Source organism: Plectropomus leopardus, chromosome 12 (assembly GCF_008729295.1).
Source record: "Plectropomus leopardus isolate mb chromosome 12, YSFRI_Pleo_2.0, whole genome shotgun sequence".
In the NCBI taxonomy this organism is placed as follows: Eukaryota; Metazoa; Chordata; class Actinopteri; order Perciformes; family Serranidae; genus Plectropomus; species Plectropomus leopardus.
In genome coordinates this window covers 17216990-17338885 of record NC_056474.1, presented here as the reverse complement: position 1 = coordinate 17338885, position 121896 = coordinate 17216990, and the positions used below count along the sequence as shown (strand labels likewise).

General features: G+C 41.0%; 6 protein-coding genes across 7 annotated transcripts in view; 2 read left to right on the top strand and 4 right to left on the bottom strand.

Annotated features, from left to right (window-relative positions):
- Positions 1-213: 213 nt before the first annotated feature.
- Positions 214-11345, bottom strand: LOC121951935 (cyclic AMP-responsive element-binding protein 3-like protein 3-B). The gene is made up of 10 exons (XM_042498432.1): positions 11251-11345; positions 10773-10871; positions 9099-9363; positions 8413-8543; positions 7144-7254; positions 6792-6898; positions 2842-2910; positions 1285-1363; positions 868-961; positions 214-778 (listed from the first exon to the last, which is right to left on the bottom strand). The coding sequence occupies exons 1-10, from the start codon at positions 11272-11274 to the stop codon at positions 666-668; spliced, it is 1092 nt and encodes a 363-aa protein (XP_042354366.1). The 5' UTR covers positions 11275-11345; the 3' UTR covers positions 214-665.
- Positions 11346-21971: 10626 nt separating this feature from the next.
- On the top strand, positions 21972-36300 carry LOC121951933 (elongation factor 2). The gene is made up of 14 exons (XM_042498430.1): positions 21972-22233; positions 25574-25788; positions 28455-28636; positions 28731-28942; positions 29052-29227; positions 30561-30666; positions 31083-31335; positions 31450-31645; positions 32376-32499; positions 32654-32896; positions 34218-34571; positions 34681-34863; positions 35199-35331; positions 35633-36300. Exons 1-14 carry the CDS (start codon positions 22231-22233, stop codon positions 35824-35826), a joined length of 2574 nt encoding a protein of 857 aa, XP_042354364.1. The 5' UTR covers positions 21972-22230; the 3' UTR covers positions 35827-36300.
- A 1118-nt stretch (positions 36301-37418) lies between these two features.
- Positions 37419-43041, bottom strand: LOC121951934 (BTB/POZ domain-containing protein 2-like). The gene is made up of 9 exons (XM_042498431.1): positions 42120-43041; positions 41910-42029; positions 41274-41430; positions 40803-40908; positions 40515-40712; positions 40189-40381; positions 39167-39254; positions 38914-39060; positions 37419-38488 (listed from the first exon to the last, which is right to left on the bottom strand). The coding sequence occupies exons 1-9, from the start codon at positions 42638-42640 to the stop codon at positions 38327-38329; spliced, it is 1692 nt and encodes a 563-aa protein (XP_042354365.1). The 5' UTR covers positions 42641-43041; the 3' UTR covers positions 37419-38326.
- A 1916-nt stretch (positions 43042-44957) lies between these two features.
- LOC121950959 (protein unc-13 homolog A-like) lies at positions 44958-102187 on the top strand. The gene is given in 44 exon segments (XM_042497103.1): positions 44958-45813; positions 46628-47022; positions 55236-55265; positions 55475-55574; positions 57913-58030; positions 58198-58321; positions 60352-60422; positions 60627-60681; positions 61121-61150; positions 63770-63983; positions 66961-67136; positions 67139-68060; positions 68212-68314; positions 71211-71254; positions 71859-71937; positions 73253-73258; positions 73356-73430; positions 73544-73763; positions 74487-74714; positions 75687-75828; positions 76080-76249; positions 76425-76540; positions 82400-82563; positions 83246-83399; positions 84373-84441; positions 84683-84772; positions 85124-85258; positions 85367-85494; positions 86881-86966; positions 87121-87247; positions 87333-87429; positions 90509-90652; positions 90996-91073; positions 91669-91746; positions 91829-91917; positions 92024-92167; positions 92481-92604; positions 93319-93375; positions 93489-93569; positions 95393-95540; positions 96051-96107; positions 96902-96988; positions 97071-97227; positions 98468-102187. Coding segments are annotated over 43 exon segments (5628 nt in total). The 5' UTR covers positions 44958-45813; positions 46628-47000; the 3' UTR covers positions 98757-102187.
- Positions 102188-110311: 8124 nt separating this feature from the next.
- Positions 110312-116360, bottom strand: LOC121951532 (RNA-binding protein MEX3B-like). Of its 2 annotated transcripts, none has more exons than XM_042497893.1 (4): positions 116180-116360; positions 114923-115491; positions 111707-111951; positions 110312-111532 (listed from the first exon to the last, which is right to left on the bottom strand). In XM_042497893.1, exons 2-4 carry the CDS (start codon positions 115431-115433, stop codon positions 110312-110314), a joined length of 1977 nt encoding a protein of 658 aa, XP_042353827.1. In that variant the 5' UTR covers positions 115434-115491; positions 116180-116360. The 2 variants fall into 2 exon arrangements, with proteins under 2 accessions (XP_042353827.1, XP_042353826.1); XM_042497892.1 differs by having other exon boundaries at positions 115997-116358.
- Positions 116361-119241: 2881 nt separating this feature from the next.
- The window catches only part of mbd3a (methyl-CpG binding domain protein 3a), a 10783-nt gene continuing 8128 nt past the window's right edge, over positions 119242-121896 (bottom strand). The window contains exon 7 of the mRNA XM_042498408.1: positions 119242-120161. The gene's annotated coding sequence lies outside the window, so the exon portion shown is untranslated. The remainder of the gene's footprint in view (positions 120162-121896) is intronic.

Here is a 121896-nt window from a genome sequence, read left to right as displayed (position 1 = left end):
TTGCTTTTGCTGATAAAGTAATCATTTTTGGCCTTTTTTTCACATATTCCCTCATTATTTTTTTTGATGCAAATCTCTTCCTTACAAATTGGACACATGTCATTAGTGAAAGAAACAAATCCCTTCAGGCCTTTCCAAAATTCACTGAAGTAAACATTTTAATTCTCTTGTGCTTTGTCAGTATTGCTCTGAACTGCTACAAAACGTAAACGTATTTTTCAACATAAAAACATTAAAAGTAAATAATAATTTACAGACATGAATATACATTTGTGTTGTTTTACAGATCATACATGCCTACATCTTGCAGCAGTGTTTACTGTTTATTATACATACTCCACCAGGCCCCAGAGGCTCTGTTTTCCAAAGCAAAATGAAAAATTACATCTATTTGGATGACGTCCTCACAGACCTCAAATCTTTGAAATAGCTGTTTGTGTGTTGGAGGTAAATACACCATAACACCTTGCTCAGTCTCTGTGGTGAAAAACAGATGGTGAAAAGCAATCAAATTTCTCATTGTGATGCTGCGCTTGCAAGCAAGCCTGCTTTCCTCTGCTACATCTGTCCTCCTGGGGGTCCCGAGGAGATCAGTGTTGGTCCCAGTGCCTTTGATCCCGGTGCTGAGAAGATGAGAAATCTGCCTTGGGGAGATCTGTCCGGGGTCAGAGCTTCTCCATCAGCCTGTACAGTGCGTCAAAACCCCTGGTGATGGAGAAGAGAGGAAGAGGAGGGGCTTCTCGCATTTCATCCATCGTTTGCAGGGAGCGGGACGGCACTGAAGGGCAGAGACGTGGTGGAGAAAAGGAGTGAGAGTGTGTTTCTGCGCGTTACAGGGAGAGAGAGAGTGTGTTTATGTGTGCGCACCTTTAGTCTGTGTGTACTCTCCTCGGCTTGGTTGGCTGTAGGGGTCTGGCTGAAGATTTGAGGAAATGAGCAGGGAGAAGGAGAGGAGCAAAACCTGGACATAAATAAAGACAGCAGGACAGAAACAAAACAGGCACAGAAGACAGAGGCCAGAGGGAAATTACAGAAAGCACAGGGGAGAAGAAATTGAGTCCGTTATACACACTTTGTATAAAAGATGAAAGCTGGTTTCATTCTTGATTAAAATCTTAAAGGAAATCAGAGCACTGGAGCGCAGGCGATGGTTTAATGATGTGCTCAGGCACTGCAGTGTCTATTATAAATCTATACCTGTATCTTTTATTTAGCTGTTGCAGATTATGCTGTCTGAGTAAATTCTCGGTGGTGTAAATCAATGAAATGTGTTATGCATCTCACCAGGATGCACGTCCCTTTGTGTGTTGTTTTGCTGTTTGGAAGGAGAGACTGTAGCCGGTTTAGCTGCTCCAGCAAATCACTGCAACACAAGATGAATAAGACTGTAAAATTTTCAGACGAGGGGCCGCAGGTTCCTTGAAATTAAGGCACCATCCTTTCAGCATCTGTGATCAGTGGCAACGAAAGGAGGAGTGGCACGCAGCAGGGAAGTGCAGGCACACGGTCTCCTCCCGCGTTTGTTTCCATTCAGTGGACCGCTCTGCCAGCACGAGGAAGAACACAGCATAAGGAGACAGCAGGATGAAGAGGAAATAAAGACAGAGAGCACCATGTGAGGTTTCAAAACTGGAAGGACTTTGTACTCTGCCAGTTTCACACTGAGCTTCCTCAAGCTGGAAGGTAACCAGGTTGTCAGCAACAGGAGAGGGACGGGACAAAATCATTAAAGATCAATAAAACACAGACAGCTGTACTCCAACACACAACACAGGCAGCAAAGAGAGAATGACTCTTATGGACAATTGGCCACATGAAAACAAATCCACAAGTGAGATGAAATGACAAATGGAAAGAAAAACTTTAAAATATTCGTGGCTCCGCTTAATTCTTGTGTTTGAAATTATGTCCACAATAGAGTCCATAACAGGAATTGTAAAGATTGAAAAAGGATGCTGAGCTGCATTTGTTGAACTCTCTTTACAGCAGCAGTTGGCTCAAGAGCCTAAAGGGACAGTTCACCCCAAAATCAACTTGATATGGCGCCACTCAAGTTGCACTTATATTTTACATCCATGAAAACAGTGATGCTTCACACACAGAAGATCTATACAGTCAGCACAGTTATGAGGTGTTTTATGAGGTCACCTTTACCTTTGACCTTCAGCCCACAGATTCTAATCAGTTCATTGTTGAGTCCAAGTGGATGTTTGTGCCAAATTTGAGGAAACTCCCTCGAGCCATCCACAGAAGTGCTATTTATCATGTAGATTGTTTAGGTGAGATTTGTTGAGTGGAGTTGGACATTCAGCATTAGAGGGACATAATAGAACTAGATGGCACTCAGCTTGTAGTGCTATAAGCGCCCCTCCAACAACAATCAATTTGAAAACTAAGCGGCAGTGTCTCTTTGCAGAAGTCATACCCGGTTACTCAAGATAATCCACAGACCTTGTTGTGAGCAGTTTCATGTGGGAACTATTTTCTTACTGAACTAAGCCTGCCAAAGGTCTCACCGTAGGAAAAGTAATACTCCTCATTTATCCTCAGGTCAAAGGACCCAGGGACAGTAGTCACAGGTATTAATCGGCTGCAGCTCCAAGAGATGGAAATACAACACCCTGATGAACGTGCTAATTTTAGCCACTTTACAGGCGAGATGCAATGACACAAAATACTGTCTATCTACCCAAGCAACGCTCAAACATTGTTCCAAATCAATAACCTAACCATGACCGTTTTACAATGTGTTGTCAGCTGTGTGTCATGAAGATATACTAAAGCAAAATAATAATAAAAAAAAAAGATAGTTGCAGTTTGTTGGTTGATTTAAAGACTCACTTGTTGATCTCCTCTAGCTGCTGGATCCTCCTCTGCAGCTTGAGGTTGTGAGCACTAGATGCAGACATCCTACAGAGAGCGACAGAGAGTAAGAGAAGGGAAATACAGATAACATTAGGAAAGAAGGGTATCATATCATGCTGTGTTATGATGCAGTATTGTTTCCCCTTCATTTTTTTTTGCCAATATCCGTCTGCTGAGTGTTATCTCGCACCCCATTCTGTCATCCAGTGAATCTCCCCCCTCCTCTTCCTTCTTCTGCTGTCGCTGCTGTCTGTTAGTCACTGTGAGTCATGCTCCATTATGGCCCTCTGACTGGGCTGAACCACGACTGATAATGATACCACGTTGATACTCTTCGCTTGCTGCAGGCTTAATTATCAACGAATGCTGACGCTGCTCACAGGGAGTGACAATCTCATCATGAAACTTTTGTCATCCAGAGGCAATGAAGCTCTTGCTTGAATAAGATGTTGATAATACATCTTTTTTTTAAATTAAAAAAAAAAAAAAAAGTATGGTTAAATGCACAAAAGTTTGTTCTGCAACTTTTGACAGAAGGTAGTAACACAAACTGATCTCAGACTTAAAATATATTTAAAATTCATATTTATTGATTTAGGTGGAAAACACCATGGTTTGTGGGTTTATAGATCACCACATGCTGGTCACAGCTTGTCCATCTTTGGACTCTGCTCTCACTTTATTCTACTCACTCTGATATGCTGAAAAGCCCTCCGAGGCAAACCATGTTTTGTGATAATGGCCTTAATAAATAGAAAAAGAAAGAAAAATATTTCACATTCAACTCCGTGTCCTGGCACCTTTACAAAGTCTAGGACAGGAGTGGCCAAACTTTTTTTGAATGGGGGCCAAATTAGGTAATGTGAAAATACCAGGGAGGCAGCTGCTTCTCGGATCATTATTGGGAACTAAAATAAAAAAAATAAAAAAAAACAAATGGCAACATATAACCTGGATCTACCTCAGTTTTGTTCTGCTGTGTTCAAACACAGAAAATTGAAAATTAGTTCGATTTCTTTTGAAAATGTGAAAAAGGCAGTAAGCAACTCACCAAGAAATAATCCAACAAAGAAAAAAAAACTGTAAAAGGTGGAAAGAAAATGACTTGAAAAACATATGTATTTTATTTTATGTTTCTTTTATGTCACTTTTTATGAATTTCACGCTAATTTCCAGGCCATTTCTTGTTAAGTTTCTTATTACCTTCTCCCCATGTTTTTAAAGTAGAGCAAGCCAATGTGCTCAGGTTTCAAAGGAGTAAGTCAAAAAGTATTCCACTTTCCACTGCTTCTGAAAGCGGTGGCCTTCGTTGTCGACTTCCTGCCCCTTCGCTGAAGCGGTGTCTGCTATCCAGTATGAAAATGTCTGCTGCTAGGTCCATTAGTTTGCTTGTTTATTGTCCGTTTATGACAACACATTAGTTTCAAGTCCGTAGTTCCTACTTGGTGCATGTCTACAAATTGTATGACAGTCTTGGCCTTGTGAGATGGAAAAAAAAGCCAGACTTTGGACATGCCTGGTCTGAGATGACTCCACTATTATTAATTGAATCTCTAGTAGCAAGTTTTAGAGTCCAGTGTTGCAATCCTCTGAAGCTCGGCATCAATAAGATCGATCAGTCAGTATCCCGCACATAAGGCACATAAATAAAGCTGGAGGGGTCTGACACACAGTCGTAGGGATATTGCTGCATTGCCCTTCTTTGAAGAGTCTTTCAACATATGATCCAACTAAGCTTAACCACACTGCATTGTTTGCGGAGGTGTGATGGGCAGGAAGAGCCAACGTGTGGGAGGCAGGCAGGATTAACAAATCTAGCGACAAAGGCTGGCTGTGTGATAGGACTCATTCTGCAGACTCTGGAGGTACAAGAAGAGGAGGAGGATGGCTAAACTGAGCCTCATCTTGGTTAAAAACCTCCTGCTCCTCTTTTGTGAGATGTTGCATCTATGCAGCATCTTCAACTTCTATTTAATCCCCACTCCAGCCGCTCTTTTGTGCTGCTGACGATCACATTATTGAGTGTTTTCTGTTCGACTGAACAGATCAGACAAAGAAAGCTCACAGTTGCACTGATGTAAAATATCCTGATTGTGCTGGAAAACATTCACATTCTGGGACCGTTCATTCATTATGTCAGTCCTTCGCTACCTGATTTTTATGCCTCTGCGCCGGTGTTAGCTGACGCCAGAGGCATTATGTTTTCGCGTCATCTGTCTGACTCAAGGATGAACTGATTATATTTTTGTGGTCAGAGGTGAATGTCACTGTGACCGTTTCAGTTTCAATCTTGTGAATTTGGCACAGACGTCTGAGTTGACTCATGGATAAGCTGATAGGATTTTGTTGGTTAAAAGTCAAAGGTAAAAGTGACTTTGCATTCCTCTCATTCTCGTAAAAATGACATCTCAAAAACAGTTTGACTGAATTTCTTCAAATTCGATATAGACATTCACTTGGACTGAGCTGATCTGACAGTCAGAGGTTAATGTCAGGGCGATGGCATAAATCATGTTTTTTGGCAATAACTCAAGAATCTTGGGGACTCTGTGTTGATTGTATAGATCTAGTGTGTGTGAAGCAGTTGTGTTTTCACAGACATCGATGTCAAGTGTAAGTGCAACTTGAGTGGTGGGCGGAGGAATACAATCACATGGCGGTAATTCTAGTCTGAGCTTTTCTGTGAGTGAATGGCCTTCTGTGGCTACAATAACGGGATCTTGAGACACGTATTTTTCTTCTCATACCCTCATAATACTTTAATTTATCATCTTAATAACCGAATATAATACTTTGCAATAGTTTATGGTGGAAAAAAATCTGCACTTTTGTTGTAGAAAGTTGCTCTTTACGGCTAGTAATTCTGTGGACCACATTTTTATGTCTGTTGAAAACGCTGTTAAAAATATCAGTGGATAACTGAAGTCAAAATCTACGGGGTCGTTGTGTTTTGCTTTTGGAAACAACATCAATAATATCTCTTTGTTATTTCTGTGGTGTTTTGGTGCTGAATTCTCCAGATATTAATTAACTTTGTGTTCAGCTCTGTGAAGCCTTTTTCAGTTGAAAAAGTTTGAGTCTGTTAGTGTCTGATCTTTGTTGGTTTGCTCAGCCATGACAGCTGCTCCGCTCTTTGTTCTTTTTATTCCAAACAAACCACTTCTGTTGCTGTGAGCCTTAGGAGCTTTTTCAGGGAAAGACTTGATAAGCATCCGGTATTAGCAAAAGAAAAAGTTTTTGTGAACTCTGGCTCATCAATAATTTGATGAAATAGTAAAACAGACATGTTCTCTTCACATCCATTCAGCAGTTCGTGAACCCTTTGAAACTTGAGCAAAATTGGCTTGATTTCTTTCAAAAACACTTGGAGAAGGCCACATGCAACTTAACAAGAAATGAAAAACAAGCAAAAAATGACCCTAAGAAACTGCTAAAGAGAAAGAGAGAAAGAATCATTTTAAAAAAATAATTCTGAGACATAATTTTAGTTTAATTACAAGATTAATATCATCTTGACATTTTTCTATATTTTCTTGTGGATAATATCTAATAATCACCCCTAGCTAATTTTTAGGTAGATTTTTTTTCACCATTTAATTTCAATTAATTATTAATGATTTTTTTTTTTTTTTTAATTTGCAGGACATTTCATACCAGATTGCTTGTTGTCTTTTTCCCATGTTTTCTAAAGAAATCAAACCGGTTTTCTCAAGTTTCAGAGTATTTAATGCTTGTGAAATGCATCTGAATGCAGCACAAAAAAACTGATGTCACTCCAGGTGTTAAAGTGAATTAAGTGTGTAACAAAACAGGCTCATTATAGAGTGCTTCAGAGCACAACAAATGCAGATAAAAGGTTAGTTTTCTAGGCCAGTGTAGAGATAATATCATGTTGCATGAGGTTGCTGAGTGCGGCCGGCTCCTACCTTCCCTCCAGACTATCAACATATTCCCTCTTCTTCTTCCGGCTTTCTTGAGCCGAGTGTTTGTTGCGGATTTTCCGCCGGATCTTCTTTAAAACCCTCTCTTCAAACTTGTCAGGGTGATGAAACATAAGGGAGGACAGGGACAAGAGAGGATGAAGAAGAGAAGGGTTAGTGAGGGGAAACTAGGTTGGAGGGGGGGCAACTGGCTGCGGTTGTGTAACTGGGGATACAGATTTAGATTTTGATGCATGTGTGTGCCCGAGAGAGAGGGGGCTGTGACTGTGTATTGTGTGCATGTGTGTGTGAAGGCAACTGCCCTACATATGTGCAAGTAGTTGTCCTGCTCATGTACCTTGGACAGAGGCAGTTTGCTGGGTAGGTTCACCCCTTCTTTAGCCAGCAGCTTCTTCTCATCCTCATTAAGGACGAGATCCTGCAGGGAATGCTGCGGGATGCGCTGCGCCTGTGAACCAGATGGACAGAATATTCCAGTTAAAGTGACTCTCTGAGCAGTTTACCAAAAGAAGGCACTGGAGTGTAGCAGTTCATAAATTTCTGATTATTTGGTGCAAAGGGCTCTTGCTGTCAGAGCGGGACAGGCCACAACAAAAATGTCTCTTGTTATATTATACAGAGAGTCAGTGGACCGAACAGTTAGTAGCCTGCTATTTTATTTTTTCAGAACACTGACACTGAATTTTTTTTTTAGAGGAATATGTCATCCCCCTAAAAGATCTTTGTATATCAATTTCTCACCCTGTGTTACAATGAATTCATGAAGAAATTCTTGATGAATTTAAGTCATAGGTGACAATATTAAACACCAACAAAACTATATCAAAACACACGTATGCAAACTCTCACAAAACTTGTGCAGAATAATCAAAGTCTCATTTTCAGCTCAGTTCCTTGTCGGAAAGGGACGTCTGTTTAGGAAGTGCTGTGCATACGACTTTATATATGAGACTTGGATTAAACTGCGAAAGTTATGTGAGAGTTTGCAGATGTTTTGATATAATTTTGTTGTAGTTAAATGCAGCCATATATGATTTGAATTCTGGAAAAACATTCTTGCAGGTGATTTTTCTCTGTTGCCATCGGAGCATTGTTATATTTACCAGCTTTTATGACTAACCACCATTCAAAATCTTTTATTCCCTCCGCAATTCGTTCTTTAAATTCTCTGTGAATGTTTTAAATTGATTTTATTGTTTTTATTTCTTTTATTGATAATCAAAATTAATTTTCCTTTTTTTTTTAATTTGTAGATTTCTTTATTCCACTGAACTCCTTGGCATATTTTTTCTTATATTTATTACTTATCTTTTCATGTGTCTTCATGTTATTGTATGTTATATTATATGTGCACCGCAAGCTGTTCAAAAAAAATGTCCCTGGTGGGATCATGTTGTCTGAATCTGAATCAAGAATTTTCTCTGGCTTTGGATTCTCCGTTCACGCTGGAGGCATGCGAGAAAAAATAGTTTTCTTCACAAATTGGGGGATTCATTGATATTCAATGGTCATTTAGGGGTAAACATTCCTTTGACGCCCCTGTGGATTACAGTTTTGTAAAATTAATTCTTCCCAGAAATATCATGTCAAACTCTTCTGTGCTTACATTTTGCCCTGGGCTGGAAAGCAGCAGGTCCTTCACTGTGAGCGTCTGACTGCAGGACAGAGGGGAGGTTTGACTGGTAGTGAGGTAGTTTGCGATGCCAAAATGCTCTTGGAGGTCATCAGACTCCCAGCCTGCAGATTAAACCAGTAAAACAGCAGGTAACGAAAAATTGCCCTTTCAAACAAAACACAAAATATTTAGGTTGCTGCTTTTGTCTTGGCCTTTATCACCTCTGTGACTGCTGCACCCTGCTGTTCTTTACAGAACACCACAAATACATGTCACACGTTTCTCTGTGTTTGGTTTCTTTGTGTTGTTGCAAATTTGGTTTGCTCAGTTAGTATATTGAGCACTGATGGGGTCAACCATCAGCAATGTGAAAGGGCCCATTATTCAAAGGCTGCCCTTAAAAAAATAAATGGAAAAAAAAAACTTCCCTCACGTGATTAATTGCACCTTTTATCCTTTACAAATACTCAGAAATAGGAAAAACAAATTTTCCTCTGAAAGGACTAACTGTCAAGAGGAACAGTTAGTCAGTCTGTCTTATTAAGGTGTTCAATTTATACCTGGTGCAGTTATAATGCATGGCATTTGTTGTCTGAATCTGAATCAAGAATTTTCTCAATATCACATGTCAGTATTTCACATTGTAATTTTATTTTTTACTTTACATCTTGTCTTACCTAGATCAATGGAAACGTCAGACATTTTTTCATGTGGTGGTGGCCGGTTCTGCAGAGGTGGAGGCTGAGGGAAAGATTGTGTGTCAAAGGCTGGGAAAGCGGTGCAGAAGGGAGGGTGAAAGCTGTCTGACGGGGCGTCCTCAGCGATGCCGCTGTCAGTGGTGCATGGAGACCACAGGGGGGACGCCGGAACAGAGGAGGAGTCGCTCTCGGCCAGCAGGGCGTCCAAGAAGTCGTCACCAGAGCTTCCCTCAGGGCTCTGGGTCTGAGGACAAAGAGGATGGTATGTAAGCAACATCCCATGACACCATCATAGTATTGGATAGACCAGATAAATCATATTCTCAAACAAAAGTACAGACAAGAACATAAACACACCAGCCAGCCATTGCCTTGAGCCAGCACTGTAACACAAACAATCGACACTGGACACAGTTTATGGAGTCATAAGTTATGAGTAACTGTTGGGGCTTTTTAACCCCTTGAAACCTGAGCAAATTGGCTTGATTTATTTAAAAAACATGGGAAGAGGGCATGAGCAGTGAAAGAGGAAATGATAAAAAAATTGCAAGAAATCACAATAAAATAACCTGAAAATTTGTTTTAAAAATCAGAAAGAAAGAAAGAAAGAAAGAAAAAGAATAAACAAGGACATGATCTGGAAAAGTTTTAATAAATTTATGATAATTCTGCAAAATAATTTCAAATATGTAATTGTGATCATTCTAAGTATATTTTTTTCTTCTGTTTTTCCTTTGTTTTTTGAATGCAGCACAAGAAAAGTTATGTCACTCTAGGTTTCAAAGGGTTAAGACAGCCTCCAATTAAATGTTATTCCTACAAAAAAAAAAAAAAAAAAAAAACCCACTAAGATCTGACTTTTTAATGTATTGAGAAAGGTTACATTTGACCCTGCAGTACTCCTGGTTATCTATCGGGTCTGCTCCAGCTCCAATCTACAGTAATTTAAATATAACATCCAGGTGGTGTCTTATAAACCCATGAGGGTTGGGCACATTGTGTGCATGACACGAAAATAAAGAAATCAGTCAAATTCAGGTGAATGCTCCGATTTCAGTTCATTTACCGGTGAATTGCCTTGACATATCACCACGAAGTAGCGTTCGTCTCTGCCCAAACAGCACTCAACCATCATGCCAAAGTAGCCTGAAGGGCCAAGACATATAAAAAAAGAAAGTAACTACTGAAACACTTTCACTGGCCACCATGCTTTTGGCTTGCTTGTGAGGTTGAATGTGACATGCACCAGTTAAAAAAAAACAAACTCTACTGTCCACTCTAGTCTAGCGGCAACGGGAAAGGAGTCTAGTTTATTTTTAACCTGCACACACACACTAATTTTGCTGGAAAAAGAGTATTGTGTTTGCCTGTGGGGCCATCAATTGTGGCCGTGGCCCCCCTGGTCCCTCAGTTGGGGTGCCACTGTTATCAATGACTTTTTGCCTCATTGCTGTCAGTCACGGTTGCAGCCGTAGAAAAAAAACACACAAAAAACTGAGTGAGCTCCTAGATACCAAGATTCAGCTCACATTACCCTTACTAAAGACACCGCTCACACTCAAGTTTTCAAAATGAGATTTGTGTATGTGATCATGCTGTCCCCCAAGTGACTCCGCTCATGAGCAAAGTGTGCAGAACGCCTGCAGTACTCACTTCATGAATTGTGATAGTCCATGGTTGGTTGCTGTGGCAACTGGTGGTTTCATCTGTCTTCCTGAGAAGAAGGTCAATGAGGTCCATCCCGCCATGCACCTGAAACGAAGAACTGCTCTGAGTGACGGGTTTAAAGTGGAGGTGTGCCTCGGTTTTCAGAAGAGAGGCTGTCATGGGAGCCTGTGTGCTTGTTTTTTTAAAATAATTTGTCTAATATCTTCAGGGTTTTTTTTTCCCCACGTCTTTATTTAATCAAGGACCATGCATAAAAAACATTCATCTCGAAAAGAGAATAGATGATTCATGCCAGATTTAGCCATTAGTTGGGCTGTTGCAAACACCAGTAGCTCAATCCCACACTTGCCTTTGACAAAGTCTCCTTAAATCAATAGCTCATGTTCAACCGTTCAGTCTGAATCAGTCTTTTACACACAAACCAGTAGTTCCACTCAGTGATCCGACTGCAAATGTGTCTTACCTTGTCTGTGTTCAGTGTCATCATTCCAACATCAAAGCAGCAGCTGATGAAATTATAGTAAAACTATGCAGCAGCAATAAAAACACACAACCAGGTTAATACGTTTCTCACTCTTTGACTTTGTCTGAGTCTGTTGCAAGAGACAAAGTTGAAAGGCCATATCACACAACTGTATTCCCCAAACTCAGCTGATTACTGTCCAATCACATGTTTAGCAGACAGCCGAGAGAGCCAATCAGCACAAGAGGGAAACTCGCTGACACGATCGATTCCCTGTACAGTTTCACATTCATTTTTTTGTAGGGTAGGGTTGATTTAGAGCTATTTTTGCTTTCAATGGCAAAAGGTGGAGGGAGTCACGCTTTTAACGTCATCTGTTAATGTCAGTAGAAAGGTCATTTTTGTTTGATCTGTCTTTTAGGGTGACACAAACAGAAACCCACTGCTCCATTCTTCCTTCAGCACTTGATATATTTCATTATTACTATGAATTTCAATAAATAAACACGTTTTTTTTTTTTTTCATTTTCTTCACTCAGTTCTCTATCATAGTGGTTCCCACTCATTAAGGTTGTGGGGTTTCCAGTCCTGGACTTGGAGAGGAGAGGAATGAGAGAAAGCATGTTTCCTGCACAAAATTATGTTAAGAGTTTTTCAGTCATCATCCACTGAAATCTTCTGAGTTTTCCTCCGAGGAAACTTGTTGTTTGGGACTTGAGACAGAAATAGTTTTTTAACTTAAGCTTTGTACTCAGACAATCTCTGTCACATCATGTTGCTCATCACTACCACACATCAACCTATAGGCTATTACAATTTTAAAAATGTGGCGCTCCATGCGTCGTTTTGGCTAGCTCTGTTAAAAAATCGATGGAGCAGTTACCAGGTTACCCATTGTTAACGATGGAGACACCAGTGAAAGACTGGCAGAAACGGACAGTCCTAAAGGAGTTAAAGGCAGATAGACATTTTAAGTGACTCATAAATTCTTGTGGAGCTGTCAGTCAGTTGCAGTACATGCACATAATATACCGGTTTTTGCCCTTATTCTAAAAAAGACCATATTTCCACAAATATTTCTTTGTTACATGCAGCTGTGCATACTCAGAGTATTGTGCACTGTCATTTATTACATCAAAATATAGAAAAGCCGAGCTGCTTGTGTCATTTTGCTTCTTTGCGTCAAACTAGGATTTTTTTTAAGGTTTTCCAACACCGGTGGACTTTATCATTATATATTGATTGTTTAGTATTCTAATGTATCAACAGGTGACTTATCTACTCAACATATTTTTTAAAAAAAGTCATCATTAGATAAGCTATATAACAAGTAAAATACATCAAATGATATGATGATAATAAAAGTATTAAAAAGGACAAAAAAATACTGCTGTTTGACATGTATCAAATCAAAATATTGTCATATTCAGGATAATTATGGAATATTAGTGTGCATGTAAACGCAGTCAGTATGTTAGTCTCCAACACACTTGTTCATGTACGGAGGAAACTGTAGAAGAATTAATCAAAGCAGCAGATTTGAGGTGATCTCTGGTTATTATACAACAGTCTGATGCTGATGGCGCTAAGTGTAACCAGCAGATCCTTCATACCAAAAACAGCCCAAATTTGACTAGAGAATGCGGACTCTCCCACAACATGATGCCACACATGGTCACCTACTTTTTTCATACTGACTCATACGACTTTGGTGATCCACCGACCTTTACTCTGCCACCATGATGTTGGCAGTGATGGTTTTGTGTCAAAAGTCGCAACTACTGTTGGATAGACTGTCATGAAATTTGGTCGCAGGGACACAAGCAACAAAACTGGGAACTGCTGCCCTCTCACACTTCTTTGTGAGTCTGCAAAACGTTAACAGACCTCACTTTAAATTATATTTCGATTTTCTCAAAATTGGATAAAGTGGACTTTTTTGACAACTTTTCCTCAGTTTCTTTGTATCCATTAAAGAGACCCTCGCTGTTGTGCAGCTTCCATCTTTTTCCAATGTTGAACAAGTACGATTTAGTTTTGCTTTTCTATAGCAGAACAACTTCACCATGCCTCACCTTTTCTTATCTTTATTGCCACAATTAAGAGCATCTGTTTCGTGCTATTTCGAAGCATACACACCATAAAGCAAATAAATTACATAATATGTTCTCTGAACAGTAACACCAGAGGAACATGCACACTTGTAACAACGTATCTAACTATTATCACAGTGGGGAAGAGATTCAGTCTGTGGCAGAGCTATTATACTTCTCTTCAGTGCAGAAAAAGTAAAATCAATCGTCTTTCCTCTAGTTTTTAGTTTTTCCAAGTTTTCATGAACACAATTCTTCACTCTCTGGACTTCAAAGTATTGTCACACTTCTGGGGAGCTCAAATTTTGAAAGCCATTTTATTTTCAGATGATTACTTTTGACAGTTTTACCTTCATCCGACAGTTCAAAGTAGATTAAGACATAATGTATTTTCTTTTGATTTTTTTTTTCTTTTCTTTGGGACGTCTGCTTCCAAAGCGTTCAGAAGTTTCATGGTGGAGAGTGACAGTAAGACGGAAAAAGAGGCTTTCATGCCATAAAGGTCCCATGCTGTAAACTCACAAGCCAATCTTACTTTTATAAATCTAGGAAACATATTGTCTTGATAAGTAAATATAACTATTAGTTTTTAATATGGTCATTTTTGTCTTATTAAGTTTACTTATATTTTAGTTTTATTCACTTAATTTTGCGTAGTTATTGCAACTTAAAAATAATAAGTGAATTCACTTGTTCTTTGTTAGTTATAGAAACTTAAGTTTTTATGCAAACCAAGTTAGTCTGAGATGACTGAACAGTTAAATGTATTTTGCAAGTTGGCTGAATCTGAAGTGAGTATTAATATCTGTGATAAAACAGCATGGCATGGAGTCCTGTTAAAAGATTTAGTCTGAGTATTTCTGGGTTTTTTTAAGGATTTTTATACACAACAACATCAAACATTTGTTTGATTGTATAATTTAGTTTCCATAATTGCTGGTCTTGTTTTAAGATGCTCCGAATGGCATTTTGTTAAAATCAAAATAATCCTGCTAACTAATCATTCTTTGTTGTGCTTAATTTATTTATCAAAACGTATACGTTTCCTAAATACTAGTGAGCAACATAATTGCTCAGCTGAGTCAGACTAACTTAGTTTTGTTATGTTGCTATCACTCAGAAGAAAAAACAAGTTAATTTCAATTGCCATTTTTAAGTGGACTTCACAAAATGAAGTAAATACAACACAATTTTAAATAAACCTAACAAATAGCTATAAAGACAACATAACATAAGAGTAGTTATTCGTAACTACCTTTATCAAGGCACTTGGTTTCCTAGATTTTTTAAAGTAAGATCAACTTCTCAGATTTTACAGTACAGGTCAGATTTAGGCCTCAAGTTTTATATGGCATAAATGTAAGAAAGTCGTTTTCAGAATAAAACATAAAGACAGGAAGGTTGATTCTCTTTTTTTTTAAATGATAGGTCAGGTGTAACATATCGTGAATAAAAAAGACTCTCTGAAGCAGCTCTGAAGGGTTCAGTTTCAACCTTTTGTGGAGACAGACATTCATTTTACAGCTCTCGTGGGCTTTTTAGAGAGAAATTGCAGAATAAAAATACAATTCAAGAATCTCTTATGTTCAAAATCCTTCATATAAAAGGTTCAAGGTTAGTGAAATGACTTCTTGTGGAGCCAGTGTGAGTCATAGTTTCACTGATTCATGAAGGACCAGGCCTGATGGATTCATTGCTATTTTATACAACTAAAATAATTTATAAACTGTGGCCCCTGCACGAACCCCTTGTGATCACTGTCAGTCTTTAAAGCACTTGCCTTTAAGTGTGTTTTTTGCATTAAGATCCACTTATCTATGACAGAGAGCCCAGCATTATCAGCACTGTAATAAGCGTAATAAGCATGGCAGCAGAGCTCTGCTATCTTTATTGTTGCTCTTTCTTAGATTAGAGAGTTTCAAAGTGCAGGCAAATATTATCTAACCAGGACAATTTAAGCACATCTCTATATCAATAATAGGGTTTTAGCTCAGTGAAGATAATTACAGTGTTATTGCAGATTGCTGATGATATCATACTCTAAGTCCTTATTATCTATTTGGATGCATGTGACTGAGGGTCAGGAAGAGTCACCTCCACTCATAGATATTTAGGATTGAAGGAATGGATATGTATTCAACATTTCTGGAAGTTATTCACCAAATAACAAGAAATGTACCGTGAAATCACAGTCAAGCTTCTGAATTTAACTCCAGTGACTTTATTAAACCAGCACATATTCGTAATAGTGCAACTCGAGTCCACCGGACAATGTTCGCACAGTTCACACAGTCTAATTTCCTCCACAAGGAGGTATGAAATCTTAAAAGGCACGTGTTGAAAATACTTGGTTCAACCGAGTGAAAGCAAGTTGGTTGGAATTCTTCCAAAATTACCCCCCGTGTTTTTGAAGTTATTCCAACCTCTTCAGTTTTTAAGAGTAAAATTGCTTGTGAAAGGTCTCTGAACGTAGCCCAGCACAAGAAAACTGATTCAGGTCCAGGATTCAAAGGGTTAACTGCTTGGTAAAGAAAAGTTACTAAAATAAATCCACTCAGACATGTTTATCACATCCATAGGACAGGTGAGAAGCAGAGAGTGTGCTCTAAGAATACAGTGTTATCACTATTCTTATCTATAGCTCAGTGATAACTCTGATGATTCAGTACCTGCAGCACAGGAGAAATCCCCAGTGTGTCACAAAGAAGAGAAAAGAAAGCTATTCTGCTCTGCAGTGGAGTGAAATTGCTTGCTCAAGTTTGGAGTACTTCTTAACCAGTAAAACCCTAAATTCAGTTTCAGGAAATACAAACACAATATGGCAGCAGCTCCGAATGTTGTCAATTCCAATCGTTCTTTAACAATATAAAGATGAGAAGACAATCTCACTGTCCAGAACAGGACCCCAGGAAGTGCGCCAGACTTTGTGCCAAATATCGTAGCAGAATTACATCTTCCAGGTCGTCACTTGTTGCTGCTGGACCCACAAAAACATTTTTTCGACAATAAGGCGATAGAGACCTTCTGTAAATCAGCCACTCACACAAAAACAATCTAGACTGATAAACAGCACTACAGGCAAGAGGAAAAATATGTATTTTTGGTTTTTGTGCTTAACTGTCTCTTTATGTTCATAGCTTAAAGTGTCACGTTAGAGGTTTCTTGACTGCAGGACGTGTAGAGAATAAATGTACAACTGGGAATTTTTTCAGTCACTTAGGTTTTTTGTCAGTCCTCACTTTTCCATCAAGAGCTTGACCTGTAGTGACCCCATCACTCATTTTATAAAAACATTCAGGTCCGTTTCTGCCGTGTCCCTCAGAACAAAAGTGAAAATATATCATTGGTATTGTATCCATATACGGTATGCGTGTATATTCATCAGTATGGCAATATTTAACTTGTGCCCAGTGTATGGCAATGAAACATGAATATAATTAGAATTTCATATTCTAGGAACCAATTCTATGCATTTCTAAAACCTTTTGTGATGAGTTAGGGGGCAGATTTTATATTCAGATTTCTCCCCTTGGTGTTTACAAAAGCTTCTTTTTACTTGAAGCAGCAGCGCGACACTCAGCATCCTGCAGGGGGAGACTTCAAGACAACACCTGCTGTACAAAAAAATATATAGGAGAAAAAATATTTGCCAATATTATGTCATAAACCAGGCACTATTTTTGATGTGAAGTAATCTGCGCTCATCGGCTTGATTGACTGCAGAAGCCTGGAAAAAGACTGCATTTTTGCACCAAGCATCACTGCTTTAGTAGGTCAACTCTGCTGGTGGTAACACGACACAGTGCACACAGTGTTACTACGATGAAATGACCACAGAAATGATTAGTTTTTGGCTCTCGCTAGAAACTTTAATATCTTGCCTCCCTTGTGTTCATAAAATGAATAAAACATTTTACAGCCTTTTATATTTTCACTTTAAAAATCAATTTAGTTTGTGTGCTCCAGCTGAGATTTAAAGACGAAAAAGGCAACGCTGCTTTACAGAAAAAAGAAGCTTGGAACAAATGAGTTTGATATGGTTAAAAATTAGTCAAGGCTTTATTGTCAGTTATAGGTGAGTACTAATAGCAGATTTGGGGCCACAAAGTTATGAAAAACACATTTTGCATCCTCTATCAGCTGGTACATCTGCCCCTGCCACTACCTCAGTGATTCTCTCCCTCTCTGTTGTGTGTGTGTATGTGTGTGTGTGTGCGTGTGTGTGTGTGTGTGTGCGCGCGCGTGCGCGCGCGTGTGCGTGTGTGTGCGTGCATGCATGCACGCTTGTGTCAGAGAGAGATATTGCCTGCAGGTGTGCTGGAGTCAGAGCAGAGCCAGAGCAGCATTTCATCTCTGTAATCAAGCCTGTGCAAACACTCAGCCCTGCCACCTCCACTCTGCCAGATAATAGTCTCTGCTACCAGTTAGTGTTGCTGTGCCTCAAGCCCATCTATCACCAGTTCTGCTATTATGCATTTAGTTCTTGTCGCCTGCCTCCAGTACTCGCCCCCATCTCCAGTTCCCTCAGTTCTGATTTTTCTGTAGGGCTTAGTAATGGTATTTGATTGTTTTAAGGCAGTCAGGTCCTCAGACCAATTTTAAATGACCCTCACTTCTTTTAAAATATATATATGATAAATGCAGTATTGGTTAATCAATCAAGATCACTTTTCATTTATTTTCACCTCACGATGGCCGGACAATCATATATTTTGTAGACATGCACTTAGCTAGAACTGCGTAGGCAATACTAATGTGTTTTCATAAGCAGACGGTAAATAAGTAAACTACAGGTTACCTAAACGAGATACATAGATATTTCCTGCCAGAAAGCAGGAAAAATGCATAAAGTCAACAGCAAGGGTTGGAGCTTTCAGGGGCGGTGAAAAGTTGAATACTTTTCTATTGAAAGACAAAACAGTTGTGTTTTTGTCATTAATATGTGATTTAAAAAAACATAACAAATATGATGGGAGGGGGGGCTGAGACACATCCAGTCACCCAATCGTGCCGCCTCTCAATCCACAGCTCCTTCCTTCCTTCCACTAAAATCTAGTTCTAAAATCAGTCACTAAAATCAGTTCATCATTGAATCCAAGATAATGTTTATACCAAATCTGAAAAAAATAATCCTTCCAGCTGTTCATGAGATATCCTATTCACAAGAATGAGACAGATGAGGTCACAGTGAGCTTGGCCTTTGACCTATGACCACCAAAATCTAAGCAGTTCATCATTGAGTTCAAGTAGACGTTTGTGCCAAATTTGAAAAAATCCCTTACGTCATTCTTGTAATATCATGTAAACAAGAATGGGACATGCCTACATCATGCATGCTGTTTAAATATGATTGGTTATTACTAATCGTACTAACGGACACCAAAATGCTTACTATAACAAAATCTTGTCCCTGACCTAAAGATTCTGTATACACCTGAAGATATCTATAAGTAGAGATTAATATTTGTGACACACCTTTTGTAGATTTATCCCCTAGTTTTAATAAAGTTGTGTCTATTGTTTTAATAAAAAGGGTTCTCCCACAACAGTCCACTGTGTCAGGTGCACTTCATCTACTCTCATAAGGGTTTATTATATGACTGTTATATTACATCCTTGAAGAATGGATTTTCAGTGTAGCAGTGCACGCAGAGTCCACTGGGATAACAGGAAACATCCCATTGTCCTCTTCAAAACACATGTGTGCACATTCACAGGGCACAGATATAACCTGTTTTATTCTGCTTTTCCTCATTTCAATGTCCCATCTCAGATGATCTGAATGAGGCTGAGATGTTTTGTGCTGCTCTGCCCTCAGCTGGTGGTTGGCTGTTACAGCATCCTGATTAAACAGTTTCTGTGTTATTGACAGAGGGCTCATGTTTTCAGAAAGAAGAAAGAAGCTGCTTACCCTCTTTATTAAAGGCAATGACAGACCCAACAGTAATGGTGGTACTCTAAATGTCACACCTTTTCTTTCTACTCTCACTTGCTTAAATATCATTGACTTAGAAACAATGATGTTTTAAGGATGTCCATTTGCTTTTCTTTTCTTTTTTTTTAAAACCAAGATCAAAATCTCCATGTGACCTGCAGAATATAAAGTATGGAAAAGAGGCAAAAACAACAAAATAACATTTAAACTCTAAGCATTTCCTCAAGAGACATTTTAAAGTAGAAACCTTTTTCTACAAGTGTATATAATTCATGACTATAAGTGAAGATCTCCTACATTAAAGATTTACCAACTTTGAGTCATGCTCTGTAGTGTTATGATTTACAACATATTTTAGATTATGATATTGTATTTTTGAATTACCCAAGCCTACACAATTGATCTTGACAGAATAATGGAAATTGACCTGAAAAGATTAATCTGACACCCACTAAAATAACAGCTATACAGAGGCAAACCCGTTTTAATTTAGCTGCATTTATCTTAAAGATACAAAAATGAGCCAATTGTCTCTTTATTTTCTCTGTGATTACAGTTTTTCACACATTTTCCACTGGTAACTAATATTCTCAAGAAAAAATAAAAACGCGCAAACCCCCAAACCACTGGGCATTTGTTCACAAACAATTTGAATTTCTCATTCCTTCCAACATTTTCTAAATGTCTTAGCACATCTTTGCAAATGAGTAAGTACAATTGTCAGCAGTTTGCACAATTAACACTTGACTATATCTTAATGATCAAAACTGATTGTGTTGCTTCTCAGTCGAATAGTTGTACCCTCCAAAATACTTAGACATTATTTCACTGTGTAAGTCATCACATGAAGAACAGTCCATTCAATTGTCAAAATCTGTCAGGCATATATACCATGAACAACTTCACAGTAACATGGATCCCTTGGAGCATCTGCCAAATTGGTAAAATGCCTGTCAGGTGAAACTTGAACTTGGCTAATGAAGGGGGAGTCTCTCACATCTCAGATCACCAATCACACATCATGTCCCGTTAGCTGACAGGTGCTACCCATGAGTATGAATGTTACCAAACATGCAAGTATAGAGCTTGACCACAGCAGAATTGGTAATTTCTGAATATGGAGGACCCTGGTCAGGTATTTTTATTTTGTACATTGTTTTCTTTCTTGTTTTTGTATTGATGTATTTTTGTATTTCAGTATAATGAGCTGTATGGCAGTTACTTTATATGAATGAATATACAATAACAACTTCCATGGCAGTGAGTGTGCAATGTGTGATGTGAAACTTTGTACTTTTGAAATCATCATTTCAGTTTGATACACAATGATATTCAGTCAGCTTGACAAAAACTGTGTTGGCGCAGTAACCATTCAGTGTCAAAGGAGAAATGGGTCAAAAAGACTGAAATGTGGATGTGAGGGATATTTCCAGGGTCCGCTGCCATACTGACAAAACATCTAAATATTTTGACCAGCATTATTTGCTCAGTGCCAAAGGAACTTTTTATTTAGAGGGGGTTGACCTTCCCTATGAGAAAATGATTTAGTTTTGAAAGTTTAAAGTTTTGTTAAGTGTTTGGGGTGAGAAATGATCTTTTGCATAAGGTATTTTGCTTAACCCTATAGGCTATTTTAGCAAATGCTTCTGGAGTTTTGAGAATGTTTTTTCTGTTTCAAAAAATGAGCCAAAGTAAAACTATAATCAAACAAATGCAATGAAGATGTTACTTGAAAGGAATTGATCCATCTAAATGGCTCTGGGATGTTTGCTTGAACACAACTGAGACACAGGCAAGTGTATCCATCTGCCAGGCAGACTGTGTTTTGAACACTTACCAGCTTCTTGATCAAGACAGAACAAATGATCATTCTGGGGGCAAAGTATTCCTTTAATATGATGTAAAAAATATTCAGGACGAAATAAGCAAATATATATATATATATATATATATATATATATATATATATATATATATATATATACTTTGTTGTTATTATTAGAGTTTAACCCTCAAAACCTAAACTAATCCTCTTCATCAGGATTGTGTGGTTGCAGTTTGATGATGATAATAATAATAATAATAATAATAATAAGGTAATAAAATGCCGGCAACTATCATTGAATTTTTTTATTTCAAATGTCATTGCTGATGGGTGCACAGAAATGGCATGATGAGACATGAAGTTATTCCACATAAAGTTTTTCCATATCAGCCCCACCCAATTAAAACAAATCCATCAAGCTCAGACAAAACTGCAGACAGAAGTCTCTTGATTAAAAGACCCAAAACAAGTCTAACTTTTGGAGAAGGCAGTGTGCCTGTGTTGCACCACATTGTTGATACTAAGACTATTAAGAAAAAAAAGGGATTTCAGGGCCTTTAAATTAAAGCATATCATGTTGTTTTGTTCCTGAGAAGAAGCATTTTCCCAGCAGTGCACGGGGTCTGTAACACAGCTTCATTATTAACATGAAATACTTTGATGCATACAAACTGCGTTAGCAGACGTTTACTACCAAATTAGCTTTTGAGTCTAGTAAAATTCAACATCAGCTTTTCAATTTGCTTTTGTGGGGCTCCGTGATTAAAAAAAAAAACCAAACACATTTGGTCAAAATTTAATTAAATACATCAAATCTATTATAAAGTTATTTTTCTTTCTCACACAGGCACCAACATTAACCTACCACTCAGCAGCAGAGCCTCAGCACATAAAAGATCCATGCAGCACAGCAGCTGTCAAACAGCCATATGAGACCCGGCTGTTAAGCAGCGGCAGCGCCCCCTGCTGCTGCTGCCTCCTTCCTGCACGGACACACGGCAGCCGCCGCCGCCGCCGCCGCAGCAGCGGCAGTGTCTCTCCTGTCACCACCGGGACTGCTTGCCCTCCTAGGCAGTGTGTTACAGCAATAACCCACTACGCTCAACGACCAGCGACCTGCAGACAAAATGGTGAGTCGATACCAGTTTACATGCCCCGACGATTAAGCATTTCATGTATTTGTAGCAGGTGAAAAACGAGCTGTCAGCCGCCCCGCCGTGTAACTTTCTTGCAAGTTATAATGGTGCAACAAGCTGCCACGGAGTCTGACAGGTGTGTGTGAAGTGGATACCGATGCTCCGGTGGTGCTATATGATCAGATAAGGGCTGTGTGTGAGGTCCGTTGTAACATACGCAGCAGAGAGACAGCTGATAAGGCACAGTGCTTTGGCCTGTCCCCTCTCTGCCTCACTTTGATGTTCATAGCAAGTCCTTTAATAGCTGCTGCTGCTGGAGCATGTATGCACAAATATCATGTGTTAATATGCTGGGAGGAAAAACAACATAAGCTGACAGGCTCTACATGTTAATCATGTTTTTATTAAATTTTAGATACGTGTAGATTACGAGAGATTCCGTCATAACCATGCTTCATTTAATGTAACAGGCAACAAAATATATTATTACATAAAATACGTCAGCTGCAGTGGATATTATTTTAAGTGGTGGATGGCGATCTATAATGGTACATAATGACATACTGTTATGACATTAGAGCTTTTTATTGTGGTGGTGAAATTTGTGTGGACATCCCAAAGTTCATGTTTTTGTTGTTATTATGTGGGCAGACATGCCGGACATGGCGTTAAATAATGCTTTCTTGTCATATTAATTACATTCACGATGCTAAGGCTTACACTGAAAAATGCCAATATTTTCCTCCCACATCAAGGAACAAATATTTCTTATCCTTTTGCAAAAATTGAAGGAATTCAATAAGCAAAAGTTACAAGAAAATTACCTGAAAATAAGCAAAAAAAAAAAAGTAAAAAGTCAGACAAGAAATGACCTTTAGAAGTTGCAAAAAAAAATTTTTTTATTATTATTATTATTTATTTTAATTATTTCTTTTCTCTGTAAGGGTCATTCCATGCCAACTCAACCTAAATCCAAAACCTTTCCCAGTTCATGTCATGGATTTTCTACAAAAAAATCATATTGAAACTTCTGTTGAGTTCCTACTACAATGCATGCAATCGTAATAACTGCATACTACATATGTCATCTTATTCAATATATAAATCTTAGTTTTATCAAACTTTACACACAATATTTTCATTTTCAATATTTTCAATATTTCAATTTCAATTTTTAACTATCTGAACATGAATTACTAGCATTAGAAAACAATGATGCAAGTCTTAGCTAATCTCAACTACATCAAATACTGCTGGGGTTATTGCAGTCCATTCTGTGATAATCTGCCCAAACAAGTTTTAGTTGCGATGATGTAGTAATCAACAAGCCAAGTCATCACAAGCTGTAACTTGCAACATTCCTGAACTCAATAAAAAAAAAAAGTGATGTTAAGGACAAATTTCAACCCAACCCAGTAAAAAAATGAGCTATTGGTGAGGTTTCGAAAACACAGAGAATCACAAAAATGCAAAAGTTTAACTAAGAATGCCAAACTTGATAAAATGTATAACATAAAATGTATTTGGAGTACAGCTGTAGGATTTTGCAAGGTCCCATGAATTTAAGGAACCCTGTGACATGAACAATACAAATAATCATTTTGGGAGGTGAAGTATTCCATTAATATGATACATAAGCAACAATGTTTAAATTATGGGAAGACACACTTTATTACTTAAATAGAGTTTAACCCTCAAAATCTAAGATAATCTGCGGCATCAGGGCCATTGAATTTATTTCAAGTGTTTCCAGCGATGACTGTTGCACAGAAAGGACATGACATGGCATGATGTTTTCCTAAATCAGCCCTGCCCAATTAAAACAAGTCCATCAAGTTTAGACAAAACACTGCTGACGAAAATCGCTTAATGACAAGAACCAAAACTGGTGTGCTTATGTGGCACCACATGGTCGATAATAAGATGCTGTTTGAAAAAGGGTTTTCAGGGCCTTTAAATGAAAATATACCATGTTCCTACGCAGTACAGGAAGTCTGTAACACAACATGATTATTTACATGAAATACTTAAATGCATCCAAAGTAAAGTGCCTGGTGTGACAACATTATATTTTAACCTTTTAATGGCCGTCATATACATTCTAAAAGGCTGCTGGATGTGCCGTTTGCTGTTTGCTAATTTGGGCGGTGCCAGAGTTCATACAAGGTGGAGTCCTTATTACAGCATTTGTTTTCTTTTCAGGTTGTTAATAGAATTATAAAAACTGTCTCAACAAGTTTGTAAAGGTAGAACATGTTTTCCCCTGGAAACCATTATTTTAGCAATGCTAAAAATCTTCTTTTTTGTAGCATCTTAAGGATTTTTTAGTTCCTTAATTTAAATATTATGCTGTTACATGAACTGGGAAAAGTTCTGGATTTTGGGTGATTTGGCATGGAATGACCCGTGTGTGTGTGTGTGCGGGCACGCACGCATGTGTATGCGTGCACACGCACGTGTGTATAACATTTATGAATATAGTTTTCTGGGCCTTTTTTCTGCTTTTGGACATCTAATAATCTCCTTACAGCTAATTCTCAACTCATTTTCTTGTCCCTTTTTTTCCGCAATTTTTTTGAAATGTCTTGACAAGTTGCTCATTGCTTTTCACCCCAAAAAAATCAAACCAGTTTTCCCTGTGTCTGATTGCAGCCCAACAGAACTGATGTCAATCCAGGATCTAAAGGGTTAAAAATGCTGTCATCATCTTAAAAAAAAAAGACCTTGGGGCGCCTGGTGGCTCAGTAGATAGAGCAGGCACCCCATGTATAGAGGCTGTGTCCTCGCCGCAGCGGCCGCGGGCTCAACTCCAGCCTCAGCCCTTTGCTGCATGTCATTCCTTCTCTCTCTCCCCATTTGTACTGTCCTGTCAATTAAAGGCAAAAACACCCAATATATATATTAAAAAAAGACCTTAGTCTTAATCTATTCGCACCTTTATCTTATTTGTGTGCATGAGCATTTATTGCCATTTGATTAGTCTGTTAAAGATCAAATTCATCGTGTATGTTTCACCTTGATGTCAAGAATTTGAGAAGAATTTAAAGTATGAAATTGCGACATTCTGTCCACTTGTCATTGTGAAATCGTTCAGCTCGGTCCGTTCAGCTGCAGCATGTGAGTGGTGGTGCCCACACTCTATCCTACGAGTCAAGCTGGTGGATTCAATTTCAAACATTTCTTTCTTTTTGTAACTCTTCTTGAAACGGCTGCAGAGATCTTGTAGTGGACAAATATAATATGATGAATAAGATGAAGCTCTGCTGGTTGTCAATGGATGAATGTAACCTTCCCTAACCTCCCCCATCCCCTTCCCGCACTCGACCCCCACCAGGTGAACTTCACGGTGGATCAGATCCGTGGCATCATGGACAAGAAGTCCAACATCAGGAACATGTCTGTGATTGCCCACGTGGATCATGGAAAGTCCACTCTGACTGACTCACTGGTGTCCAAGGCAGGGATCATTGCTTCAGCGCGTGCCGGAGAGACCCGCTTCACAGACACACGCAAAGACGAGCAGGAGCGCTGCATCACCATCAAATCAACGTATGTAGTTCAGAGAAATGGATTTAGGAACTGTTATTTGTGCAACCTTTTAAAGGAATACTTCAATATGAATTACCCTCACCTTGTGTCATGTTGAATTCAGGAAAAAACATAATTTTTCTCACCTGCCCCCAAAGTGAACAGAAAAATACAGAAACAGAAAATTCTTGATGATTTAGAAGTCATAGGGTGTGGTGTTTGACATGAGCAAAACTATATAAAAACTTCTGTTTACAAACTTGCACACAACTCGTGCATTGTAATCAAAGTCTTATTTATCAGTCATATGCAAAGTTCAAGTGTTTAAAACACTCACACATAAACAGTCTCACCCACAGACAAGTAGTGCAACTGAGCTGTTAAACATTTGTAACATTTTAGCGAAAATGTTTTGTTTTGTTTGGGAAGTACTGAGCATACGACTAAAAATATGAGCGTTGTAACGTTTTTTTTTTTTTAAAATAGTTTTGCTCTTGTTAAACGTGGCCCCCCATTTACTTCAATTCAGCAAGAATTTTGTCAGTTTTTAGATTCTTCGTTCACACTGGATCTATACAAGAAAGACAAGGATCTCTCCCAGCATTCAGCATAACATGGGGTTGAGTAATCGCAATACAAATGATCATTTTGAGAGGTGAAGTATTCCCTTAATATGTTACATAAGCGACAATGAAGTTTAAATTATGGGAAGACACATACTTTATTACTTAAATAGAGTTTAACCCTCAAAATCTAAGATAATCAGCGGCATCAGGGCCATGTGGGTGCGGCTTGATCAGACTAAGGTCCAGCGCTGATTGGTACACAGAAATGACATGACATGGCATGATGTTTTCCTGAGTCAGCCCCGCCCGCCTGACTAAAACAAGTCCATCAAGTTTAGACAAAACACTGCTGGCAGAATTTTAATTTGGTGGGTGCCAGAGTTCATACAAGGTGGAGTCCTTATTACAGCGTTTGTTTTCTTTTCAGGTTGTTAATAGAATTATAAAAACTATCTCAACAAGTTTGTAAAGGTAGAACATGTTTTCCCCTGGAAACCATTATTTTAGCAACACTAAAAATCCTTTTTTTTTGTAGCATCTTCAGGATTTTTTAGTTCCTTAATTTAAATATTATGCTCAAATGTGTAAAGTGGAGCTTCTGCATTTTTAGAAATCCTCTCGGGATGCATTAGTTTGATTCCAGTAAATGCACCAGCACTATCATTGAGTCCTACTTCTACTTTCCCAAGTCTTTCCTGGTAAACCAGTCTGAGGCATTTGAACTATAAAGTCTCCACCCAGTATGTCTGCCTCATTTAAGTTAGAGAAGTGTCTGGTTCATTCCACTATTGTGATGACTCAGTTTAGGAATTCATTCAGTTAAATGTAATGTTAAAGAATTACAAGGATGTTAAATTTTGTTTTGATTATGGCGGTCCCTGTGGGCAAAGGTGGTAGTGTTTACATGAGCTCCACTGCGTTGTTTTGTTTAAGGCCTCGATCTGGCTAGCGCGTAAATTTGTTTTGAAAGGGAGTGAAAAAAGACTCACATCATTTGTAATACTTTTATACTTTTTTAAAAACAGCTGTTTGTGGAATGCATATTGATGAGATAATGTAACTATTTATGGCTGTGTAAGACAAATGACTGTGTATGACGACTGTGAAACACTTCTCGCAATGTATTTCACTAACAAAACCGACATATAACATACTGGTCTTGGAGGACGAGGGCCCCCGCAGTTGTCTCCATCTCGTCATGTTTTTGCCGTGCCCAATATCAGCCATGAAAACAAAGTCTTAAATCAAGAATAAAATTTTTGAAATGTATCCTGCCTTCTTTTAACTGGCTAAAATAGAGTGGTGAAGTAATGAGTCCTAAAATGTGGAAGTCTGTTGGCATTTTTGCACTTCCAGTAGCATAAAATACATCGTATAAACCCAATTTTTGAACTTCTAATGTTTTATGCGGTTGCTCACAAGTGGCTAAATCAGACTATAGTGTTTGTCGCGCAATTTAGACGTCATCAAATTGAGCGTGCTAAATCAAATCAGAAGTTGAAAGATTCGGAGTGTTGACATTTAAGTCGCGCAGCCGCAGTGTAGTTTGTTTATAGCCTAATAATAGCTTTTTGCATCTGGCGACTTCATTTACGCTTCAGAACACACAAAAGTGGTGTTCATTTGTGAAGATAATCATAAAGGAAACGTGGAAGTATGATCAACTTGTGTTCGTCACAGAGCTTACTTTTGGTGATAATTGAAAATCACATTCAAAAATCCCATAAGGTTTTTGACAAAGGAACCAGTGTGATGCTGACCTCCGGGTTGGCTTACAAAAATATGTCATCCCTTCACCACACGATACCACTCACTGTGAAACTCTGCCTGAGAAATCCATGGATGTATAAAGAGAATTGAATACAACGTCCAAAGTGGGGCTCTGTTCATTTCCATGAAGGTTCATCAGTGGTGCATGAAGCCAAAAAGTTCAAATTCCATCTGTAAAAACCTGGATCGGGGTGCCCGGGGATGAAATTTTTGAAGGGTTAAAAGCTCCTTCTAGCTGCTTTAAATTAACCTTATTTTATCCATCTATTACTTTCCATTTATTTAATGATGGTAGTGATATGTGAACAGTGAAGATGTCCCCAGCCTTCTCTTGTTCTCTCTGTTGTTCAGGGCAATCTCTCTGTACTATGAGCTTGAAGACAACGACCTGGCGTTTATCAAGCAGTGTAAAGATGGAAACGGCTTTCTCATCAACCTGATTGATTCCCCTGGTCACGTCGACTTCTCTTCCGAGGTCACTGCTGCCCTCAGGGTAACTGACGGAGCCCTGGTCGTGGTAGATTGTGTCTCAGGTAATTACTTAATAATTGGCACCCTCCTTACTATCTCCACATCTCGCACATACACAAACTTCCTTTTCACCCACCTGTTTGTTTCCTCCGACAGGTGTGTGTGTGCAGACCGAGACTGTACTGCGGCAAGCCATCGCCGAGCGCATCAAGCCAGTCCTGATGATGAATAAGATGGACCGAGCTCTGCTTGAGCTGCAGCTGAACCCAGAGGATCTCTTCACGACTTTTCAGCGCATCATAGAGTCTGTTAACGTCATTATCTCCACCTATGGAGAGGATGAGGGGGGACCCATGGGGAACATCATGGTGAGGCAGAAAAAGCACACAGACACAAAGACATCCTAAAATAGCTCTGAATTGTTGCTTCATGTTCTATAGCTGGGATAACAAAGAATACTGGATCTTTTCTCCTCAGATTGACCCTGTAGTTGGTACAGTCGGGTTTGGCTCTGGCCTCCACGGCTGGGCGTTCACCTTGAAGCAGTTTGCTGAGATGTATGTTGCAAAGTTCACAAAAGAAGAAAATAAACTGGAACCAGCAGAGAGGTGTAAGAAAGTGGAGGACATGATGAAGAAACTGTGGGGTGACAGGTAAACATGATGATAAACATATCCAGACAGAAATATGCTTCACGTAGTAACTTATAATGAAGCTGAAAAGCAGTGTTTCACTGCGCTCTCTGGTTGAGACTTTCAAGGGTGTTGTGTTTCTGAAGTGTGCTGTGTTGCACTGGTGACCTGACCCAACAGTTATTGGGTTCCCATCCAGATTTTCTGAAAATCAGCAAAAGAAAATGCATCCATTTTCCATCCACAATTGTTATGCGAGTATTGGAAGTTGGTTCATCAAGATGAGCAGTAGGTAGCGTCAATTCTCCAGTCAGATGCCACTTCAGTAGAGGTCAGAAGGAGATGACCTAATTTTGAAAAAGATTTGAGCATCAGTCAAACCTACAAAACAATGTATGTATAACAACGGAAAGTACACAAGAATGAAAATAGTGAGTGTCGAACAACTGACACTACATTTATGCGCCCTTGGAACAGTGCTGGTAACAGCTCTATGTGCAGACATATGTGTTTTAAGGCCTAGACACACCAACTAGACATCAAAAACTAGTGGCGATGAAGGCCAAGTGTTGCAACGCCTCACATTGCCTGTATCTTGACCAAAAAGTTGAGCTTGAACACATCGCAAGGATTACAGCCAACGACTAACTACTAGGTTTGTTCTGCGCCCATGTGAGAGAAAATAACTCTCCAAACCTGCAGGCGGCAGTACTCCATATACGTCCTTCAAAAAGGGGAACCAGAAGAGCAAGGTGAATGGTGTGAGACGAATTGCAAAAACTAGGGCGACAGATGCTCACCAACGACCTGACATTGACAGATGGAGGACTGTTGGGTTAGTGTGTTGGGACCGTAAAAGCCATCCAGAAAAGACAGAGAAAACTTGCGATGGCCTGTGCAATGAGTGCTCATCATCATCATCATCATTTATTTGCCAAATCTATTTCCATTGCACTTAGTTGTATTTTCCTTTTATCAATGCACCAACTTTTCCACATCTCCTAAGTGTAAAAAAACTTGTTTGCAATGTTATTTATGATCTTTTTTCCCCCCAAATTTGACATTTCATCTCAAGCTGTTTTATGTGCAAATTGAAAATGTGGATTAAAAGTGGTAAATAACGATGCACCTAGTGATGTCATCATATACAAACCACATCCTGGAGTACACTTCTACGTCACAAGAAGTAGTAAAACCAGGCGAGGTCAGCAATACCTGAATGTTCAGCCATTGTAAAGTCTTTAAAATTTTCTTGCACACGCACAAAGACATTTTCTTAATAACTGATACATTACACATAAAAACATCAAATCATCTGAGTGTCATGATGGTATGCAATCATTTATTTGCGCAGATATTTCGACCCAAGTGCCGGCAAGTTTAGTAAGTCTTCCACTGGTCCTGATGGCGAAAAACTTCCCCGCACCTTCAGCCAGCTCGTTCTGGACCCCATCTATAAGGTAAACGTAAAGAAAAAGTGACATAAACTAACAATCAATATGTTTACGAAGTCAAGCATTAAATATTCTAAAGACCTTCACATGTCTCTGTATAGTTAAATTAATCTAAAGTGCCTACATGTAGGATTTGAACATTTATGTCCTTTTGCACCTTGTAATGGTAGCACCAAAAAGATGCTATTGCAAAGTCTGGAATATGTATGGGATGAAAGCAACACAGACTGCACCAGTTTTGCCAGGATTGTCTATTTATCTACAGATGAAAACTTGCCATCAGAATTATTTGAAAGATTTGATAAAAGTGTAAGCATTGGGGCTTAAAAAAAAGTTGAGGCTGACTAACGCAGTGACTTTCAGGCAATGCCTTTGGGCTTGAGTTTGATGCCTTCTCTTTGCTCACTGTCACCGTACTCCAGGTTTTTGATGCCATCATGAATTTTAAGAAGGAAGAGACAGCCAAACTAATTGAGAAGCTGGGTGTTAAACTGGACTCAGATGACAAGGAGAAAGAAGGGAAGCCCCTGCTGAAGGCTGTGATGCGTCACTGGCTGCCTGCTGGAGATGCCCTGCTCCAGATGATCACCATCCACCTGCCCTCCCCCGTCACTGCACAGAAATACCGCTGTGAGCTGCTCTACGAAGGGCCAGGAGATGACGAGGCTGCCATGGGTCAGTGGAACGTTTTCACAGAACTGCACAGAATAATTTGGTTTCATGAAATAATAAACTAATTTGTAACACACCATTTTCAGGGCTGACTTGATATCTCCGCTGTCTTCTCAGGTATTAAAAACTGTGATCCTAAAGGTCCTCTGATGATGTATATTTCTAAGATGGTCCCAACCAACGACAAGGGTCGTTTCTATGCCTTTGGCCGCGTGTTCTCTGGCACTGTGTCCACTGGCCTCAAAGTGCGCATCATGGGGTCAAACTTCAAGCCTGGCACAAAGGAGGACCTTTACTTAAAACCCATCCAGAGGTGAGCATGTTGTCGAACAGCCAGCTACATAGAGGCCTGAGATTTTGTGAAAAAAATAGTTCTGGATTCAAGAAGAGAGAACACATTTCACCAATTCTCAGAGCTTTGCACTGACTTCCAATTAAATACACAAATAACTTAAGTCACTCAATGGTCTGGGCCCAAAATATATTTCAGATAGGTTTGCTAAGTACAAGCCTGATAGAGCCCTCAGATCTGTAGGGGTTGCTCAGTTAGTGGCGCCCCGGCTTAAAACCAGATGTGGTGCAACAACTTTTTGTCACTATGCAACCCGCTGCTGGAATCAGCTCCCTTTTGACTTAAGATATGCTCCCAATGTGGCCATTTTTACATTTTTCAAACTGAGGTTGAGACTGTTGTCTTTTCTGCAGCTTTTTAGTAATCATTTTTTATGGTACTTTTATCTATTTTTTCGTTTTTTAAACTTGTCTGAACTTATTACTCACCTCCCCTATTATTTTTCTTATTTAATTCTTCAATTTGGTCTTGTAATAATAGTAATTATTATTATTATTATTATTGTTATTATTATTATTATCATCGTTTTTGACTGTAAAGCACCTATTTGTGTATGATATGTATGTGTATGTGTATGTATGTGTATGACGCTATACAAATGAACTTGTTTTGACTTTCTTCTGGCAGCCTTTTGTTTTCATGTAGTTGTCGGCAGCTTCTTTCAACCATGTCCTTATTTCTTTCCGTCCAGGACCATTCTGATGATGGGCCGGTATACGGAGCCTATTGAAGATGTCCCATGTGGCAACATCGTGGGTCTTGTTGGAGTAGACCAGTACCTGGTTAAGACAGGGACTATTACCACCTACGAACAAGTAGCGTATTGTTTGTTTTCCCTGTATACAATGTACTTCAAATATTTGTGTACCACACAGTTGATCATCAGTCATTTTTAACAAGTTATTGCTTGTTTTTGACATAATTCTTCCTGTTACAACAGTACTTTTATCTTGGTGACTCTGTCCGCAGGCCCACAACATGAGGGTGATGAAGTTCAGCGTCAGCCCTGTAGTCAGAGTCGCTGTGGAGGCCAAGAACCCTTCTGACCTGCCCAAGCTGGTGGAGGGACTGAAGCGTCTGGCCAAGTCTGACCCCATGGTGCAGTGTATCATCGAGGAGTCTGGGGAGCACATCGTCGCCGGAGCGGGAGAGTTACACCTGGAGATCTGCCTCAAGGACCTTGAGGAAGACCATGCCTGCATTCCACTGAAGGTGAGACAAGGAGGACGGAGATTTCTATGTCAAACTTAAAGGGACAGTTTAAATCTTTTGAAGTATAGTTGTATAGGTACTTATCCATAACTCTCGACTATAGCTTAATGTATCCACACACATCATACTGTAACATGGTTTGGGCCAGTACGTATCCTTCTTCCCTGCAAAACATTATGTTAGTCGAAAAGAAATTTGTCCGAATGGTAACTGCGGGAGGGAATCGTTAGCTCCTCTTTTGAAGAAATTAAATCTGCTGTCCATTTTTAATATCAGTATTTATCAAACAAATGTCTTTATGTATAAATGTATGTTTCAAAAGCACAGCTTACCAGATGTATTTCATAACCTCTTTTCAATGAACTCTGATATTAACTGGTATCCAAAAAGACAAGCAGAGGACACTTATTTTCCCTATTACTGCACAACTCTTGGATAATATGCTTTAAAATACAGAGGGACATAACTGTGGAATACCAGTCCTCACTTTATTAAAACTTGTCCGTCATTATTCTAATTTAAGTCTAACATGAAAAAACATCTGTGCTGTGGTTAATGTATTAGCTGTGTTGGTTTGTTAAGTGTGTGTGTCTGTTCAATTTATGATTATCATAACTACTTTTTTGTTTGTTATGTTATCATGCTAAGGAAAGAATTGCCGCTAGTATTTGAATAGATTGTCAATTCGCGAGTGGACAGTGATTTCCCACGGACATATGAAGCCTTTATATAGCTCTCTTTAAAGCCAGACTCCATTTAGAAAATCAGTAATTTCACATTGCTAAACACAGGAGGTGCTGGTCTACCACTAGCTTGTTCACTTCTTTAGTTTGTGTTATTGTGTAACTTTGGTGTTTAAAGGGTTAGTTTGGATTCACCAATAACAAAAACTAACCAACTGATTGAGACAGCATAAGACCAGCAGCTGCTGGAAGCTTAAATAACCATTTTTGTCAATGGAGTCTGGTAGCATGATGGTGGCTTACCTGTCAGAACAGGTTGTCTGATATCAAGGTAAAGTGGTACAAATACTCTCAATATAGTGTAAGCTTCCACTGGGTGGATTTTTTTAAATGGCTAAAACACCTTTTTCTGCTGGACCCCATCCGCAGTTTAACATAGCTGTGTGCATGTGAATAGTAAGGTACATTTGAATACACATATTCATGATAACAGCAAAGCTACGAAAATAAGGCCCAAGTTAAAATAAGAATCATCCTTTCAACACTTAAAGTCCAAATTATTTTAAAGATAAAAACACAACAAAATGCACTCCTCACACTGTTGCAACATTCACACATACTCTCAATTTTTGTTCTAGAAATCAGACCCAGTCGTGACTTACAGAGAGACAGTGTCGGAAGAATCATGCCAGATGTGTCTGTCTAAGTCCCCCAACAAGCACAATCGTCTCTTCGTGAAGGCCCGCCCTTTCCCCGAGGGCCTGGCTGAAGACATCGATAAGGGGGAGGTCAGTCATCGCCAGGACCTCAAGGTTCGTGCCCGTTACCTCGCGGAAAAGTATGAGTGGGATGTGACAGAAGTCAGAAAGATCTGGTGCTTCGGTCCAGACGGAAGTGGGCCCAACCTGCTGGTCGACGTGACAAAGGGTGTCCAGTACCTCAGCGAGATTAAGGACAGCGTCATCGCAGGTTTCCAGTGGGCGTCTAAAGAGGTGGGCAATCGGATGCCACATTGTACTGACACATTTGTGCTGTTATTCTTTTAAAGGCATGCCCTTGTATACTCCTGAGAATAAGGTTGTCTCTGTCATCATCATACAGGGTGCTCTATGTGAGGAGAATATGCGCGGAGTTCGCTTTGACATTCATGACGTGACACTGCACGCAGACGCCATCCACCGTGGTGGAGGACAGATTATTCCCACAACTCGTAGAGTCCTGTACGCCTCCCAGCTCACTGCTCAGCCACGACTCATGGAGCCTGTATACCTGGTGGAGATACAGGTCTGTATGGAAATGTATTACCTCCAAAGACATCATAGCAAAATAGTCAAATTGCAGATGACCCCAAATCAGTTTTGTAAATCTATAAATATTATTGTAACAAGAAAGTTTCTTTTTATAAAACACTGTTGATATCCGAACAGTTATTGCCAGAATTTTCAGTTTAAAACACTCAAAAAATTATCAACAGATTATCAACAGGATTATGTACAATTTGTTTATGTATGGGGAAAAAATTCATCCTTTGCCACTTTTTCTCAGAATTATGCTTAATGCTAAGTTGATGGTGTTAGTTCACACTTAATGTCTGACTGCTGTGCTTCTTGTCGGTGCAGTGCCCGGAACATGTGGTTGGTTGTACCTATGGTGTGTTGAACAGAAAACGAGGTCATGTGTTTGAGGAAAGTCAAGTGCCAGGCACTCCAATGTTTGCGCAGAAAGCTTACCTGCCTGTCAACGAGTCCTTTGGTGAGTTTGGTGTTTTAGGCTGTGCCGTTTGATGTCTTTCATTGTGGGATGTGACTCGTACTTGTGTAGTTTCATGATAAATATTGTATGAATCTTCCTAGATTTTCAATACTTTAACCCAAATGTAATTCTACATGTGAGTTTTGACTGAGGAAAAAAGACATCTGGTATTTTTGGAAGGAAGCAAAGTTTTTTAATTTTAACAATAATTGATTAAGTAAGGTGATTACGATTTGCAACCCTATTTCTTATTCTCCCAATCATTGAAACATTGGCGTTTATCTGTATTTCTTGCCTCCAGGGTTCACAGCTGAGCTGCGTAGCAACACTGGAGGCCAGGCCTTCCCTCAGTGCGTGTTCGACCACTGGCAGATTCTCGAGGATGACCCGTACAAACCCAGCACCAAATCCTCCCAGATTGTTGCTGAAATTAGAAAACGTAAAGGTCTGAAAGAGGGCATTCCTGCCCTTGACAACTACTTGGACAAACTGTAAACACTGAGCCCAGATTATAAAATACCAAATCAATCTCTAAACCTTACCCCGTGGGCACTTTAAAATCTTTGCACAGGCTTAAAGATACATTGCACAAATTGTTTTGACTTTGAGTCCGCAGCAGAAACAAAACTTTAAGCTTTCGTTGTAGGCTAGTGGAAGCAGTGATGCTTTTTTCATTTCCCAGCTACAGTACACCAAGTGCCTAGGGCGAGGGTTTTGGGGAACAATTGGATCAAAGCAGTTGCATTTCTTGTTTTTTCTATTCCTCCACGTCTTCCCCCTTTTCTCCTCTCATTTACCGGGATGGGCCTGTAAAGTGCACTGTGATACTGCTGCAATAATGCATATTAAAATGGGTCAGGGCCTGATAAACCATGGAAACCACAATAAAGTGTTTCAGAAGTCAAACTCCCTGGATGGGAAGTTTGTTCAGTGGATGTCAGAAATAAAAACATTCAGCTCTTTAAAAAATGTGACTCCTGAAATAACATTATTTCTCTAGTGAGCTTGTAATCATATTCTAATATTATTAAGACAATAGTTCATAATATCGTAAAATGTGCTAATTAGCTTTGAGGAAGTGATTTAGGTGTGAAAGTCGATACCACTCTTGTGTTTGCTAAGGCTTAGCACAAAGACTAAAACAGCAACAACAAAAAAAAGGAAACCACCCTTCTTGCCAATTAAAAAGTTTTTCCCCAACAAAGAATAAACAGTACTTAACCACTTAATGTTGCACTTATAAGAATACTATAAGGCTGAAGAGTGTGTAACTTTTAATACCTTTATCTTTTATACTTTTTAGTTTTATTAATACATGATTTATTAAGATTCTTGCTGTTTTTTCCCATTTCGCTATTCCTTCTTTACTGTGAACTCCCCCAATGCATTTCGTTCTCAGGATTGTAATTAACTGCATTCAGTAAACAACGGTAAATAATTAGTCCCAAACATAACCCCATCAGTCAGTGAGCGTTGGAGGTCCTGCTGGATGGACAGAGCCAGGCTGTTTCTCTGTTTACAGTTGATGCATTAAGCCAAACTAACCGGCTGAGATGGGTTTAGCTTAGCCTTAGATTTAGTAGACAAACATAACGTCAGGGCTCCTACATCTTCTTAAACATTAAATTCAATGACTTTCGAGGCCCTATTCAATCAAAATCAAGAACCACAGCATCGTTTGCGAACACTGAGAATTTTTATGTGGACAGCTAGCAAACTTTACATAACCACACAGATGAGAGAGAGAAAAAAATAGTGTGAATGTGTAAATCAGTTTTGCTGTGTGTTACAATGATGGCTGACTATGTGGTCTCTTGTCTTCTCTAACAGCACAGCAAAACAATATATTATGTAAGTTGATTAATATAGACAATTTCTATTCTTGCACAAAATATATAGATTCAAGCACTTTCATTCGGCAATGTCTTTACTCAAGAACTTTTTTTCACAAAGTCACAAAGTTTGATATCAAGGAAAAGAGGGAACCCTATAAAATGTTTCCCAAAATGTTTGGGTTTTTTTCTATAAGTTAAGTGTTTCTCCTGGCTGTGGTGGGTCCTTTTCCAAAAACACAAGCACCACAATACTCTTTTTCTTCACTCTTTAATCAATAGTTAATTCAAGTTACATATATAATGTTAATAAATGCCACTTTAATATACAACCCTTTAACTTCCGCACCAAGAGGGAAAGCTCTTCCGCCCTCACTTTTTAAAACAAAGCTAAAAAGAAACATATCTGAAGAGTTAGTGTGCATCCATAGAACAACCAAATGAACATATGCAAGGCCGAGAAGTGCAAGGTATCTTGGGTATAGGCAACTACCAAGCAAGGACGCAAGATATCACAGATTGTACTGTATGTAGAAACCTGAAAATTGCTTAGCATTACCATGTTGTTAAGATTAATAAGGAGTTTGATTCAAAGTGTTCGTAAAGCCTATGAAGTCTATGGAAGTTACAGCTGATGTGGGATTGAGTGAAATGCTGGTCTGTACTGAACTGTGATGATGATCTTGTCTTGGCAAATCTCATGAACTGTACATTCATACAGTTGTGACTCCCCTGCACTAATGCTGCGGAGTACAGGAAGGGGAATTGTACATCTTAAGTAGAATTCAGTGTCAAGCTTTATGCCATCAATCCACAGCAGCGACATCAATACTGTGAATAATCTGAGGGGCTCCTCCCTCCCTCCCTCCCTCCCTTGTGGAGTTGTAACAGTCATGTCTGTTTCAGAGGCTGGCATCACTACAACACAAAGGGATAGAGGAAGCTGCCGAGAGAGACAGGCAGCATCTCATTTGACAAGCTACGCCCCATGTAGTGACCTACATCGCTATTTGTCTTCCCAAAGTGGCCGACAGTAGTGCACTATATGGAGGGAACAGTATGATGTCTGAGAGATTAGTCCCCAGAACGGCTGCTGAGGTGTGGCCCCGCGCTGGTGTCAGGTTGTCACATTTGATGGAAGATCATAGCTTTGTCAGAGGTGACTATGTGTAGAAGATGACCTCAGGAATCTGTCCGTCCTCTACAGAAGTGCCGTTGTTGTTGCCCGCCGCGTAGCAGAAGGTGAAACACGTCTTTGTGCCAGTGGATGATGACTCGTGTGTTACCTTGCGCATTCCCTTAGTCCCATAATGAGAGTCTGGGCCCTGCAAGACGGACAGAGGGTGAATACACTGGCAGAGCCATTGCTGCATAGAGGCACTGAGGTTGTCTGCAGCAGCAAGCAGCAAGGTGTAGTGATTCAAGGCTCTAGCTAACGTTAGCTACATAACCGTGAATTTGAACCTGCAGCTGTGAGCCTCTAGCTCCTGTAAGCAGAGGGATAGACTAGTAGCAACATTATTTCTCCATCTCTCATTATTTCTCCATGTCTCATTTTGAATGCTGTGAAAAAGAATAAGAAATTCTCACTACTTTTTACATTTTATAGACCAAATGATGAAAGAAAAATAATAGTTAGTTGCAGCTCTGAAAAAAAAGCGTATCTTTTATTAGATTGGAAATTAAAAGCATGCTCTCCTAAACAGTGTAGTGCTGCATTTGTATTTGTTATTACGAACTCATCACAGACCTTCAGTGTAGCACAGGCAGTGTAGTTGACATTGGGTAATATCTCCACTGGTTCTTTAAACATGACTCTGAAGGTGTTGGCCGACCCATCACAGCTGAAGCCTGTATCATTCTGGCCCAGCACTGTGTTACTGTCTGTGTGGATGATCTGCATTAAGAGAGTTCAGACGCAAACATACACATCTTGTTATACTGCATGCCTACAACGTACAGTGAAACTGGTGACAAAGTTTCTGAAGGGTTCAGGTCCACACCTGTATGTTAACTTGGTAGTCTGTGGGTCCGTGTATTGAGCCGTAGAGACCGAACCCAACCACAAATATTCTTCTGTTTACTGAGAACCTGAGAAGAAAAAAAAGAACAGGAATATAAAAGAAAGGAAGAGGGTGTGATAGTTAACTGTGTGGAGCGCAGTAAAACGGTATTCATAATGTGTTATTTAAAGGAATACTTCACCCCTAAATAACCGTTTGGGAAAACAGTTTGTTTAACTCACAGGGCTCTGACGTGTATCAGCAATGAAAAAATGAGGAAAATTCAAAAGGTCATAAGCAACCCTATTTGACAACAGAAAACTATATCGAAACATCCTTTTTCAATCTCAAACCATCTTGTGTTTCATTTATCCAGTTACTTCCCTAACAGACAGCCCTTTCTGATGGGGAACTGAACTAATTTTACCTCACTGAACACAGAGGCCGCTGGTCTAACACTGAACCTGAACTAACCCTGTAAAACACCAAAGTCGCACAATAACACAAACAAACTGATCGAGACCAGCAGCTCCTGTATTCAGTAAGGTAGATCTATTGTTTTTGTCAATGCACTTTGGCTTTGAAGAGAGCAGTTTTCATTTTAAATTCAATTCCTCATTAGAAAGGGCTGTGTGTTTGGGAAAAACTGAGCATACGACTGAATAAATGAGACGTGGATTATACTGCATGACTTGTGTGAGAGTTTGTGAATGGAGGATTTGATATAGTTTTACTGTAGTTAAAAGGCTGTCATGTATGGCTTCCATTCATGAAGAATTTTATTAATCTTTGAATTCGTCACTCACTGTGAAGGCATTTTCTTCACAAATTCAATTAAACACGGGATGATTAATTGATATGCAAAGTATTCCTTTAATTTTGTTTCCTAGTTACAAAAAGACCTCTTTTTTGACAGCTGACACTTTCACTTGTGACTGCAGAAAAAGCATTAACTATGGTTCTGGCACAGCATGCACATTGAGGAGCAGAGGATTTAAAAAATTTAAGTGCATAGCACTCACCGAATGCGATCGCTTGTCCCGCTGTAACCCCAGCGGCTCTCTACCTGTCCAAAACGTGTGATGCTGCACTCCTTCCCGCGGAGGCAGCAGCGAGGCCTGTCGATAAACTCAACACGAGGCTTTGGGTTTACTGTGAAGTGGAGGAAGAGACTCACCACCTCTCTGTCAGTCAGAATACTGGACTGGGCTGGACCTGAAGGAACAAGGACAAGACCCAAGGACAATCAGAGTCTGAAACGTGTCGTGTGATTGTCTTGGCAGAAAGAAGAATCGACAAAAAGCGAGAGCAAGACAAACACAAGTAAAGCTACAGTGTTTCTGTTCACCTGCAGCAAACTCCTCAATGGTCATGAGAGGGAAGCGGATGAGCGTGAGAGCTTTGCCAAGCACTTTGCGCTTGTTCTCAGGCGTGGGCTGCAGCTGCTGCCTGTGAGCCTCTGCCTCTGCCCAACGCACCGCAGCACCAAACAAACGCACCTCCCTCACCCCGAGAGTGTCCCTCTCCAACACTGCCACCAATGTATCTAAAGGAGGGAAATAAGAAAAACCAGTGGTCAATATGTTGTTATTGTGAAAAAGAACATGTGACAATAATGACAACATTCACAAGTTACCCAAATCTATGTCCGTGAAGCCTTCAGCTGCGAGAGCATCTCCAGTGTTTTTATCAATGTTTTCTAGGCAGAGGCTGGCAAGCTGAGGCTCATCAAACAAGCGTGCCTGAAACAAAAAATGCACATTTTTATTACACAGCCATTTTAAAAATTCAGAATTGAGATCTGCACTTACAAGAATGACAGTTCAATGTTTGGTTCTGTATTGCAGAAATGAACTATTGCACTAAGAACTATGAGTAGGACTATATAGTATCATCGACATAAACCGATATCTAACTGTGGGTCTAAAATTTCAGCTCTGCTGTGCATCATACTGACAGTTTTGGCACACCACATCTAGGGCAGCAAAACTAGGAGCTGTAACATGCTGCAGTTTCTCACTAAATGACGTTAAAAAATAAAGACAGTAAAATCAATCAAACACATCAAGTCACAGACAAGAACTTGTTCACAGAGGGGGCAGCAGACCTGTGTGAGAAGCATGAAAGCATTGTCTGCCCTCAGGTTCTTCTTGAGGAACTCCACACAGTGAGCCTCCAGGGCTGGCACTGCATACTTTTTAGCTGTATATAGTGTGGTCATCACCGTCTCAGGCCCGATCTGGACTTCATCAGAGTAGAGAAACCTGAAGGAAGTCCAAAACTTATATGAGAAATTCAAATTTTATTGTGCCATAACTTAAGGCAAAGCCAGTTTATTCATATAACCCGCATTCCAAGTGTGCTGGTTCAGTGTGGTCTACATGTGAAAAAAGCTGTGAATTGCATGACAGGTGCATTTTCACTAACTGAATAAAGGTTTCACAAATTTGAAAGTGAGTTACAGATAACGTTATGCTTTATTTAAATCATCGATCATGCCTTCACCACAGTATCACGTTGCCAATAGTATTTTTGATTTTTTTTAACAGAGGTAATAATAATGACATCATTAATGCATTTTATGTTGCATTGCATGTGCTTCAGTTTACCCGCAAATTATTTCTATTTCGAAACTGCTGATATGACAAATTCAATTTAAGAAAGAAAAAAAAAAAAACACGCCCACTTTCAGGACGCGCGCATTAGCAGTTAAATGGCTCGCTCTCCCTCGCACGCTCCTTACTTCAGCAGGGCCAGAAAGGCAGCTGGCTCCACATCAGGAAGCTCGATTTCCGTTGAGGTCGTCGCCATCCCACCGTTGAACATGGCATCAAACACTGCGCTCCCCACAGCCAGAACAAACCTGGCAACAATCAACAACAGCAAAGACCAACACAGAGGTCAGGCGGCGTCTTTTGCAGATTCGCAGTTAGCTAGCGCTGCAGTTTCTTACCTGTGCGCAGGTATCCTCTGAACACCCATCCCCTTGCCCACCAGAAAATGCACGTCACTCAGCACCTCGTTGTTGAAGAGGAAAGCAAACCTCTCCTTCACGGTGCTCTTCGTCGCCTGCCAGTTGTACACCGGCTCTCGGTACACCAGCACGGACGCAGCTGCCGGAGTGGCGGTCGGTGCCGCCGCTGCCGACGCGTTTGACGCCGCGGTGGTTGCCATGTTGGACGCCGGGGTGGCCATGGCTCCGGCTGCCGCAGCACCTGCCGCAGCGGACTGCTGCAGGGAGTTCTGCGCAGTCGGCGGAGCTCCGGTCGAAACACCGTTGCTTTCCCCCCCTCCAGGCCCTAGCTGTGGATTGGGTCGCCTCGCTGCTCCCTGTGCTCCGCCGGCCGCACCGACCGCACCGCCGTTGGATGCTGGCATGGAGAAAACGCTGTTGCTGGGCTGGCTGTTTCCCAGAGGACCCGGACCGGAGAAATTAAGGCAATGAGGCCTGCCGCTGTTGTCTCCAGCAGCCATCTTGAGCCGAGTGTAGGCGTAAACAACACACTACATCGGTTTGAGTATTTCTGGTAGTTTCAACAGTCATATCTGCCTGTAGCTGCTCCCTGGCGTTTATTATTTGTATTACATGGTGCTATCCATCTGCGCTGGAGGTTCATTATTCAACCAGTGATGGAGGAAGTACTCGGGTCCTTTATCGAAGTAGAAGTACTAATGCCACACTGTGAAAAAATACTCTGTTATAGGGAAAAGTCCTGCAATGAAAATGCTACTCAAGAAAAGTAAGTCAAATCTAGAAAAAACTATGGTAAAGTATTACAAGTAAAATACCCAATGAAGAGAAAATATGTAAAAAAAAAAAAAAACAAAACAAAAAAACCCCAAAACAAACAAACAAAAAAAAAAAAAAACACACCCCTAAACTGTTTTTTTAAACAGCCCAAACCTTAAAATAGTTAAAAAATAAAATAGAAAAACACACCCTGAAATAATCTGACTGAAAAGAAAACAGTTTAACATAGTTGAGCTGGTTGACCATCTTTTTTGGAGCAGCTTAAGTTATGTTTTCACAAAATCTTTGATGGTTTTGTAACCGTCATCAAAATAGTTGCCAGTTACTTTCTGACAGTCAGAAAAGAAATAAATCAACTTCTCATTTCAGATGTAAGTGTATTAACTTTAGGGTAATTTAATTTATAACAAAATATATTTTAGGAAGTGTTTATGTGAAAGTCTTAATTTGTAATGTAACTAAAGCTGTCAGATAAATGCAGTGAAGTGATAAGTTGAATATGTGCAAAAACCAGTGCTGTACGCCAATATTTTGTGGGGCTGGTGCTCAAGTGACAAAAAGCGCCCCCCCACCCCCATTTTATTTATTTATTTTTTTTAATGATAGCACGCTTTGCCGGGTGTACATAAGGCATAATAATAACATACAGTAAATTTTTGGCATTAGGGCGTGCACATGGGTTTTTTTAAACAAGGGTAAACCTGCTCAAAATAGGCTATAGATTGCTTCATCATTGCCAGTAAAGCAGAGCTGTGTACTCGACATCACAGACAGGCCAGGTAGACAGGTAGAAAGCAGCCTGGAGGGAGCGAGTGAAAACAGTGGTTACTTCTCTTTATACATTACTCATTTATTCAGTCTAGCTTTCAAACTTGGTGCAGCCTAAGTTGGATCATTGTGTGAGCGCTGCTTAGGTGGACACTAACAGTTGTGGCACATCATTGTATCCCGCCAGTTAAGTGGCTAAAATTAGCACGATCACCTGGGTGTTGTGTTTCCATCAATGTCGATCAGAGCTGGAGATGATAAATACCTGTGGCAACTGCAGAGTCAATTGAATGTTGATTACTTTCCTGTTGCATTTAAAAAAAACAGTTGTTAGCTGTTGCTAGCTGTTGCTAGCATTTTTTTGTGCAGTGGTAAAGGGGCTTAATGAGTAAGGGAAATGGCTGTCTAGCGTACATATGATGTGTCTCACGATCAATACTATATGCACCTAGCAGTTGCTGCACATACAAATTCACTCTACATTTATTTGTAGCAATCAACAATAAAGCAATACCACATTGTGTACACATTTGTGGTCTAAAAAATAAATAACCATTCAAAATTAACCTGTCTTCACACAAAATGAGAAAATGCTGTTCTTTGAATAAATTAAACAATAAACCAACCATAAAGCTACTTTCAAAGGTACAAAGTAGGCCTTTATTCAGTTGCAACAATCAAGCTAAGTATGTTCTGCTGCTTGAAGACTCAGGGACAGGGGCTGAACTTAAATGTAGATGTTGGGCACACAACACGATTTTAATTGAGAATTAATGCCATGGACCAAATTCCAAAAAAAAGCAAACATAAAATGATTTAAAAAATAAAAATAAAGTCTTGCAAAAAGGGCATTTAGCCAGACAAGCCATGGCATTGGACAACATAATAACCCGCAATCATTATTGCATATCTGTACCCTCACAGAAAAGAAGTAATTAGGCCTACCCGTTAATGATGGAATATTGTTTTATAGTTGTATTTTTTAAAGTTAATTTAGAATAAGCATATAATTATGCCCCTGCCACATTTCCGGGGTGGCAGATGAATCACTTGGAATGAGTCATTCTCCACCCAAAATATTGCTAGAAGATGAGCTCCACCACCGCATGGGCCCCAGTGCAAAACTGCTGACTGCCCTGATATTTACACCATGGCTAGATTTTGGAATGGGCCTTACGGGGCCCAGGGGTCCAAAGTGTTACCCCCCCCCCCCCAACCTGCACAATGTCACTTGAGGACGCTCTTATTGATCACAAAGATATGCAAAAAGACAACAAAGAGATACAAAATAGCTGCAAAAACACACAAAGAAACTCAAGACAACTACTGAAAGTGGCAAACAACCAAAAAGAGGTGCAAAGCAACAACAAAGACACACTAAACAACCACAAAGATACAAAAAGTTACAGAACATGATGTTATATCACAGCCGCTGCACCTGGCAGGAGTTTCCCCCTGCTCTTTGTATGTGAAGTGGATGGCATACAAGAAACTGCTCTCTTCATTGTTCCATCTAAGGCAGAGCCTCGTGGTTCAGACATGTGACGACACAGGGTCTTCAGGTGGTTACCAACCGTCAATGGTGTTTCGTCGATTGGCCCACAACACCTCAGGCAGACTTGTCAGTGGAACCAGTGTCCTGGAACCGCTCCCTCCATCCTTCAGGTCCACTCACCACTTAGCGCTGCCCTCCCTACTCTGCCAGCCTGGTTGCCCCACTGGTCACTCCTCTTCAGCCAGAGCCACCTCGATGCCGTCTCTGCTCACCTGGCGATGTCTGTGACCAACTTTTTGCAGACAGACACATTAACTCCAAGAATTCCTAATGCTCTCCAGAGTGACTGCCCTAGGAAGCCCCTGTAACCCACTTCGACTGGAAGGTTACAGGCTTTCTACCCCCTCTGTTGGCTGTCGTGGATGAAGGGCTGGTATTTCCTCAGCTTACGCTCGTGTGCCTCCTCAATACTTTCCTACCAGGGTACCGTCAGCTCCAGAAGATCCACCTGCCTTGTTGATCTTGACCAAAGCACTATGTCAGGTCGGCGGTTGGTGTTGGCGATTTCTTCTGGAAATTGGAGTTGCTTTCCAAGGTCGCGAGAACCCCTTGTGCCCCCCTGTTTTTGTTGAGGTGCTCATTTTTATATGTTTAGTTTTAATGTGTTATTGAATTCTACAAAAAGGAGCTTCTCTGTCATGATTGACAGATGTGACAGCCAATCTGGGTGCTCACATTTAATAGAGCTGTTTGTGATTGGTCGGTGAGGTGTGGTGGCGGGAACTCCCCCCTGCTGACATCACTACTGCGCAGAATCTGGTTCTCAATGACATCACATCACATCTCAGATATTAAACCTCACTTAAGCATAGACCTAATGGGTGTAAACGGGGGCGTGTCATCCATTTATATATACACTCTATGGGACTGAGATTACAGACCTTTTTTTTGAAAATGTGTGTGATGTTAACATTAAAAAAACAATTTTTTTTTTTTACATTTTTGATGTTTATAGAGAATGTTATCTTATGAGAAGAACATTCTGGGAACTATAAGAAGCAGCTGAAAACGTTACTAAAAAACTGCATTGGTTGCATTGTAGGCTACCAGTCTCTTTTCAGAACCAAAAAATGCTAGCTGGGCTGCCAGGGTGCTGTTTGTTGGCAAGTTCAATAAAATAAAAATGATAACAGCTACATTATAAATGCAGTTTGCAAACGTGGGTAGGCCTATATTAGGAAAACTATACTAGAAAAGACAAGTTTTACATACAAATACATTTGTAACTTTACAAACAATGAATGAAATTCCTTCCTGGCATCACTGAGTGCATTAGGCTACACCGGTCTGGCTGATATTAATTCAGCCCCATCCCGTCTCTCCTCCGTTCACCCCGCGTCTCTCTCTCTCTCTCTCTCTGCCTGCTACTCATCAACCGTGACGTCAGGGCGGCGCGGCGCGGGTGAGCTGTCGTCGCGCGGAGGTTTGCTGCTGCTGAAACAAGATGGCTGTGCGCGCAGGAGGAGCAGCGGCGGAGGAGAGCTGAGGCAATGCAGAGGAGGCATAAGAGGGGGGTGGGGGGGGGCGAGGATTTCACTCCTGTGTGTCTTGTCCTGCCAGAAGAGCAACAGCTCCGCGGAGAAACAGACGAGTCGCCTCTGACATGATGCTAATCGGTTTCCGTTACCATTTAGGGTAACGCTTTGCCGGTTTATTTTTTTAAATATATTTTTTTGTAACCAGGAGACCAACGGACTGACCAAACAAATCACGGAGCACTCAGTAGAGGACAGCCGGGGACGTTCACGCCGCTACCAGAGATGTCCCTGCTATGTGTGGGAGGTAAGAGACGAAATGAAAGCCTGTGTGTTTGATTTTATTGAAGTGCTAGCTGCAGCAGTTGTCTTGACAGAGCCTGCAGGTTATCAGCTCCGTAGAAAAGTCTGTGTAGCAGCAGAGGGTTTGTGCTGATCAGTCATTAAATTACACAGCAGCTTACGGAAACACAGCACGTTTATAGTGGGGGATGCCACTGGGACACTTTTAACGGCACTGTTGCTGAGTGACATGTTTGTGCAATTTACTAAAAGACGCCGTTTATGAATGATTGGCAGCAAAAATTGTTAAAGGCAGTCGTGACTGTTAATACAAGCAAACATGACTGTTTCTATAAATGTCTCCATGGAGGAGGAGAACCGCTGTTTCCTCCCCTGGTGTTGTGTGTGTGTGTGTGCGTGTGCATGTGTGTGTGCGCGCGCGCGCGCCATCCGCTCTGTTCATTCATGCGTGGGCAGTGAGTCAAAGGAGGAGGAGGACGAGGAAAAGCCCCTGCCGCTGCCGCACCGGCGCCGCCTCCGCGCTGCCGCTCCGCTGGAGTCGTGAGGGAATACTCGGCTGGAGATGCTCGTCACTCCTTTATCAACGTTTTCCCTGAAGCGATGCGTCACCTCCTCCTACCAGACTCCCCGAAAGCACCTGATGCTGACACTGTTGCCTCTCAGTGCGATGAATAAGCATCTGCTGTGATTGCTCATAAAGTAACACCACCTCCAGCCTCACATTCAGGTGGAATATCTGAATATATATATATATATATATATATATATATATATATATATATATATATATAATTTAATACTGATTTTAAACTAAAGAAATAATATATATATATATATATATATACATATATATATATATATATATATATATATATATATATATATATATATATATATATATATATATATAAAATATATATATATATATATATGCAGGCCAAGCTGAGTTAGAGGGGACCCCTCTAGTTCTGTGGTCATCCGGTTTCATCTTTTGTTGGACAGATAGGGGTTGAATCAGCATAATTGCAGGAACAAATTTCTCAAAATGTGTGCCAGTGTGGTGTTAACTCACAGTGGAGAAAACAGAAATGACAATGAACAAGTTCTGGCAATTTGTCCTCACTTGACTTGATTTTAAGCAAAAAATGTATGTTTGTGGTAGGAGTCGACTGATAGGCCTATTGGTTTTTTCAGGGCCGGTACTTATTATTAGTAGTTAATGAAACCAATAACGAATATTTTTAACCGATATGCATTTACAATTAAACTAAAATTATTTCTGTCATTATTTAGAATTTGTAATATAACAACCTCCAACACAAAACTGAAACTTTCCACATTACTTACAGCAAGTTCACAAAACCTTTTTTTTTAAACAATGTCAAGTGAAAATTTAAACCAAAAATGGATAAATAAAAATAGCGAAAACAAGAGTCCCTCCCATGCTGACACTTTCTTTGCACTTTTTAATTCATTCATTTTATCAGTGATCATTAAAATAAAATGCAGGTATAAATAATCGGCAAAATACCAAATATATGGGCCAATAATCGGCTAGGCTGATAACCTGTCGACCCCTAATTTGTGGTTTCGGTATTAAACCCAATACTGTCAATCAGGAATATGCACATAACCATGATTTTTAATATTGAGAATTCTCTCAATGATTGATCAATGGTTGGTCTATATCAATGGTTCCCAGCTGGTGGGTTGTGGTCCAAAAGTGGGTTGTGGGTCCATTCTGAGCCTGGAAGTGACTTCTGAGCGTGGCGGCTGAAGAGAGGTGGTTTTTGAACATTGCAGTATGACTTTGAGGCAGTTTCCGCTCATGTGAAAGTGCACCGATTTTGCTGTGCTGAGCAGTGTTCACCACATTGGACTTCTGGTGGTAGCTGAAGGGGGGCGGGCTTTACGGAAGCAGAAAGACGAACAGGTAGAGTGGGTCTTTCCTTTAATCGGAAGGTTGTCAGTTTTGATCCCCGGCTCCTCCGGTCAACATGTTGAAGTATCATTGGGAAAGACACTGAACCCTTAAATTGCTACTGATGGCTGTTCCATCAGTGTCAGAGTGTCTATGTGTACATAAAAACTGCGTAGCTGGTGGCACTTTGTACGGTAGCCTTGGCCACCAGTGTGTGAACGTGTGTGTGAATGAGTGAATGTGACTCGTAATGTGAAAGCACTTAAAATAAGTATACTATACTATAGAAGTGCAGGGCCATTTACCATTAACAAGATGGAGGAGCTGGTAATGTTAGTGTCTGAATACCTGGCTGTGATAACATTTCTACCAAACTTCAGATGACTGATTAATTTTGACTGAATATGTATGATTGATTCTTCGGTTATTTCAGCGATTTCCCTTGGTCTTGTTAAAATGTGCCATTTTTTACGTCGTCAAGCTAGCTTGCACTTCTGTTAGTGACGTTCACCAAAGCACCTGCCCGTCATCACAGCCCTGCAGCAGAACACTATGCTCTTTTGGGGAACTTTCTCGCGTATAGGTGGTTGACAGGGCGGTCGCCAGTGTGACGGCAGATTCGTGTATATTAAAAGCACAAAAAAGTCCCAGTATGAATCAGTAATTATTCATTGAGTGATGCAAAGAAAATACATTGGAAACATTTGAAGATGACATTTTTTTACAACCAATAACTAATTAATACTTGGCATATTATTTGATAATGATAATAATCATAACCTACACCCCCCCCCCCCCCCCCCCCTTTCTAATCACAATTAACTAAAGCCTGATGTGATGTGTTAAAACTGCCTGTTTTGTCAAACCAACATTTAAAACCCCCCAAATATATAGTTTTAAATTACATTAGACAAGGACAGCTCACACTAGAGTTGATAAAAAAAAATCTGAATATTTAGAAATTTTGCTTGAACGAACGATGATTATAAAAGATGATTATTTTATGATTAATGATTGTTTGATCAACTAATCAGATGTGGGGGCTGGTAATTAACTTTTTTGTCATCTGCCACCTTGACTGGTGGATTCCAAAATCTACCAGACACTTGATAGATTAGCATTGTTTTTTGGCATGTAAGTAAAGAAAATTTAGCAGCTACTTGCTTATTTTACCTGCATTTGGCTGGTACTTGGTGCTAATTTCCAGCCCTGAAAGCACTGGTCAGTAAATGAGACTGTTGAGGTATGTTTGAGCTTGTCGTTGATGGAATAATGGCAACATGGGGACAAAATGGGGTTTTCAAAGTCACCTTTTATACGTCAGGCCCATTATGGATGCTACCCCACCTCATCTGGTACCGCCAAGTCCGCCCACTGACTGTCCCTGCACTGAGTCAGTCCCAGGTGTCATTAAGACCCCGAACGTTATTCATTCATAAACACCGGCTGCGGCTGTCAGTGTCGTAGACTACGAGACTTGGCAGAGAGCCCTCTTTCTGTTCCTGTTACATCATTCATGCTTACCTGACTAGAGCTATTTCTGGCCTCCTCAGTACTTTGTGCCTCTTGAATAGGCAGCATTTCTTTGGAGCATCTGCCGACAAAGCAGAATTCAGACACAGATACAGATTAACTCTGAAAAACTTGGCATCTTTTCCTGCACATATTCCACATACTTTCAAGTGCAGTTTTCTCCCTGTCTTGATTTGGACACTAAATCTTTGGAGTGTAATGTCTCTGTCAGCAGTTGCAAGGACTGCTGCAGATCTGCGTGTGTATATGGTCCTTCAGAATAAGGCGCTGTCTGTCTGAATCATGTCAGCCCTCATTTTGTCATTGGATGCCTGAACTCAGCTCACCCACTCCCTACTTTACATTCACTGACAGTTCATGTTGAAGGGTTTGCTTGATTCGCCTGTTGAGTCTCTGTTTTCTTGGCAATCCGCTTAATTCCCATAAGTCAGAGTCTGCTGTGTCAGAAGTACTTCCTGAATGAAATCTCTGCTTTAAAAAATGTGGTTGCACAAAATTTACTGTTGAGTTGTACACATTGTGCTGTGCATCCTCTGATTAAAGAATAAAGCAGCCCTTTGATTTGCTGTAAGACATTTACCCAGATGGCGATAGATCGTTATAGCTTTGACCTCATTTTCTGAATCTAGGCTGCTCACCCATAACCCTCATTTCAGCCAATTGATCCAATGTAACAACCCTTTACAGGCTCATTGTGTATGAGTTATTGGCACTTACATGTACAGTATTTGTGTATTTAGGTCATCCCACCTCCTTAGATACATACAGTTGTGACAAAATACTGTTCGTGGGGCTTGTGGACATTTCTCATCGTAACTCAGCCTGTCAGAGAGATTTATGATTGCATGGTATTATTAAGCTTCAGCTTTCCACTGTTGAAAATCCAATTCCTTTTTTATTGATCCTCCTCATGAACGGATATATTTCCAGGGCTGTTTTAGTGTTGACAGTAAAACACAGCATGAAGCAGGCTCTATTGTGGTCTGCCTAAACAATGTAAAGGAATACATAGCTTGGTTCCTTTCCTATCTTCTCTGTGTTGTGTTGGATTATCTAATTTTTTTAACATTTACAGTGGGCTTTCAGCTACAGCTGTGTTGAAAACTGAACATCAAAGGATGTTGATCCAGTGCCAGAGCAGGATTTAGATCTTAACGGAATACTTTGCCGATTTTCTACAAGCTTTGTATCATAGCAATGTGGGTAGTATGTGTAAATTAACTATGATAAATTTTCCCTTCATCTTACCAGTGCACAGATCTCCCAGCTCATCTCATAGCTCCTGGTGCTGTTGCTCAAACTACAGACTGTACTTCTGCATTTTCTTGTGCCCGCCACCACGGACACAAAAGCCGCATTAACTGTTCAAGGTGGGAATGTCACACTGTTATGCCACCTGGCCGTTCTGTATATAACGTCCGATCGCGGAAAGGGGGGCATGTAGTAGCAGTGCTGAAAAACAAGGTCTGTGTAATAGCTTCTAAGATGTGAACATGGGTGGGGAAGTATGACGTTTTGATTCTGTATTACGTTGGTGGCCACACCGCGCGAGATTTAAAAAGCAGCTGTTAGCAATTAGTGGCTAATTCAAAGACGAAGAGCAGTGGTCATAAATGCCTGCCAATTGGGAAAACAATGAAGCTCCTTACCCTCCGAGCAGAGGACAAGATCCGCTGCCATATAACAGACAGGGTAAATGATTGTGATTGGCATGGTATGCCTTTGTTATTGTTTAGAAAGCGTTGCCAAGGCATGTATTATATGTCGCACTAAAGGCCGATGCTGTTGTGTTACATGTCACGCCCTTTTGATTGTGGGATGCTGCAATGCAGTGTATAATCACACACTGGAGAGGAAAGATGCTGCCGTAATTTGTGTCTGTGTAAAAAAGCAAAGGGGGTATAAAGAAGGAGCTTCGGTGTGGTCCTATAGCACGATCTCTGTGTAAAAGCTGCTAAATAGTATAGAAGTGGATTGAGAAAGAGAGAAAGAGTCTCTCTCTCTCAAACTCAGACCAAACTGCTGCACTGATCAAATATAAACAAATATTCTGTTACTTATTGCCTGTTTCTTGCCTAAGATGTCTTCAGAAACATATTTTAGTGCATTGTTTGGCTGTAATGTGAGAATTTTTTTAACAGGTGGAAGGTGGCATACTATTTCCTTTATTGTAAAAACGGAGTCTAAAAAAAACTGAGATCAAACTATAAAACTAAGCAGCGCTGATCAAATATGAATCAAGATTCTCTTACTGAGTTGCCTATTTGTCATATGCATACAAGCATATTTTAGTGCACTGTTATACTATACTGTGCTATAGTATGGGATTGTTTGGTATCCGCCGGCCTCCATATTGTTTCCTGTCTCAAATTGACACAGTTGCATCACGTCACCGAACAGCCGGAGCATTTATTGGTCTGGTGCAGTGGATTGCATTCTGGTTGTTATAGGTTTTCTTCCTTTCTGGTCATGTAGCCCCAATTTGCATCTTTTACTGCATAGACAGCCCAGTTTAATGAAAGGACTGTCTTTCCAGCAGTGCAATACTTCTCTAAGTAAAGATGCAAACACACAGATGTGTTTGTGTACATGTGAGTTTAAATGTGTTGCATGTTGAGTTGGCATTAAGGTTGGTGAGGTATCAATGGAAGCAGAATTAATAAATATATATTTTTAGTTATTGCTGCAGGTGTTTGTGAATGAGTCACTGCAGTTGAATATGTGTGTGTGTGTGCGTGCATGGCACTTAAACTGCTCTGTGTATGTGTGTGTGTGTGTGAGTGAAGCACTTAAGCTGCAGATTTAGCTTGAGTTTGTGTGTTTCATAAAAGAAATACGAAGTAAAAGTGGTGAGAAATAGAAACAAAAAAAGTGCCTTGCTGACTTAAGGCAATTTTACATCAACTTTTCATTTTGTGGTCGTTACTATAGTGAACTGGTCTGGTGTGGATGGTCTGTGGAGAATACTGTGTGATAAGTCGTGAATTGGCGTTCAAATCACGTTTCTCAGGGGGCGATAAAGGTGCAGGTTCGGTTACATAGTGTATTGAGCTTGCATTTGCATTTTATTAATGCAAACGTATGTGTGCGTGATTTATGCACACCTGCAGTGTGGTGTGGGGATGTGGAGTATGTGTGTGCATGGTGGAGCAGCGGGTAGTAGAGCATTAAAAATGTATGTGTGAGTTACGTCAAAGCTGGTAAAAAAGGTGCTGCAGAGGAGAGCCTGGGCTAAAATCCTATAAAACATTGTGTTTAATCAAGCATGAAGGTGTGAATCTTTTGTTAAAATGCTTGTATAATAAAGTTAACAGGCACGATTGAGCTGTTGCAAGTTGGTATGCTCAATGTGAAAGAGACAGTTTATCTGAACATTGTGTATTTTCCTCTTACATGTAGTGCTATTTATCAATAGATTCTTTTGGTGTGAGTTATCGAGTGTTGGAGATATCGGCTGTAGAGATGTCTGCCTCCTCTCCAGTATAATAGACCTAGATGGCACTCGGCTTGTGCTGCTCAAAGCACCAAAAAAGAGATCATGACCGAATACTCAAGAATCCACAGACCTTGTTGGTAGCAGTTTCATTTAGGAAAAAAATTCTTTTACTGCATTACACCCGCCAATCATAGCACTGTGCAGAAGGAAGTTTGCATCTACCTATGGACAAGAGGCTTGTGCTCATTGTAGCGCAAAATTTAAACATTAATGGTGCCTCCTTGGCTGGGCTTTAATGTTAGTTAGCTCAGTGGTGCTAGGTGCATTCTTTCTTCTATGTGGCTTTGTGTGTGTAATTTTATTTTTTTTCAGGCTTTTATTGCCTTTTAATTGACAGGACAGTGTGAGTGTGAAAGGGGTAGAGAGTGAGGGGGAGACATGCGGCAAAGGCCCGAGGCTGGACTTGAACCTGCAGCCGCTGCGGCGAGGACACAGCCTCTGCACATGGGGTGCTGCTCTATCCACTGAGCCACCAAGAACCCCTTTGTGTGTGTAATTTGGAAGAAAGAAAATAATTCTGGAAAGACGCTGTTGGATTTTACTTTTTTTTTTTCTTTTGGTGCCACAAGCCGAGTGCCATCTGGTTTCATTATAAAGGAGAGAAGTCAGACATTGCTGATATCTCCATCAAAACAACAATCTAGACTGATAAATAGCACTACAGGTAAAAGGAAAAATATGTACTATTGATTTTAGTTTTTTTTATCTGTCCCTTTAAAATTCTGAAAAAGACATGGTTTTCCAACACATTTACTACCATTACAGACAGAACCAAAACAAGTAAATATATATATTTTGGTCATCTTTTTAATTTGTGCTCTGTGCTTTATTTACATGTACTGTATTTTCTGCTTCTGTATCTCGTACTGCTGAAACACAGCAGGAATGCCGTGTTTTTCCAGCGCTTTGTGTTTTTATGTTTTGCCACCACACTCTGTGCCAACATGTCTGGACCTTTTGGCAAAAAATGTGCATAGTTGCAGTTTCATTTTTTTTTTTTTTTTTCAACAAACATCATGTATATGCACTGTATACCCTCTGCCGGTAAGCAGGGAGTGAAAAATATGCTTCAAGTGTATTAAAATTCTTAGCCAATGTTGTGCTTTTACACTAATTTCCACAAGTTTAATATAGAACTGTTTCAATTAATCACAAGCGTGATGCCTGTTCTCTGTGTAAAAGCCAGAAAAGAGGATGCAGGAGCGTTCAGAAGTGAAAGCAGATGGTGTTCCTGTGTGTGACTTTGTCCCTCTCTGTGTGTCCACAGTGAAGAAAGCCAAGCTGGATGGACCCCAAGGTAAGACCTGGGAACCTGGAAATAGAAAGAGAGAGTGACTCGCTGTTATGTGACATAGATCTTTAAGCAGACTCCAACACATTACATGCTGTAGCCGTTAAATGGAAATGAAGGGATGGAAAGTCAGTTACTCTGTAGACTTTAACATGGACTGCATTATTATTTTCTAATGCAACACTCTCTTTCTTCATCCCTCTCTCCATCAACAGAGAAGTTCAACACTTATGTGACTCTAAAGGTACAAAATGTGAAGAGCACAACCATTGCTGTCAGGGGCAACTTGCCCAGCTGGGAGCAAGACTTCATGTTGTGAGTCCCTCATCATCTTCAGACCAAACTTCTCCCACTGTTCCTCCCTCTCCCTCGCTCTTTCCTCTGCTTCCTCTTTTCATCCTCTCATCTACTCTCCACTTCAGCTGCTTGAGTGCTTTTTTAATCTCTTGCTTTCAACCAACCTATCAACCTCCCTCCTTTTTTTCACTCGTCCATCCCAAGTGCCCTTCATTCCTGTATTGTTTCACGTAGCTCTTCCTCTCCGCATCCGCACCTCCACCTCTTTTTCATCTGCTCTCCCTCGACACTTCCGCTCCTCTCATCCTCATTCTCAACCTTGGCTCCCTCCCAGCTCCTCCTTCCTCTTCTCTGTCACTTCTTCTAAACACGACTCCTTGATCTTTATCTACTCAGCCCCTGCTCTTCCTCCCACTCTCTTCATTTCAACCTTACTTTTCACCCCAAATTCCCTCTCTCCCTCTATTTCTGCTCTCTAGGCATCATTAGCAGCACTTTTAAATCAGTTTCAGCTTGTGTCTCAGTAAATATTGGAATGATAGCAATCTTTAAAACATTATACAACACAGAGTATTTGGCATGCGGTGTGGTATTGACAGTGTAGCAGCATATGGGTGATAAACGGTGAGAATCGTTTAGCATGTGGGATGCAGTGGGCAGGCTGACTGCAGAGTCCTGTGCATTTATATGATGTTCGGAGGCGTTGAGCATTGTACTGGGGTTGCATCAGTGAGGCCTTGTTATGTAATGTTTGGGCTGCAGAGAGAGCCTCATCCCCTCCTTCAAACTGCCTCTAAATGACTGTGCCCCCTCAGTCACTGCCATGAATCAAACAGGCACGTTTCCTAAAAGGAGTCACCACTGAGACGGGAAATCCAGTCCCCCTATTTCTTAATTAAAGTTCCGACTCTCTCCCTCCAGGCATGCGATACAATCACCTCCTCCACTGCCTTCATCACACTCCTCTCTTTCCCTCTCCTTAGTCACCCCCCTCCTTTTCTCTCCGTCCTGCTTCCTGCTGTCTTGTAAATGTTTTATGTTAGATTCTCTCAGGCTTGCTCCCACAGAGACCTGTCTTATATTTGTCACAGTGAAGCCCACCAGTAATTATTGTGCATCGTGTGTGTGTGTGTATGAGCCTCTGTGTGTGTTTAGCATTTGTCTTTAACAGCGTTGGAAGAAGTATTCTTTACAAACGTAAAAGCACCAATACAATAATGTAAATTTAAAAAAAACTCCATTACAAGTCAAAGTCCTTTGTTCAAACTCCTATTTAAGTAAAAATCTTTTTTTTTTTTTTTTACTTTTTTCTAATTTCTGTCCTTTTGTCAATAATTGGATAATTTAACTACAACGAACCACTGGTTTAATCCTTAACAAAATGTTGTAATTTATAAGCTTATTGAATATTCTTTATGTCAGATTTTTATCTGAAAAGTAACGACAGCTGTCAGATAAATGTAGAGGAGAAAAAAGGGCAAGAGTAGAAATATTAAAGTCGATAAGAAATATTGAATATTAGTAGAAATATTAAATAAAAAATATTATTTTTCAACCTGGACTCTGTTTTTGTGTATAGTTGACTAATGGGAACAACAATTTTGGAAATTGGTCCAGTATTAAGAGAGGGCAGCAGTCAGCAGCAATAAAACATGCTGCAATGTAACATTAATGGACCACAGTGCACCGTCAATGTACGTTCACTTGAAGTGAATGTTTTTTGCCACTGACAGGCTCAGGCTGTTATTATGAATATCTGACAACATTATGAAAAGGATACGTACAGAGACTGATCTTTTTTCTTAAGGCGTAACATCCTTTTTCAGCTCCTAAATTGCTCAATCACTCAACCCACCAGACTCCATATAAATAAACTGTAATCTTATCATCGTAAAAACACACTTTATTCAAGGTCGACAGAAACAAAATAAAAACCCATACTCATAAAACTCATAAAAAAAACCCATCTTGGCTCGTCTTTCAAATGTTCCAACAATTAAAAACTTTGGTTTAGTTGACATAAAAACCTTAATTCACCCAGTTAGATGTGAAAATATGCAAGCTCTATACATGCTGAATTATTTAAACTGAATCTTGTGGCTTTGGTGACAGTGTTTTAGGGCTGTTTTCTGGTCAAATAAAAGGGATCTAGCTCTTTAAAAAAACAGTTTTCCTATTAATTATTATTAATTAAAATGGAAATAAATTTGTTTAGTACGCCTCAACAATGTACGTAAGCATAATGGTTGAGTAAATGTACTTACTTCCTCTCTACAGCTGTAGTTAAATGTTTATCACTAAGTTGGCTACTTTTACTTGACTTTTAACCTTTGTTTGTCTTTCTCTTCCTCTCCAGTGAAATTAACCGCTTGGACCTGGGTCTGACAGTTGAGGTGTGGAACAAAGGCTTAATCTGGGACACCATGGTCGGCACTGTGTGGATACCCCTCCGTAGCATCCGACAGTCAAATGAGGTTTGCTCCTCACCACCTGCACCACTTGCAGTTGAATATTGCAGTCAAACACTGTACTCAGCTGTGCTCAAGGGAGTCACTCAGTCGCTGGTTGGACATGTTTTTATCATGCTCGTGCATTTTGCACAATGTGTTGTCTCAGCCGCAAAATGTCTCTCTGTACACAGGAAGGCCCGGGCGAGTGGCTTACACTCGACTCTCAGGTCATCATGACTGATAATGAGATCTGCGGCACCAAAGATCCCACTCTCCACCTGGTACTGCTCGACACGCGCTTTGAACTGCCTCTTGGTGAGAAATCAATATTCGCATCAAAGTCAAAAAGTGTCAATAGGTGGGGGAAGATGAGAATATGAAAATATAGGAAATCATCAACCCTTGAGGGACGGAGGAGATGACTGGAGTAACTGATGTCTGTCTGTGTACTTTCACAGCAAATAGTGATATATAAACACCAATAATCCTGGAGTGATTAATTACTGACCTACTTTCAGTGATGTGTGTTTAAGGCTGTATGTGTATCAGCGAGCGTGTTTGTGTCCTTTCCTTCTCGGTGATCTGTGTTCCTCTAAACATTGATTTAGTGTCATTTCCTTACTGTTTCCCTTTCCTTTAGTCGATATTGTTCACCTGACTCCTCAGTTTGTGGACCTGACTTATTTTTAGAAGTTTGGCTGTAGGGCTGTAAGTGAAAAGACCAGTTTCCAATGTCACTGTGTTAACAGCAGCAAATAATATTTGCAAAGGCTTTGTTTTAGCTCATGTTGTTGTCATCTGGATGATGTGTGTAACAAAGAGCAACAATGTTTTTAGATGGGCTAGGTTTAAAAAAAAAGATTTTCCAGTTCAAATCAATCTTAATTTGAATAATCTGATACTGATTCATAACATTCAGAGATCGTCAGAGATCGATCTTTTAATATATGGGTTTTTCGTGGATGCATGACCTTTACCCCTGTTAATCTTATGTAACCAGCCTTTGGTTACTTGCACAACAAGATCTGGCCATGTGAGAGACTAGCGAACCTCAGTTGCATCAAAACACAGGGGAGCTGCTCCACTAAATCCATTGCCAAACTGAAAGGCAGGTGTCGGTGGAGATACAACAATGACAGTCAGTCTTGGCATCAAAACCCCCCTAAAACTAACACAAAAAAAAACACTGGCATCGAAAAAAGGAAACATAGGCACTTAAATAATTCCACTGAAAAACAAATCACAGGCATTAAAAATGGTACTATTATTTATTTTTTTTAAAAATAAGTGTTCTGGTTTTCTCTTTATGTCACTCTGTTTTTTAGTGTCAGTTTTTCTAGGATGGCATTTTTGTTGAATCTTGGAAAAACTGGCGCTGAAAAAAAGAGTAACACAAAGAAAACAAATCTGATGACTGTCTTTCAAAAAACAAACCTGAATGCAAAAAATATCAAAATAACATAACATTTATTTTTTAATGCCTGTTTTTTATTTTTTAGTGGCATTTTTTTTTCTGTCATGATGGCAAATCTTATTTTCAATGCCAAAACTTCTAGCGCCTCAAGTGACTCAATTCATTTTTGGATTTGTTTACTGTATTTATACTCATCTGTATTTTACTTAATCGTGTTGACTGCTGTGGTGAGTTTATGTTAATGAAAAAGCACATTAATATGACTGCTTTTGGATCAAAAGATATACTATGCAGGGTTTTCCCAAAAAGAAAAAGAAAATGTATTGATGTGTTTTTCTACAGACTCTGCTTGCATTCTGTATTTTCTTCTTTTCTTTTTCTTTTTCTTTTCTGTGTTCGGGACGTTTACGGGCGTGTACCCCCATAGTGCTCAGATAAGATTGGGGCTTTATAAAAAAGTAGGTGCCAGACCATAAGCAGCAGCCATTCAAGAAAAACAACGCCAAAAAAATGCGAATATAGTGAGATGAAACAAAAACTGAGAATGAATCTGGGGTTGGCTTTCATTGGCAAGCGTGTTTACAAACGGTAACTGACATTCTTGCACAGTATACCTTTAATGTACTGTAAACTGTATTTTTGTTAATGCACTAGGTTGGATGGTTTCTTGTAGAGTTTGCTGCATTGTTTTTCTGAGAATCTCTTTCATATCCAAGCAAAATTGATGTAACTAAAACATCCCTAATTGAATCAAATCAGGAATTGAATCAAATTGAGACCTCATGAATCAGAATGTGGAAATCAGTGGCGATACCCAGACCTAGTTTTTAGACAAAAAGTTTTGTGAGCAACTCTTTTAACAAGCTACGTAGGTGGAGCTCCATTAGGGTTGATTTTTGCCACCTGAGTTTGTCTGGCTTGTTGTTTTCAGATATCCCAGAGGATGAGGCACGATACTGGGCCAAAAAACTGGAGCAGCTCAATGCCATGAGGGACCAAGATGTAAGCTGTCACCCTGTTTGATTTAATACCCCAGCATATCGTCACATTTTAGGAACATGCCAACATGATTAATTGTAGGCGTAACTATGTCACACATTACAACATGAAATCCAACTTTCTCCACTTCCTGCATGTAGGCATAAAATCTCCCTGTGCGTTCCCAGTTAACCCCTTTCATGAATGTTTTCATTTGTCTGACTCCAGTATTCATACCAGGAGGAGCAGGAACGCCCTCTCCGTGTACCAGGAACCCAGTGCTGTAAGTGACCAATCATTGTTTGTACAAACCAGTCATTTGTTTCTGCTGAACAAGAGAATTATGCGTTTAGCTGTTGAGATGTAATTAGATTGCTTAGGCTCAGCATGCGCATTATGCGTGTAACCACACATGGGTTGTTGTGTGTTAGAGGGGAAAGGATCGCTGCACTGTAGAGGATCAATAGAAGTATCAGATGTCCGGAGGCGAGCTCCTCCAGGATGCTGCTGCATTTCCACAATTGGCCCAGTCTGCCGATCCTGCTGAGCCAGCTGTCTGGAGCATTTGGAAAGACTTGGAGGCTCAGCACTCCCTCTGTGCTCTGTTTCCATTCACCAGCTCCATCTGGAAACGTTGAGGCGTCGATTGTGTGAATGCATGTTTATGTTTAGACAGCAGTGCAGTTCATAATCAGTACTGACACCCTCCTGTTTTATTGCAGGTAACTGGAGTCTATGGGGAGACCAACAAAGTGAGTGTGCATACAATACAGACAGTATATACAGTAAAGTCCAGTCATATTTTTAATTGATTTGATTATGTAACCCATCACGTGAGATTTGAAATAAAACAGTAAGTTTCAATGTGAACTGCTCGATTTCAGCTTCAGTCTGAGGGATTTTACAATAAACAGTGTAGGACTTGTACTTTTGTCCAAGGGCGTCACTGTCATAAAGTGGTGGAGATATAAGAACTCAGATGAAAAAACATTTTTTAAACTGTCTTTGATATATGCAATGTCAGGTAATCTAATTTGGGGATCAGTATGAGGTCAGAGTGGATAATTACACCGAGATTGGAAAAAAAGGAACAGCAGGCTACCACCAAGAGCGCAGCTTTTGTAACTAATCTGTTATTAATTTGGGGTTTGTGTAGGGGGTGACATATACTTCAACTGCTGTTTGACGATGGTCCCCCAGGAGATTTTGAGTGTCAAATGCTGCATTCTGGTGAATTCTTATGCATCAACTTATAGTGTGAATGTCTTTATTCATGTATTAAAAACACAACATTTAAGCGAGTAGGTGACATTTCAAAATATAAAGATATGATGAAATATAATGCAGTAAGACTCTCAGACGTTCTGTATGCTCTCAAATATTCATTCTCCTTTAGATCAACTTTTCTAATTCAATGTTTTCTCAGCTGAGTCAACACACATATAAGTGTGATGCACTTTTCAGTCATTTTTTGTGTCTTTTGCTTGGGGAAGTAACCTCTTCTTCTTCTCTTGCATGTGGCAGCTGTTCACTTCGATTAAATTAATTCTTTTTGATTATTTATAAACCCCTGTATGTGTTGATGTTCACAGAGAAAGAGTGAAAAACTTGAATAGGAAAAAAAACTGTTGTGAATTTGTTTAAGTTTCTGATTGCCACATGCACATTTTGTCTCATTTTAGAATCAGTAGACTAGGCAGGATATTTTTTAGCTTACTTTTTTTGGACAATGCACATATGTGTCCTCCACATTCATATTGCATTGTATGCTGTATTGTTGTGTAAATGAATCTTTATCAAAGGATGACTTATTTGTTTGGTAACATTTCTTGGGGCAAACTGTTGTCCAGAATATTTTTTAACAAATTATGCTTTTGAAAAGTGATGGGGACAAAATTGGCCATTTCAAGTGGTGCGAACATGTTTCTAGCATCCCCATTGTAAATGACAACTATGCTTTTGTCAGTGTCCTGGTGCAGTGTTCATAAATTGGGGATATGTATTATATGAGCTTTGAGTCACTGTTCACCTTCAAACACCCTAAGGCTGAATATCAGATGTTTTAGGAGACAATTTTATCAAAATTCCCCCACAACATTGCTTTTTTCTCTTACCTTTTCAGGTATCAAACCATGTAGGTAACTTTGGTTTTATTTGCCAAACTTTTTCCCTCTCTGTCACCATCCCTTCAGGCAATATAGGTAAATTAACGTAAATTTGTGGTGCGCACAGCATTAATCAAAGTCACATTAGAAAATTAGACTGCAGCATCTCTTTCTGATACATTGTCCTTGTTACTCTAGATGAAAAGACCTGACTGACAACAGCATCTATTGGGACTACTCTGAAAGTAGTTGGACAAGGTTTTTGGATTATCCCGAGTAATTTGGGTGAACTTACCCTTTAATATCAGTCATTGTGTCATTTTAAATCCAATCTTCTGCAGTGCAGAGTGATATAATGAATATATGTAATTGTCCAAATACTACTTGACTCATGCACATAGAAACTTAGAGCACATAGATATTACTTACATTACATATATATGCAAAAGAACCTGTCTCTCTCTCTCTATCTCTCTGGCTTCCCATCTATGTCTTTCCCTCTTACTGTGATTAGCAGATGGTCTTATATAAGTGTCTGTCAGACTCACCCACACAACTGCAGAGACTGATCTCATCTCAGTTCACATGGAGGAAAAAGGAAAGAGCAGGGGGGTAATGACAGATGGTGCACCGATGAAGAGAGAGAGAGAGATGTGGGGACACGGTTGAATTGAGGAACAAAGTTCGATGCCTTTAATTAGTGTTTACACGCCCAGACAGATGGACGATGAAGGTGTAAGCGGAGCAGCAGCCGCCTTTGTCCGAGTGCTAGAGGGGATGATGGATAATGATAAATGATTAATAGATTCTGGTTTCGCTTTTGACTGATTCAGCACTGTTAAAGTCTCTCATCACTTCCCTCCTTGATGTTAATCTCTGATCTATGGACACCACTGAAAAATAAAGCATCTCCTTAGTGAGCAGGAATGGATTTTATGTTCAGTCAGTTATGATGATGAGAATGAGAAGGAAGAGGCTGATGATATTCATCATGTGCTTCATGTATGGATGCACTCTGAATGACCTATATGGTCTAAGAGGGGCTCGATAGCGCTGCCATCTCATCTATATTATCTATAATTACCATAGTACTAAAAGATTGGTTCTGTGCTGATTAGAGCCTCTTATCTCTAAGCCACACGACAATTGGGATAATCACTTTAATGATGTTCCTTCCTCTTTCTCTTTTCTCCTATTTTTACACTCTATGTGGACACCATCAAAAAGACTGATTATTTTTTTCTCTTGCCACGTGCCTCTGTGCAGATGAAGACCCAGACAGTGCTGTGGACGACAGAGACAGCGACTATCGCAGTGAAACCAGTAACAGCATCCCCCCTCCTTACTACAGCACATCCCAGCCCAACGCCTCTGTCCACCAGTATCCCATCAGCCACCAGCACCGCAGCTCCAGAAGCTTCTCCTACCCGCGCTCTGGCAACAGTCATGACCTTGACTATCAACATCAGAGGACTGTCAGGTGTGTGCCTGCTTCTGTGTGATTTGGGATGTGGAAGTCATGATTATCTTCATTATCAATGACCTTTTGATTTTCATTTTTTTTTTAAGAAATCGTTTGGTACATGAAATGTAAAAAATGTGCATCTTAAATTTAGAGCACAAAGTGACATCAGATTGCTTGTTTTAGCCAACCGACAGTCCAATTCTCATTCAGTTCACAGTAATTCAAATCCAAAAAAACCACAGCAAATTCTTGCATTTGACCTGGAGGCAGTGAACGTCTGCCACTTTTGATTAATAAAGGGCTAACCAAAATAGCACAATCTGTAACATTCTCTTAAATTTCTTTAAACAAGTTTTTGTTCAGAGAAAAAATAAGAAAAGTCAACTCCAGAAGACCAAAATTTTATTTATCTAAATCTGTTCTTACCCTGGTGTGAATAATTTCCGAATAATGAATCCCACTTGATCATAAGTAACGTATTAGCACAGGTAACACCCCCTAAACATAATATAAGGGCAGGTGTTTCATGTGCAAATAATCCCGGAAATGGCAAAGAATTGGAGACATGTCACCAAAAAAGCCTGTATTGCATACAGTAAAGTTGAGGTACTATTAAATCAACTTAAAGGTAGAAGAAGATAGAAGGTAGATGTATTAGTCATGTTTTAAAGTGTAAAAAACAAAATTACATTTGTACTTGATCCTGCTACATCTTTGGAGTTGAAGGATGAGTTGATCAAAATCAGCAGCTACTATGAAGAAGATTCTGTTCAGTTGCTTGTTGATGTTGCTGCTGGTGGCATCGTTCAATTCCTGCAGTGCATTTTTTTAAATTTGCATCGGAGTCTTAATTCCTCATGGCTTCCAACAAGGTCCATTCATCCAGTGCGATAGCTTGATCCAGGATGTCAAGGGCCAACCATGCCTCCACAAAGATGTGTGCAGAGCAGTTTCTGATTTCCCATTGCTGAGTCAGCCTCAATCACATCTCATTCACTTAATTCTCCTGTGACCAGACATTAGCCAGAAGAAAACTTGGTAGAGGAACAGCTCTTGGTCCAAATCGGGTCAGCCCTGCCCTGATACTGGCTCTCTTTTCTCTCTTCGTCCAGCACTTTTGATTTTGTTTCTCCTGCCTGGTCTGACTGGCTGCTCGGCGTATGCCGTTGGTGAGATCCTCTTGCAATCTGCTGCATTCAGTCCAAACCGATGTTGATAAGTGCTACTATATCGTAGAAAATTCGTGCTTCAGCATAATGGACCATGAAGTTGAATAAAATTGAAAGATATAGCAAAAAAGTTGCAAGGATTTGAGGAGCTACTGGCTGCTGCATCTACATGTGCTGCAGTCTTCATAGGGTAACAGAGAAAAACAGAATATGCCTGTTTTTCAGAGCGCCAGAATGACTTTCTGGGTTTAAGATGTTATATTGTAAAAGAGCTGGTTTCAGAAGTGTGTTCAGTAGTGGAGTAAAAGTTAATACTTGACTTTGTGTGTTATTATTAGTGGTGAGATTTGACTTAGAAATGAGCTTTTTCATACCAGATATTTTAACATGAAAAACTACCCTTTTTTATCCACCTTGTTCTCAATCTTGCAGCAAACTGCGTAATAATAATTTTGCCTATATTCTCTAATGCCACCCAACTATACTCCTGTTTTCAGGGTAATTGAAATGCTCTCTTGTGCCTCATCTCATGAACTTTGTCTTTACCTGCCACCATTTTGCTCGCTCAATACTGTGCATGTACAACTCTCAGCAGATTTGAGATGGAAGTGAGTTGGCTCACTCCTGAGTAACTTCCATCATCACCTCCTGAAAAAGTGACATGTTTAATTCTTTTTACCACTTGCCAAATCAGGCAAGTGAGTTTAGATTTATTAGCCTGACATGTTTTTGCTACCTGCCTGAGCATACTGGCAATCCCTATAGTTTAGTCCTACCTGCGTGGGGAAAAATGCCTATTACTGAATGAACATGGTCAATGAAATTCTGCCATGCACTCTGTGTGTGTGTGTGTGTGTTAGTGTGTGTTAGTGTGTGTGTGTGTGTGTGTTAGTGTGTGTTAGTGTGTGTGTGTGTGTTGTGTGTGTGTGTGTGTGTGTGTGTGTGTGTGTGTGTGTGTGTGTGTGTGTGTGTGTGTGTGTGTGTCAGTCCTTCACTTGGTCATGCAGACCAAATGCTATTTCTCTTTCAGAGTTGTTTACAATACCATTTCATTTCTCAGCTTGTATTGACGTATTTCTCACAGACTGGAATTGAAACTATGCATCCCTTCACCTCTCCTTTTATGAATTATTCAACTGGCAATGTAATGGTCAATACTGCACATAAGATTAGCGGCTTGTGCGAGTGTATTGGACAGAACACCCTCCCCACACCCCAGCCCATTCTTCTTCATCTCTCAGCTCTCTCTACTCGCTCCTTGCCTGCCCTCTCTCTTTCTATTTGTCTCTGCGCTCTCCACTCCCTTCCTGTCTTCACTACCCCCCCCCCCCCCATACATCCTCCTTCTTCTCTGTGCCTCTATTCGTTTTTTAATAGCCCCATTCATCAGGGAGTATAAATACTTTTTCCCTGTTTGTTGCATTTCTGGATGCTTGTTCTTTTTCTTTGTCAGCTTTCTGGAGGCCTCTCACCTTTCTGTTCTGCTCTATTTCTCGCTGCTTGTCTGGTACTCTTGTATCTCTGGTGTTTTTCATCGATTAGCCATCAGCATTATTCCTAGCCACCCCAAGACATGTAGAAAAGGTTTTTTAGTAGGGCTGTCCGATAGAGTACAGCGTGTACAGGCCATTGAGTACACTGAGAAAGTGCTCTGTAAGCGTTTATGAAGGGAGGATAAACACATTTATATTTTAAATGTGTATATGCATACAGGCAACAATAACCTGAATGTTCATTATAAAAATGAATCCCGCTTAAATAATCATCCTTTTCTGGGCATACAGTCTTATCTCTGTTTCTGTTTTCTTGTCTCCTCCCTTCAGTCCCTCGGGGAGCTATGCATCGTCTGCAGAGCTGAGTCGGTGCAGCAGTCAGCTGAGCGAGGAGGACTATGGCGGTGAGTATGGAGAGAGGGACCCTTACGACGAGAACGATTCTTACCACTCCTGCCACTCCTCAGTTAGCTACAGCAAAGGCTCTCCAGACTGGGACCCCGATGAGACCAGGGGGCGTACAGCGATGAGGGAGACTACAGCAAAGACGGAGGAGAGGAGGCGGCGCTGTACGAGGAGGACGACGGAGGGCTGTACGAGGAAGAAGAGGAAGGCCTCTATGAGGATGAGAAGATGATGTATGATGATGAGGATTTGTACAACTTGGATGGGACCCTCAGTGAGGAGTTGGAGCCTCCATTTACCCCCACGCCAACGTCAACAGCCCCCCCAACTCTGGATGTACCCAGCTCCAGACCTCCTCTAGAGAAACAGCCATCCTTACACCAACAGCAGCCCCCTACTCAACCCCCCAATCAAACAACCAACCAGTCTCAACCTCCTGGCGTGGCCCCATCAGCTCAGCCGCCCGCTGGTCAACCAACAGCCCAGCCACCTAAACAGCCCCAGCCCCAAACACAGCCTCAGCCGCAGCCAGCCCCATCTGCCACATCTTTCTTCTCAATGGCCAAACCTCTAACAGCTGCAGTCACAGGCTTGGCCTCTTCTTTCCTGTCTTCTGTTCCCACCGCTCAGCCTGCCCAGTCTCACCCTCCAGCCACAGCCACATCTCAACAGCAACCGTCTGCTGCAGCCAGTGCTGTCCCTGCATCCCACCCAGCCACCATGGCTAACTCAGCCGCCCAGCCCCCCTCGACTGCCACAGTCCCTCCCTCCCAGCAGACCCCATCCTCCGGGCAGCCTCAATCCCATCTCAACGGTCCTGCCACCACACAGTCAGCTGCTCCTGAGGAAAAGGCTCCCCAGCTGGAGGAAGAGCCATGGCTAGAAGAGGAAGCGATGTTGGAAAAGGAGGCCAGGACGCCCCCTGCTCAGCCAGAGGAGACGCTCCCCACAGAGGAGAAAGAGGAGCATTTTGAAGAGAGTAAGCTGCCGACACCAGTAGAGGAAGAAGTGATACCACCCGAGAGGTAGGAGTGAAAATTAAAAGGATTTAGATCAATCACAACAAAAATAGACCAGATAAGAAACACATTTGCTACCAATCCTATAAATGTATCAGCTGAAGATATTTTTTGCTAAAAATCCGATAAATTATGTTTGTTTTTTTATTTATTTTAGTGATGCAGTCATAGAGGAGCCCAAAGAGCCAGTGGATCCAGCAGTCAGGGCCAAAGAGAACTGGCTAAGGCTCTACAACAAAGTTTTAGAACAGCTTCGGGAGGTAAGATCACTGGTTTGACTCTCACCCTCACTCCAAACTCCAGTCCAGGCCATCACAACAACCCAGTCTGATCCCAGAGCTGCAGGCCTGATTCAGCTCCATCCTGTAATCTAAAAGATACACCAGAGTTCAAGAGCCTCTAAAAGTGTCTACTGAGTCTTTGAAATATGAATATGGAGTGCATTATTTATGTGCAAAGACAGAGTACATACAGTAAGTTCTTCAGTTCTATTTTGATGGTGATTTTGCTGGACACCAGAAAGCAGACTTAAAGAGACAGTTCATGTCAAATACACATTTTTCCTCTTACCTATGGTGCTATGTATGACTCTAGATTCTTTTGGTGTGAGTGGCTGAGTGTTGGAGATATCGGCTTATGTCTGCCTGCTTCGCAATATAATTAAAACTAGATGGCACCCGGTTTGTGCTGCTTAAGGTGCCCAAAAAAATCATTTGAAAAAGCTCAATGTCTCTTTCCAGAAATCATGACCTGGTTACTCAAGATAATACATAAACCTTGTTGTGAGCAGTTTAATGTGCTCACAAAAATGCTTGTCCATGAGAAGATGTATGCTTCCTTCTGCTTGGTGATACGGCTGGTGGATTTAATTTGGGAGGAAAATAGTTCCTACATGAAACTGCTCACAACGAGGTCTTTGGATTATCTTGAGTAATCAGGTCATGATTTCTGGAAAGAGCCATTGCCGTTGACTCTATCAAGTATATTTTTTGGCACTTTGAGCGCCACAAGCTGAGTGCTATCTAGTTCCATTATACTGGAGAGAAGGCAGACATCTCTATGGCCAGCTCACAACAAAACAATCTAAATTGTAAAAGCACTACTAGTAAGATGAACACTATCTATTTTTATTCCAGTTGAGCTGTCCATTTAATGTCTTTCGTATTCTTTGTTTGCTCCCTTTTGATTTTCTTGAAATAAAAATAGAGATGGCTTGTCAGACAGCAAACTTTTTATTTTAGTTTGGGTGCAGCACTCCTCGACAAAACTGCTTGATTTAATTGTACACATTAAGTTTTGCTTGATCAGTTTTCACTTGCACATTTTATTCACACATTATGTTGCTGTTCATTACCTTTGAATTCAGTTGTGCAGAGAATTAATCACTTGCTTCGATGTTTATGTTGATGTGTGTCACGTTGCGTTTTTGTACATTTGGCTTCCTTTCGTTTGTCTTTCTTTTGGTTTTGTTTTGTTCGTGCCGACCCACTTTGTTTTCTTTCCAGTTTCATGTCATTGCCATAGTGACACTCGCATGCACTTTGCTCGGCCATCATTGGAGCATGCTGACAGGTAGGTAAAACCTGACTGGATGCTTGAGAGAAAGAAGGAAGTGGCGTGCAACAGATGTCTTGTTGAACTCCTCACTGTGTAAACAGGCACCTTCACTATGATCACTCATCTTCACAATTTGATCTTTTCTGTTGTATCTTGCAAGAGCTGTCTTTCAGTCTGATTATAAGCTGCACTGCATCAGAAGCTCCAAAGACATATTTCAAAAGTTAGGGAAAGCAGGTTGGTTTTTTTTGCATACTTATAAAAACTGTTTATGTATTCTGTAATGGCATAAATAAGAGTGACATTTACTGAATAATTGGTTTCTTTTTAGTTTCCAATGATGCTTGCCAGTGAACCAAATGTCTTGGCAAATTGCTTCAGCTTATTTCCCAGTTGTACAAATTATGTTTGACATCTAAGAGGTTCTTGAGCAGCAGATCTTTTTATGAGTTTTTACTGATACAACCAACTTTTAACCTAAGCACATCAAGCTCATCAGAGTTCTGATCGGGCGCAAAACATAAAGCCTGACCCTTCATAAACCCGCACAGTCTCTGTCCAAGCCTGACCCACAGCAGCAGTTTGGGGCCCAAGCCTGATTAAAAACCAGAATTTCTGGGCTAAACAATATATATTACATTACATTTTATATATTAGAATATTTGATACTATTAGAACATTTATATCAAGCTTACAGCAGGCGTGTCTCCTTGCACCACTTACAACCCAGCTGAAAGGCTGCAACAAAGATAGGAGACCAGACAGGTGTACTGAAAGTTAAAAGCATATTTATTTGCAAAATAACAGTAAATGAAGCCAATAAATAACAAAATAAACTTTGTCAGTCAGGTTTGCTTGGGTTATGGGTTATTTCAATAGTCTGTCATCTCGTACATGACAGGTTCGGTAGAGACTACGACTCTCGGTGCATGTAGCGTGCACGGTAGTCAACGGCACTGCTTTGAGCAGATGATATAACTGCTTTCACACTACCACTACCAACCAAGTCGGCCCTGCTCTTTCTCTTTTTCTGTTTTTTTGTCACCTCTCTAGCGTGCACTCTTTCTCTCTCCCCCAGTTTTCCACTATAATGCTTCATTGTTACATGACTTTCCCTCTCTAAGTCACAGTCCCCTCCCTCTTTCTCTCCTTTTCCCCTTTGATGTAGTCAATTAAAAGTCCTGCCATTTATGCATGAGAACTGCCAGTTTCATATGAGGAGTAATGAGAAATTACAGCCCAGCCTGAGCCCGGTGGGTCGGGTCGGGTCAGTTCAGGCCCAGTCAGGCCTGTGCAGAGAATCAGAGCTTCAGGACAGGATTAAAGGGGGGGCTCCTCCACCAGAAAATTTTGAGCATCAAACTCTTAATTTCCTACATTCTAGTGAATTATAGTGTGTGAAAAAGCACAGCTATGCACAAACAGGACAGTATTTTAAATGTGAAGAGCCTAATGAAGACCTTAAATAATCATATGTTTGGCACCAGTGATGTAGCCTCATTCAGTCAGTATGTGAATGCTGAATAAAGGCTGCAGGGATAATCTTAAGGCTGCTTGTTAATTTTCTGATATTCCTTCATCATATTCCTTCTTCCTCAGGCCCGAGGAGAGAACTCCAACTCCCTGTGGTTTGGTAAAGGAGGGTGAGTGTCTGCTGTCAGCTTCTCAAGTAATCTCTTTCACATGGAACATATTAGAAATCACACGGTGTGTTAGTCAAGCTAATGCAATAACTCCATAAATTAAACTCAATTAAAATTATCCGCAGATCATCGTGGAAAGCTGCCACCGCTGCTGCTTTAGATTGAAAATGCCCTTATGTAGTCTGGGAATCCTCCGTTCTATTTCATTACTATCCACAGACTCATTCAGCTTGTGGCATTTGGCCAGTGAGTATTGAGCGGCGGTGGGCTGCCCTGACTTAGCTGGCAGGTCATTTGTAGATGAGGCAGACCTCAGAGTGGAACTGAGGCTTGCATACTGAAGACGTGCTAAGTTAGCCAAATAGATACCCAGCAGTTAAACCCAGGTGTGTGGAGGGTCGCTCCCAGTATTTGAGACTAGGCAGTCCATGTAATTAAACTCTCCAGTAAAGCCCTTGACTGGAGGAGCATTAGAAACAATGATGAGAGAATTATGTCTTCCTCATAGCTACAAAACATGATTTCTTAGACAGACCTTTTGATAAGGGAATCATTTCTCCACTGTAAATATGGATGAGCATCATTATATGAATGTATTCTTCAGAATGGGAGGTGCTCTCTACAGTATCGACAGCATGCCGGACCTTCGCAAGAGAAAAGCAATTCCTCTCGTCAGAGATCTGGTGAGAAACAAACATGGACACAAGCAATAATGTACACAAGTATTATGGGGTAATCCCTTTTGTCACAGATTTTATTGTTTTCTCTGGATCCAAGTTTACTTTGAAGCAAACACCTCTATTCCTGCCTCTCATAGCCAGTGTTTCTCACTAACTAGGGAGTGTATCAATGTTTGTTGTTTATTTTGTTTTTGTTGTTATTTTTTCCTATTTTTTGGCCAGGGAGAGAAAGAAATCTTCCTTATAAAATACAAAACTAACCTTTTTTTAAGTAATTCATTGCTTCAGTACAATATGTTCGAATGAGCGTGTGTTTTTCTTTACAAAATAAGTGCTTCAAAAGCCTTTTTATGTATAATGTATCATAATTCCCTCTCTAATATCTGTTTCATGTTGTGGAAGAATATCAAGAAATTTTTCCTTTAAACAACTGTATTTATTTAACTTTCTCGCAAAAAATTACAAGACTAGATATGAACACATCATGGTGACCTTATAATTTATCTTTGCATAATGTAACTCAATGCAGCCTCGACCAGCGGCCTGTTTAGCTTCTGACTGCTTTGAGCTTACTTTAACTAGTTCTCCTTCTGCCAATTTTAACACAGATTCATTGATCATAATGTGTGATTATCAGGAAAATAATCGGGTGCATCCCCTGACACAACATAAGTGAGTTTACTGCATCCCTTCATCCTAACGCCGTCCCTGGGAAAATCTGTTGGCTCCAAACATCTTTTCTATTGTCCCCAGGCAACTTTAGTTTCAAGCCCTGCCATTTAGCCCGTACAGAACTTATGTGACACAGCCATCGATGAATGTTGACGGCTGTCTCACATCACTGCTAAACCTAACACCCTAAGTCTATTTGCCTATAGGCTGAAGGAAATCAACAAGGCAAATATCAGCCAATACCAACATTCAGCCGATGAAGTGGTGCATCACTAATCTAAGCATTATTTTACTTCTCTACTTCTTACGGTTTGTTTTTTATCTATAATCCAAAGTGAATATACTCATAAAGGCTCCTCTTGTTTATTTCTGACTGTTGCCCCTTCCACAGCTGTGTCATATGTTTGATATGTTGATAAATTAGATGTCTGCATATCTGTGGTGGAAATGTAATTACTGTAGTTAATCAGTATAGCTGCACTGTAGAGGTTAGGGCATACCTGTCAGATACATAGTGCCACACACGTAAACACACAATGCATCATAAATAGTTGTACAGTTTGTTGATTTAAATTCTTAAAATACATTTATATCGGTGTCTCTTACACATCTCCTTCTCTGTTTCATGGCTGTCTGGCTTCATCAGGCAATGGTGAGTACTTTCTTCTCACTCACAGAAATAAAAATACACATAAAACCACAGTGTAGTTCACATTCAGACACTTTTCTGTTTGCCCCCTTGTTTCCAGTCTCTGGTGCAGAACTCTCGTAAGGCTGGAATCACCTCCGCCATGGCGTCCACCACTCTTGGCAATGAAGAGCTGGTGGGTTTCCTCATCTCTTTTTTTTTTCTTCTTCAAAATTCTGTTCAGGATCTCCCGACCTTTAATCACAGCCGATATAAAACTCACATTTCTCTCCTCTGTGCCCTTTGCAGAAAAGTCATGTTTATAAAAAGACCCTGCAGGCTCTGATTTACCCCATCTCCTCCACTACTCCACACAACTTCGAGGTGTGGACTGCCACCACCCCCACCTACTGCTACGAATGTGAGGGGCTGCTTTGGGGTATCGCCCGACAAGGCATGCGCTGCTCTGAGTGTGGCGTCAAATGCCACGATAAGTGCCAGGATCTGCTCAATGCCGACTGTCTGCAGAGTAAGCATCGCTGCATCCACACATTTTTGCACACTTGCACAAAAACACTCTTTTTAACTCATGCATCTATTTTTACTTCAGTATACACACACCCAGCCATCCACACAAACCCCAAACCTATTTTAGCTCCTCCTCTGTATCCTTCTGCCCGATTGACATCCCATTATTCTTGTCCTCTATCCACTCTCACATTCTCCTCCCTCTTCCTTTCCAATTTATCTCCTGAGTAATGTGCTGTCATACCCCTGCCTCTCCCCTCTCTCTTCCTTCCATAGCCTTTGCATCCATACTGCTTTGTCTAATTCAGCTCCACACGGGGTGACTTATCCAATTCCCATACTGATTTTGGAGTCAATCTATGTTATGCATAATTCATTGCTCTACTGTCTCCAAAGAGTCTCACAAGATCTTGATGCCAATAGCATCTCTTGGTCTTTTAGTCTCAGACTATCTACTTTTTCTTGACTAGCTCAGTGGTTAAGTGGAAACGGTTTATGCCATAATATTTGGAGGTTTGGGGTTTGATCAACAGCCAAGAAGTGTCAAAGACTTTCACAATAGATTTGATGATATCTTAGCTTTGCACTCAGCTTTAAAGAGGTGGATTGCAGGAGAAACAGGAGATAAGCTGCTAACCTTTGCGCCATATTGCCTTGAATATATATATTTTAAACAACAAACCATTCTTTTCACATCCCTTTCTTCATTCATCTGTCTCATCAGGAGCCGCAGAGAAGAGCTCCAAGCATGGAGCGGAGGACCGAACCCAGAACATCATCATGGTTCTGAAGGACCGCATGAAGATCAGAGAGAGGAACAAACCAGAGATCTTTGAGCTAATCCTGGAAGTGTTCGCCCTCGACAAAACAACACACGCCACGCAGATGAAACAAATTAAGCAGAGTGTGCTCGACGGGACGTCCAAATGGTCAGCGAAGATCAGCATCACTGGTGAGTTCAGGGTTTCATGTTACACATACACGTACAAGGCCTTATTGAAAGACCTATAGCACGTGGTCTAAAGTGCAAGTGCATTGAGGGCGTGTCCAACCATTTTTGCTGGTTAAACTGCTTAAAATCTGGACACAAATTAATACACAAAGGGCAGAGGGGTTGTATTTAGTCCCTTAATTGATCATAGGTGTGTTTGGGGCTTAACATGAATTCACCAATCAGAGCAAAACCAAAAAATTAAGTTATATATTTGACAGAGGAGATAGAGCTAAAGTTTTAGTTTCAGAAAGAATTATTGAAGTTACTCTGCTCCTCATGCGTAATTGCGTACAGCGTCTCTCTTAATTGGGAGTCGCACAGCAGCTCTCTGCTATATTTACATTTAGAAAATGTAATTAATATTTCCCTCATAATGATTTAATATTTCACCCACCTGCAACCCATCCGCAAGTCTGTCTGTGTGTAACAAGCAGAGTGGTAGGGAGTTGTGAACCTGCCTATGTAAGCACATTTCACTATCTGAATAATGCACTCTTTAAATAGTAGAAAAATACTGCACCATTCTGACTTTAGACCAGATTTTTGTTGGTACGTGGAGCAATTGCTTTCTTCTGTCTCAAAACACCAATGTGTCAACAATGCACCTGACCACATCTTATTTTAAGACCTACACGCCCATGGGCACATAAATGGGTGCAAGTAGATTTACTACTTAGACAATGTGGGTGCTGGCCATAAAAATGAACAACTGCATAAGTGTGAAACTAGCATGACAATGCACCTCGCTGTGCGCCTCTTTGTGCCAAGTGTAAGATAGGACACATGGGTTGTAAAGCCCATTGAGTGCCATCATGGTGCCTGGCAATGATACTGTTGTTTTCCTTTGGTGTTATTGATATGAAAAGGCTTTATTCTTATTAAATGTAAGTATTGGTAAAGCCTGTTTAAATGTTTCTGTCTCTTTCTCAGTGGTTTGTGCTCAGGGCCTGCAGGCTAAAGACAAAACAGGCTCCAGTGACCCTTATGTAACAGTTCAAGTTGGGAAAACCAAGAAGAGAACCAAGACCATCTATGGAAACCTCAACCCAGTCTGGGAAGAAAACTTCCACTTGTGAGTTCAGTCAAACTTTTCAAATGCTGATATATCGTTTTTTGCCCTATAATGGATGATGTAATCCTTTAATTTAGAGATATGGCCCAGAAAATGAATTTAAGACACTTCAGTTTTTATGTTTTTTGGATTACCAGAGAACCATGCTATACTTAAAAATTAGCGTGTATTCTCTTGTTTCCTCAGCCATCATGATATTCTCCTCTGCATCACAGTTGTTTGCCAACACTTTTTGTCTCTGCCTCATCCAGTGAATGCCACAATTCGTCTGACCGCATCAAGGTTCGCGTGTGGGACGAGGATGACGACATCAAGTCGCGTGTGAAACAGAGGTTCAAACGTGAGAGCGATGACTTCCTGGGTCAAACCATCATTGAAGTCCGGACTCTGAGCGGGGAGATGGACGTTTGGTACAACCTGGGTGAGTTTTCAAGATAAGAGACAAGACGGTGGAGAATTAGAGACGCATGAGAGGAGCAGCAAGTCACCACAGAGATAACAGTACAAGAAACAGATAATTGAAGTGCTTGTCTCTCTTAGATGGAACAGATGTCAGCCAACTAAGAAAGCATGTATATCTTACTTTCATTTGACAGACAAGAGAACTGATAAGTCTGCTGTGTCAGGAGCCATCCGGATGCACATAAGTGTGGAAATCAAAGGAGAGGAGACGGTCGCTCCTTACCATGTGCAGTACACCTGTCTACATGAGGTCAGTCTGAGTGGACCTCTGGTGGAAATCATCCAAATGCTGTTGTGACTACTTGCACTTGAAGTAAAACATTAAATATGCAAGAGCAAGCTTCTGAGTTAATTAGTCCCAGTCAATTTAATTTGGGGTTTCCCATTAACACAATCAATCACCTTGTGAATTTCTGTTTCTGTCTTTACACCCTGGGGAATGTACTTTCTTTTTTGTAAAACATAAAATTGCAAACATTAGGTTTGTCGTTACATTTAACAGCTTGCTTCATTTGTAATAGTCTGGAATTATTGAGCCATTTTCACCAGTAATAGAGGGAATATGGTACAGGCACAGACAGCGCCACATATGAGTCTCTAATGAAGACCCTACAGACTAATTCACAGTTTCATATATAATCCTGTTATCCTGCAGGACTTTAAGAAGGGGATGAGTCACTGTTTTTGACATGACTGAAGAACTTAGAAACAGTCTGAGCAAACAGATCTTTAAAGTCAAAATCAAGCTAAATGTAGGCATATTTCTAGGTTTACATTGTTTTTAACGTTGTGCTGTATCAGAAAAAAAAGCTTAATGTTTGTTATTTTTTTAACTTTGCTCGGTGTTTCACTATGACAACCGCCTGGGCGTGACCAACCACGGAAGCTCCAATGACACCGCGTCTTTCAGTGACAGACAGGTCGAACTGTGCTAGGGCCCGCCCCCTTACCTTACCACAGCCGACCGGCCTCCCCAACCCATGCTCGCTGTGAAAGCTCGCTCAGCACATTCAGGCTAGCTCGGTTTGCTGCTTAAATGTTCACAGATGACCCATAAACGATTCACGTCGCCGAACGCAGTTCCCGGCTTCAGTCTGTATTTGCAGACTAAGTCCTTCGCTGGAAGTACAGTGTATCGTTACCTTACACAGTATAGTGTCCGCGTCAAGGCGAGCTGCTCCGCCGGCGACTCCGTGTTAACTTACCGGTCAACTGACAAGTGTGTAGCTTTTCACCGTACGGCTAACGTGTTGCGGCGAGCCGACCGGAGTTCAGTAGCTTAACTTGGTAGCTGCACCAGGCATCCGGAGTTTTGCTAACGTGTCACAGCGAACAAAACACCAGTAGCATGCAGAGTTAGCTCGATCTAAACCCCGGGAGCTAACGCTAATTGACCAACAGGCTAACTCGTTATGGCGGGTATATCTCGGCTAATTAGCTAACCTTACTCAGTTTTCTTCTTTCCCTAACGCCATATCCTCGGTTACTACCCTCACCAAAGGGTCTGAACCGAAGGCCAAAGAGGCTGCGTCCCTCCAGTGTCCCGCATCATACGGATCGTCCATCTCGGGCAGTGCTAAACATGCTCAAGCATCGCTAGCCGATTCCCGGTCATTTCCTCACTGTGCTTCAGTGCCAGAGAAGATATTGAAAAGGAGACTGAGTGGCGAGCGCCACAACTAGCACCCATCTCCCACTAGCCACTACGAGCCTATCGGACATGATGGAGGCTGACCCCTTGGACATGCCTCCACTCTTCGAGGAGCTCCTCGAGGTGGAGCTGGGCTACGAGGAGGCAGAGGGGCCGCCAACTCTGACCTGCTCGACGTGGATGAGATGGAGGATGAGGAGGATGACTCCACGTTCCCAGTTTACCAATCCAGACACTGCTCCCCCAGTGCATAGCAGCTTGTAGGAGGTGTGCAAACGAGCTGCAGACAAATTGGGGATACAGTGGCCTGCAGCTCAGGATGCCAAAGGGGCCAGAGAGAGACCTATATGATGGTAAGAGGCCGCCTCCAGCCAAGCCACCTGCCAAGCAACTCATTCCAGCTGTGCCCACCTGCATGAAGGAGATGAGCCGTTACTGGTCTAGTCCAGTCCCAGTCCCAAGAGCAAGCTACCCACCAAAGGTCACTCCAAGCTTGAGATCCATGGGATGGGGGAACAGGGACTGGCTGAAATGCCCAGTGGTGGAGCCATCACTGGCTTTTCACCTTCACCCTAACCATCGCTTTTTCTCAGCGTCCAGCAACATTTCTCTACCTAGCAAAATGGAGCGCCTCACCGCCTCCATTTTTCAGATGGTGTGTAGGTATGCAGCCTAGGGAGTTTGCTCTCTCAACGCTATGACACTGTTGTCTGTGTATCAGGCAGAAATCTTGGAAGCGATGGGCCAGCTAACCCGGCCCTCTGGGTCGAGATCTGTGTGGTGAATGACTTCGTCTTGCATTCCTCACAGGGAGCGGTTCAAGGCTGTGATCGAGTTATGGGGCTTTCTGTTGCAGGTGAGAGAGCCCTATGGCTGAAATTCTCAAGCCGAAGTGATGTTCAGAAGGCAGAGGTTGTGGATGCAGCATACGACCCCACCAAAGGTCTTTTCGGTCCAGCTTTGGAAAAGATGAGGGAGACCAGCACCCTCAGGAAGCAGGAGGGTGAAGCATTCGATCTCTTTCTCCCTGGGAAGCACACCCCTCACCCCACCCAGGGGCCGAGGACTGGCTTCGTGAAGTGAAGTGAAAACAGGAAGGTGTCAGACCACAGAGACAGGCAGCTGGTCAGCAGGCTAACCAGCAGCCTAGGTCACAAAATCAGAGGCCATGGGGCAAACACTCCTTTGCAGCCGTAGCCATGAGAAACCGTCCCTCACACCCTCAGGAGGGGAAGAAGAAGCGTGCTGCCTAACACACACAGCTTCTCCCTCTCCCCCTCTCATGAAGAAAAACAGAGTGGTGGAACAGAGCCCAGAGGTTCAGAATACAGAGGCCCTGGTGCCTCTAGGTTTCCCAGGTGTTATCTGTTGTTTTCCCTCCCCTCATGTTCTGGAGGAGGAGGGTCTGGGACAGCAGATCACAGTGTCACCAAGCACTTCTACCTTGTTCAGCAATAAAAAAGTCAAGCCTCGCAGCCAGGCATGCAGCCAAGGGCGAGCCATTCCCCCCAAAACAAAAATAAAAACATGTCATGTCCCCCTGCTGCCAACAGAGGGAGCCCATGCTCTTCCGAGGGCATGTCACTCCCTCCAGGTTGTGGGGATGACGTCACCAAGGTATGTCTACATGGGCTCCCTGCTCGGGCAGATCCATGTCACTTGGTGTCTCTCCCTCTTCAGACAGCGCAAAGCGGTAACATTCAGGCAAAGCCCATGCCTGCTTGGCCTCATGGCTTCAGTAATATGTCATACATTTGGGTCTCCTAATGAGGGATTTTCAGCGTTGGGTGGTAGCGTTACATCTCTGCCCACACCGTAACCTGAGTGACAAAGTGAAAGTAATGCATGCATGCGTTGTGGCTCTCCGCCACTGGAGAGACTCATCTGCTGTCGCATTGGGCGTCCTGCTGGGGGTGGTGTCATCCGGGGTAACCATGACAACGGACGCATCTCAGATGGGTGCGGAGTGACAATGATAGGCAGGGCATTGAATGGCACATGGGACCCGAGGCTGGCTCGACCTCGCATAAATGTCCTGGAGCTTTGGGCTGTGTTCTTGGCAGTAAAGCATTTTCTGGAGTTTCTACAAGGTCGCCATGTCTTGGTGAAAACAGACAACTCCACGGTGGTGGCGTACATCAACCGCCAGGGAGGCCCATGCTCACTGCAGTTACACAGGTGAGCTCGGAGTATAATCGTGTGGAGCAGCACCAAGCTCATGTCCCTTTGGGCTACACATGTGCCAGGTGTTCTGAACACGTGTGCAGATCTTCTGTCATGGGAAACCCCCTGTATGGGGAGTGGACTCTCCATCTGCAGGTGGTGGCTCAAATTTGGCAGAAATATGGCCAGGCAGCCGTAGATCTCTTCGCCTTGCGAGAAAACGCACAGTCTCCACTATTTTTTCTCTACCTATCGGATATAAACGCACGTCTGGGGATGGATGTGCTGGCTCACCTATGGTCAGACAGGCAGCTCTATGGCTTCCCTCCTCTCAGCCTGATCTCCCCCACCTTAGCCAGGGTGAGGGAACATGGCTTGTCCCTGATCCTGATAGCGAGATGAGAGACCCACACCCACACCCAGACCGGGTGACACTCTGGGCTTGGCCCGTGAGAGGTGGAACCTGAATGCAGTGGGTCTGCCTGAGAAAGTCATTGACACCATTCAGAGTGCAAGAGCCCCCTCCACTCGCTCCCTTTATAGTGGTAAGTGGCGGGTTCTTGAGGAGTGGTGCGACTTGAGGCGCACCATTCCTTTTCACTGTTCAGTGGCTGACCTGCTGTGTTTCCTGCAGGAACTGGTAGACAAAGGTAAGGCCTTCTCTACAATTAAATAGTACTTGGCAGCCGTTTCAGCCTGTCATATGGGCTTTGGGGATAAACTCACAGACTAGCATCCTTTGCTGTGCCGGTTCATGAAGGGTGCACGCCGCAAGCTCCCAGTTTCTAGGCCCCTGGTTCCCTTGTGGGACCTGTCAATAGTACTAGAAGCCCTTTCTCATCACCCATTTGAACCTATAAAGGCTGTGGGGTTGAAGTTCATTTCTCTGAAGACTGTGTTGCTTTTGGGTTTAACCACAGCAAAACGGGTAAGTGACTTACAGGCGTTGTCCAGCTGCCCTCCGTGTTTACAGGTTGCCCCAGGTCTCACCGAGGTCTGCTGTCTAAGGTGGTGGAGTCAGCTTACAGGTGTTTCACAGTGGCGCTTTTGGCTTTTCACCCACCTTCATTTGCTTCTGAGGAGGAGCAAAGACTTAATACTCAATGCCCTGTGCCGGCTCTGCATGTGAATGTGAGCAGGACAGCAGAGTTCAGGACGTGGTTTCGGCTGTTTGTGTCCTCAGCTGCTCCCCACAAGGGCAAGCCCTTGTCCCGCCAGGGGCTGTCCCAGTGGATTGTGGAGGTTATTTTTCTTGCCTGTAGCTGTAAAGGTCTTCAGCTGCCTCAGGGTCTGAGGGCTTATTCCACAAGGGGCATGGCTACTTCAAGGGCCCTGTTTAAGGGTGTTTCTTTGCAGGATATTTGTGCTGCAGCAAGCTGGGCTACACCTCACACTTTTGTGAGGTTTATGAGTTATGAGTTAAGAGGGGCCGGTCGACTGTGGTAGGCTAAGGGGGCGGGCCCTACCACAGTTTAACCTGTCTGTCAATGACAGATGTGGTGTCCATAGTTGGTCATGCCGAGGCGATTCCCATAGTGAAACACCTCACTCTGTTATCAAAGAACCAGGGATTACATTATGTAACCCAACACTTTGTTGCTTTACACATATTAAACAGTCAAACTTCAATCAAGTTCTCAGACTAATGATTTGAGCCAAATGTGTCTTCCACATCTGCCTCCTGCTTAACCCTTTGAACCCTGAACAAACTTGTTTGATTTCTTCCAAAAATATGGTAAAAAAGGCAAAGAGCAATTTGGCAAGAAATGCTCTGCATATTGCAATATATTAGTAGATTTAAAACAAGAGTTTAAAACTAGGGGGAAATGTCCAGACAGCTATATATTTATAATTAGCATAGTTTTGTATTTGAAATTATTTTTACTGAATTCTTATAATTTTAAGCATTTTTTCACTTCAATTTTTAGGTCATTTTCTTGTACTTTTTGCCAATTACTTGCTAGTTTATGATTCTTTTCTCTTGTAGTTGCTCATTGCCTTTTTCCCATGTTTTTCAACATTTCAAAATCAAGCCAATTCGCCCAGGTTTAAGGGGTTAAAGGAGCTGTATGTGATATTCATAACATTAATGTGACATCAATCCACTGTTTGCTGTATAAAGTTATAGTGGAGTAATGGCGTCTAGAGCAGAAAATGAAGATTGCTAAAATCGCACAGTCTGTAGGGGGAGTGGAAGAGTAGCGCTCATCTGGCTGGTCAGATGTGTTTGAAATGTATTCATATTTTAACAAGCTGCGTATTTTTTTAACTTACCCGTCCTTTGTCTTTTTTCAGCATCTGTTCCAGTACACCACGGAGGAGCAAAATGGCGGCGTAGTGAAGATCCCTGACGCCAAAGGGGACGATGCGTGGAAGGTGTATTTTGAGGAGACAGCTCAGGAGATAGTGGACGAGTTCGCCATGAGATACGGAGTGGAGTCCATCTACCAGGCCATGACGTCAGTCCCTCAACCATTACTCTAAATGTTTAAACTGGAAACAGACATTTTTTTTTTACTTGGCCCCTTCTGGCATTTCCAAGTGGTGTTATTGTTGGCGGCATTGTCGCAAAGACAACCGGATTACTTTTCATTTTAACCACAGTTAAGCAGCTACCAACAACACAGGACACGCTACATTTTGGTTACACGAAATCACTTTGATAGTTTCTGCTGTTTCTGCTCCTTGGGATAGTAACTGCAAAGAACTTACACAGATACTCTTTGGTAACAGGAGAACACAAAAGCATTATCCTCTTTCTGTTTTGGTTGTGCAGTAGTTGATGCACTTCCTTCCTGAAGGGTCGTACATGGTGGCAGACAAAATTGCGTAGTGAAAACAAGGCTGATAGGAAACCAGCCTTAACGTTGGTGTTGTCATTATTCTAAAGCCATCACAATGTGCCATCAACATTTACTACATAATGATATGTTAGATAAAAAAAAATGTCTATTTCCACTTTTACCATGAAAGTTAAGTAGGAACAACTCTTGAGTTATAAACGTTGGTTTAATTACACCTACTTTTATACAGTTAGATAAGATAGTTGGATATACATGTAGTTTATTTTTTCTTCCAATACGTGGGTATCAGGAGCAAGAAAATGCACTAAATGTTCTTTTTGCCACTTCCACCCCACAGCCACTTTGCCTGCTTGTCATCAAAGTACATGTGCCCAGGAGTGCCAGCTGTGATGAGCACCCTGCTTGCCAACATCAACGCTTACTACGCCCACACCACCCAATCCTCCAACAATGTTTCTGCTTCAGACAGATTTGCTGCGTCAAACTTTGGCGTGAGTCCCTGAGTGATAGTTGTTTTTTTCCTTATATATGTGACTATATACTACAGGGGGGGCTTAGATTCTAACTGAAAAATGCCGTACTTTTACCCGTGGTCCTGCAGATCCTCAAAAGGTCTTAAAAGGCATTGAATTCATTCATCTATAAATAATGTCAAGATAAACTTTATTATCTGTGAGGGGCAATTTGTTACACAGCCAGCAGTAAAATAAATACATTGCACAACAACTCACAACATGTCCACAGTGAAACAGAAAATTATATTTTACTACTAAGGAATACAACAGCAGGGAGAAATTAATGTTTAAATCTTTTTAATTCAAATAAAGCCTTAATTGGTGTTAACGTGTTTCAAAACAATCTTTCAAGGATTTCATTAATCTTTTTTTAAAATTGCAAAAAAATTGGTTACATCTATTTTTCTTAAATATTTACTGAATACTTCTCACATTAACGTCATGCAGTTCAGGATAGTGGAACCAACAACACTTGATCGTCACTGTAACCCGAATGACATGGAGGAGTGCAAATTCAAAGAAAATGAGCTATTTAACCGAGATTTTGAGGGCATGGCTGAAACCGGATATTTCCCTATCTTTGTCTCTGCCAGGCGACGCAGACGGAAAAGTCATCTTTTATGTTATAATAAATATTTATTTTTTAGTTATTTTAAAATTTTGTCTTAAATTTAATTCTCAAATAACATTAAAAGTTTTTTGAAGTCTTACAGAGTTCTTAAAGGAACTCTGTATACTATATTGCTGTTAAAACATCTAAGAAATGACTAGCTCCTGTTCGCCCTCGGGATGTAGATAGAAGTTAAATGTGGCCCCACCCATTTCTATAAACATCCAATCAGCTGAGCCTCGTCAGATCCGGTTTGGGATTTGTGTAGCTAAATGGTAACAAATAATGTTTCAGCTGTGGTGTGGTTTTCTGAGCAGTCTGTTCTGTTTTACTGTTTAGAAGGAGAGGTTTGTCAAACTGCTGGATCAGCTGCACAACTCCCTGAGGATCGACCTGTCCATGTACCGGGTACCGACCGCTTCTCTCCGTCATAACAAACGCCAAACACTTTATGTCACTTAATGCTACAATTTCTGTGTGTACATCATGTATTGGTGTGCCAATTCCTTGTTTTAAGATGGAAATGATGTTGCCTTTGTCGATTTTCTTATGTAATGCCTTTATCTTATTACCTGAAGAAAGAGAAAACTTTTGACCTTGAGTTAACATTTTGTGCTGCGTTTAATCGTCCGTGTAAATGTGCTTTCAGAATAACTTCCCTGCCAGCAGTCCTGAAAGACTACAAGACCTCAAGTCTACAGTTGATCTCTTGACGAGCATCACGTTCTTTAGGATGAAAGTAAGAATGACTCAAGTCTTTTCTTTTCCTTTCTTGTCTTTTTTCTTTTCACATTAGCACTTAACTCAGAAAACAAACAGTTTTCCAGTACTTTCCCGAAAGCAGCCTGAGGCGTAAACTGAGTATCAGCTGAACATTACCCTATTCAAACTGAAGCTATTATCATGAAGCTCTGTGTGTGTCTGTGCGCATGTGACAGGGTGTTAATGCATGTTTATTGGTATTTGTGCAGCACAGTGAGTTTATGGTGAAATCCCCACTGAGCATAACCTCCTGCTGAGTCTGTGTGTGTCTGACAGCTCTTTGAGGTGAACTGGATTCAACCATATGTTGTGTAACATTTGTGTTCAGGTCCAGGAGTTGCAGAGTCCCCCCAGGGCAAGCCAGGTGGTGAAGGACTGCGTGAAAGCATGTCTCAACTCCACCTATGAGTACATCTTCAACAACTGCCACGACCTCTACAACAGGGAATATCAGACAGACCCTGTAAGTCTGTGTTTGTGAAGCAGATGCTGTTGCATTATTCCTGCTCTTTCACTCTCACGACAAAGAATTCTGTTGCAATGTTAATTTGTAAGCTCTTTCTGTCTCCAGTCGAAGGCAGTCCCTCCAGATGAGCAGGGTCCCAGCATCAAAAACCTGGACTTCTGGTCCAAACTAATCACCCTCATCGTCTCCATTATAGAGGAGGACAAAAATTCCTACACTCCCTGCCTTAATCAGTGAGTCTCTAGTCATAACATCAGCCTAGTTCCTCAAATTTTGCATAAAGAGGCAGTTTTGTAACTTTCACAGCCAGCTTAGGAAAAGTTTGAAGTGGGGTTGATTATCCATAGTCAGTGTATTACCTATAGTCGATGACGGTTGGCACACCCCGAGTGCTGAAAAGCAGGCATAAGTAGTGCAATTGAAGCCATGCAATGTACATCTGTGGACAGGGGCAGCAGCAAAACATATTTTAGCCATCAAAAAAGTACATAACAGATTAAGTATATGCTATATTTAGAATATTTTTGGTACTTTTTCATGCCATCAGACAGCCCTTTCCGACAGGGAACATAAGCTGTTATTTTCACTCTCTCTTCAAAGCCACCAGACTCCATTGACAAAAACAGTCATTCTGCGTCACTGAAGCAGGAGCTGCTGGTCTACTGCTCCCTCAGTTGGTTTTTTTGTGTTACTTTGTGACTTCGGAGTTGAGTTTTTCCTTATTCGATGTGAGGGTTTAAGGAAAGAGTGATGTCGTATGCTGTAAAGCCAATTGTGATTTATGATAAAGTGCTTAAAAATAAAATTGACTTGACCTGAATTGACTTGATTTTCAAATGGTTATTTTAAATTCACCAAAGTCCCACAATAGTACAAACGAACCAAACCGATCAAGACAGCGGTAGACCCGAAACCATTGTGTTCAATGAGACTGTTTTTGTCAATGGAGTCTGGTGGCTTTGAAGAGAGCATAGATTTATATAATGGCCTCAGTTTCAGAAAAAGCTGTCTGATGGCAAGATAAAGTGGTTAAAATATTCAGCTAAAATACGATTGATTGCTGCCTCTGTCCACAGCAGTACATTGCTTAGCTTCTGTGGCAGTACTCCTGCCTGCGGGGGGGTCAGAGTATCAGGCCAAACAGTCAAACAAACAGCTTTGTTTGTTTTGAAGCCATGGGTGGGTCCTGTGAGATAAGATAATATGTAAGGTCCTGGAAAGTTAAGCAAATGTACTAACAATATCGAAGAATAGAAAAATGAAAGAAGTTACAAACATTCACGTGTTCAGTATTGACATCTTTCTATGTTATAATGCGTGTAGTGTTATATTTGCATTGTGCACTGACAGTAAAGGCATTTTTGGCATTTTTGTATGACAGCTGGTTTGGTGGGTCGGGGTAGTTTGGATTTAGATCTTGTGCCACTTTTTTAAACCGTATATTTATTAATTATGGTTACATTTTGTACTGGTGCATTTTTCTGTCAGTGGCAACTAAAAATATACAGAGGAAACACTGATGGAGTTACATAAAAATGAGGCCAGGTTATTCTGTTAAATAATAGAGTGCCATTACTGCATCTAGAACTGTATTTAAGCCTGAATACTGCCTCTTATAGGTTTCCCCAGGAACTGAACGTGGGCAAGATTAGCGCTGAGGTCATGTGGAATATGTTTGCACAGGACATGAAATACGCCATGGAGGGTAGGTGTTTGTGTGTTTTGTTGGGACGGGGAGGCTCGTAAATACAACAGTCATTAGTTTGTGTCAAGAGATCTTTTTTATGTGTAAACTGTAGATGGAGAAAGAGTGGTGAGGTGGGACTTTTCCTCATCCTTTGTTTCTCTTTAATATTTAGAGCATGAGAAGCACCGCCTGTGTAAAAGCGCAGATTATATGAACTTGCACTTCAAGGTGAAATGGCTCTACAACGAGTACTGCAAGGAGCTGCCCACTTTCCAGAAGCATGTACCTGAATATCCAGCGTAAGTGTCGTGTACACAGCACTTTTCCTCCTGCATCTACCACTGTGGCACAGAGATTCATCTCTGCTTGTTTTTTCCTCTGCAGATGGTTTGAACCTTTTGTCATCATGTGGTTGGACGAAAATGAAGAAGTGTCCAGAGATTTTCTGCATGGAGCCCTGGAGAGGGACAAAAAAGACGGGGTAATTGCTTTCATCAGCATCCTTCACATGTAAAATGCTAGTCTGCTAACATACTATGGGAGCTGATCTATGCTTCCAAGGTCCTATGTCCCCAAGGTCCTATTTTCCCAGGGTAATTTGCTCCCAACATCCTACGTTCCCAGTGGTCTACGTACCCAAGTTCCTATGTGTTACAGTTCAATACAGAACTATTCTATACACACATTAACCCTCCTACTCTGTTTGGGTCAAATTTGACCAGTTTTAAGTTAGAATACTCATAAATATTACCCAGTTAACCCAAAACTTTGGAGAAAGCAGTTGTTAATTGTTAGTGCCCTTAGAATCAAATCTGACTTTAGACCTCTTTACTAATCTCAACAAGTTTGGAAATGGCAAAAGTCGGCCACAGGTGATTTGCTCACCCTAAAATACCCTAATAATAATTATTTATTTCCTTTTCATACATTGTTTTCCTCTCTTTTCATTGTTTTATTAGTTGGTTAAATTATTGTTCTCCAAAAGAGTAGCTATTATCTAGACTAAGACCTGTGCCAGTTAAATTTCATAACTCTCAGTCATAGTTACAGTCCCCTAACCCAGTGGTTCTCAAACTTACAAAAAAAAATAATGTAGCTCCTGCAAAAAAAAGAAAAAAAAAATCAGACTGACTAGCAGAAAACATTTGCACAGTAATCACATATGAACATGAACAAGACTGTTTATAGCTGCAGTTCATGATTGCAATAAAGATAGTAATATTAAATATAAAATGTGGTTTATTAATCTTTTATTTACATTTTTTTTAAATTAAACTTATTATAGTATAATTATATAATTATTTGTTATCATTATTTTACCCCCCTTATCCTCATATTAAGCAAATACAGAGCTGGGAAACAACTTCTTCTTCAGGTTCCCATTATGTGCTTTATAGACCAGTAAAAACTGATCCAATCTGGCCCAATAAAAAAGCCAACCTGCCCCGCCCAACCGGTACACGTGCGTAAATCAATGACTCGAACCCAAAATGCAAACCCACAAACCGGAACTCATAAGTTTCTGGTAACGACCTACTTAATGTTGGCTTTTAAGTAAATTTCTTAAGGCTATGATCTTAGATGTGTAGCTGATAACCTACGTGGTTTGTTTACATGAGCTCATAGCTGACAGGTACAGTGGTTTGTCAACGTGAAGATTAAGTATAATATTTAACAAATTCACTATGGACAGAGAAACTCTTACTTGCTGTAATGATATGGTTTTAGGCATACAAATTTGAAGAGGGAAATATTTTAACAGGACATTATGACCGAAGAGATTAAATATGTCAGACCTTAACGGATTTTCTTGGTCAAAAGCTGAATGAGAAAGTCTGACTGCAGCAGCAGTGATGAGACAGCTGCTTGTAGTGTGACAGAGACAGAGAGAAGGAGGGAGAAGGTGTAAAGTGGACTATTGCGCAATGTTTCTGTAAATTATAACAACGCCACCCATAACCTGCAATATTTCTGACAAGCTTAGCCAGAACCGCTCAACCTGTAAGACCCTTGGGCTGTGGTTCAGCCCGTGGGTCTCACAGGATCAGGCCCTATACAACTACCAGATGTGTGGGATGTAAACAACAGACATGGCGACACTCAAGGAGGTTAGTATTATGTAAATGCTGAGATCAAGGCAGAAAAGGCATCAGCAGCGATGTCGGTGCTACGTAAGGCCTCTACAAGCCCGTTGTAATCCCCACTGCTGTGTCTACTCTGTCACATCTGCTCTGCCTACACACTGCCTTTGCTGTTTATTTACATACTACATATCACATCTGCATCCCATCGCGTTCATTTTTATGCGCAGCAGATGCACCAAATCGACGCAGGCGATGCGTGGCAGCCATCATGGGTATGCATACCCGTAGTTAAAAGGAAGTATATCTCTAACCTAACAGTTGTTGCCACAAAAGAAACCCCAGTCTATCGCTTGCATAATTTCAAGTGCTTTAAAACAAACAACAACGCTGGTTTTCCTGGTTTCATGGGAGGTTATGTGCCTGACTAATTCTTGGAAGGGTGCTGTGACCTTTTGGTGTCTGTTGTAAGTCTTTTTGCTAAGCTAACAGACGACTGGCCCTTAGCTCCATATTTAGTGCGCAGACATGATGGTGGCACCAGTCTTCTTATGTAACTCTCAGGACTTCCCAAAATGTCTTCAGTATTCCTTTAACAAACAGTGTCAAGTCTCTAAAGCCAAGTGCGCAGAAAAAATGTAGAGAATGAGTTTTGAAAGAAAGAAAAGAAACAGACGGTCATGTGAGACTCAAGTTTGACTAAAATTCAACAGTCGAATTCTGCTGAGACGGTAATAAATTACAGTATGAAAGCTTAAATTTAAACTCCTACCTGCAGCATTTACCCCTCCAAAAAATGTATTCATGCATTTCTCATGCAAATTCAGGTTTCACACCATCTCTCCTGACTCAGCACATTTCAGGCTGAGAAGAGCGGGTTGAAGGCCTCAAGGAAATCAATAATGACTCAATACCAAAGGCAATTGGAAAAAAACTTCACTGCAGTGAAGTGCAGATGCTACACCACAAGTCAGTGTATGCACACACACACACACACACCCACACCACTCAGCCTCACTCGCACCTACATATCCATATAGCAAGAGGGTCGATACAAAGCTCTTCTCCCAGCTCTTATGTCAGGACTCCTCTGGGTCCAATTACTGTCGCCAGAGGCAGCTTCTGCATTCCTTTGTCAGCGAAAAACAGCGGTCCCCAGGCCCAGTCACATACCTTAACACTGTTCACTAATGGCCAGGCTGTTAATGAGAGCCCTGCTCCTCATCATAACCCTCTGATCGCCTCCATTGCTCTCATCCAAACATTTTCAGAGGAATCACCTCACAAATCTTTTGATCGAAGACACACACAGCTGAAGAGGGGTCAGTTTCATCCGTGATGTGTAACAGCACCATGAACTTCTCCCAGGGCTGGCCCTCGGGGAATTCCAATCCCCCGCTATCTAACAGTACGAAGATTACCATGCTGCAGCATCAGCACCACAAAACAACTTCTCACAGCTTTCTTTTCATTCTGCAGTTCCAGGTCACATCAGAGCACGCTTTGTTCTCCTGCTCAGTGGTGGACGTGTTCTCTCAGCTCAATCAGAGCTTTGAAATCATCCGCAAACTGGAGTGTCCCGACCCTCAGATCGTTGGCAACTACATGAAAAGATTTGCCAAGGTGACTTTCAGCTATGAATGCTCTCACAGAATCACTTTACCTGAGTAGACACTCTCATAGGGGACCTATTTTGCTTTTCCTTATTTTCTGTCATATACATAATGTTATAATGTCTGCCATGCTGTTTGGTTGAAGTAATCCAAGTGTCCTGAAGCCCTGATGTGCCATGTTGTTTTGAAAAACATTAGTAGCGCTATGCTTTTAGCCTTGCTTTAGCCTTTTTTGGGTGAACTATCCCGCTATATAAAGTGTGAACCTGGAAAAGCATGCAGTAGGTCCCTTTCAATGCAAAATATTCCAGTGCAATATATAATTGTACCCTTTTTGTGTATCTTTTTCTCAGACCATTGGCAATGTCCTGCTGTCCTACGCTGACATCATTGCAAAGGACTTTCCAAATCACGTCAAGAAGGAGAAAGTGGTAAGTGTTAAAGGTAGACGACATAAGAGACAAAACTCAAAAGAAGGCGCTCTTTGGTATCATCTAAGAAGGCCACCAGAACAAGCCACCAGATGGAAATTTTTCTGTCAGCGGAACAAACAGCAGTGACTGATTAAATAGTTTAATTTGAGCTCCATCAAGAGCTTTGGTGTACGTGGTCAGGTTGATTAATTTTAGCACAATAAACTGCTCTTCTACCTAATAGCCGTGCCCAAGTCGCAGTGTTTCATAGTGAATTAGGGCTGTGTAATTAGCTGAATGTGGTGTAGGCTCGGGGTAAAGTGGGCTGCTCTCCCAGAGAGACCAGGAGCCCCGGAGGAGCAGTAATTACTGAAAACTCCTATTTCTCCTGCCCTGTATCACCGTGAGTGCTTTTCGCCAAAGAAGCAATAAAAAAAAAAGTTAGGAGGACTAACCTTGATTGATTACAATAAAACGCTGGAAGCAGACAGAGAAAAGGGGGTGAGAAGTGTGTGTGTGTGTGTGTGTGTGTGTGTGTGTGTGTGTGTGTGTGTGTGTGTGTGTGTGTAAGTGTAAGTGTAAGTGTAATGATTTTTTCTGTTTCTCCCCTCAGCCATGTATCATCATCAATAACATCCAGCAGCTCCGAGTTCAGCTTGAGAAGATGTTTGAGGCCATGGGAGGCAAAGATGTGAGTTTCATACATGCTGTTATTATTGTGATTGTGCTGCTACAACATGGCTCTTGTGTTCATCCTATTTGTCTCTTTCTAGCTCAATTTGGAGGCAAGTGACTTCCTTAAGGAGCTGCAGAACAAACTCAACAGTGTAATGGACGACCTCAGCCGCATCTTTGCTGTCAGGTAGGTGTTTCTACTTGGTTCCTGTGTTGAACTAAGACTTGCAGGAGCTAGTTTTCCCAGCTGATTTTATTGTCTGTTTACATGTTGTTTGTGTTTGGTTGTGCAGTTTCCAGCCCCAGATCGAGGACAACGTGAGGCAAATGGGAGACATCTTAGCTCAGGTAAAAGGTCAGACTGTCCCGGCAAACGGCAGTGTGGTTCAGGAGGCCGACAACGTCCTGCAGCCCATCATGGACTTCCTGGACAGCAAGTAAGTACGGCTGGGTATCAAACATCAGCACTGTTGAAGATTGGACTGAAAATATGTCTCAGAAGTTGGAATTAATTAAAATGAACAAACTGTGTATGAGTATGCACTATGGTATTTTTATCACATACTATACTATGATTTTTTGTTGAAATTTTAAAAATACTATACACTGACATTTAAAAAAAAATTACTTATACTTTCTGAATATTGGTAGGTGTTTGTAGTACTCTACACACTACACAAGTCAATGAAAATATATTCAGTGCTGCCTTCATGTCTGTCAGTTGAGAGATTGTGTGTTTCTGTCTTTCAGCCTGTCGCTGTTTGCTAAAATCTGTGAGAAGACCGTCCTGAAGAGAGTCCTGAAGGAGCTATGGAAACTGGTGATGAACACAATGGAAAAAACAATTGTGCTTCCAACACTCACTGACCAGACGGTATGTAATAATAGAAATAATAATGAAGAAAGAAGAACAGTCACTCTTATTTTCTTCATCATTTTAATTTTCTTCTTTGCTTCCGAATTTCAGTGCTTTTCATTGTTGTGTTTCATTGTGATTGAACATTAACCCATCTATCTTGCCATCACCCCGTCCTCTCTCCCTTTCTTCCTTAGGTTATTGTAAGTATGTGTGTGTGTGTGTGTGTGTGTGTGTGTGTGTGTGTGTGTGTGTGTGTGTGTCTGTGTGTGTGTGTGTATATATACACAGCCTCTGTTAGCATGAAGAAACACTGTCAGGAGACTTAACACCACCCTCTGTAGCCTGTGTTGTTTTTTCTTTTACAATTCTTTCTCCTCCTGTGGATACCAATGCATCAAAACCTGATTTAAATTGCAGCACGATGCACCAGAGACAACATTACCTGCTCTTGAGTCCCTATAATACCGTCTGACTCTACACCAAAGCACTAAAACCTTCTCTCTGTTCCAAGATGTAGCTGAATGTTTTTACTTAAAAGATACATAGATTAGTATAAAACATGTAGTTTGACTCCTTTCCCCCCTCACTCTTCAAACTCCTGTATCTGCAGCTGTCTGTTCTCACTAAATCTCTTGAACTCACCTCTCACTCAACTGCATATCTCTCAAACACCCCCCTTTTGTTTCTCTCCTCCCTCTGCTCACTTGTCTGTCCATGTCTTCGTCACAGGGCACTCAGATGATCTTCAATGCTGCTAAGGAGTTGGGCCAGCTTTCCAAGCTCAAGGTGATGAAAATACAAGGCAATAAAGAAAATGAATAAAATTCATCTAAAGTACAAACTGCATTTTAGCAGAAACTGTGGTCAAGACTGATTCCTCTGTTTGATCTGTCCTGCAGGAGCACATGGGGCGAGAGGAGGCCAAAGCTCTGAGTCCTAAACAGTGTGCTGTAATAGAGCTGGCACTTGACACTATTAAGGTATTGTATGATCCGTTGAGCAACACAGCGGCTGGAAATCGATGCTCCTCATTGTTTTAAAATATTTTAGTTTGATCTGTTTTTGCTTAAAGGTCCAGTGTGTAGCATTTAGAGGCATCAATTGGGATAAATGGAAAGTAATATTCATAATTATGTTTTCATTAGTTTATAATCACCTGAAAAATTGTTACTTTAGAATGAGCTGTTTATATATGAGGGGAGTCCTCTTCCACAGAGTCCACCATGTTGTTTCTGCAGTTGCCCAGAACGTTAAAACTAAACACTGGCTCCTGATAAGGCCATTCGCATTTACACGTCAGCCACTGTAGTTCTCCTACATAGTCAATTTCCATTCTGCAACCTCAGTACTAGATGCCACTAAATCCTACATATTGGACCTTTAACATAAAGAAAAACGGAAAGGCAGAGTCTAAAAAACTCTAGACTGACTGATCTCAAATATCACTAAATTAAGATAAAAGTTGTCACGCACAATAATAAAGCCTGTAACATAATATTCCTTTTGTAGTGGTGAACAGATTTAAGCAGGTGCGTTTTATATGTAAATTATTTACATACAAATATTGACAGAGTAAATGGCATTTACATAAGACAACTACAATCATCTAAGGCTGGGGGAAAAATCAATACTGTGTAACATCACATTATTTTGTGTAGCAATATTGTATTGATGCGCAGATTACAAGTATCAATATTTTTTATTATATAATGTATTATTTTAGCAAATATTAAACTTTTGGTAGCATACTACAATAATGAAAGTAGCTGCTTTTTCATTCCACTAGATATGTTTTGCTGCAATAAAAATAAAAAAAATGCTTAAAGAGAAATAAACAGACAGAAAACTCATTTTCATTTTATGAGATAAAAATATGTTGACAAAGGTTTTCCTTAATTTGCAGTTGACAAAAGGTATTTAATTGCAATATATTGCAGTAGATGTTAACAATTACTGCAGTATCGTGATCATATAGCGAAAGGAGGGGGCTCTTGGGGGCTCTTTCCAGGGACACTGGGAATTTTTATGCTACTTTATTGTTTTTATTTTACCTTCTTTTTACGTGTGTAATTCTCTGCTGTTAATTTCATCTCCCCCTCCTGCTTCTTTCATACTATAAAATGCCCACAATGCACAGCAAATTTGAGTGCACATACGATGTACACTACATTCAACACCCATCTACCACAATGCAATACAATTCCAACGTAGTGTCCGAAATCTAGTTTGGTTATTCCCTATATAGTAAATATACTATTTAATACACACTACATAGTGAACAGTGAGTGAGTGAATGAGGGGACGGTTTCGGCCAAATTAGAGTCACCAATTAACCTGCATGTCTTTGGACTCTGGGACGAAACCAGAGAAAACTGACACTGAGACACGGAGAATATGCTAACTTCGCACAGAGTGTCACCCCCACCCGAAGTCTGAACCCTGCCCCAACCTGAGTTCAAACCCAGGACCTCTTGCTGTGAGGTGACAGTGCTAACCACTACACCACTCGGCCACCCTATAAGACAGTTAATAAAGTTTAAAAAATATGAAACTTTGAACATCATAAACATCATGTTTGGTGCACATTAGTGCAGGTTTAGAGGTTTTTAAGTTGCCAAACCAGCTTCAGACTCACCATGATTTGCTCCATAGCTCCAGGGCTGACAAGGGTGTTGCACACTACAAAACAGTTTTGTCACAGTTGTGTGTTTCCTGCTTAGAGCTCTCTGTGTCCTACTGCTTGTCTGCCTGCTTGCCATCTAACCCGTCTATAAATACGTGTCATGTTACATCTGTTTCACAGCAATACTTCCACGCCGGTGGTGTGGGCCTGAAGAAGACGTTCTTGGAAAAGAGTCCAGATCTGCAGTCGCTGCGCTACGCATTGTCTCTGTACACCCAAGCCACAGACAAGCTCATCAGGAAGTTTGTCCTCTCGCAGGGCGCTCAGGGTACGACTTCAGGCAGCAACAATACACACACACACACACACACACACACACACACACACACACACACACAGTCACACAGAAAGTTCAAACAATTTCACACAAAAATGCTTTCAGTTACTCTCAAAGAGCTCCACCACTTATTCTTACTGTAACTATGGCTTATGGAATCAAATGGGATTATGAGAATAAATAGAATAACTTGCCTTCAGTGTTGGAAGGAAATGTTTAATTCTTTGCTTCAGTGAATTGCAGTATGAATACCAGTAAGTACTGGTTTTACTTATATAGAGTATAACCTTAACTGCCAACAAAAAGGATTTGAGATGAACAGAAAATGGGAATACTTTTAAATATCTTGCTCGTGACATTATTTTCATCTAGATATTTTTTCCATTAGCCATAACACTTTAATTTTTAGTATTAAGAAAGTTTTATACATGCTTCCCGACTGTTTTAATAATGAACACTTTTGCCTTCCTCTATTGATGTCTCTCTTCTGTGTCCTTCTAGTCCACGGAGGGAAAGGGCTGAGGTGCACAGCAAACGAAGACACACCGCCAGAGAAACGTACGTGTCAGCAGTGTTATGTAAAATCTGCATGTCCCCCACAGCAGCTCAGACTTGTGCTCAGACATCTGTGTGATCAAACTGTCAGAAACCAAAGATAGCTCGAGACAGTGAGCAGTGTTAGCCCTCGGCACTCTGCTTCTTGTTTTTTTTTTTTCTCCTTTTCACTTTCCAGTTTGAACTCCTAGAAAAAGCATGTCTAATCTAACTATTTGTGGTAGACAAAGCTTATTCTGTGCATACAAAAAGTTAAAGTCCAGGTGAGAACATAAAACTGCAATGACTTGAGATCAAGAGGAAACTGGGTTCTGCAAGACACAATGCATGTAAGAACAAGTCATGCACAGATTATGTCAGCTGATGAAAAGGAGCTTTTCTACAGATTTTAGTGTTGCAGTTTGGATAGTTTCAGTTTCATCTCTTTTTTCTCTTTCCTTCGATGTGAATAGAGAGTTAAGAACAAATTACCAGCCATTACTGTGTTACAGGTTTGCCATTTACTCAGCAATCGAGCTGGCACAAAAGCTGCATTACCCAGCCAAGTGCTTATGGTATTATCACAGAGAACCTGTGTGTTTGTGTGTGTGTGTGTGTGTGTGTGTGTGTGTGTGTGTGTGTGTGCGCATACATTCTGCATGTTTAAATTTAGTTCACAATCTGCTGATGTATCCTAATTTTCCAAGTCATCTATCTCAGCTGTGCTACACTGTAGACTGCAGAAACCACTGGTTATGACCATGCAAAGACAAATGAGGACACAATCAACTGAGTAATTACTGAGTGTGGCTTTACAGCGTCTGGAGTTGATGGAGTTGGCGAGGTGGTCATGTGCGTGGACATCTTACCCCAACCTAATGGAGAACACAAGATCAATGTCAAAGGTAAAAAAAAAACCCAACATGTCCTAGTGTTCTTGTTCTCTCCTGCCTTCCTTCTTTAACTTGACCTGCGTTTGTCCTCCAGTGGTGGCTGCTAATGACCTGAAATGGAAGGCGCAGGGCTTCAGGCCCTTCGTGGAGGTCTACATCATCGGTCCTCACCTCAGCGACAAGAAGAGGAAATTTGCCACCAAGTCCAAGAATAACACCTGGTCACCCAAGTTCAGTGAAAGCTTCCAGTAGTGAGTGTCAGCACATTCTGCAGGATGTGATTGTCTTTGTTCTTTATTCACATGATGAGGTAAAGCAGAATTCGGAAATACACCCTCCTGCTGCAGCTTTCCACTCTGTCCCAAGCCCCTCCCATCAGACAACCATGGGTGTATGCACATGCTTTATAAAGTTACCTAGTGTTTCCCATAAATTAAATTTAGTTAATCTTACTTTATTGTGCCAGCAGCACATTTTCTCAGCCCCTCCTTGGTCCCTGTCTCTTGCTGTTTATCAGACCACAAATGACACAAGAATTAGCCAGATAGTCATCCCATGGTTTCTCCACCTCACTCTCCCGCTGCTGTGGACTGCTTCCCAACAACAGCAGGCGACAGCTCAGGAGACAGAGCAGTAGCATCTTGAATCTGGCTGGTCAACCTTCCCAGCAACTGTTGTCACAGCGGGCTAATGGGGTCTTACCAATGCAACGGCAGCAACAGAAAGTTAGCAGATCCTGAGGAGGAGCTGTCGCTGCTTGCTCTTCTCCCAGTAAAGGGGCTGTAGTGGGGGGGTAAGGTGTCAAACACACTTTGATTAGAGCCTCTAGATAGAGTTATCAACAACAACAGGTATCAACAACATCCTCTGTCCATCTCTGAAACACTTCACCAATATTGACACAATGTTTTGTTTTCTCTTAGACTTTATTTTAGACTTTACTTTTGTCAAGTTAGTCTTCCTTGTATGTGGTTCCCTTGTAATGAACGCAGTTCTCTCCAGAATAGCAACTTTTTCTGCAGGATTCTCCACAATTGAATCAGGCTTTTGCCGAAGGGACGTCCACTCGCTTCAGCATTAACGCCCTCTCTCTGAAATGACCAGAGTCTCTCATCGCTGGCTAGATTTTCTAAAGCCTGAAAACAGCCAAGAGGAGCTGCAGATGTCTCGTGTTCTCTTAGATCATTTTAACAACCTCCTTAAAGTTTATTATGGGATTTTTGCTTAATGACGGCACTGAAAACTGCTCACCCAGCTTTAACTTGTGGACAGAAAGGAGGATATGCAACTCAGCATACTAATAAAACCATCATACTATAGATAGACTTATCTATAAGAAGAAAATACCAAGAAAACCATTAATTAATTCAGAGAAGACAATAAGATAAGAACAACTTCATAACTTTGTACAAGGTAATTTTGTTGTAATGTTGTATTACCGAATACTACTAAAAAGACATGAAGTAAAATATTGATTTTGTCTCGTTTCAGCTCGCTGGGCACTGAGGTGGGTCCAGAGAGCTACGAGCTGCAGGTGTGTGTGAAGGACTACTGCTTTGCCAGAGAGGACCGCACCGTGGGCATGTCCGTGGTGCAGGTGAAGGACATAGCCAGTAAGGGCAGCGTCACCTTGTGGATGCCGCTGGGCAGACGTATCCACATGGACGAGACGGGCCTGACGGTGCTGCGCATTCTCTCTCAGCGCAACAATGATGACGTGGCAAAAGAGTTCGTCAAGCTCAAGTCGGAGCAGCGTTCAGCTGAGGAGGGCCGCAGCTGAGGCGGCCGCGTAGAGACACGTGTGCACAAAACCACCAGAGACATAGTACTGTGCACACTTAAAGTAGTCACACCTGCATAGATAGACATGTGCAATACACAAGCACACACATGACAATACTCTATTGTACATATATCTGCATACATTATGCAACATTTACATTGCAATGTTATCAATGCAAACATGGAGGAATATGTTTATAAACATTCATATTTAATTTTGAATATTTCAGCAGCTCACCTCAAAGCTCTCAGTTTAAGGTTAGCCTCACATTAGCCAGTATTTTCCAGCCCCTCACTCAGTCTCTCCCATAACACATCACACCTTTTATACGCTGTACATTTAGATGTGATATAATGCAACGCAGAACTAAACCATGTGAATAGTTTGTGGACGACCACTTTGCACTTTTGCTTCTCTGTGTCTTCAGGAGAGCAGTCCTTGCCTAGCGATGCTCTGTCTGTCTGTCCGCTTGCCTGCCTGACTCTGTGTCGTTCTTCCAGTCCGTCGGTCTTTCTCCAGCCCCTCCCCCTCCTGCTTCTTTCCCCTCCTCGTCGTTTGCTCTGCATAGTCTTCCCACGGTGTGATGTGTTGTGTAGGTTGGAGTTCAGGCACAGATCTAAGATCAGATCCCTTTTTGCCCAAAAATCCAAGTAGAGAAAAAACACTGACCTTAGATCAGTGTCCGGGGGCAACGTCACTGCTTGTCTGTCCTGTAATGTACCAACGTCCTGCATGTTGACCCCAGGAACACTGTGATTCACTTTGCTGTAGACATGGCAACCATTCCCCCACCTTCATAAAAGATGGGTGCCTCCAATATTTTACCCGTGTGAGCATGGTGCAAATATAACCCTGGTACAATAAGGTTTTATAATTATGACTAACAGTCATCATCATGAAGAAGACACACAGACAGTGGGAATATGCTGAGCCTGATATGTGATGTGTGGATAGAAACAAAGGTTGTGGCCGCAATGTGCTTTATTTATTTATTTATTTATTTATTTGAACTTTTCTTGCTTCACATCACAACAAACTGAGCAATACCCCAGTGTCTAACACATCCACACCCCTAGAGTGCACATTAACTCCAAAAAGGGCTACAGGATCAATGGACTGGGATGTCAGTTTACGCACTAATACATGCTGTCCATGCTTCTGTTGGCAAATTGACCACGTTTCCCTACTTGCCCCACTCCCGTCCCCCCGTCTACCTGCTCTGCCACAGACACACCACCACAATGCATACACTCTGATTCAGAAAGTCTCTTATGAGAGACACTGGGGAGGACACCCAAAAGGACAAGCAATGCTGAAGGACACTTCCCCCCGGTTGCCTGCGCATGTAACCTAAACCCATCTCTTTAAGGCAATAGTGGTTTGTTTGTATGTCCACTGAACCTTGTGGTTTTTATGAAGAACAGACCGCCTGTGAACATTGCTGTGTCTTTTGTTGTTGTGTGTGCATGTGTATGAAGGCGTCCTTGCATTTGCTACAAAGTGAGGACCTAGATAAGTAACTAACAAAGTGGGGACATTTTTGGAAAATGAGGACATTTTCACTGGTCCTAACTTTTCAGAGGCCTGTTTTAGGGTTAAGAGTTGTATTTATGGTTCAGGTTAATATTAGGTTTAGATTTGGGTAAGGAGCTTTGGAATGTCAATGAGGGTCCTCACAAAGATAGTAGTGCAGGATTTTGTGTTTGTGTGTGTGGGTGGGTGTGTGTGTGTGTGCGTGTGTGTGTGAGCAAGAGGGAGAGAGTGACTGTCACACTTGGCAAAATGGGCTCTGAGATTGTGAGCAATATATTGTATCTACGTACCCTAAATGTATGCGCTGTCAATATAAATACAGGAGCACCAACTGCAATATCCAGATCCAAGGAATGGGACACTTATGATTCTTTTTTTTAATTTAATTTCATTTATGGACTCATAAAATCCCTATTCCTCTTGGAAGTGTGTACGCTTTTTCTCACGTGTTGGGTAAGAAGGAAAGTGTTTTGTCCTTGAATTCCTATTTGCGTTTAGGACCAAATTTGCACGAACCATTTTTTGTTGCATTTATGTTGTATTAGTTTAAGTCCTGTCACTTGTTAATGACCCCTTTACCTTGCACTGTAAAAAAGGTGAGCAAACACTTGCAGTCATAGTCTGGCTTGTCCTGTAGTCTCTCTGTTAAATTTAATGATGTCAGTGACAGTGAGGTTTTCTTGTCGCTGGGTGGAGCTACACCGTACTGTCACTGCTGACCTGTCACATGTTGTCTTTACTGAATACTGCTGAATTCTACCAAAAACAAAGCCTCTGAATGTTGTGTATCCTCAGCAGAGCCTTTTTTATATTATCAAAGGGACAGTTAATCCAAAACCAGGACTCACTTGGGGACACCGGCTCATGCCTTTTAAAAAAAGACTAAAATTGCCATTTAATTTAAGCATCCAAATTTCACTTTTAGGGAAACTTTTGGGTTTTTTTTTTCAACCTAGACCCTATTCTACAATGTTTTTGTGTGTATGTGAAATACACAGAATTATTTTCTAATGTGATCCACTATTGAGAGAGTGCTGCAGCCGCAGCAGCAAAACGGGCTGCACTGGAATCACTACGGGCAATTGTGCACACTCAATTTACATCCATTAAATGCGTGTTTTTGCAACTGACAGGCTTAGATTGTTATTAGAAGTGTCTGACAACATTACAGAAAAGCCCCTACAGAGAAGTGAATTATTTATCTTTACCTTTAGCCGGTGTGAGGACTTCACTTTATGAAATTTTGCAAGATTGACATGTTGCAGGAAGAAAACAGTAGAAATGTTAATGACAGTCAGACAGAGGAGCGCCAGGATAAGTTTGTTGTGTTTGAGTACACAAAGCGTAGCTTAGGGTTATCAACAAGATCTGGCTGAATATTGAGCTGATTTCTAAAAACGTGAAAAAGTCTGCAAAATAGCAGAGTGACACCTCACCTTGAGTGAGACTAATGTAGTTGTAGCCATGATGTTGTCAAACATTTTGAATCACAATCTGAACTTGTCAATAGCAAAAAGCTTTTCTTTTTTTTGTCTTCAATTTATGGGACACAGTTGCCTGCAGTGATGACACTGCCATCTGTTTGCCACTGCAGCTCTTGCCATACTGAACCATTGTCAAATGTTATTGTCACTTGGAAACAAAAACATGGGAAAAAAGGATCCGGGTTAAAGAATACATACGTTTCTCTTTAAATAAAATTGACAATTGTGGGTGAACTAGCCTTTAAATGAGCATTCCCATTTAACACACAGTGCAGTTACATTGTTTTTATGTGTTGAATTCTAGGGCTCTAGACAAAACTTGACATGTCAGGTTGTAGCTGAAAAAGCAACGAAAGAATAACCAGTTCGGGGCTTGTTGGTTGCCTGCTTCATGTATTTAAACACACATCTACACACCGATCTCTGCTCAAGCACAAAAGGGCACATGTAAGATGACATGCATGCATGCACGCCAACACAACCTGCGTGGAGACCAATGATGCCCACCCTGTGAATAGAATCAACTTACAATTGCATGATGGGATACTTTATCGTGCCAGCAAGTGTCTCTTTGATGTGACTTTTTATTTTCCTTTTTTCTTTTCAAAGCTATGTAATGATAAATCATCAATGTTATTTATGTTTTCCAAAAAGGCTTGTGAATATGTCATCTGTAACCAATATGAATGTAATGTGAACACAGAACTCGCATGAGAGAATTATTTTCTACTAAGGATGTTTCTTATTTGTTTCTTATCATTATTGATTGTTCCTTAATGAGGATGAAGTGGAACTGGAATGCAGCCTGATTGTGATCTGCTTCCTATTAAAAGGACATTTGTGTCACAATCTAAACGTCCGCTTTATTATCAACCTGGTGGTGCCTGAGAATCACATCACTGCAATGTTATTTGTGTGTGGAATTGCATTAATTCAGGCATTAAAGCTCAGAAAATAAGCCTTAAACCATAAACACCTTATACAGATGTTCCCTCTCAGACAACAGGCTTTTATATTAACACACATACTATAGTATGTCGTCAAAAATGCGGCTAAAACGTCATACTATAGTGTGTCGTCAAAAATGTCATAGTATAGCATGTTGTTAAAAACATGACCAACACTTCAAAGTATAGCATGTCGTCACAAATATGTCCAAAAAGTTATACTGTAGTGTGGCGTCCAAAATATCACAGAAGTCATACTATAGTATGTCATCCAAAATATCACAAAAAAGTAATGACTTTTGGCATATTTGGATGACATTCTAAAGCATTACTTTTTTGGAAGTTCTGGAAGACATTGCAAAAATTAGACATATCCTGTCTCAAACAGATGCCGAAAAATTAGTGCACACATTTCTTACTCCCTATTATTGCCCCAACACGTCCCTGAAGTCTCTCCAACTGGTGTAGAGCACTGCTGCTCGTGTTGTAATGGGAACCAAGAAAAGAGCTCATATTTCTTCTGTTTCAACTTCTTTGCACTGGCTTCCTGTAAAATCCAAATTCCAGACCCTGCCTTGTGCCCTGCTTGTGCTGTGGCTGCACCTCCGGCTCACCTTGATTGTGGTCTTGGTTGTGCTGTTGCTGTTATACAGTTATAACATTTTAACATACGTATAATATGTTTTTTTCAACATGCTATTTTATGGGTTTTGGGGCCGTTTTGAGATGTTTTTCCAACACTGTATACTATAACGCGCCTCTACGTGCTATGCTAAGTGGTTTTCAGCTGTTTTTTGGACGGGTCAAATTTGGACATTTTCGCCATACTATAGCCTTGCTTTTTTTTCGGTGGGTTTTTCAACATGCTATTTTATGGGTTTTGGGGCCGTTTTGAGATGTTTTTTCAACACTGTATACTATAACGCGCCTCTACGTGCTATGCTAAGTGGTTTTCAGCTGTTTTTTGGACGGGTCAAATTTTGACATTTTCGCCATACTATAGCCTTGCTTTTTTTTCGGTGGTTTCTTCAACATGCTATTTTATGGGTTTTGAGAGATGGGTCAAATTTCTACGTTGTCGCCATACGTGGACATTGCCAAAAAGGAAATACTAAAGTATGTCGAAAAAAGTCAAATTCTGACTGCTCCTAAAAATGGCTGAAAATGACACAACAGCTTGATGACACACATCATGTTATACAAAGTAGGAATAAAGGCCCAAAACCTCATAATTTAACGTAAAAAATGGCCAAAAAGGAAATAGTACAGTATGTCGAAAAAAAAATATATATATATATTGACTGCTCCTTAAACCGGCTGAAAACGATAGAGAACAACATAATTAAGCAGGTCATAAAAATGGCCAAAAAGGCAATAGTATAGTATGTTGAAAAAAGTCAAATTTGGCCTGCTACTAAAAATGGCTGAATACGACAAAATAGCTTGTAGAGATGTATTATAGTACACAAAGCGGGAAGACATGCAAAATTAGGCCAAAAACCTCATAATTTAGTATGTCAAAAAATGACCAAAAAGGCAATAGTATAGTATGTCGAAAAAAGTAAAAATTTTGACCGCTCCTAAAAATGGCTGAAAACAACATAGAATAGCTTTTAGAGATGCGTCATAGTATACAAAGCGGGAAGACATGTAATTAAAGGCCAAAAGCCTCATAATTTAGCATTTCGAAAACTTGGCCGAAAAGGCAATGATATAGTATGTTGAAAAAGAGTAAAAATTTTGACCGCTCCTAAAAATGGCTGAAAACTGAAAACAACATAGATTAGCTTTTAGAGATGCGCCATAGTTTACAAAGTGGGAATAAAAGTCAAAAAAGTCTCAAACCTCATAATTTAGCATATCAAAAAAATGGCCAAAAAGGCAATAGTATAGTATGCCGAAAAAAGTCAAATTTTGCCCGCTCCTAAAAACGTTTGAAAACGACACAGAATAGCTTGTAGAAGTGCATAATATTATACAAAGTGGGAATAAGGCCAAAAACCTCATAATTTAGCATGTCAAAGAAATGGCCAAAAAGGCAATAGTATAGTATGTCGAAAAAAATTCAAATTTTTACTGCTCCTAAAAGGGGCTGAAAATGACACAGAAAAGCTTGTAGAGACGCATCATAGTATACAAAGTGAGCATGTTAACTAGCTATAGCCTATAGAGATAAATAGACGTTATAGTATACAATGTACAAAAAAGGGTCCAAAAATGTCTACATTTAGCATGTCGAAAAATTGTCGTAAAACACCACAGTATAGTATGTTTTAAAATGTCATTTACAACACAACACAAAAAAGGAGCCAGAAGTAGAAACAAAAGGTGAGCTTTAAGGCTGAAGAAAATCCACAAAAAAACAACAGGTGACCAAAAACACAAAGTTCAAATAAAACATAAAAAACTGAACTAAAACAAACCGGGAACTCACATGACGACACAGGGAAACACAGAGGAGCAAGGGAACAGGAAAAGGCAGGAACACAGAGGAAAACAGACAAAAATCAAAGGACAAAGGGAGACACTGGTTCCTTTCTACACAGAAAGGAACTAATAAAGACAATGTCACACATCTGGGTTGGTGAGCACAGGAGCAGGAGGCAAACACGGGGATTCGTTCACCAAAGAAGGTGTGACTGGGAGCACTCGGCTGGAGCAAACGAGACTTGAACGGAAACAAGTGTGCAGGGGAAAGACATACAAGGCTGATAACACAGATGAAACAAATCAGGGAAACAGAGACAGAGGGACACAGATTCAGGGAATCACAGAGAGATAGAGACAGGGGTTCAGAGAAAGACACGTCACAGTTTACCATGTTGAAAAAAGGCCAAAAACATCATAATATAGCATCTCAAATGACTGAAAATGACTTAGTTTTGTATGTGACCAAGACTTCGTAGTATACTATGTCGTCAAAACTGTGACCAAAACGTCAAAGTATAGTAAGTCTTCAACAATAGCATGAAAAAGTCATATTACATCTGCAAAAATAGCATAAAAGTCAGTTTAGTATGTAGTCAAAGACAGCATTAAAAGTATGTTGTCCAAAGTAGCATAAAAGTCATACTATAGTATGTCTTCAGAGTAGTATAAAAATTCTTACTATTGTATGAAGTCCAAAATATAACAATACAGCATAAAGAAGTCATGAGAGTCATAGTATAATATGCCAAAAATATTTCACAAAAATGCTATAGAATCATGTGGCATAAAAAAAGTCAAACTTTTGAGACCCCCTGATCTAAGACTACTTTCTCAAGATGCTCCAAAAAAGGTCAGATTTATGGTTAAGTTCTTAGATTAAAAGAAAAATGAGAGCGATGGCCGGGTTGAAGATGGTGACATAGATTGAGTAGAAGGTTACACCCCTGATTTTGACAAGAAAAGCATCAAATCCAAACATTTGAGAGGATGGTACCTCTAAACATTGGGATTTTGGGTAGAAAAATTACACATTAGAAACAATTCCTAATTAATCTCTCGGTGACTGTGCAATTGATTTGTTTCAACTCTATTTAATTACTGAAATATCAGGAGGGAGAAAGATTTCTGCCAGAACTCCCCACAAACCGACATCCTTATACTTCGCTTGTTGAATGAGACCAGCAGTGTTTAAGGTGTCATTCACCGTAAAACAAGGCAGCAAGTAAGTTGCTTGACAAGTAACTTAAACAGAGGAATTAAATCGTTTAATGTTCTTTTGACTAATCATTTCAGCACAACTCTAAACAAACTAAAACATCAGCAAAATCTATTTAAGTGTTGTGCTTTGGCCCAAACCAATGATCTACTGATTTTCTAAGAAAAAGATCGGCGGTCTGGTCTGCAGATTTCAGTTCAACCATCATCCATTAATCTGCTGCAGGCGTGTCTGTACTGCCACCATGTGGAGAAAAAAAAGGTGTGCAGACTACAGAATATTTCCCAAAAAAAAAAAGACACTAAACACAAGTTCTTATTTTACAGTAAAAAAATGAAACCAAAAACAAGACTTTATTAAAGAAGCATAAAAAATAAAACTCTTGATACATTTCTCATAACCGTCAAGTCAGCTCAAATTATACGATTATACAATTTTTCCGGCTTACGGTTAAAAGGTCCATAAACTTTCAAATAAAATATATTTCAATTTTAAAATTTCTTCAATAATTTTCTCATTTTGTTATAAATTGCCTATATGTAGTACACAGGAAATAAGGAAAATAAAAAAATGGAAAATAAAAATAAATTTGAAGTAATAAAAAGGGTCACATTATTGTCTGGGATATTCAGGTAAGCAAATAAATTGTAAAAAATAAAATGTGTAAAAAGTTTTTTTGTTTTTTTTATCTTAAAAATTATTAGCTAATGCCAGGTGGCTTTGAGACATGCAGATGGTTAACTTACAAATAATGATACATGTTCTTTAGAAACTACACTTATCTTCAATTAGGTCATTTTGCTTTTGAAAACAAGATCCTGTTGATTGTATTCAGGGTATATACACACAGGTCAGGCCTGAAACCTAGTTTGCTGACGTTTTACATTTTGGTTCTGCATACAAAGAGAATTAAAGCAAAAAATAGGAGAGCGGAGGCTTAAGGGGTGTCTGTCACCCCTTACTGGCGTGGCTCTCTTCGCACCCCCCCCTAATCACAAAAAAAAGGTCAGAGGTCACTGGCTAGCATGCCTCAGGAAACCCTGTTTTCAAACCTTTAGGAAGGAAATGGGGGAGGGGGATAAGTTTGGCTAAAAAAAATAAAAATCAGCAGTCAATCTGAAAAACTTTGTACCTTTTTAACAATTAAACTACTGTACATTAAACCCTAACATTCTCTCATTGACCAGAAAACTCCCCAGTTCAACACCAGGATTTACATTAGAGCCATCTGGCAAATACAACACGTTTAATTCCTTTAACACGTCGACTTGGACAGTTTGAAGAAGGGCTTTAAGGTTGGCCTCAACAGACTCACACGACTGTCACGACGGATCTGATCGTTCGGACGCGTTCACGGCCCTGCATCTGTTCCGAGTGCGCGACGAGTAAGAGACGAAATGCGACGTTTGACACCAGAGCCCGAGGAGGGGGTGGGTTGCCATTTGACAAGACGAGGTTGTCAGATTTACGGTGCACTGCAGAAGAAACTGTCAGAGGCCTCCCACTACTAACTGGGTTTGTTCATCGCTGTGTTTCAGTAGGGGGTTGCACCATAGCACCATGGGAGAGTCCTCACAAAGACTACCGGTTAAGCTCCTGGGCAGATTTTTTCCTACACCTGTGAATTAGTGCACTGCTACTCTCAACTAGGACAGCGGCTTATTAGATTCCTCTGTGCGGCTGCTGCCCTCGTCACCTAAAGTAGCAAACGAAATAGACAGCAAATCAGTTCAACATCACTCATCAGCACTAAAAGCACAGCAGCAACTGCCCGATTATTTACTCAAGTAGAGTTACCCTTGTTTCCCCTGGATGTTAAAACCATACATCCCCTCCTGATCTGAGACTACATCCAGAGGAGGACACACTGTGACTGCAATGCCCAACTGACTGGATCCCAATGTGATGACTGTGAAGGGACAGTTAGAAAATATAATATTAATTAAAAAAAAAAACAAAAACACAAGTACAACATTCTGCAGCTGCTGGGATTTGAACACAAGAGTGTCTGGAAGCCCTGGATGACCTAGCTACTAGCTGCCATAAAGGATACCTACTGCGTGTGAGCCTGAAAATGTGATCATGTGTCTGTGCAGTCAGAGGAAGCCCTTGAGAATTAGGTGTGTCGTTTTAATTCTGTCGTCATGGCTTGTCTCATTCAATGAGCCGATTCCACGTGTTCAAAAACGAAAAGGGCCACTGACGGCGACCAACATCGCCCCGAAAAAAATCATACGTTCAGTATTAACACTACAAGGAGGCAGTTACTGCAAACTCACACTCAATTCTTTATAAACCACTAACACAAAACAGGGTGCAACCGCCTCATCGGGAGTTACTCAGTAATGCTATGAAAACATAGGACAAATCTCAAACATCTAACCATATAGTGCACCACATCTGGCCGGGGGTACAGCGCTATATGGACCGTGTGTCATCTGAGACAGTGCCGTACAGCTTTGCTGTGAGAGTGGGGTGGAAGACCAAAACTACCAAAAAAAAAAAACAGTTAAGCGCTGTTTCTTTTTTTTCTGTTTTTTAGAGGGGCGTGGAGTTACAGTGCTTGAAAAAAAAAAAAGGTTCAATTGAGCCCCTTGTTATTGTTTCATGTGCAGCCGTCTCTCCGTATTGGACAAAAACATTCATGTGTGACATCAGAAAAGCCCTATCTTATCCTAGAGTTCAAAATATGTCTGCGAGCCACACACTTTGACAGTCAAGAGTCAAAAACTAGTAGAAAACGCTGAATGGAGCCGATCTGAGTGTAACAGACAGGATGCGAGGAGAGAGTCCTGGCGTGAGTGGATCAGAACAAAGTCTCCCCGTAAGAGAGAGGAGTGACAGAGAGGGGCAGCGGGACAGAAAGCAGACGTCCTCACGATGAGGACACATTATTATGCTGACGTGAACACAGCAGGAGTGGGCATTATTCTCACACACACACACACACACACACAAACACATACATAAGAGAGAGAGAGATGTAAAGGGATTGTCAGGCAGCCCAAACGTACAGAGAACAAACCTCAGACACATTCCTACAGTATCACCAATGGGACGTTTCTCACCTATTAAAACACATAATTAATATGAATCAATGCAGCAGCCACATCTGAAATGTGTTGCATCCAAACTCATGTTATTGAATTTGATCAAGAATCAGAGACGCGTATTAATAGCATTCATATGGCATTACTGATGGCTAATTGTTGTGTGGCAACGAGAAACAGGAAGTCATCCTTAAGAGGTCCCTCTTATTGTTCTGATAGGTGCCTGACTACATGCCGACCTTTAAAAAAGTTTCAGAAAAATAGCAACCCCGCGACAGCATGAGTGAGAGCAAAAGGAGAAAGCATAAGGAGGGGGGAGGGGTTGTTGGAACGGTTTGTGTCCTGTCAAGAACATTAAAATAAGGAGTAGAAAAGTGCAGGCCTCATTGACAGCTTCATCGAAAAATATCTGTTAAGTACAAAAGTGTCAAAAGGAAAGGCTGTGAGAGAGAAAGCAGGCAGAGATCTGAAGAAGCCAGAATGATGAAAATGTCGAGACAGACCTGCAGCCGGGGCTGCTCCAGGTCAAAATGAAGGCCTGAAGAGAGATAAGACACTAGTTTCCTTCCACAAGTTCACCACTGAGAGACTGTCTGAGCCCCAACTGTCTGCAGACCAGTTTCAATTAACTTCACTCTGAAAATAAGTCATTGTCATTATTAATTATTATTATTATTATTATTATTATTATTAATCTTGACAGCTATCAGCAATAAATCAACATCCGTATAGTATCATCATCTCTATTATGCATTTATTATGGTCCATCATGTGTGTGTATGAGTTATTAGTGTGATCCTTCCATGGCCTCTCCCACAGCTGGTGCCCCACCCCAGTCTTCTTCCTACCCCCCTCCCCCCAGATTTTACCCCACGCCTGAACCCCCCCTGCATTAGGAGAAAATGCGGATGCACTGTGTGGTGGGGGTGTGGCAGACGGGGCACTCCGGCTCCGCTGACTGGCAGATTTGCCCGGCACACTCCATGCAGAACAGGTTGTGGCCGCAAGGCACCAGGGCTGCTGTCACCTCGCTTTCGAAACACACAAAGCAGTCCCTGTTGATCCCCGGGCTGACGCCAACCAGGCCTGCGACCCCGGGGCCGGAGCCTCCTTTCAGCCGGCTCAGCATCCCAGAGCTGAGGCCCACACCACTGCTGCCTCCCTCGGAGTCAGTGGGTGAGCCGCCGGGCAGGGAGGAGGCCGAGCAGGAGGAGTAGCCAGTTGACGAGCCGCCGGAGCTGGAGCTGGACGCTCCGGAGAAGGAGCCGCCTCCTGCGCCGCCAGACTGTAGCCAGGAGAGAGTGCTGAGGGGGTCGCTCTGTGCACGACGGGCTAACGGGTGATCGAGGGGGCCCACACCCGTGTCCTGAGGCAGAGTTGGAGACAATCGTGGGGTGATGGCTCCGCCGCTGAGGCCGCTGCTGTTGCGACGTAAAGGCTGCTGCTGGGAGGAGCCGGCCGTCTTATTGCCTGTTCCACCGTTGACAAAAGGCGCCCAGATGTTGGCGGCACTGAACTCAAAGCCCAGTTCATCCGAGGAGGGCAGCCCTGGGGTGGAGTCGCCCCCAAAAGTGAATCCTCCTCCAGCACTGCTGGAGCCTGTGCTAAAAGGGCTGGTGGGGCTGCCTCCCTCGTTGGCTTTGCGAGCGGTGCTGAAGTTGTCGGAGCTCATCCCGCCATTGTGCGTGTGATAGGCGACTGACGAGGACATCTTCCGGCTGGAGGAGTGGTGCATCGACATGGGGAGGGGAGGAGGAGGTGGGGATGGTGGAGGAGGCGGGGGAGCAGAATGGTGGCCGGTGGCCCTGGACCACAGAGACGCCCCCAGCCCTCCGCTCAAGGCGCCCAGGCCCTCTAGACTGACATCAGTGCCGTTGGAGTGGAAGTCATTGTCTCCCTGCAGGTCTACAAAGGTTCCAGTCCGCAGGGTGATGTGGGTCTCGATCTCCTCCCTCGCTCGGTCCACGTTCTCCGGCATGCCAGTCACCTCGAACACCGGGTCTTTCTCTCGACTGGGCGTCACAATGTAGGTGTGAGTCTGCTGCTGGATGCGCTTGATAGTCGCTCCCTTTGGTCCAACAACTAAACCAACTACTCTGTAGGGCACCCTCACCTGGATCAGTGACAGGAGACAAATGTAATGTCTTGAAAAACATCAAGCTACAGAAAAGTTTGGTACTTTCATTTTTAAACAGATGTTCTATAATGTATCCAGTTATACCTCTGTTACCGGGGAGAGTAAAACAAAAACACAGCATGATGACGAAGCCACAGGGGGTTTCTGTACCTGTATGGTGGTCTGTCCAGGTAAGTGTGGTGGTCCGGGAAGAGAGCCTCCACCTCCTCCAGGCCCCCCAGCTTTGCAGCGGGACGCCCGGATCATGGAGAAATGCTCCGCTGCGGAGACAATTTCACGTTTGGCCATCTCCACATCCTCCCTGCGTCCTGTCACGATGAACACCGGATCCTCGCCCCTGACTGGAGTCTTTATGTAGGTATTTGTTTTGGCACGCAGGGCCTTGATCTTACAACCTGGAAGATGAAGGACAGAAACATTGTTTATACACATTCAAACACACCCCCATGTATAAATAAACACCCATAACACAGACAAACATATAAGTGTGATTATATTATACACATTAAGTCTGAGAAAACAGTTCCAGTATATACACTACTAGCACTTCTTAACTATACTATGTTAAAACGTATATAGTCTGATACATTTCTATAATAAAGCCCACCTACATGAGGTTATTAGTGGACACTGTAGTTTGTGGTGTTGTTACAGGATATCTACAGGTATCAAACACATAATGCAATGCTTTTTAAGACCTTTTCACGAAATTAAGACTGATTTTTGGACAAATGACTGTTTTCTAAATACAGCATTATATGTAAGTACAGAGATGAGTAGTGTTTTTGTCCTAGCGGTCGTAGCAGGTTTCATGTTGTAAAATAATTACTAGAGTGATTAAGATTAATCTGTGCTATATGGATCCCCCCCCAACCCTAGTTATTTCTAGTATTTAGCTGCCTTTATTGATATTAATGAGGTGGACAAAAGATCAAAAAACACCTCTTGGTGCATTTCAACCACAAACCGCAGTCTCCAAATTGGCCATAAAGTCAAATCAATGTGTCTAAAACAAAAAGTGAACATTACAACCTTCATTCAAGAGGGACTTAATGCAGAACTGTTGTATCAGACTGCATTTCATTAAACTACAGTGGGTGTTACTATACTAGAGAAACAAACAGATGAGATGAATAATAAATATTTGCACTATTTATGATAAGACGGCTTTCTCTGATCCACACACTGAGGAAATTCACTTGTAACAGCAGCTCAGTGGAACATTAAACACAGAATATAAAAAAGGAGAATACAGAATACAAAAAAAGGAGAAAAATTGTAAATTGATATAAAAATGACCAGAATAACAACTATCAACATATATACAATATTGCACACACAATATACAGTATGTCACATGGTGATCTGCATCCTATTTGTTAAGTTTACAGTTTAGAGAACACTTGACTTGTATAAAGACATTTCAATTTGTTATTTTTATTGCTGGTCAACTGTGCTTTTTATATATCGGTATAATAGTTACATAAACAACTATTCTTCGACATACTAGCGTACATAAGTCTTTCTTTATTTACCTTTGTCAGCTTTGTTGTCCTGTTCCTAGCTGTTAAATCCTTTTTTGTGCAAGTGTATTGAGAAAAAAAGACTACAAAACGAAGTCCGATTCATTTTATGTGTATGGTGGATGCGTTAGATTGCTGAATCCTGATGAACAGATATTAGAAATTATCAACACCGCATCACTCCACGTTAAGCGCTTTATAAATGCACCCTCTGAATATTTTAACATCACAATATCGTATCCGTGGCAGCGAAAGCAAAGTGCGTGTAGGATATTCTTGAGGAGCATGTCTGCCCAAAGTCAATAACTGCTGCACTGCTTGTGTCAACTCATGCTCCTCTGCCAGGATCAGCCGCGCTGCTCTGTTTCTTTAAATATGGACGCTTCGTCCACGCCGACCAATCGGGCGCGCGGAGTGTGATGTCATTCTGGGAAGCAGCAAGCATGGCTTTTTCAAACAAAGAGAACAATGCCGTAACGCTGCCGCGGCCGCGACGGGCGAAACAAACCCACGACATGAGCCTAATTCAAGTAGAGGACATGTGTTGATTAAAACCAAAAAGAAAAAAATAAATGTTTGAAGCGTAGCGGCTGAGAGGCGAGCAGCAGCATCGGCAGACGGAGCTGGGTGCAGGGCGTAACACCGCCCAGTCCCGTGTTTGTGCGCCTGCTGCCCCGTTTCAGCTCAAAATCTGCTCAACGGAGACAACAATAACCAACCATAAACATATGCATGAACTAAAAAAAGCAAGTGTGGTGATAAGAGCTGCCTCTCGGTGTGTGCGATCATACAAACGGCTTATTTCAATATATTTTCTTTGTTTGGTGCAGGCTGCTAGACATGTCCAGACTCCCGACAATCTGCCGCTTTGTCTGACCCTCTCCCACCCCTCCCCCTCCCTCCTACTCATCAACCACACTCTCTCACTCTATGTCAAAGCATTGTCTAAATACTGTTATAAATTTAATATAAATATAGCGTGCAGGGCTTTTTAACCGGAGTATCCGCAATCTGCTGACATTAAAGAGTCAAAACAGGGTGTGCAACCCGACCACAGCACCAGGCTCAGGCTGTAAAAGTTGAGAGACCCTCCTCTCTCCAGACTGCCACCCAAACAAAGAACAACCAGGCTGCATGCTGCCTGAACAAGCTGTCCACAAACACCAAATAAATCCTCACTAACTAAGCATCACTCGCATCCATGCTCTTTCTCAGGTGTTGAAATCGTTGTTTTATTTGAACGTTTTTTCATTTAATTTCCAGAACAGGTTGCTCTGTGATATTAAGGAGATTAAGAGCAAAATGTCCCTCGTGTACAGAGAAAAATGGTCTGTTGATATATGGTACAAACCAAAATTAAGAACTTATTGTTTCATAAATAACAGCTACAGTGTAAAACCGTATGTGAAGTTTAATTTAAACAAAAATCAAATGTGTACAGTTACACTCAGAAACATTACCATTAGCCCCAAAGACTGGGGATCTTAATGCCACTTTGAAAGAGAGGAGTTTTTTTGTTGTTGTTGTGTGACAGAAACTGAGAATGAGGTTCTTTTTTTTAAATTTATTTTATTGTTCTGCGTATCAATATATAAGGGATGTCCTTTTCAGTAAAATTCATGTTGATTTCTTTTGGCTGGAAAAAATTGAGATATGTTTTCGTAGTGTCTAAAATTGATTATCAGATTTGGGACAGAGGGCAGAGTATTATGTTTGGTGTCTCAGCAGTACGCGTATTTTGGATTTATAACTGTAACGGTACTGTAATGATGTCTTATAAACCCATGAGGGTGGGCACATGTTTGTGTGCATGGCAAAAAAATAAAGAAAATCAAACACTTACCCTGTCTCCCCACTATTTCAGCCACATGTTCCGAGCTAGGGACAGGCACGCACTCAGTCATGTTGACACTTCTTTTCCTGCTGCAGAGGACGGAGCTTTGTTCCGCGTGGAGCATGGAGTGCGACCCGGCCATGTGGTACCCGCCCGAGCCGTAGTACTCCGGGGACGGAGAGCAGGACGTCGGCGAGTCCCTGGACCCGTTGGGATGCTCCAGCATCTGTAGATCCACGTAGCCCCCTCCGCCCACACCGTTACAGCCCTCAGAGCCCGGAGCCTGGGTCCCATCCAGAGTGTCGACCAGCCCGCCGCCTCCGCTACCACCGCCGCCCCCACAGTCCACCTTCTCCAGGGCCATGAGTGACAGCTGGTCCAGGGCGAAGCGCAGCGCCTCTTGGTGGTCCTCTTCCCGAGACTCCTGGTCCGTCTCTCGGGGTAGACCGACCCCGTTGTGCTGGCTGCTGATCACCACGTCGTGGTCCATAATCTCGGGGTGGAATAAAGGGCTAGGCATTATAGTCTCTCCGTGGATCTCACATCAGATCACGGATGCCTGTTTACTGGGAGGTCTTCTGCGATAAAAATTGCAAAAACAACAAAAAAAGTCAAGCGTTTCGTTTACCATTAAACACTCAAAAACAAAGCTGAACGAGCACAGTTTTGCCCCGGATCATTCATATAAACAGCAGCAGTGTTGATTTGGGCGCCTTGCTTTGTCTGTTGTTGTCTGACAACTGAAACCATCCAGGAGGCTGGTTGTTTTGTCAGGATAGTCCGCTTCAGGACCAGAAAACAAGCAATTCCCATGCACAGACACCCAAAACCTTTGTTGCACCAACTCTTGTCACTCGCGTTCGTTTTGAACAGATTAAAAAATAAAAGATACCAGAGGCATATGATCTGTTGTTAGCCCCAACTGCCGAGCTAACAGGCTAGCTCCACATAGTCGGCACTCAGTCACGTTGTCGACCCCTTTGTTTGGGAGCACCGCGGCTAGCTGGTTAGCTCCGCTCTGACAACTTCATTCTCAGCGGTGATTTTTAAAATTAAACAAGTGCAAAAACCACACGAACTTACTTTATCTTGCCTCTGTCGACTCCCTTCGCCCGTCGCCCAGTTTTTTGGGGAAAGATGAGAAGCAGCCAGGAGGAGGAGGAGACCAGCACTGAGCTGTGGCAGCTAGCGGGTTAGCTAGCTAGCACGCTAAACGGGGGGGCGTAGGAGAAAAACGTTAAAAACCGAAAAGAGGGCAGTTTTCACCTCTTTCTGGAAAAGTCCGTCCCTGGGAGTGTCACCGGGTCTTCATGCTGCGTACAGTCAGTCAGGAACCGCTGCTGAGGGTTAGCAGTTAGTAAAAAAAAAAAAAAAAAAACAGTGGTTCTCGGCTCTCTGCTGCTGCTGCCTGACCCCGGTCGGTCCGCCGCCTTTGTCTCGCCAGGCGCACGCCGCTCCGTCTCCCGCACACGGCACTGACGTCACCCGCGACACAACAATGGGTTCAAAGGCCACATGCAGCATCAACGACCAGCCACCGCTGCTGTCATTGCCATTGTGTCTGTCAGTCTGCAGGGCACTACTTTATCCCCCTCCTCTTTTAATGCATGTCTTTGCAGCCAGACTGTACACGCATTGATACATGCTTTAAAAAAAAATGTGGTCATAGTTGGGTGTGTTCATCATGGCTACCAATGAGGTGTTGATGATGCTCAAGCAGTGTGTGCATGCACTTTTTTGTGAGTAAATAACGATAAAAAAATAACAACAATAATAATGACATCAATAAATATCATGGAATGCAATAGGTTAATTTAAAAGTATGTCAACACGTAATAATAAAATATAATAAAATACATAAAATATTAATGACAAATGTTTTCTTGTACTATGAACAGGGGCGTTGTTGTCTGTGCGGATGGGGGGTCTGAAAAGTCACTCATTGTTAAGTGGTAAAACTAAATCAATATTGGATGAATGAATCGGTTAAAAAACTGAACTTTGCATAAAAAAATAGTGACAGTGGGACGCCCAGTACCTCAGTTGGTAGAGCTGGCAACCCGTGTAGACACAACAGCGGCTGCAGGTTTGATTTGCTGCATGTCATCCCTCTCTCAACCCCTTTCAAGCTTATGCTGTCCTGTCATCAAATAAAAGGCTTAGAAAACGATATTAAAAAAAAAACACCTTTAAAAAAAGTAAAAGCTTTCTGAGTTCCCTCTGACCCCATAAAGGTGCAAAATGGTTTAGCCCGCCCTTGCACTAGGACTGCACTAGGAGTTGTACCTGGACACAACTACTGCTGAGGGCTGACACAGACCGTCACTTGTACTTTGATAAGAGAAATCATCGTTTCAAAAAAGAAAAGAAAGAAAGGAAGGGGAAAGAAAGCAAAAATGACTGTAAAGAAAAGTCAAAAGGTGCATGAGAGAGTAGGATCAGTAGAGGAATGGTGGGGGGCCCACAGAGATTTCTTATGCATAGGGTCCAGGATTTGGTGCTACACCCCTGTTTAGGTGATAAAAAAATAATAAGGGACTGTTCTTTATTTATTAGATAGGGGGTGGCTGGGGTTTCACTTCTTATTTATTTATTTTTTTTAATTATAACCCTCCCCAAGACTACAAATATTTTTCCTGAGTGACTTCAGGGAAAATGTATGACCCTCCCTCCACCACATTGTAGCAGTTCAAAGTGTACCCTTTGATGTTTAAAAGTGAAAAAGTGAAATTAGATGAAATTCTGTAGTTGACAAAGCCTTGGTTTTTCACTCTTACCACGTTTCCACTAACTAACCAGCATGCATGCATGCAATTTTAAATAAGACAAGTAGAATAAAGTCATATTTAATAAATATCACTATTTTAACCTCAGATGTTGTTATGCTTTTCTGGCTATGAGAAATAGCATAATTTTGTAGAACAAAAAAAAAAAACTTTCAAAAGATAATTTTTTGGCTTTTTGCCTTTATTACATTTGACAGATTCAGCAAGAAAGGAGGAGAGAGAGGGGATGACATGAGGCACAGGCTGGAGTCAAACCTGCAGCCACTGTGGCGAGGACACAGCCTCCAAACATGGGACGTCTGCTCTACCAGGTGAGCTATGGGCACCCCTATTTGGGGAATTTTTAAAGAAAACATCAAAGCACATGGAAATATTTTCTTTGAAAAGTAAAATAAATACAAAGTATTTATATATTTAAATACAAAGTACAACCATTTAAAGTTGTATCCCAGTCCCCAAAGCCAACATACTGAATAATCATAAATGCTTTCCTATAAAAGTTTTTACACCGAATGACACAAAGTGGGTATTCAGTATCAAAAAGTTTTAAATGTTGGAAGATTCCAACTTAATTTGACCAGCTCATATTGTCTTTGGCTCAGCACAGAATGTGGATAAGAGGTGCAATTGTTGATCGATTAATCAATCAGTAAATGGACAGGAAAGATATCACCAGCTACTTTAATAATTGATTTATCATTTAAGTAATTTTTTGAACCCACAGCCGCTGTGGCAGGCACACAGCCTTTGTACATGGGACACTTACTTTACGAGTTGAACTACTGGATGTTCCTTTTTTAGCAATTTTTCAAGCAAAAATGTTTAAATTTCCTGGTTCCAGCTTCTTATATATGTGAACTTCCTGCTTTTCTTCTGCATTTATGGCAGTAAGTGAGGAGTTTTTGAGCGTTAGAAGCAAACTGAAGATGTCACTTAAGGTTCTGTGCAATTGTAATTAGCTTGTTTCATAATTTTGACATTTAATAAACTAAACCAGGGCTCAGCAATATTGAGCACATGTGCTATCATTTTCATACAGCAGTTTAACTAACGGCACACTAGCAACTGTGTGACAAAAAGTGAAAATGTTTTGAGTGCAGCAGACAGCTGATCTGAAAGACGCCACAGTATTTAACATCGCACTTGACATAACATACCACATGTGACAACTTTGTAAGGGAGGAGCTGTCTCAAACAAAAGAAGAACATAAGTAAAGTTTTATTGAGCTACTTGAGGAGTTGAGACTGACATTATATTGATATGGCAAAATGATAAACAGTAAAATTTAAAAATGGCACTTCATATCAAAAAGGTTGCCGATCCCTGGACGAAACAATTAATCAGTTGTGAAAAGATTAGTCAGTGCTGAAAATAATACTTTGTTGTAGCACTACTGTGGATTTTAGAAAAGAAAAGGGTAATCATTACATATTATATACATATAAACATGTGAGAACTGTTTTAAGATAGACTGGAACTATGTGAATCCATCTATCCCAACATCCTACATTTAAGTGTGATAATGACAAAAACAGCAGTCATAAAAGAGCTGCATTTATTTGACAGTGACACAGCAGTACAGAGACAAATTATGAATCTTGTAATGAGGTACAGTACATCTTGTTATGAGGTACATCAGTGTTGTATTTGTGTTCGTATTTTCTCAGCGTCCACACCTTTTTTTTTACTGATTAAACTCAAACGTAGCCGGAAAGACAGTTCTGGTCATTCTTCTGTAAGTACAAATACAATGACTTAAACTTCAAAACCATGTACACTCAGGATATGGTGAGAAATAAAACTGGGCTGAGCTGTAAAACCTTTAATCAAACTAAATATGATAATATGTATTCACAGCCGCCAGAGTGCTGCATGCATGTAAACACACTGCACCCTTTCTATGTTTCCAAACATAAACACACTACCTACAGTGCCAGAGTAAAATATAAAAGAGCAACATGTAAAAAAAGAAACACACTTTAAGATGTCAACATGAACCGATACATTCAACACACGCACGTCAGTCACACACACCGGGTTTGTGTTTTTAACTTTGAGCTTTAACAGCTGTAAAACGTAACACTGCATTGTATGGAGCTTCATCCACAACTGCCGTAAACTGCTGTAGGAACGGTAATTTCCTCTGACTCTAACAGTATCAATGGTGAGATAGTGAAAACATAAACAGTATAGATAGTCTGAAGAAAGTTGCCATACATTAGTATAGAAGAGGTAAAAATGAACTGAAAACCCAAAACACCCTTTCAGGATTACATTGTCACATGTAAAAAAACAAAAAAAACAACACAAATAAAGAAACCAGTCTTTGATTGGATAAACAGAATCTGCAGAATATCTGCATTTAGGACCTATTTCAGCTGAAAGTGTATAAAAGAATCTTCATGGAGCCAATTATTTAAAAACGAAGGGAGTTTACCAGCAAACTTCGTGTCAAACAAACCTGTGGGAGAGATGAGAAAGACACATTATGCCTCCAGTACACTACAAGACACCCTCTCACATCCAGAGACAACAGACCTCATTCACTTATATTGTAAGATGAGATTTATTTTTTATGGAATTTCAAAATGAGGACGGTTCATCAGATTTTGTTTTTTAAAGTTTTTGTTTATTTGGTAGATGATCTTACTTTATTCTCTGATTTATTTAGATAAATACCTTGATTTCGCTTATGCAAAATTTATATTGTTTTGAGCCGCTCCTAATTTAATTTAAATAAGGAACAATTTAATGTGGTGCTCCTTCTGGAGTGATATCACAGATGCAGATGACAACTGCACACCAGCCGATTTTGTTCTTACCGACTGCATGTTAGTGAACCTGAATCCTTCTAAACTGATGGGTAAGTGTTTGCTACAGATGCAGTCAGGATTTCTGGGAATGTACGAGAAACGTCACATCTTGTGTGTTAGGGGTATTTTTCAACCTAGACCCTATTTTCCAAAGTCTTCCTGTCTAAGTGATTAATGGGAACAACATTTTTTTAAATTGGTCCAGTATCGAGCGAAAACGGCGACCAGACTACAATGCTATGTAACTACTCTAATTTTATCATCATAAAAAACTGCATTTTAAGTTGACAGAAACTAGATAGAACTCATAAAAACTGTCTTAGTTCGTCTTTCTGCTGTTTAAACAATCAACAACTCTGGGTGAGTTAAGGGTTTATTTATACCAAAGCAGTTAAATGTGAAAATATGCTGGTCCAATTCATGCTAAAATCAGTTTGTTTACATAAGAGTCTGGTGGATTTGCCAAAGGCGATTTTGGGATCTTTCTCTTTATCTAGTGTTATTGTTTAGCTACTGGTGAAAAAGTTTAAGCCTCCAAGGACGTGTAGTTCTTGAGGTTGCAGATCCCTGCATGATAACGTTATGGGAATCGGCGAAACAGGCTAATGGGTAGAGTAACATCAGCGCTGCTGTACGGTCTCGGAAAGTGCAGGGAATTCACTGAAACATCCAAGCGTTAATGGCTGTAGGGTAATGATATTGAGGTACGTTTAATTAATTAAATCTAGAGTAAATGTTGTGTCTTGTGTGAGTTTAAAAACGGCACTTTACCAGCATATATAGGTCATTCTGCTATTTCCCTCTGAAATGTAACTGTGGCCAGGAAAATGATTGTGGACAGGACTTGAACATGAGAAGGTTTCGGGTGAGAGTTGGTGTGTCCGATGACTTAGATGCCATCCGGGGGCAGCAAAACTTGGCATTCAACAATGGCTGATAAGCCATTCATTTCTCTCTTTAAACATGTTATGTCAGTCTCTAAAGACGCGCTCTCTCCTGAATGATGGGCTGTAATACCTTCCAGCAAGGCCACGTATACCATGTAAACTCCAGCCTACAGGTAGATCATAATCTTCTATACACCCTACACGCCTGTTTATAGACTGGGGAGATTTCAGGGTCATTATTTGCAAAACTACAATTAGGTTCCTTTTGAGGTTATTTTCCATCCTGCTCCTGGTGGAAAATATCATGTCAAACTCCCTTTAAGAAATACGATATATTAACAATTCCTGACATGTCCGCAAAACACATCATTCTAGAAACTTAAGATAACAGGCGTCAAATGTCGACAGTATTCTTGTCGATTCAGCATCAATACAATGCAGAAAGATAAAATGTATTGGTGTACATTTTTTTTGCCTTGACTCACTACCAGCTTCC

Bases quoted from the DNA above. Each gene is read 5' to 3' on its own strand.
- LOC121951935 (XM_042498432.1), bottom strand. From the start codon at position 11,274: ATGATGACACTGAACACAGACAAG. The intron at 8,544-9,098 runs GTAAGACAAGAT...TTTAATCTGCAG, and splicing joins TGACGTTTCCATTGATCTAG to GCTGGGAGTCTGATGACCTC. The intron at 2,911-6,791 runs GTAGGAGCCGGC...CGCTCTCTGTAG, and splicing joins GTTGATAGTCTGGAGGGAAG to GATGTCTGCATCTAGTGCTC.
- LOC121951933 (XM_042498430.1), top strand. The intron at 28,943-29,051 runs GTGAGGCAGAAA...TTTTCTCCTCAG, and splicing joins GACCCATGGGGAACATCATG to ATTGACCCTGTAGTTGGTAC. The intron at 32,500-32,653 runs GTAGCGTATTGT...CTCTGTCCGCAG, and splicing joins CTATTACCACCTACGAACAA to GCCCACAACATGAGGGTGAT.
- LOC121951934 (XM_042498431.1), bottom strand. From the start codon at position 42,640: ATGGCTGCTGGAGACAACAGCGGCAGGCCTCATTGCCTTAATTTCTCC. The intron at 42,030-42,119 runs GTAAGAAACTGC...GATTGTTGCCAG, and splicing joins CAGAGGATACCTGCGCACAG to GTTTGTTCTGGCTGTGGGGA. The intron at 39,061-39,166 runs GTGTGGACCTGA...CTCTTAATGCAG, and splicing joins ACTACCAAGTTAACATACAG to ATCATCCACACAGACAGTAA.
- LOC121951532 (XM_042497893.1), bottom strand. From the start codon at position 115,433: ATGCCTAGCCCTTTATTCCACCCCGAGATTATGGACCACGACGTGGTG. The intron at 111,952-114,922 runs GTAAGTGTTTGA...TTCATCTTCCAG, and splicing joins TGAAATAGTGGGGAGACAGG to GTTGTAAGATCAAGGCCCTG. The intron at 111,533-111,706 runs GTACAGAAACCC...TCACTGATCCAG, and splicing joins CTGGACAGACCACCATACAG to GTGAGGGTGCCCTACAGAGT.